The following is a 144179-nucleotide window of genomic DNA, read 5'->3' as shown; positions in this document are numbered from 1 at the left end:
GCAAAAACAAGAGACCCATGGAGAATTATCTCCCCAAAAGCGATTTTTGTGAGTTTTATTGATTCTGTTTTTTCTTCACAACCTCCTTAGTGGAACTAAGTATTCCCAACTAACACATCAATACACATTAGACCACCTACATCTGTATTCTGTATCTGTGCCCATATACTCTGAGGGCTCTACTCTTGATTTCATAAGTAGAAATGAACTGTCCATGCTCCTATATAAGGCCAGTGACCAATCAGTTCAATTTTCTTCTATCTGCTTAAGGCCTTGCTCTAAAAATTCCACCTCTGTGGTGCAACATAAATTATTTCTTGATCCTCTGGATCACTTCTATAAGTATTAAAAACTACTGTACTACTTATGTTAAAAAATAACTTTACATGCCACTATATGTCATCATTACATCAAAATTCCTCAAAAGAGTTATTTATACTTGTTTCCAACTTGTCTACTCCCATTCTTTCTTTTTGTGTTACATCTTCCTAATTTGGTAAATTCTTTATGATTATGAAATATCTTTTTCTCTAGTAATATTATGTGTCTTAAAATATGATAATCCCAGATACTATGAAGGCTGAGGCATGTTGGCAAGTGTAGCTCACTATGGTTACAGTTTTCATGGTATATATTCTTAAACTCTATGTCTTTGAACCTAAAGTATGGCTCTTGAAATAATACTTTTTAAAATAATACTTTTTAAAAATATCTAGCAAGAGCTGGGGTTGTAGCTCAGTGGTGGAGTGCTAGCCTCACATGTGGAAGGCACTAGGTTTGATCCTCAGCATCACATAAAAATAAAATAAAGGTATTATTTCTGTCTAAACTAAAAATAATTTAAATCTAGCAAGATAATCTTTATCTTTTAATAGTTATGTTTATTCCATTTTCATTTAGTGAATTATTGATATGGTATGGCTTAAATCTGCCACTTTAATATTGTTTTCTACATAGCTCATATCTTTGTGTTCTTCTGTTCCTTCTTGACTGTGTTTTCAGGCAGACTTCTGTGAAAAGGCAAATAGTGAAAGTTTTAGGTTTTGAAAGCCAGGTGAGCTCTGTAAAAGGAATTCAGTACTTTCACAATAATATGAAAGCATCCATAGACCACACATAAATAAATGTATGATCATGCTGTATTCCGATAAAATTGTATAAAAATAAATATTGGGGCTAGACACAGTGACAGATATCTGTAATCCCAGATACTCAGAAGGCTGAGGCAGGATGGCAAGTTTGAGGCAAGCCTGAGCAATTGAATTAGAAGCTATCTCAAAAGAAAGGTAAAATCATCTAGGGATGAAGATCAGAGATAAAGAAATTGCCTAGCACATGTGGGGCCCTGGGTTCAATAGCCAGTACAACAACAATTAAAAAAAGAATAATGAGTCAGTTGTGGTTGTCAGCCTATAGTTTGCCAACCATAATGTTAAATATTTTTCAATATATCATTTAATAATAAGTGAGTATGTGTTATATACAAATATTAACATTGTTCTGTTTCTTTGTAGTAATATTTTGCCAAAAAAAAATTTTGGACTGTTTTGTTTTAATAACTTGCCCATACTTAAAACTAACCCCCTACTGTAGCCACTGATATCTCTGTAATTTTTTTATTCTTATTTTCTATATTTAGACTAGTTATATATTATATGTTATATAATAATATATTATATAGCATAATATATAATATAGATAAATGTATATTATATTAATATTTAAACCAGCTTCCAAGAGTCATCTCTTTACCTCCATAGCTTAGAGGTCAGCCAGTGGTTTGGATTCAAGTTTTATTCAACATCTTAAGCCTGAAAAGCATCTACCCAAAGCCAATCTGTGTATGGGTTCAGTATTCAAATTTGAAGTATTACCAAGTATCTTTTGGCTTTCATTTCTGCTGGACTTTCTTGAGACATTCCTACATTTATAATTTTCCTTTAAACCTAAGAAGTATGGAAGACTTATATCCTCTCTTTTGGCATTATTTCTGTACCAGGGATTGAACCCAGGGGCACCTAACCACTGAACCACATCCCTAGAACTTTTCATATTTTATTTAGAGACAGGATCTTGCTAATTTGCTTAGGGCCTCGATAAATTGATGGGGCCGGATTTGAACTTGAAATCCTCCTGCCTCAGCCTCCTGAGCTTCTGGGATTACAGGCATGTGTCACTGAAACTGGAGGCACTCTCTCATTTCTGGTATCTTCCCATTAAATTTCTGGCTTTCCTCTTGCTCACCTCAACTGGAATAGAAATCTCTGCTGGCAAAACTGTGGATTCCTTTCATTTTTTCCTAACCTCGTATATCATTTTCAGCCAGAAAAGCCATAAGTCTCCCCAATTAGGCAACATCTTGTTGTTGTTGTTGTTTTAAGAAGGAGCAAATACTATAATTTTTGCTGACCAAGCAACTTAGCAAAGAGGTAAGGAAATGAGAGCTCACTGGGCAAATAGATTCTGATACTTATATTCTCATTATCATAAACTTCTGCAGTTTTTCAAGAATAAACATTTCTCAGTTTGTTGCTAGGCTTTGCTCAGTTTCCACTGCCATGAAATATTTGTTTTTGACAAGATTGTCCAGTTTTATAATTGTACTTTGCCACCAACCAGTTCACATTGCCTTAACCAGAAGCCTCATCAACATTCTCTTAAACAATTTTAATTAGGATTTTGACCTGAATGCTCCACCAAAAAGTTACCAATGGTCACCACATTGTTAAATTCAAGTTTTAGTCCTAGCTTTCTTGGCCCATAAGAAGCATTTGACATAATTAATAACTCTCTCCTTCTTGAAAAACTTTACCTGGTCTCCTGGGCAACCATTTCTCTTTTAAAAATCTTCTTACATCACTGGCTATTCCTTATGGGTCTTCTTGGCTGGTTCCTTCTAATCTTTATGACCCTTAAATATTGAAGAACCCGAAGGCTTAATCCTCAAATCTTTTATCTCATCGATCTATCCTTAGTGCCTGGGTGGTCTCATCTGTCTTAGGGCTTTAAATAGAGCCTAGACATTGAAGACCCTCGAATTCAGATACACTTTCTCAAACCAGGAAACATGAGAAAAATTAAGTTAGGAAACAGAATAATTTAAAAAATAAAAATGATTGCAATGAAATCAAGCATATACATTATTATATTGGGAATGTATTTACTTCTTGAATTTAAAAAATGAGCCTGGTAGATGAAAAAAAAACTTTTTAGAAAGAAGTCTAGCTAACACACCTTCTATAGGAAACATTTTTAAATCAAAATAATAATGAAAAGATTAGAAAATGAAGAAAGGGCAAGAGGATATCAGAAAAATGCCCAAATAAACCAAAGTAACACGATTAAAACAACAGAAAGCAGAATTTAAATTTCAAAGCATCTTGCAGAGTAAAGACAATGACTATGTAGTACAAAATGTGGAATTTACAAAAAAAAAAGTATTTCATATAGTTTTTACACTAGAAAATATGAACTAACTAAGCAAAAATTTAATATAGATTCAAGAAGAAATTAATGAAAATATAATTATGGTATAACTCAGAGGTGGACATACTTAATATGTTAAATATTCATTAATAATATATTTTAATATAATAATGCATTCTAGAATAAACACATGACAAAGGTAAGGTGACACTCTTTCAGGGAAGTATGTTCAGATGCAATGTTAAGTGGGCAGACCCATTCAGATTCTTTATAAATGTATAGGTTTTATTTTATTCTTTTAAAAATATTTTATTCTAACTTGTTATCTATGACAGCAGAATACATTATATTTCATATTACACATAGAGCACAATTTTCCTTATCACTGGTGTATACAAAGTATATTTACACCATTTGTGTCATCATACATGTACTTAGGGTAATTATGCTCATCTCATTCCACCATCATTCTTACCCCATGCCTCTTCCCTTCCCCTCCCACCTCTTTGCCCTATCTAGAGTTCATCTAATCCTCCCATACTTCCCCTCTCAACCCCACTATGAATCAGCCTCCTTATATCAGAGAAAACATTCAGCATTCAGTTTCCTGGGATTGACTAACTTCACTTAGCATTATATTCTCCATCTACATCCATTTACCTGCAAATGCCATGATTTTACTCTCTTTTATCGCTGAGTAATATTCTACTGTGTATATATACCATAGTTTCTTTATCCATTCATCTACTGAAGGGAATCTAGGTTGATTCCACAGTTTAGCTGTTGTGAATTGTGCTGCTATAAACATTGATGTGGCTGTGTCCCTGTAGTATGATGTTTTTAAGTCCTTTGGGTATATACCGAAGAGTGGGATAGCTGGGTGAAAAGGTGGTTCAATTCCCAGTTTTCCAAGGAATCTCCATACTGCTTTCCATATTGGCTGCACCAATTTGCAGTCCCACCAGCAATGTGTGAGTGTACATTTTCCCCTACATCCTTGCCAACACTTAGTGTTATTGCATTCTTTATAGTTGTCATTCTGACTGCAGTGAGATGAAATCTTAGTTTTGATTTGCATTTCTCTAATTGTTAGAGATGTTGAACTATTTTTCAGATATTTGTTGATTGATTGTATATCTGATTCTGAGAATTGTCTGTTCAGTTCTTGGCCCATTTATTGATTGCATTATTTGGGTTTTTTTTGTTTGTTTGTTTTTTTGTTTTTTGGTGTCTAGCTTTTTGAGTTCTTTATATACCATAGCATTAGTGCTCTATCTGATGTGCAAGTGGTAAAAATTTGCTTCCAAGATGTAGGATTTCTATTCACCTCATTGATTGTTTCTTTTGCTGAGAAGAAGGTTTTTAGATTTAATCTATCCCACTTATTAATTATTGATTTTAATTCTTGCACTATAAGAGTCTTATTAAGGAAGTAGGGGCCTAATCCAATATGATAGCGATTTGGGCCTACTTTTTGTTCTGTTAGACGCAAGGTTTCTGGTTTAATTCCTAGGTCCTTGATCCACTTTGTGTTGAGTTTTGTTCATGGTGAGAGGGGTTTAATTTCATTTTATTGCATATGGATTTCCAGTTTTCCCAGCACCATTTGTTGAAGAGTCTATCTTTTCTCCAATACGTGTTTTTGGCAACTTTGTCAAATATAACTGTAATTATATGGGTTAGTCTCTGTGTCCTCTATTCTGTACCATTGGTCTAGCAGTCTATTTTGGTGCCAACACCATGCTGTTTTTGTTACTATTGCTCTGTAGTATAGTTTAAGCTCTGGTATAGTGATGCCCCCTGCTTCACTCTTCTTGCTAAGAATTACTTAAGCTATTCTGGGCCTCTTGTTTTTCCAGATGAATTTCATGACTACTTTTTCTGTTTCTATGAGGAATGTCATTGGAATTTTGATTGCAACTGCATTGATCTGTATAATGCTTTTTGTAGTATGGTCATTTTGACAACATTAATTCTGCCTATATAAGCAAGGGAGATCTTTCCATCCTCTGAGGATTTCTTTAACAGCTTTCTCTAGCAATCTGTAGTTTTGATTGTAGAGGTCTTTCACCATTTTCATTAGGTTAATTCCCAAGTATTTTATTGTTTTGAGGCCATTGTAAATGGGGTAGTTTTTTTCCCTTTCTGATGATTTGTCACTGATATACAGAAATGCCTTTGATTTATGAATGGTGATTTTGTATCCTGTTACTTCGCTGAATTCATTTACTAGTTCTAGAAGTTTTCTGATAGAATTTTTTGGATCTTCTAGATTTGAATCATATCATCAGCAAATAGTGCTAATTTGAGTTCTTCTTTTCCTATCTGTACCCCTTTAGTTTCTTTCTTCTGTCTAATTGCTCTGGCCAGTGTTTCAAGAACTATGTTAAATAGAAATGGTGAAAAAGGCCATCCCTGACTTGTTCTAATTTTTAGAGGGAATGCTTTCAATTTTTCTCCATTTAGAATGATGTTGGCCTTGGGCTTAGCATAGACAGTTATACAATGTTGAGATATGTTCATGTTATCCCTAGTTTTTCCAGTGTTTTGAACATGAAAGGGTGCTGTATTTTATCAAGTGCTTTCTCTGCATTTATAGAGATGATCATATGATTCTTATCTTAAGTCTATTGATGTGATGAATTACATTTATTAATTTCTGTTTGTTAAACCATCCTTGCATCCCTGGGATGAACCCCATTTGATCATGGTGCAGTCACTATCTTTTTAATATCTTTTTATATTCAATTTGCCAAAATTTGATTGAGATATTTTGCATCTATGTTCATTGAGACATTGGTCTGAAGTTTTCTTTCTTTGATGTGTCTTTGCCTGGTTTTTGAATCAGGGTGACATTAGCCTTATAGAATAAGCTTGGAAGTCCTCTCTCTTTTTCTATTTCCTAAAATAATTTGAAAAGTATTGGTATTAGTTTTTCTTTAAAGCCCTTGTAGAACTCAGATGTGTATCCATCCAGTCCTGGGATTTTCTTGGTTGTTAGGCTTCTGATGGCATCTTCTATTTCATCACTTGAAATTGATGTGTTTAAATTGTGTATATCATCCTGATTCAATTTGGAAAAATCATATGACTCTAGAAACTAATTGTATAGGATTTTACTATAACAAAACTAGCCTTTCAGGTCTAGGGATGTGGCTCAACAGTAGAGCACTTGCCTAGCTTGTGCGAGACCCTGGGTTTGATCCTCAGCACCACATGAATATAAATAAATAAAACAAAGGAATTGTGTCCAACTACAACTAAAAATAATATGAAAACAATTTTAAAAAGCTAGCCTTTCAAGGATAAGTTTCTTGATGGTTCTTAGATCTCTTTCTGCAGGTTATCTGTACTTTAAATCAATATCCACTGTCCCCACCTTTCCATATACAGAATAAATCTACCCAACATTTAGTGGCATTGAAGCATAAGAAATATTTTTAGTTCCTTCCTGCATCATTCATTGTTTTAAAAAATTCATACTTAGCCCTGATCCTATATCAAGAATTATACTAGTTTCTCTTATTATAAAATAATGAAAACAACAGACATGTTTTCTGCCCTCCTGGATTTCAGGCTTTAGTGGAAAAGTTAGACAATAAGAATATATAATTATCATATGTAAGCAAATTGATTCATTATTTGATTATTAGATGTACTTGTTTTATATTTAACCACCTCTGATATCTGGATATGTCTTATGGTACAACATAATTTAATTGGCAGGATTTATAGTTTGATTTTTGTAACCTATAAAGTTATGGGGCATCTTAAAATAAGAGCATCTAAAATTCATTGAAACAAGTATTCACAAGCTGGAATATATATTGTGAAGAAAAAAACGGAAAAGAGAAGATGATGGATGCTAATACTTCTTAGTAATATGAGGATCAGAGTGTTTTTCTGCATATACTTCATTTGCTATCATTGATCGTCACTAACTTCTGACACTCATAAATATGATTCCTTACCCTCTGACCTTTTAATGCAATCCAAGAAAGAAATCACTAGGAGTATGTAAGTGTAATATTTGTTTGCAAATATTATCCTAAAATAATGGTATCTGCTACATTATGTCCTGAATTGTGGTAGTAGAGATGAAAGTTAAAATAAATGAGATTTGTGAGATATTCAGGACACAGTGTCAACAGGATAGATTGGATGTGAGAAATAAGGGGTTTAAATCTAGGTTGACAGATATAAAATCACAATGACATATGCAAAACTGTTATGTTGAAGATTCATTAGAATAAAAAAAGTAATTTTTCAAAGTAATTTCAAATAGTACACATGAAAACCTATGTATTCTCTAAGGACAAAAACTGAGACTTTAACTCAGTAAACTCATACATTACACAGAAAAATGTTATGTGCAAAATAGGTATACTTTAGAACCCATATCAATGAAGCAAAATTGTCTAATATATCTGAACAATCCATGATTTGGATCTGCTATTTAATCCACATGACTACTTAGTATTATTGATGGTAACTAGAAAATAATAATTATGCAAGGTGATTTTAATTAGGAAATCTCAAATCCACTGAGAATAATTATATTTCTTTAGCCTCAAACAACACCAGGATACTATTTTAAGTCTCTAAAGGCAACAATGATATAGGTTATGACTAAAAAAATAGAAAAGTTAATATTTATTAGTAATAATGAGACCAGAGAAACATTTTTGAAAGAACTATCAATGCCTGGGAATTGTATTATCACCATGATGATGTAACACATAATTTTGGAACCTATAATAAACAATTCTTTCTAGTTACACATGGATGCTTTTCAAGATTTCCTATCTCATTAATTATTTCCATAATAATGTCAGATGGTATCCTAATCTTATAGATACCAAAGGAATCTATGATACATAAAAAGAACTTGAGATAACATTGATACTGGTAACCAGAAATAAATGGGGCAGCATAGCACCATATTCGTGTCAACTAGAAGACTTGAATCCCCTAGTTGAGCTTCAGCTTCCTCATATTTGAAATTGGAAAACAAAATTTTGTCCCGTGTAAAATTTACTTTAATATGATTGAAAGAAATAACATACAATGATACAAATAGGATTATTATTATATTCTATTTTATGTAATGAGATCAAACAGTGTTCATTCATTAAGGTTTGACTTTTTTATTTTATTAGAATGCTTGTTTCTAATTAGACATTGTCTTAGTTTTATGTCCTAGTGCAACTATCATCTTTGCATTGCTAGTCCTAAAAACAAAAGCTCTTGAAGATATGATGGTAAAGTTTACAATGGAGTAGCTCTGAGTGATATGCTTTTGACTGCAAACAGACACAAAGGCAAAATCACAAATTGCATAGTAGGTTGCTACCCTGAGCTTTCTTCTCCCATTGGAGAATCTTCACTACAGAAATGATGCATTCTAAAATATGAGAACTTTTTCATATCCTTATCCATCTCTTCAGCAGACTGTTTCTTTAAATGCAAAGAAAAGGCAGGTTTACTGTGCTGCAGTATTCATAACTTAAGAACTGATTCACTCTACCATAGTGCAACTTGAGCAGAATGATAAACAAGAACATTATCATTTTGCAGGGCAAGACATGGCCCAATTTAAAAATAACTCTATATTATTAAGAAGCACTTGAATATCATATGTCATTGTCCAAAACATGCAACAAATTACTATGAACAAATTTTAAATGCTCATATTTTAACTGATAATTCGGTGACTATAAATTCCTTAGTTTAAGTGCATATGTATTCTTTGTGATGTGTTGAATTTATTCCTATGTACTGTAATCACTGAATGCAGTGAGCATATCAATTTTGAGTTTTACTCAAGCTGCAGGTAACACTAATTACTGAGCAGGCAGTTTGACATGCGCATTGAATGTATTTCTGTGCATAAAACATAATTATCCTTCGAAGTTGAACAATATGTCCTTATTAATGAATGCCAATATAGATACTTGATGTTATTTTAGATGGATTTAGATGTAGATATATTTTAGTCCATACTAAAGCAATTGTATTCACAGTTTCTTCTCTAATTTTCTAGCATAAACCCTGCCTATTTTATACAACAGGAAGTCAACATATTTCCTAGGGCAAATAATTAAAGGAACCTTGAAATATTTGGGCACTAAACCAAAAGACAAATATCACAGCAAACATGGAAAATATGCATAAGTCAAGTTTTAAACAAACAGATGTATGTGTTCTCCTTTTCGGGTAAGGATAAACATTTATAGTCTTTCTTTAAAATTCATTTGAATTGCTGTTTTCCCTCCCTGCTGACAAAACAGATTAGTCTAGATGATTTCTGTCCATAAAAGGTTTTGCACTTGTGACTCAGCAATTTAACTGCTACAAAATTACCCTTTTGGCCAGCATTCTCTTTGTCAGATTTACAGAGAAATTTGCATTTGTCGTTTTGGTTCTTTCTCAGTTTACAGTTCTCCTATCACTTATATTCTTCCTAATTTTTTTTCCATAAGAAGTAGGATACCACTGTGAAGAGGTTGTCTCTTCCTCTGCCTAACCATCAGAAACTTCTACCTACAGATAATGCAAAATGTTTTAAAACAATATTGATAGCTTTAAATCAGACAAAGTATGCAGGTTAGATCCAATTTAACCCAGCATCATCTTCGTTGGTTACATTTTTAGAGCCAGCATCCCTAGCTCATATCTACTTTGTACAATAGGTATGAATAAGGTATGTCAGGATATGCAGTGAAATTTAAACAAAAGATATGGCATGTGTTATATTTAAATGACTCACTTGAAGAATACTCTTTGGTTTGAAATCACAAATTTGTGCAAATCTGAAGCACAGTTATCTATCCTTCGAAGCTTGCCTCTTTCACTTACACACTGTCTCCTTAAAGCCATAAAATACATTGAAGAGTTAGTAGAACTAAGCTGAAGCATGAAAACAAAGTCTTAGAGGACCTTAGAGTACTGGAGGAAGACTCTTCTACCCCATATTCTACATTTACCTTTTTGGATATTTATTAAAACTGTAACTTAGGTAGAGCACCTCTGAGGAAGAGATATAACCATTAGTCATCTTGGTATCCCCCATGTGCATTGTAGTGTGTGCCACATGGGACATACTGAATAAATTATTGATACATGAATAAATCAATGAATGAATGGCCTAACAAGTAAATAATTGGTAATCAGCCTGGAGGATTCTATGTAGTCCAATAGAAATTGAATGGGGAGATATATATATATATATATATACATATATATTCATTCCCTCTGAAAACCCAGAAGAGGCAAAGGATTGATCCACCTAGAGAATATGATCTGTTAACTAACTCTCTCTCTCTCTCTCTCTCTCTCTCTCTCTCTCTATATATATATATATATATATATATATATATATACACACACACACACACATATATATACATACACACACATATATATATATATATATATATATATATATAAACATTTACTGAAAGAATAGCCTAGCCATAGGGATGGTTTGAGTGCCACGAGATCGTATTCTCTATGTGGATCAATCCTTTGCCTCTTCTGGGTTTCAGAGGGCAGGAGTACATCCTAATACAAATTTAATGAAAACTCACAATAGTACCCACCAAGCATAGTCTATGCAGGCACTGGGGCATTTAGATATGGTATTATTCTACAAATTTACTCATCAGATACAATCAACCCATTAAAAGAAGCACAAATACAAAGAAACCCTGTTAAATCAATAATTGCTTGCCTTAGTGAAACAGAATCAAATGAGACAAGGTAAGGTACTGGATTGAGTAATCTCAATACCATATTGTCCAAGGCCAAAATCAAACAACCTAACTAATTAAGATGTCTCTTCTCTCTGTTATGCCCACCCAATGGCTAATCAATTTTGCATGTATTTAGTGGCTCTAACTCATTAGCTAGCATTATATAAACATGCCATAGAGTAAACTAGCTCAGGCATATTTGAAGTGCTGATTCAGCATGTGTTTCTTTTAGGGCTACAGTTCTGCTTAGAACATTTTTTGTAAAGAGTATCTATCTGATAGCATTTGCATGTTAAAATCTAGTTTAAATCACACACATGGATAGTATGTATCTAATTTTTTTCTATTAGACTTTGGAAAATGTCATTAATTTGTTTTATGACACATACTAAATGTTAATTCTTTTCTTTTTTTCAAATGAATAATGGTCCATAATAAATTTACAACATTTCTGTTTTGACAGATTAATTACATTTGCCATATTCTGGTAGCACAATGACAGGGGTAAAAAGCTTCAAATTAAGCATTTCTAGAATAATTTTATTCTTTAAAAGATGTGTTTTAACAAAACATAATGATGACTAAAAATGCTGAGATGCTGAAAATATAGTGTGCTATACAAAAATATGAGATTCAGATTGAGAGATTATAGTAGATAACTTATAAGTAGAAAAGAAAAATACCAAATCCTGAGTGGAAATGTAGACACCTATTATTTAGAACACTTTCTCAAATGGCTGGATATTATATGCATTATTCTATGTGAAAAGAAAAATAAAGGAATCTTCAATTGTGAATAAGCATACAAAGTTTTCTTGATAATTTTCAAGGGAAATTATTCTTATTCTTGCTGCTGTAGACATGATTTTCAGGGATCTAAGAATGTATCTTACCAAATTCATTGCTGATAGAGAATGAATGAATTCGTGCTTCTTTTCAGTGCTCTTGTTACTGAATTTCTAATTGTCTGGATAATGAAATGTAAGTTCTGTTTTGAGGACAGATGATCTTTAAGGTTCCTTCCATCCCCAATATTAGACATATCCATGATTCTAATAACATCTAGCTTTTATTACTAAGACGGGAGAAATGTGAAGCACAGAGATGAATAAATCTCACTTTTCTTCCTAAAACTCAAGTTTGTCCATAGAGGTTAAAAAGAAATTCTACCACATAGGACTAGCTTAAGGAGACTAAATAATATCCATCATTATTTTTTTTTACTTTAATTTCAAGCAGCTTCTCCGGTGAGTAAGTGTTGCTTGGGATATTAAAAGTATGTGACTTCTAAGAAGAGTCAAGTTCACTGCCATGAAGAGATCTTTGAAGGTAAAAATCAGAGTGCTGAATAAAAGATGTTGATTATGCAATCAAAGGAAAAAAGACAGGATCTTGGCAGATCTTAGTAAAAACTCCAAGTGCTTAAAAATATTTGGGGGAGTGATGAAACTTCATGCTTAATATGTAAGAAACTCTTTAGAAAGGAAAACAATGCATCTTAATAGAAAAGACTGAACCCACCCACACAACTTTCACCTTCCCAGAATTTGGCTACACGTAGTTCAAATGGCAGGAAATTGGCATTTTAATGTTCTGTTTGAGGAGGAGAAAGATAAATTATGAAAGTATAATTAATTTTTCTGTGATCTGATAAAAGTTTCAAGAGTCACCAATGTTTATATTTTAGCACATCACGATGCACACTCAATTATTTGTGCCAAATTCTGTCCAGAAATAAGTATTCCCTATTCTGAAAGGGAAATCTGCTATGTGGCAATATCGATGCAATATTTTCCTAAGAATTACACTTACTGTAAACAATTATTGAACTACAATTCTGTGAATGTATCTTGGATCTTGAGAAATAAAAGAATGCCAATTATCTTTGCTGTACTTAATTATTTCAAGAAGTTAATTTATCATCTTCATTCCCCTCATAATATTTCGGGACTTGGGTGACTTAATTCATGATTCCACTTAGTAATACAAGCAGGCAGGACAAACAAATGTAAAATCCAACCTATTTCAGGAAACAACCTTTGGGGGTACTCTTACAGCAATGGAAGTTAAATTTGGAGGTGTAGCCAATTGAATAGAGGTATACTCAAGAAGTAGAGAAGTCAAATCCAAATGAGAAAACATTGGAGTACCAAATCAAAAAGCAGGATATCAATAGCTAGATAAGGGGTGTGATTTGAATATCTCCTCCAAAACTCATTTTGAAATTTAATGGCCATGGTTATGGTATTAAGAGGTAGGTCCTTTAAGAGATGATTAGGTCATAAGAGCAAAGACTTCATTCGTGGATTAATGTTATCCAAGGAAGAGGTGAGTTATCTTGAAAATGGGTTGTTATAGAAACAAGTTTGGTTTTCTCTGCTTTCTCTTGCTTCTACCTTGATGCTCTCTCTCACCCGTTCTCTCATCGTGTGATGCACTTTCTAAATGTTACAATGCAGCTCAAAGGCCCTTGCCAGAGTCCAGCATCATTCTCTTGGACTTTCAACTTTTCCCCACTGTGAGAAATATTTAAAAATCAACCACTCTGAGCCATATCCCCACCCCCCTTTTTAAAATTTTCTTTTTTATTCTGAGATAGGGTCACAGTAAATTGTTTAGGGACTCACTAAGTTGCTGAGGCTGGCTTTGAACTCGTGATCCTCCTGCCTCAGCTTCCCTAGCTACTGGTATTACAGGTGTGTGTCACCATGCCCACTTATGATATTCTCTTGAAGCAGTAGGAAATGGGCTAAGACAACAAGAGACTAAAACAGAGACTTTGTGGCAGAGAGTCCCTAGATTTCTAGCAGGAAGAGAAATAGTCAAGAAGTCCATCTAAAAATGGCTGGAATAGTAGACAAGGCAACAGACTATAATCCAGACATAGAGAATAAAGTTCCATGGGACTCATATAATACTGAGAGATAAGGAAAATTGAAACTCACATCCAGCAGAGATAACCCTATGCACCTCAAGCTGTTGGTCAGATTAGTATAGAAGGAAATGAGGGGGATACAGTAATAAGGAAGTACTCACTACCAAGAACTGCTGGTGTTTAAGTATTTTTAACTGGAAATTATAAAATATTTAATGCATATAAAACAATGTACTTAATACATATTGCCATAGTAAAAACATAATAATAAAATAAACACCTGAGACCACAGTTCCCAAACTAATTTCTATAATTTACTACCACCATTGGCTTTACCTATGTGCTTCTTCCCTATTTCATCTTCCTGCTTTCCTCCAGAAGTAATAACTTGATTTTCAATTTCATGTTTATTATTCACTTTTAAAAAATAATTTTGACACTTTTGTTTATACATAAACGATATATTATTTGGTTTTCTTGCTTTTCAGCTCCACAGATTTTTCCATTTTTCATTTGTGAGCTATAATTTGTTCCTTTTCAGGGCTATATGATATTCTATTTTTTCAAAATATCAAAGTGCACTCTTTCATTTATTTATCTATCTTCCTAAAATTATTGATAACAATGTTCCTATGAATATTTCATATACACTTCTCCTGGTTAACCCATACAAGAATTTCTCTAAAACCTACTCTCCTAAGTCAGAATTGCTGAGAGGTAGGATATGCAAATGTTCAACTTTACAAAATAATACCAAATTGTTTTTCAAGGTCAAATTTACTTTCCCCTGCACACATTCTGAGTGTTTCTATGGATTCCTATGCTTCCTGACATTTTATATTGATATTTCTAATTCTTTACAATGTGTAAAATGCTATTTCATGGTGCTTTTAATTTTGTTTCTCTGATTAGTAGTGAGATAAACATCTTTTAATATTTTTATTCTCCTTATTTGTTTCACATATTATAACATTCCTATAATGATTCTCACTCATTTTAGCTATCAGGTTATAGTTTTTACTTATGATTTTGTAGTAGATTTTTAAAACACTATACTCTAGATACCAATCATTTTGCATTATGTGTATTATGAATATGATTTTCAATTTCAGACTTGCAATTTCACTTTCAATAATGAACAGATGTTTTCATTTTAATGTAGTCTAATATATTAATCTTATTTTTATGGTTAGTATTTTTGCATTCTATTTTTTTAAATAAAAGCATCACTACAATGGGCTGATAAAAGTATCCTCCCATACTTTCTTCTAAAACTTTTTTTACATTATTTTAACACGTGATCCAATAGCAAGTACTTGATCTAGAACAAAATAGAGAAACTTTGTGATTCTACAGGTTCTTCTGAGCATTTACTGTATTTGAGGTACTGTGCAAGGGGCTGGGTCTCTCATTACCTCCTTTGTATTTACCTCTTTACAAACAATTCTTTTGTTTAACTCTCTGCTTTCCCACATAATAAGTCTGTACTGATAATCATGACTTCAAGAGTAATTAGAATTGACTTCTTAGATTCCATGCACCATTATTAGTTAAGTTATATATGATATTCTAGCTCTATTTAGCTACCACTACCCACATTACCCAAGTGTTAAGCACTGTCTTAGGTGTACAGATTTCACAGATAGCCTAGGCATTTTTATGCAAGGTAGAAGTTATATGTATGAAAAACATGCCTTTCATGATTTGTAAAGTATACTTCAGTAATATATTGTATAAGGAGAGAAAATTGGACTATGTGGTGATTCAGAATAACTATAACAATAATAAAATCACCTTAGATTGTTCTAGGAGTTTTGTACAAAATACTGGACTTGGTGCCTCACTTTGTCTCCAAATCAAATGAAGAAGTACTGCATCAATTAAACAAGGTACTCATATCACTAGAGCACCAGGTTAGACAATTAAATGTTTAGATGGAAGAAAAAATAGAAAGTATCACTTTCTATGTAATTCAGAGGGTATCATACTCTCCTTTATAGATATTTTCTCCAGCACTACAATAAATGTGCTGTGATAGTTATCCACTAGATGTAGGTGATGGCATAACTCAGAATGATCTTGTGTCCAAAGAGGTGACTTCAAGTTCTGGGAACTGGTGAATATTTCTTGTGGAATATTTATGATGTGGTCTTAAATTATATTTGCTATGGATGTGTTCTGAATTTAAACTCAGAAGATGAAATAATTGCCTTCTTCTCAGAGAAGCTAACATGTGTCTTTGCTGTTTCTTTTCGAGTGCCTGCTTGGCCTAGGAACAGAACACTTTGAAAGCTAAAACTATGACTTTGTGCTTGTTGATTAATATTAATCAAATCACTTAAATAAGCTCACTCATCTATTGATTCCAAAATAAACTCAAGTTTCTAACAATTATGAATTTATAAATGAACTATAGTTCAGACCATTACACCTATTTGACTTTCTTATTAAAAGGTAATATGAAAATAAACAAGGAGAGAAATGAATTACAGTAGATGGGGTAGAGAGAGAAGATGGGAGGGGAGGGGAGGGGGGATAGTAAGGCATAGGAAAGGTAGCAGAATACAACAATTACTAATAGGGCATTATGTAAAATTGTGGATGTGTAACCGACGTGATTCTGCAATCTGCATTTGGGGTAAAATTGGGAGTTCATAACCCACTTCAATCTAATGTATGAAATATGATATGTCAAGAGTTTTGTAATGTTGTGAACAACCAGTAAAAAATAATAATAATAAATAAATAAATAAATAAAAAGGTAATATGAAGGATTGCTTATGCTTTAGTGTGATAACTTTCAACACAAATGCCTATGATTCATTTATGATGCTGATATTTGCCATCCATATCAAGTTATGCACTATTCATTATGAACGGAGATGCAAGTAGCAACTTCTTCAGAGTGACTATAAGAGAAGATCATCTTTCTGTTGCATGCCATGGTTGATGTTGCATAGGATTTGTGGCTGTTGGAAACTCTCAGTTGTGATCCATTGACCATATTTCAAAATAACCTATCTCCTACTTTTTACTGTCATTGTTGTGCCACAATTTTTGAGACCCAGTAACTTTGTATTTATAACAATTCTTCTGAACTCCCATTTTATGGTTGGTGTGCTTGAGTTCACCCACAAACACAGGTAATAAGACACTTTATAAATTTCCACAAGTCTAAGACTACTGGCAACATAACACCCAGTTTATTTTTTTTAAAAAATCATATTTCTTAGCATTAAAATATTCCTGTAATGTCACTGCATCTATTATAATAATGATTATATAACTTCTCATTTAGGGAATTATGGGTAGTTTCTAAGTTCTTTCAATATATATTATCTCATATTATCTCTATAATAACTTTATGATATGTCCAACAGGTTTCATGTCCCCAAGTTAATAAATGAGAAACTAATACCTAAGGAAAGTTAAGTGTCATGCTCAGACACACATAAAAAAATTATAAATATCTGGGCCTGACCTATATTATTGCCCTTAATTCTTTAAAATAGGGATATTTGAATAGCTTATACTTTCCCAAAATTTCCTCTGAGCTCTAGTATAACCAAAAAATGTTCCATAGAAACACATGGGATCTATAACTTCTACTTCTACTTCAACCAGAAAAGCTATGGTTTTTTCCTAACTTTATCAATATTTGAGCCCTGTATATTACTTTTAATGAAAAGAATGTGTAAGGATACACACACACACACACACACACACACACACACACACAAATAAAAAGTTTAACAAACACCAGAATAGATTATCTCCACCTCTGAGGGTCTTTCTTTTGTTATTAGTCAGGGGTTAATATACAAAAGTCTTTCTATTCCCCACTTATAAATTTAGTATTACTATTAGCATATTATTGTCACTTTTATCAGGTAGTAATATGTAAAAGTCATCCTATTTTCACTAAAAATTTCAAGTGTAAAATTCTAAACACACACATATACAACACACATCTGTTGGTTTTGGTTTAGCATACCTATGGGTTTGAAGAACATGATCACATAATCTTGAAAGTAACCGAAACTAGATTGTCCCATTCAATTTTAGAGGATTTGTGATTTACAAACACCACTAAGGCAGTTATTCAACACTAAGTGATATAGAATTATGCAGAGGCTGATAAAGACATCAGCTGCAATTAAACTGTAAGAAGAAAAGACATAGTGATTTAGGGGGAAAAGGTGCCGACCAACCAGATTTTCATATGTGTTTGAAAAAATCATATTTGCACCAGGGATGATGAATTTAATCTATTTTCAAGGTAGCAAAAGTGAGGTCTTGTATATCATATAAAGTAATAGTTCAAAAATATTATCACTATATAAGGAAAAATAATTGGGAAATAAAAATTTTAACTGTTTTTACAATTTCTACAAAAATACTGGATAGGAATGAATATAATAAAAGATATGCAAGACTTATAAGCTAAAAACTACAAAACATTATGAATATATTAAAAGGGACACAAATAAATAGAAATTGGAAGAGTCAAGTTGTTAAGATGACAATTCTCTCTATATATCCATAAATTCAAAACCAGTCATAATCCCAGCAGGATATTTTGTAGAAATTGACAAGCTGATTCTAACATTTATATGGAAATGTAAGGGGCCTAGAATAACCAAGGAATTTCAAAAAAGGAATGAAACTGGACATTTTATTCAGTATGAATTCAATATGTACTACAAATCTATAATAATCAAGAAATAATGGCACAGGCATACAGATTGGAGAACCCAGTAATAGACCAAAGTAACAGAATGGAGAACCCAGAAATAGACCCAGACTTCCATGATTATTTTATTTTTGACAAAGGTGATGAAACAATTGTTGAAAGTCCTTTAAAAACTTTCACTAAAGGGTTAGGGTTATGGCTGAGTGTTAGAGCAATTGCCTAGTATGTTTGAGGCACTGGGTTCAATCCTCAGCACCATATAAAAATAAATAAATAAATAAAATAAAGGTCTATCAACAACTAAAAGAAAAAAAATGTAAAAAAAAAAAAAACTATGCTAGAGTAACCCACCTTGGAGGAAAGGAACACAATCTTGATTTTTTTTCTTTTTTCCTTTTTTTTCTTTTCTTTCTTTCTTTCTTTTTTTTTTTTTTTTGTACCAGGGATTGAACTCAGGGGCACTCAGCCACTGAGCCTCATCCCCAGCCCTATTTTTGTATTTTATTTAGAGACAGGGTTGCACTGCGTTGCTTAGTGCCTCGCCATTGCTAAGGCTGGCTTTGAACTCATGATCCTCCTGTCTCAGCCTCCAGAGCTGCTGGGATTAGAGGCATGTGCCACCACATCTGGCACAATCTTGATTTTAACTTTATATTATACAAAAATTTAATTTGAAATGGATCATGGACTTCAACAGAAAAGCAAAAAAAAAAAAAAAAACAAAGCACAATGTAAAAACAAAACCCTTTGTGACTTAGGGAAAGCACACAAGTAAAAACATAAAAAAATACTATGGCAGAAAATTTAAAATTTCTTATCAAAATATACATTTAAGAAAATGAATACATGTTTCCAGTATATAATGATCAAATAAGGATATATAGTATATCCATCACCTCAAACATTTACCATTTCATCATAGTAAATAGGAAAGTCAAAGACTCAGAGAACACAACTGCAAAACATAAAAGACTGGTGTTCAGGGTGTATATGTAATTAATAAAAACTACAAGTCAATAATAAAAAGACCAAAAACCAAATTAAATAAAATTGGCTAGTAATTTGAATAGCCATGCATAGGTGGCCAATAGGTACATAAGTGGCTAATAGGTAATGCTCAATACCATTAGCTATCAACTGAATGCAAATTGAGACCACAATGAGATAGCATTATACATTTACTTACTATAATTGAACAGACCGACAGCACTAAACATTGATAAGTATGTAGAGTCATTAGAAGTCTCATGCATGTTGGTAAGAATGTAAAAATATTAAAATTAACTTTAGAGACATTACTGGGATCTCTTTTTATGATGGTTGATTTTAGATGTCAACTTGAATGAATTAAGGAATACCTAGAAATCCAATAAAGCACCATTTGGTTGATGTCTATGAGAGTGTTTTCAAAGCAAGTTAGCATGTGAGTACGTGTGAACTAGGTAGGGAAGATCTACTTTCAATGTGGGTAGGCACAATACAATTAACCAGGGTCACACAAAGAACAATTATTAAAGATAAATCAGTCTCCCCATTCCCTATCCAGAGTGGGGATACACTTATTTTTGCCTTGGACATAAAAAGTCCAGGCTCTCTGGCCTTTGATTCCATAAATTACTCTAATAGCTACCTCCCTGTGTTCTCAGGCTTTCTGCCTCAAAATGACAGTTATATCTACCATTGGATTCACTGATATCTTAGAATGATATTTTTCAGTCTTGAAATTAACCACATTGTAAGTATTCCAAAGGTTTCCAGCTAAAAACAGGTTGTTCTGGAAATTCTCAGTGTCCATAATCTCACATGCCAAATATCTTCTATATCTCTATCTATCTATCTACACACATACATATGCATACACACACACACACACACACAAGCACACTATTATAAATGGACACTATTGGTATATATACATATAGTGTGTGTATATATATATATAGTATACATGTATGTGTGTATAATATATACATATAATGTATATGTATATAATATATATAATAGCATATATGTATATAGTATACATACATTTTATATACATAATATATACATATATTTATGTATACATATAGTATATGTATACATAAATATATATGTATATGTATTATATATGTATATACACATATATACTATATGAGTATAGTATATACATGTATACTATATGTTTACACTATATATATATACACCATGTGTATATACACCAATAAGGTACGCTCACAATATTGTGTGTTTGTGTATATAATGAGATACCATTATACATTTACTTACTAACTATAGTTAAAAAGACACATATACATTATTAGTTCTTTCTCGATAGAGAACTATGATTGATATACTTATTAAACTTATAGGAATTTCTTGTAGGACTAAATATGAATCATCCACACCTAGGCATACCCAAGATAAATGAAAACACATGTTCACAAATTAACTAGTATAAGAATGGCTGTATTAGATGTGACTTCATAACAGCCACAAATTTAGTGGCATAAAACAAAATATATTTATTATCTCATGGTTTTATGGGTTAAGAACCCAAACTTATGTTAGATGATTCCTCTGCTTAGAGTCTTGAAATGAAGGTGTCAGTTGGGATACATTTTTGCTTTGAAGATTAACTGGGGAAAAATCCATTTCAGAGCTCATTTGGGTTGTTGGAAGAAGTAACTTCTTTGTGGTTGTGCTCCTGAGGGCCCCAGTTTCTGGCACAACTGAAGATTGTCCTTATCTTTTCACCATATGACTTTCTCAACATGGTTACTTACTTCATCCAAGCTGACTAATATGAGAGACTCTCTATAATCAGTCTGCTAGCTATATAAGAACTTCTAACAAAATCATAGGAGTAACATACATATTCTGTATTCTCTTGGTTAGAATTAAGTTACAAATATTCCCTGCACTCAAGGTGAGGGGAATACCAGGCAGTAAAAATCATGGGGAAAGCAGCCTAGAATCTATTGACCATAATGTTTATAGTATATTTATTCATAATATATAGATATTGGTAAGAACTAGGGTTTTCATAAGTAGGAAAATTAATGAACAAACTGTAAAGTTCATTTACAAAGGAACAGTACTCAGAAATAATAAGGAAGTGCAGATACATGCAATGGTATTGGATAAATCTTCAAAACATGTTTATTATTGAAATGAGCCTTAAAAAGATTGTATATTATATTATTCCACTTTTGTGAAATTCTACAACAGGAAAAATTAATTTATGGTGAGAAAAACCAGAACAAGGCCTGGGGATGTAGTTCAATGGTACTGATTGCCTAGTGTTCTCAAGGCCCTGGATTCAAATCTCAATACTGCATTAAAAGGAAAATCTGGGCATTTTGATACATGCCTATAATCCCAGCTACTTGAGAGGCTCAGGTAGAATGATTATAAGTTTGAGGCCAGCCTCAGACCTTATGTAAAAATAATAGATGAATAATTAAAAAATGAAAAACAGGACAATGGTTATTCCCTAGGTGATGGAGATGGTCTTGGTTGGAAAAGGACATGAGCAAACTCTGTGATGAAGCAATGTTTTGGATCAGTTCCACAAAGCAAGTTTCTGACTGGTAACTCAGCCTAAATCCCTAGTGTTGTTAAGGTTCAGGCTGTATCCAGGACATTACTGAAATGTATACTACTTTCTATGAATTTTTTTCTGAGTTTATCATTTAGTTACTTTTCAAAAATGTTTCTGAGATAGAAAATTTTTGATATGTTTTATTAAAAAACGATTTTAGATAATAAATATAAAAGAGGCAATAGAATTAGAAAAACCACCAGTTCATAATTCCCAGTATAATAATAGATTCAGGTGATGATTATCAACAGATACTAAACTCATCGGGTCAAAAAAGATATTAGGAAACATGGAAACCACATACTCTCAAATTATCACCCCACAGATGACATATTGATTATAAAAAAAGGAAAGATATTTATAGTGGAGAAATCTGGCATAAAGATAAACAAGAGATATATGTAGCCTCACTTAGAAGGAAATTAACTGGAATATTGTCTGTGGATTTTTTTTGCTAAATATATTTGACTTGAATAATGAGGAGAAAATCTGAAATATGTGATCTAGACTTTTTAAAAAGATAATTTTGATAAAAGGCAAAGAGAGATATTTTAGATCAAACAAAGCTGAAGAGATATAACTATCAAACACAATAAGTGAGTTTTGAATAGATCTTGGGTTTAAAAAAAATCTCTAAAGAACTTTGGGAGAATAGTTGGGGAAATTTGAACATACACTATTTGATGATATTTCTTTAACAGTGATAAAATTATTGAATATGATACTGGTATTGTGATAATTTAAGATATTTTTCTTGTTTTCAGGATATACCTACTGAAGTATTTAAAGGTAAAGTTTCATGCTATCTGAAACTTCATTTCAGATGGTTCTACAAAATAATAGATAATTGTGATCTATGAATGACAGAGAAAAGAGGCAAATTTGTCAAGATGATAATAATTGGTGAATCTAAGTTAAGTGCATGTTTGCTCCTCTTTCAGCTTTTCTTTAGGCGTTAAGTTGGTCAAAGTGAAAAAACAAATGGTGAAATTATAATTCCACTTCTAGCCACGATGGAGTACTTAGTGCTAAACTAGCCCTCTCAATATAAATAACAAAAACCTGAACAATATATATGGAAAAATGATTTTCAGATAGTGGACAATAGGTAGTATAGGATACAATTACTGACAGAAGAGAAGCACAGGAGTTGAGCCCAATTATCACCCTGGCTTTCTGCCAATGGTCTCTTTTCCTATTTCATCACATGCAGGTGGAGCACAGAGGATAGCACTCTTGTTGAACTGAAGAGATAGAATTCAGAGTTCGGTACTGTGTAGCTGGAATTTATGAAGCAAATGAATAGACAATAGTGAAATATATAGAGAAGAAGCTCCAGAAATCTGCAGAAAGGTCCCAATAGATCTTTAGCTGAATACTAAGCTGCATATGTGCAAGGCAAAAAAAAAAAAAAAACGAAACTATTGGGGTTCCATGAATTGAATGGAAAGTCAAGTTTGCAAAGTACTAGCAGTCATTCAAATTCTGACCAATCAGATAGAAGAGAGATTGCTGAACATCATGGTCATTTAAGAGACTTGAGAAAGAACACACCTAAGTCACATGGCTATTTCAGCTCTTGGACAACTACTACTCTACACAAGCCCTGATGAAGTTAAAAACAAGCCTGAAAAAAATCAAGTTGATGCACATGTAAATGGATTACCTACCAGAACAAAATTTAGTATGTCTTAAAAGAATATAATAGGCTGGTCATGGTGGTGCATGCATGTAATCCCAGCATCCCAGGAGGCTGAGGCCAAAGGACTGCAAGTGTGAGGCTAGCCTCCAGAATTTAAGGAGACCCTGCCTCAAAATAAGAAATAAAAAGGACTGGGAATATAGCTCAGTGATAAAGTGCCCCTAGATACAATCCCCAGTATCAAAATAATTTTAAAAAATGGAAAAAACTAGATATTCAAAAGTATAGCATTCAGAATATACAACATATACTTTTAAAATACTAGATGTGAAGAAGTATGGTAATGTGACTCAAAATCAGAACATAATCAATAAAAATGACTTACAAATGAGACAGATGTGGGTATTACCAGAAAATCAGTTCAAAAGAGCTATTATAAATTAGTTCAAGATTTATAGAAAAATAGACATTATGAGTAAACAGATGGAGAAATTTCAGCAGACAAAAGGAAATTATAAAAAGAACCAAATGGAAATTCAGAAATGAAAATCACTTCAAAACAAAAATAAGAAATCAATACATGTGCTTCATAGATTCAGCACTAAGAAAGATCAATAAACTAGAAAATAGGACAACAAAACTATGTAAAGGAAAGCTTAGAAAGAAATAAATCTTTAAAAACTGAACACTGTCTTAGTAAACTGAATGAGTCAAATACACAGGAATGATTTCCCAAAATGAGAGGACAGAGGCTGGGACATAAAAAGAATGCTTGAAGATATAACAAGAATTTTTTTTTCAAATTTTCCACAGACCCAAGAGTCTAAATAAATATGAATGAGAATGAGCACAAAGAAAACCAGACTTAGAGACATTGCAATAAAATTACTTGAAATCATATATACAGAGAAAAAAGGCACATCACCTACAGGAGAAAAAAAATGAGAATGAAGGTTCCTTATCAGAAATAATATAAGCCAGAAGACAAGGGACTGACATAATTTGATTGATTGATTGATTGATTATAGCACTAGGGATTGAACAAAGAGGAACTCGTTCACTGAACTACATCCCCAGCCCTTTTTAATTTTGATTTTGGCACAGAGTCTGGAAAAGTTGCTGAGGCTGACTTTGAACTTTCAATACTCCCACCTCCACCTCAGTAGGTGAGTGGAATACTCACTGAGATTACACACATGCACCACTACATTCAGCTTGGACTGATATCTTTAAATATAAAAATAAATATTGATCTAGAAGTAGATATGCAGTGAAAATATACTTCAAAAATGAATTCACATTTTCAAATAAAGTTGGCTTGAAGTATAAGAATCCATAAGAAATGAAAGATACCAGCCAGAACTTAAAGCTACTGAAAGTAATAAATAGCCTGAAAACAGAGATAGGATTATGATAAAGAATGGAAACCCTAATCCTATCAAAGTTAAAATGGGTATGAAAAATAACAGAAAGGAATAGTCCTCAGGACACAAATATCACTAGCAGAAAAAAGAAAGACTTTATATAGATAAAATAATATTAAGAATACATAAAATTTGTACTACATAATGTGTGATTAGTTTCATATTCCTTAATAACAAAGCTTCAAACTCACAGAATTATAGGAAGAAACAGGCAAATCTATAAATCTATTGTTGGAAATCTTAACATTCCTTTCTCAGTAACTGCTAGAACAACTAGACAAATAGTTAGGTAGAATATATATGATTTGAATAACACTACCAATCAAGATTAACAAAAAGAGATCCCACAGAGCTAGGTAGTCCTTTTCACTGCTGTTAGAAGACAATAAGAAGACATTATTCACAAAGAAACAGTTTGTCACCAGACACTGGATCAGCCAGCACTTTGACCTTGGACTTCTCAGTTTTCAGAACTGTGAGAAATGAATATTTGCTGTTCAAAAGCTTCCCAGTTTAAGTTAACTTGTTATGGCAGCTAGGAAGGACTAATACAATATCCAACAGTTCACCAAACACATTATTTTCAAGTGCATGAGTAACATTCACTGCCCTAGATCATACTTTGGTCTTTAAGGCAATGTTCAATAAACATAAAATTATTGAAGTTATACTGTATGCTTTCCTTGACCATAGTGGAATTCAAAAAAAATAGAAATAAGTAACAAAGATAAATGAAAAATCCCCCAAATATTTAGAAATTAAGCAGGATTTTGAAATAATTCATTAGATAAAAGAAACATTAAGAAAAATTAGAAACTTTCAAATGCATGACAATGAAAACACATGATATCAAAACCTGTCAAGTACCACTAAAATGGGGTCAAGAAATAAACTGATAACTTTAAATATTTTAAATTTAGAAAACAATAAGTTTCTAAAATCAATTATCTAAGCTTACTTCTAGATAATCTAAACCAGAAGAAATTAAAACTCAAACAAGTAGAAGAAAAAATCTGTCAAGACAAAGCTGAAAGGAATAAAACAGAAAGGGGACAGATAATAGAGTAAATCAAAGCCAAAGTTGTTTTTACAAAATGCTCCATAAAAACTGATAAAATCTAGGTAGACTGAAAAGGAGAAAATATGGGAAAACCACTATGAATTGTTAATAACAAGCAAGGAAGAGGAACAATTTTACAAATCATACAGAGATTACAAGGGTATGAGAGTGTACTATGAGCAAATTGACTACAATAAATTTGATGAAATGGGCAAATTGTTTGAATGACACAAATCTCCAAATTTGACACAAGAATTTTTAATTATACTAGCTCTATATCTAATAAATGAGTTCAATTGACAACTTAAAATATTTTAACTTGATTTTAGTGCTAAATTCTATTAAACATTTAAGCAATAAATTATAATTGTTGAATTTTTTTAAGAAAACACAGGATACTTCCCAACTTGTTTTATGAGACCAACATTATCCTGCTACCAAGTAGGCAAAGACACTAGAAGAAAACCACAAACTAATTTTCCTTAAAAATATAGATACAAAGTATCCATAACAAAATATCTTTAAATTAAATACAGCAAGATAGGTAAAGGATGACCAAGTAGGGTTATTGTAATAACTCAAGATTGAACTAACAGGAGAAAACTCATCAACACAATTCAAAACTTCAATAGAATATAAAAGAAAAAATTCATAAGATTGTCTCAAAAGATGCAGAAGTGTTTCATAAAATTCAAGATGCATTCATACTAAAACTTAGAAAACTTGGAATAGAAATAAAAGTTTCTCAGAGAATTACAAATCAAAACTACTCTGATATCATCTCACTCCAGTCAGAATGGCAGCTATTATGAAAACAAATAACAATAAGTGTTGATGAAGATGTGGGGGGAAAGGTACACTCATACACTGCTTGTGGGACTGCAAATTGGTGCAGCCCATATGGAACAGTATGGAGCTTCCTTGGAAATATGGGAATGGAACCATCATTTGACCCAGCTATTACTTTCCTTAGACTATACCCAAATAACTTAAAAATAGCACACTACAGGGAAAGAGCAACATCAATGTTTATAGCAGCACAATTCACAATAGCTAAACTGTGGAGCCAACCTACATGCCCTTTAGTGGATGAATGGATAAAAAAAAGTGGCATATATACACAACGGAATTTTATTCAGCAATAAAAAAAGAATAAAATCATGATATTTGCAGGTAAATGGATGGTGTTAGTGAAGATAATGCTAAGTGAAGTTAGCCAATCCCCAAAAAAAGAAATGCCAAATGTTTTGTCTGATATAAGGAGGCTGACTAATAGTGGGGTATGGAGGGGGAGCATGGGAGGAATAGATGAATTCTAGATAGGACAGAAGAGTGGGAGGGAAAGGGAGGGGGCAGGGGGTTAGCAAGGATGGTGGAATGTGATAGACATCATTATCCAAAGTACATGTGCGAAAACACGAACTGGTGTCAACATACTTTATATACAACCAGAGACATAAAAAGTTGTTGTACATATGTGTAATAAGAATTGTAATGCAAAAAGTTCATGTATAAAGACATGAATTGGCATGACACATATTTTATATTCAAAGATATGAAAAATTGTACTCTATAAGTATAATAAGAATTGTAATGCATTCTGCAGTTGTGTATTTTAAAAATTAAAATCAATTAAATAAAAAAAGAAATAAAAGTTTCTCAGTATTGCAAAAGGCATATACAAAAATATATAGCTAATATCAGACAATGTCAAAGATTGAACACTTCTTTAAAATTTGGAACAAGGCCTGGAAGTCTGCTTTCAACATTACTCATCAACATTTTACTGGAGGCCCTAGTCTGTGAAATAAGTCAAAGAAAAAATAAAACCATAAATACTGAAAAGGGAAAAAAAACTATATTGTTTTTATTTGTAGATGACATCATTTGGACTGTAGAATATTCCAAGAAATCTACAGAAAGATGTCTCGCAGTAACTAATAGATGAATTTAGCAAGGTCACATAATACCAGACAACATCCCGAAAGCAATTATATTTATATACTAGCAACAATTAAAAATTAAATTAAAAGTAATAACATTTATAATAGGATCAATACAATAAAATAGTTCAAAATGAACTCATTTAAATATGTACAAGACCTCTACACTAAAAACTACAAAACATTGCTGAGAGACACTAGAGGGGACGTAAATAACTGGAAGATATACGATGTTTATGGATCAGTGTTAAGATGTCAGTTATCCCAAAATTGATCTGTAATTTCAATGTAATCTCAATTAAAATCTCAGCAGGCTAGTAAAAACCAAAATAGCAAAATTGGTTCTACAATATAAGTGGAAAAGCAAATGGCCCAAAACAACCACCACAATCTTGGAAAAAAGGTAAAGCAAAATTGAAGGATTTACACTGTCTGATAGAAAGGCTTAATATAAATCTACAGCTATCGAGATAGTGTGGTAGTAGGTTAAATATAGACAAATAGATCAATAGAAGAGAATAGTGACCAGATTAGATCCATACTTGAACTGTCTATTGGTATTTTACAAATTTATGAAAACAATTCTATGAATAAAGGAAAGTCTTTTCAACAAATGGTGCTGGAATAACTGGACATCCACGTGAAAGAAATGGCACATGGATCCCACTTCATACTGTGCACAAATACTAATTCTAGATAGATCATTGAGATAAACCTTAAAGATAAATTACAGAACATCTAGATACAAACATAGAAAAATGTTTTCACAATGGTGTAGCAGACAAAGGTTTCTTTGGCAGTATCCAGAAAATGCTAATTAAAGAAAAAAGTGGGTAAATTGACTGTCAAGGAAATTAGTCTTTCATCAAAAGATGCCAATAAAATATGAAGAGCCAAACCGTAGTGTGAGATGTCAGAGTTGTAAAACATAACTTTCACAAAGAATTAAAATATAGCATACATAAAGGACTCTTTCAACTTTTTAATACAAAGATAAACAACTCAATGCAGTATGTGAGCAACATTCTTGGAAAGAACTTGACAAAGGAAAATAGCCAAATAGTCAATAAGCATATGAAAATGAGTTCAAAATCATTAGTTGTCAACCAATACAAATTAAAACCATGATGGGATACAACTATGTATATAATGGCTATAATTTAAGACAGCAAAAAATGTTGACCACCATGTGGATCAATTGACACTGTTGAATACTTCTGTGGCATATGTAAAATGTTAAATCACTAGGAAAATAGTTTAGCAGTATATAAACTGCTATCTTATAAAAATTGAACTTATTACATTTTCTACTATGGTCTCAATGAGTTCCCCAAAATTCATACATTAAAACTCAATTGCCAATATGACAGTATTAAGAGGTGGGGCCTTTGAGAGGAGACTAAATTATGAGGATAAAATCTTTGTAAATGGCATTTGTAACCTATAAAAAGGGTTAGAGGGAGATTAAGAAGATGGTGGAATAAAGAAGTTATAAAGAACATCCCCAGCTGCTGCATGGAATGAAACCAAGAAAACTGACAGGCAGCTTCACAGCAAGGTGGGTGAACAACAACAAAAAAAAAGCAGGGGGCTTTACTGGAATTTAAAACTAGACATTCAAAGCACATTGGTGACTTGGGAGTTTGGATATAATAAAATAAGGAAGAAATCCCCAGTGGGATTGCAGCCAGGCTAGAAACTCCAGCCAGAGAGGTCCCTCCATGAGCATAGTGGAAAGATAAGGAAATTAAAGGAATCTACACTTTTGGGAGGCCCGGGGCATGTCTAGGTACAGAGCATCTAAAGACCAAGGACATGGTCTGACAAACCTGAAATATCTGTTGCACAATATCCACCTGTGGGAATAGAAGTGAGCATCTCTCTACACAGTGTGCAGAGGGAGGACAAAGGAAGGAACTATTCTGTAGTTGCCAAGCAAGTTCACAAAAAAAGTAAGGCAATTCCTGCAAAACCCAAGATTAGCCTGAAATACAGACTCAGTAAACACACATCGACTGACATAGAGTGTACTTAAGTAAATAGAAGAAAATCAAACGTGGAAAGAGGTTTACAGTGGGAACAACTGGTTGTAGAAAACTACCTCTACCCCTACCCCTCCAATTCAACTGCTTAGAGGACTGTCTAGGAGAGATGCACCTGGCTGGAAACTCAGAAGGGCAGGGTGCAAGAGATGACTTAGAGACTGAACCCAAGACCAGGAAACATGGGGTCTGCAGGTGATGTAGGGAACTAAGAATTGAATCTCCAACCACACAAGTGGAACCTAGGGGAGACCCATAGAGTAAAGCCTTCCAGCATAGACCAGCAAGTACTAGGTCCTGGAGGTGTGCTGATTTAAAATCTCCAGACCAATTAGTATTCAGTGAAAAGCCTGGAGCCCACCTAAACCTAAATCCTGACTCCAGGAGCTCCAGCTACAGGATTACTTCTCTCATTACAACAATCCAGAGGGTGGAGGATCACATTCTAGAAGACCCACCTAAAAGTGATGAGAAGAGAAGATGAGAATATTTTGAACTCCAAAGGAAGGAATTCTTTAACTTTTCATCAAATTTTTTTTTTATTCTTTTTCACTGTTTAATTGTGACCTTAATGGTACATGAGCATTTATACAGTCTCCTATTTTTTTCTCATCTCTAGTATATTTGAAGCCAGTTATTTTACATGATTTAGCTTTGGGTGAACTAGGATATTTGATTAGTATATTTTAGTTTTGTTTTGTACTCTTTTATTTTTCTTTTTAATTTGTTTTTAATTTTTGCTTTAAATATATTTTTCTCCTACCTATTTGTTTCCCTTGATTCTCTTTTCTTCTAACAGCCAATCTCTATTATCTGCCCATTGACTCTTCCTTTGATCTTTTTCTTCTGTCTTCTCTCCTCCTCTCTCATAATCATCACATCCTATATCACTTCTGTTCTCTCCCTGTCCACCATTTGAAAATGTAAAGTCTTTTGCAAACTTGCTGTTTTTATAATAGGTAATAACTGATCATATCATTTTTGTTTATCGTGATAATTAACTTTGTAAAGACATCATAATAGAAACTATTTGGTTTAATGCTGCAAATTGTGTGCATGGGTTGTAATTATTTTCTCCCCCTAAGCAGTGAGGTACTGGAAACCTTTAGGGACACTGTAAGTCCACAGGGTAGAAATTCTAATACTGCAAATCCATACTGTTAGATGGGTAGACACATAAAAAACAAGAAAAATCAAGGAAACAAATTATCCCAAGCAAACCAAGGTACTCCAAACACAGAATCCATCAACACCCAGTGGAAGAAATGTCAGGGAAGAAGTTTAGAATGTACATAGTTAAACTGATCTGCAAAGCATAGGATGATGAAATAAAGCAAATTAAGGTAGCAAAAGATCCCTTCAATAAATAAATAGAGTTTCTGAAAAAAACAAAACAGAAATCCTTGAAATGAAGAAAATAATAAACAAAATTAAAAATATAATAGAAAGCAATTACCAACAGAATAGACCACTAAAGGAAGACAGAACCTCATTCAATGAAGACAAAATATGTAACCTTGAAAATAGAGTGGACCACAGAGAGACGATGCTAAGAAACCATGAACAGAACTTCCAAGAATTATGGGATAATATGAAGACACCAAATTTAAGATTTATCAGGATAGATGAAAGTGTGGAGATACAAACCAAAGAATGCATAATCTTTTTAATGAAATAATATGAAAAAAATCTCCAAATCTAAAGAATTAAACAGGAAATCAAATACAAGAGGCTTACAGGACCTGAAAATGTGAAAAATTACAATAGACCCACATCAAGGCACATTATAATGAAAAGTTCTAGCATACAAAATAAGGATATCATTTTAAAGGCTGTGAGAGAAAAATATCAGATTACATAGGAGTAAACCAATTAGGATCTCAGCTGATTTCTCAACCCAGACCCTCAAAGCTAAGAGGTCCTAGAATAACATATACTGAGCTCTGAAAGAAAATGGATACCATCCAAGAATCTTATATCCTGAAAAATTAAGCTTCAGATCTGAAGATGAGACCTTTTATGATAAACAAAAGTTAAAAAAATTTGCAACCAGAAAGCCTTCACTTTGGAGTACTCTCAACAAAATATTCCTTGAAGATGAAATGAAAAAAGAAAAAGTGAAAACCAGCAAATGAAGGAACTATACTAAAGAAACAGTCAATCAAAGGAGAAACTAATTTAGAAATAAACCAAAATGACCAGGAACACAAATTATATCTCAATATTAACCTTGAACACTAATGGCCTAAACTCATCAATCAAAAGAAATAGATACACTCGTACATTGCTGGTGGGATTGAAAACCGGTGAATCCAATTTGGAGAGCAGTTTGGAGGTTCCTTGGAAAGCTAGGAATGGAACCTCCATTTGACCCAGCTATTCCCCTTCTCGGACTATACCCAAAAGACCTAAAAAGAGCATACTACGGGGACACAGCTACATCAATGTTCATAGCAGCACAATTCACAATAGCTAGACTGTGGAACCAACCCAGATGCCCTTCAACAGATGAATGGATTAAGAAATTGTGGCATTTATACACAATGGAATATTACTCAGCAGTAAAAAATAACAAAATCATGGCATTTGCAGGGAAATGGATGGCACTAGAGCAAATTATGCTAAGCGAAGTTATCCAATCCCTAAAAAACAAATGCCGAATGTCTTCACTGATATAAGGGAGGTGACTCAAAACAGAGTAGGAAGGAAGGGCATGAGAAGAAGATTACCAAGAAATAAGGAAAAGAGGAGGGAGGGAAAGGAAGGGAGAAGGGGAAATGCACAGAATACTGAAGGAGACCCTCATGGGTTCACAAAATACACATACGACGGTGTGAGGGGGAAGGGAAGGGGAAAAAAGAGAGAGAGAGTTAAGTGTCACAGTAGTATGGGTAGACAATAGGTATGGGATGGTAGGGGAGGGGAGGGGGGATAGGGAGGGCAGCAGAATACAACTGACACTAGGATTGCTGTTTGTATACACATGGATGTCTAACCAATGTGATCCTGCAATCTGTACACGTGGAAAAATGAGAATTCATACCCTATTTGAATCAAATGTATGATATGTCAAGATCATTGTATTGTCTTGAACTAATAAAAACAGATCAAAAGAAATAGACTAGCAGATTGGATTAAAGAAAAAAGTCCCAACAATATGCTATTTCCAACAGACTCACTTTATAGGCAAAGACATCCACAAAACTGAAGGTGAAAGAATGGGAAAAAATATCACTCATATGGATCACATAAACAAGCCTGGGTTTCTACTCTTATATCAAATAAAGTGGACTTCAAGCCAAAGTTAATCAGTAGGGACAAAGAAGGACATTTCATACTGCTTAAGGGAATTATACATCAGCAAGACATAACAATCATAAATATTTATGCCCCCAAATAATGGAGCATTATAAATCAAACAAAACCTTCTCAACATCAAGAATCAAATAGACCACAACACAATAATACTGAATGACTTTAACCCAGCTCTCTCACTACTGGATATATCTTCCAAACAAAAATATTAAATAAAAATACTAAACAAAGAAACTCTAGAACTAAATAATATAATCAAGAATTTAGACTTAACAAATTTAGACTTATCAATCAAAGGAGAATATTTCATCCATCAATGACTGAATACACTTTCTTCTTAGCAGCCCACAGATCACATAGGTTGGCATACAACTGTAATATTACTTTAATATATTTTTAGTATCTGTATGGTTATTTTGATAGCTCCCTTTCCATTGATATTAATTTTTGTGTTCTTGTTTTTAGCTTGATAAGACTTATTTGATTTTTATCAGATTTTAGATATATTATTTATTCTCTATTTCATATATTTCTGCTTCTACTCTTATTTTTTCCTTCCTAATACTTAATTTGACAATAATTTGATTGTTATTCTAGCCTCTTTCTGATACAAGTGTTTTAAGATATAAATGTTAATCTGAGTACTGTTTCATCCCAGAGATCCTAATATTTTAAGCTTTTATTATCACGTGGTTCAAAGCACTTTTTATTTACTTTTATGCTTTCTTCCTTGACCTCAGAGATATTTACAAGTGCACCATTTAATTTTGAATTAGTTGATGTGGGGCTGGGGTTCTATATATCTTAATGTAATTTATTTCTAATGTAATAAATCATACAGGAAACACAGACTGCATGATTTCAATTTTTTTAAAAAGTAATGTAAATTATGCTTTTTATATTGATTGTTTTGGTTACATACATGACAAAATTGATCCAATTGCATGATTAAAATATGTGCATTTTATTGCACTTCAATCTTACCTTAATAAAGTTATGGGGGAAAAAACAGAGAGAACTGGCATTCACTCATTTTTGCTTCTGTCCCTTCCGCCATATAAGGACACAGAATTTATCTCCTTCAGAGGATGCAACTGCAAGATGTCACCTTGAAAGCAAACACTAAACTTTCAGGTATCTTGATCTTGAACATCCCAACCTGCAGACTTGTGAGAAACAAATTTTTATTGTCTACAAACTACCCAGTCTGTGGTATTTTGCTGTAACAGCAAAAGTGAGCTAAGACACTCTCCTTACAACTTAGTAGTTTCACTCTAAGGAATTTATGCAAGAAAAATAAAAACATGTTCACAAAATACATAATTTAAGAAAATTCATGACAGCTTTAATCAAAGTAGGCAAAACTCCTAAACAAATGATTTATTTAATTGATTATTTAAACAACCTAAGTGTCCATCAATATGAGAATAAAATAATTATTATGTGTATATACAATGAAACTCTACTCAACAAAAACAGAAATGAATTACTGATATATGATATATATGATTGGGATGAGGTACAAAATGCTTTATGGAGTATGATGTACATATATGGGTTTTAGAAAACTTTTGTTGAACCTGATCAGTACATTTGAAATCTATGTCTTTTACTTTGTAAATTGGAGTTCAATAGAAAAAGATCAGGAATATAAAAATAAGAAAAAGGTAAGTGATAATAGTGAAGAATATTCTGAAAATGATTTCAATTAAATACATAGTATTCGAAGTTCCTCTACATTTTCCTAAAGTTAGTTTATATATATTTATACACTGTAAAAGGTACTTTCCTCTTTGGGATTAGAATTGAGATAAGGTTCAAAAGTTTTCTTTTTTTTCTTTTTCTTCTTCAACCTTTTTTTAAAATATTTTTTTAGTTGTCAATGGACCTTTATTTTATTTATTGATACATGGTGTTGTGAATCAAACCCAGTGCCTCCTACATGGTAGGCAAGCACTATGCCACTGAGCCACAACCCCAGCCCTTAACCTATTTTTTATTTTCTCATTGAATATTTCTTTGGGTAAGAGTTCCTGTAGAATTGCTAGTCACCATGTGACTTAATGCTTGCTTTACTTATACAAAAGGTACCTTTGACTCAACTCCAGGAAAGGTATTGGTGCCCTGACCTTGCTTACTGGGTGCCGTCCTTATGTCCTCTATTCTCTCAGTTTTGTCTTTGCAGACTAAAAGGTGCAAAAGGATGCACTCACCCTAACTTGTTCAGCCATTCTAGTTCCTTCTTTAGTTGTGTCCTGGGTTTATTTGACTACAGTCTTTCAAGCATAAATCAGGGTACATGCACAAATAGAATACAAATATCCACTGAGCCTTTAAAACAATCCTGGTAAAAGGCCTTTACTTTGAGCTCTACATTCATTCTATTTTTAAATAATTTTCTTCTTATTCTTCCTTTATTTTTATTGGTTCTATTTAGTTATACATGACAGTAGAATCTATTTTGACAAAATTATTCAAGCATGGAATATATATTGTTCTAATTCAGTCCCCAGTACCTCTCCTTCTTCTTCCCTCTTCCCACCCTTACTCCCTTCTCTCTAATGAAATTTCTGCCATTTACCCATAGTTTATTCTTTTAACTAATTTCTTATACATGTGAACAGTGGTGTGAACTGTAGTATATTCCTATATGTATACAGGAAAGTTATGTCAGATTCATTCCACTGTCTTTCCTTTTCCTATCCCCCCTCTGTTCCTTTTTTCCCCTTTTTCTACTCCACTGAGCTTCTATTCTTCATCCTCACTGAGGGTTAGTTTCCATATATCAGAGAAAACATTAAAAGGTTCAAAACTTTAAATCCAATTTTGTGCTAAAATCTTCAATTCAAGTAATGTATCTGAGGTAGCAATATTTGCAGATAAGCATCAAAGAACTGATAAAATATCCAGAAGTAAAGATAATTATTTTAATAATCAGAGTTGCTCTGTTTCCAATGAGGGCCTTAACATTTTTCAATTTTGCATAAATTGTTTAAATTAGCTCAATTTAAGTAGACAATTTTTCTAATTTTAGTAATTCCACCCAGGAAATATAGATATAGATATAGATGATTATTTTAATTTACATGCAAAATATAACATTTATTAGTTAGTGACACCTGAAAAGATACCAATACAAAATGTCAGAATCCTATTCCTCCACTAAGAATAAATGAAAAATGGGCTGGGGTTGTGCCTCAGAGATAGAGTGCTTGCCTAGCATGCATGAGACACTGGGTTTGGTCCTTAGCACCACATAAAAATAAAATAAAAAGATATTGTGTCCACCTATAACTAAAAATAAATATTTAAAAAAATGAAAACTGAATTTAAAACTCACAAAATATTTCCAAGAGTATATTGAAAATTTCAATACAATTTCAACCATGACCATGTTCTAGAAAGTTTCTAGAAGCCATTGCACCAAATTTCTCCAAACCAAATAATTTTCTAATTCTGATGAGTTGTATCAAAGCATTCTTTCTAGCAGCTTTATGTCCCAAATTTCTGTTGGATTTTATGCAAAATAGCAATTATATGTGTATGATATGCATTCATCATCAAAGTTATTCCAGGAAATAGAAAAAGAGGGAGTCCTTCCAAATTCATTCTATGAGGCCAACATCACATTGATTCCGAAACCAGACAAAGACACATCAAAGAAAGAAAATTACAGACCAATATCTCTGATGAACCTAGATGCAAAAATCCTCAATAAAATTCTGGTGAATCGGATACAAAGACACATCAAAAAAATTGTGCACCATGATCAAGTAGGATTCATCCCTGGGATGCAGGGATGGTTCAATATACGGAAATCAATAAATGTTATTCAACATATCAATAGACTTAAAGATAAGAACCATATGATCATTTCAATAGACACAGAAAAAGCATTCGACAAAGTACAGCATCCCTTTATGTTCAAAACATTAGAAAAACTAGGGAAAACAGGAACTTACCTTGATATTGTAAAAGCTATTTACGCTAAGCCCCAGGCTAGCATCATTCTGAACGGAGAAAAATTGAAGGCATTCCCCTTAAAATCAGGAACAAGACAGGGATGCCCTCTATCACCACTTCTATTCAATATAGTTCTCGAAACACTGGCCAGAGCAATTAGACAAACAAAAGAAATTAAAGGCATAAAAATTGGAAAGGAAGAACTTAAATTATCACTATTTGCAGATGACATGATTCTATACCTAGAAGACCCAAAAGGGTCTACAAAAAAACTACTAGAACTAATAAATGAATTCAGCAAAGTGGCAGGATATAAAATCAACACGCACAAATCAAAGGCATTTCTGTATATCAGCAACAAAACCTCTGAAATGGAAATAAGGAAAACCACTCCATTCACAATATCCTCAAAAAAAATAAAATACTTGGGAATCAACCTAACAAAAGAGGTGAAATATTTATACAATGAAAACTACAGAACCCTAAAAAGAGAAGTAGAAGAAGATCTTAGAAGATGGAAAGATATACCCTGTTCATGGATAGGCAGAACTAACATCATCAAAATGGCGATATTACCAAAAGTCCTCTATAGGTTTAATGCAATGCCAATCAAAATTCCAATGGCATTGCTTGTAGAAATAGATAAAGCAATCATGAAATTCATATGGAAAAATAAAAGACCCAGAATAGCAAAAGCAATTCTAAGCAGGAAGTGTGAATCAGGTGGTATAGCAATACCAGATTTCAAACTATACTACAGAGCAATAGTAACAAAAACAGCATGGTACTGGTACCAAAACAGGCGGGTGGACCAATGGTACAGAATAGAGGATACAGAGACTAATCCACAAAGTTACAACTATCTTATATTCGATAAAGGGGCTAAAAGCATGCAATGGAGGAAGGATAGCATTTTCAACAAATGGTGTTGGGAAAACTGGAAATCCATATGCAAGAAAATGAAACTGAATCCCCTCCTCTCACCATGCACAAAAATTAGCTCAAAATGGATCAAGGACCTTGATATCAAATCAGAGACTCTGCGTATGATAGAAGAAAAAGTTGGCTACGATCTACATATTGTGGGATCAGGCTCCAAATTCCTTAACAGGACACCCATAGCACAAGAGTTAATAGCAAGAATCAACAAATGGGACTTACTTAAACTAAAATGTTTTTTCACAGCAAGAGAAACAATAAGAGAAGTAAATCGGGAGCCTACATCATGGGAACAAATTTTTACTCCTCACACTTCAGATAGAGCCTTAATATCCAGAGTTTACAAAGAACTCAAAAAATTAGACAATAAGACAACAAATAACCCAATCAACAAATGGGCCAAGGACCTGAACAGACACTTCTCAGAGGAGGACATACAATCAATCAACAAATACATGAAAAAATGCTCATCATCTCTAGCAGTCAGAGAAATGCAAATCAAAACTATCCTAAGATACCATCTCACTCCAGTAAGATTGGCAGCCACTATGAAGTCAAACAACAAGAAGTGCTGGAGAGGATGTGGGGAAAAGGGTACTCTTGTACATTGCTGGTGGGACTGCAAATTGGTTCGGCCAATTTGGAAAGCAGTATGGAGATTCCTGGGAAAGCTAGGAATGGAACCACCATTTGACCCAGTTATTGCCCTTCTTGGTCTATTCCCTGAAGACCTTAAAAGAGCGTACTACAGGGATACTGCCACATCGATGTTCACAGCAGCACAATTCACAATAGCTAGACTGTGGAACCAACCCAGATGCCCTTCAATGGATGAATGGATTAAAAAAAATGTGGCATTTATACACTATGGAGTATTACGCAGCACTAAAAAATGATGGAATTTGCAGGGAAATGGATGGCACTAGAGCAGATTATGGTTAGTGAAGCTAGCCAATCCCTAAAAAACAAATACGAAATGTCTTCTTTGATATAATGAGAGCAACTAAGAATAGAGCAGGGAGGAAGAGCAGGAAGAAAAGATTGACATTAAACAGAGGCACGAGATGGGAGGGAAAGAGAGAGAAAAGGGGAATTGCATGGAAATGGAAAGAGACCCTCATTGTTATAAAAAACTACATAAAAGAGGTTGTGAGGGGAATTGGAAGAAAAAATAAGGAGAGAAATGAATTACAGTAGATGGGATAGAAAGAGAAGATGGGGGGAGGGGGATAGTAGAGGATAGGAAAGGTAGCAGAATACATCAGTCACTAGTATGGCATTATGTAAAAATGTGAATGTGTAACCTATGTGATTCTGCAATCTGTATTTGGGGTAAAAATGGGAGTTCATAACTCACTTGAAACTAATGTTCGAAATATGATATGTCAAGAGCTTTGTAAGATTTTGAACAACCAATAAAAAAAAAAAAAGATGAGGGAGAGGGCAAGGGCAGCAGAGAGAGAAGGACCAGGCAGCCGAGGCCACAAAGCACCATGGACAGAGAGTGGCAGAGGAGACATCCAATGAGGCCCAGCTGAGAGGCCACACCCTAGGGAGCAGCTTTCCACAAGGCCACTCGTCCAGTCTCAGGAGGGCACAGGGTTTCCCTTGGTCGGCAAGAAGAGGTGGGTTGGAGAAGGCTGGAGCTGAGCGGGAGCACGGCCTTCCGGAAGACGTATCCTGAGAACCCAGGACACAGCGCGTCTCCAGCTGCCCAGTCTTGAGGGTGGGAGTGAGTGATGCCTTGGCTGTACCCTGAACTGTATTGAATCAATATTTATTCCAGCATTATTAGCTATAAGAACGATAATAGAAAAAAGTGTCATGTAAATATAAAGTCTTATTATAGCTAGCAAAAAAAAAAACAATTGTAATCATTACCTTTTACACACAATATTGCAGGATATGTAACAACTAAAAGTTTGATAATTTGTAATTCTCAGTAAAACCATGGAACTTTCATCCAACACTTTCAAAAGAATAAAGAGTCTTAGTGAGAAACACTTTTTATAGAACCTGCTTCAAAATTTTGAAAAAGAAGTCATAGAAAAGCCTCAAGTGGTAAAGTCTCTGTTTTCTTTACAGGGCCTACCAGATTTGTGATTTCCTTGTTTTCTTCAAGAGCTTATTTGAACTGCATTGTTTTGACTTTTCACTTTCAATTAACATCCTCTACAAAGTATGAACTTACAGAGCCTAGTTTGGCTGTTCATACTTAACAAGAAAGTTTCTGTATGTCTATTTGGAAATAATTTAAATGAAAATGCTGTGGGTATCAGGTTACAGCTGAAAGAAATGTGCCAAAACTATGCTTAAGTGTGCTATTAAGGTAGAGCACCTGAATCTAATTTGGCTAACACAATCCATCTATCTCTGTGTTTTGATTCTGGGGCACATAAAAATAGGGTACTCTAAAATGCATAACCCTACCTAAAATACCATTAGAAAGATAATTCCATACGTGAAAAGATGGATTTGTTCCAGCATGGTGATTCTTCCTGGCTTACCCTACATTATATGCTATATATCAAGACAATAAGACATTACATTTTCTGCAAGCAGATTATTATTGGTAAAGATGAGCTTTCCTTGGTTCTGGGAACTGTGAGACAGAGACTGTTTCATCACAAAGCTGTACTTTATAAATAAGAAAAATATTTGATAGGGTAATTCACAAGTTAGAGGATCACAAAATCCATCAAGTCCACTGGTTTTATTTTACAAATGTGAAATAAATGTCTGGCCGTTGTCATTTACACTTACCAGGATTAAATGTGCATAATCACATGGCTTTGAATTCTGACATGAAATTCTGAATCTTTTAGCCATTGTTCAAGTCAAACTGAAAGATAGGTTATAGTGTTGAAACATTTCATGATAAGTAAAGATCTTAGTAATTCAAGTTAGACTTCATGTGATCAATATCTCCAAACAGTTTCAATGAAGAATAGGTATTAATTCTCTATTTAAACATTTTTCTATACCTAACATTTTTTTCATATTTTGTATGCCAGTATGAAAATGGTGCAAAGTGGCATTTAATTTCCTTAAAAATCTCCACACATATGCAATCTGAGATTCTAGAGAATTCTTAATTATATCTTGACCCCATTTAAGAAAACACTGTTCTCCCTGGAGCTGTAGAGGGATTGTGGCATTATCAGAATCCAGAATCCAAAATCCAAAACTAAGAAAAAGTTAGAGAATAGTCTTTCAGCAAAGTTGTATATAATCATTGTATGTGGATTATTTTTTCCTCTGAGATGAATATATTGATATGTACTACCTTCTATGATAGGAAAGCTTCAGAACTACAAGATTAATATAATAAGAAAAATAACCCATTTCTAGGCAAAAATACAATTAGTAGATGCCAGTTTGCAAACTGTGAAAAGATAACATGTACACAATTTTTTTCATATTCTGCAACTTTACAACCTTGTACTCAGCACTTCCCAATACCCCAGAGATACCTCACAACATTGTACTATCAAGATATAAGAATAAAAATAATGTTTTGGTTCAAAGACATAATACTTCACATAAAGCATTCCTTTAAAATGACAAACTAAAGGAATAATTTCATCAGCTAATATGGTAATCAGTATGCCACACAATTCTCAATTTTCTTTTTCTTTCTTTTTCCTGTGGCATTTAATAAAATGATATTTAAATATTTTAAAAACAATAATGAAACTTTCAACATATAAAATCATGTTTGAAGGCTAGGGTTGCAGGTCTGTGGTAGAGTGCTTTCCTCACACATACGAGGCACTGGGTTCAATCCTCAGCACCACATTAACATAAACAAATAAATGAAGGTATTGTGTTGATTTACAACTAAAAATAAAAATAAAAATTTTGTCTGAGTCCTGCCTTTTTTCAATAACTCAGTTTAAAACTATAGAAAACTAAATAACAAAGAATGGTTAAGAATTGGCACTGGAAGAATTAGAAGTAAATGCTGAAGAAAACTTGATTTGTGTCAAGGTACTGATCCATATTGTCTCACAGAGAGGCCATAGGCTGAAAAGCACTTGGAAAAGAAATCATCCTAATCTTGCAGTCCTCACCCCTGCATGGTCAAAGTTGCTTTAGAAACAACAAGGGGAGATTGTGCAATATGAATCCCTGTCAGAGAGCCTGTGGCAATAATATTCTGGATCAAGCCAGAACATTCAATATTCCTCCTATCAAAATAGCACAGGGGCTGTATGGTGCCAAATAAAACTGAAAATCTAGAGTTGTGATATTGAAAGCACTAAAGTTTACTAAACAATTCACCTTGCTCTTTGTATTTCCCAGAGTAAAGTTGGGTGGGTCTTAGACTAGCAAGAACCCATATCCAGGAAACATGAAGGAGAAAAAAATGAAAGGAAAGGGCAGAATCAAAAATTAAGCCAGAGAGATTTTACCAGAAGCTTGGTGTGAGGACAAGTAGAAAAATGTGATATGTTTCTTGTCTTTCCATCAGCAACAGCAGTAATCCCAATAGCCCCCCAAGTTTGTGGTAAAGCTTCAAAGTAGGATACTAAATCCTTTCATGAGTTTTTGTAAAGTTCTTTCAGTGACAACAAAACAAAGGCCATTTTTTTACACAGTTTGGATAAGGAAATTCAGCAACCCTATATGTATTAAGGATTTTTAAATTTTGCACAGTGCTACAGCTTTTCGGTGGGTTTGGAGAATTTATTCAATGAACACATACTATAAAAAGAGGCTGTTAAAGTTTTCCTTGTGTTCCTACCTTGATATATCAGTGCCAGATTAGAATTCATGAAATGATTCTGGTTTCTTTCCTATCAGATGACCAAATGATATGGTAAATATTTGTTAAGGTCATCTCTTCTGCAAACTATATTAGGATTACTTTCTGCTAGATTGGATTATGTTGGTGCTCCTAATCATTTTATGAATCAGTAAAGAATCCTGATATGCTAGGCTAAGAGCAAGAAGTACACTTGATTTTCATGTTACACAGACTGACCACTTACCTCATCTCTGTTTTTTTTTAATTGCCTTTATTTTATTTATTTATTTATATGTGGTGCTGAGGATTGAACCCAGAGCTTCACACATGCTAGGCAAGTGCTACACCACTAAGCCACAACCCCATCCCCCTCATCTCCTTTTGTTGAAATCTATAAAGCTGTGGGGGAAATGATGAAATTGTAAAAAGAAACTGTGCCTGAGATTTGTCCTTTAATTTTTACACAGTCAAATTTTTGTTCAAAAGTGATGCTCAGAATTTGTGCTCAAGGGATGTCAAATTGTCAGAATTATCTTTCTGCAAGTTTCCTTCACACAGGAGCCTGCTTTGTCTAAAAACCTCTCTTTAGTGTCAACATAACACTTTGGATGTATGCAGTAGGTCTTGTTGCTTTCCCCACTTTTGACCTTGCATGTGTGGGCTGGGGATGTGGCTCAAGTGGTAGCGCGCTCGCCTGGCATGCGTGTGGCCCGGTTCGATCCTCAGCACCACATACAAACAAAGATGTTGTGTCCACCGAGAACTAAAAAATAAATATTAAAAAAAAAATTTTCTCTCTGTCTCTCTCACTCTCTCTAAAAAAAAAAAAAGAATACCATGTGTGCTGAGTATAATTTTTACACTATGGTGTATAATATTTTTGAAAGATTATTCTTTATATGTTCCTTTGCACTTTACCTAATTTGAATGGAATTATTAACTTGTGTTTCTTTCTTTGTATTTTCTCACACTTTTTCTTAATATATGAATTATTTATTTTGAGAAGATGGTATATTCTGTTAAATTAGCTGAGAACAATCAGGGGATTTGCTCCTGCAAAGTCTCAAAATAAGAGATTAATTTATTCATTCAAGATTTATTGGATACTTGTGCTATACACTCTAGTAGACACTAGACAAAAAATAAATAAAAATAAGGTCCAAGATATGCCTGATGAAATTCTTATGCTGGTATAACTACAATAGTGACAGGTTCTTATGTAAGTGGCTATGAGGATCTGATTCTATTTGCGGACAAATCTTATGGGAAAGGTAATATCTCCCAAAAAAGGTAAAACAAGAAGGAACAATAGAATCACATGGAAGAACATAATCATTTCGGATAATATGTGGTCCCCCTTAGTGCATGATAAAGTAAACTAAGCAGAGTATTAAAATGCCTGTGCCCAGACAACACTCACCCAATATCCTGATTTATTAAGCTATGATGAGTAGAGGTAATATTCTAATGTGCAGCCAGTATAGAAAAGGAAAACCAATGCTTTGCACAATGGGGAACCACTGAGGGTTTTAAGCAGGACAGTAAATGAAAATTTGAAAACTTGATGGAATCTGACAAATTTTGTATTTTATTGTGGGGGTGGATTTTTTAAAAAGACTAAAATTACTTTGTTTAGATTGAAGAAGTGGAAGGTTGAAGGCTGACATACCATTAGAACAATAATATCAATATATCTTTCTTCAACTGTTGCTAATCCAAAATAAGGTTTTCACTTGTACCAAGTAAAATGGTACAAAAATAAGGACAAGATAATAGATTGACCACAAAGCTGGATCTATTCTACATATAGGATCATTTTCTATTTTGATATTAGATTATTCTGTTTTTGTGTTGTTTGTTTTATGAAATAATGGCAAATATTGATTTTGCTCATTATTATTTGATGGCTGTAGTTGGCAAAATAGCAATTTTATTTTTTGAAATCATAAGGGGTTTCAGTTTCCCCACTTTGTTTTCTTTTGTTTGTTTCTACTTTTGTGGTTGAGATATTAAATACATACTGGTATAAAATGTATAAATGCAAAAGTGTTAAATGCCTGGCTCAAGTAATTTTTACATTTGTATATATTTATAAATCCACCCCCACAATAGAATACAAAATTTGTCAGATTCCATAAAGTTTTCTGTCACACATTAAATTCAATTTCCACCCCCTCTACCATTGGAAAACACTATTGTTTTATAGAACCATAGATTTGTTTGTCTAGTCTTACATTTCATATAAATATAATTGTATGTGGTTTTGTGTCTGGCTTCTTTCAGTCAAAATGTAGTTTACCTGATTCATCCATATTTTAGCAGATATTTTTGTTGTTGTTCTGTAGTATTTTCATGTGTGATTTATCATAACTTTTTATCTATTCTCCTACTGATTGACATTTGCATCATTTCTAGTTTGGGTTACTATGAATAAAGCTTCTATGGCCATTATGTTATAAGTCTAATGTAGAGAGTTGCTCTCATTTCTTTTGTTTATGTATGTGGAAGTAGAATTTCTGGGTTAGAGGTTAAGCATATGTCTAGCTTATCCTAATAAAAATTTATGTATAGATTCAGCTTATACTAAGAGGATGTCAAACAGTATCAACTAAATTTATTCAGAGTTACTGCATAAAGTCACACTTCCACATCTAGTACATGAAAGCCCCTGATGCCTTACATGCTTGTCAACACTTGGTATAATGTAACTGTTTTGAATTTTAGTCATTTTGGTAGGTGTACAGTGATCTCATTGGTTTTTTTTAAGTGTATTGGGTCATTTAAATAATATTGCTATTTTTAAATGCCTGTTTTATATAATTTGACTGGTCAGTGGATTACTACAACTTCAGGGTATAATATGTAACCATGATTGCATATTATTAAATCAAGCTATAATTCACATGCTATAATATTCAACATTTTAGAGTTTACCATTCATTGATTTTTTTTTGAGGAGGTTACTGGGGAATGAACTCAGAGTCACTCAACCACTGAACCACATCCCCAGCCCTATTTTGTATTTTATTTAGAAACAGGGTTTCACTGAGTTACTTAGTGCCTTGCTTTTGCTGAGGATGGCTTTCAACTTGTAATCCTCCTGCCTCAGCCTCCTGAGCTGCTGGGAATACCCATTCATTGATTTTTAAAATATTTACAAAATTGTATAACTGTCAACACTATATAATTCCAGAATATTTTCATTACTGAAAAATGAAACTTCATGCTCTCTAGTAGTCATTCCTGATTCTAACCTAACACATACCCTGGTAACCATTTGTCTACTACTTTGATATCTCTGGATTTTTTGACTATTCTGGACATTTCATTTTAATGGAATCCTACAATATGTAGCCTTTTGTGTCTGTCTTCTTAAAATTAGCATAGTTTTTTGAGTTTCATCCATTTTTTGTTGTATCTATCAGTACTTCTTTCATTTTTATGGATGAATAATATCCCATTATAACTTGGAGCACTGGGGCACACTTGTAATCCCAACAACTCCAGGGGTTGAGGCAGGAGGATTACAAGTTCAAGGCCAGCCTCAGCAATTTAGCAAGACCCTGTGTCAAACTAGAAAACAAAAAGGATTGAGAATATAGCTCAGGGGTTAAGTACCGCTGGGTTCAATTCCCCATGCATATATATATATATATATATATATATATATATACACATATATATATATATAAAATCTTTTCACTATATATTCAAATATATATTGAGCATATATTAATATTTATATATGTATGTGTATCTAATTGTATGAGCTAGAAGAAAGAATTTGAAAGATTTTACCATAAATAAATAATAAATGTTTGAGGAGATAAATATGTTTAACCTGATTTAAACTGTATACAATATATACATGTAGCGAAATATAACAGTGCCTCATTAATATGTATAAATTTTATATTTTTAAGTAACATTTAAAAAACAAAGTGATAGAGCTCTAATCTCTAGGGTATACAAAGAACTCAAAAAGCTAAACAACAAAAAAACAAATAACCCAATCAACAAATAGGCCAAGGACCTGAACAGACACTTCTCAGAAGAGGATATACAATCAATCAACATATACATGAAAAAATGCTCACCATCTCTAGCAATCAAAGAAGTGCAAATTAAAACTATTCTAAGATACCATCTCCCTCCAGTAAGAATGGCAGTCAATATGAAGTCAAACAACAAGAAGTGCTGGCGAGGATACGGGAAAAAGGTACACTCATGCATTGCTGGTAGGACTGAAAATTGGTGCAGCCAATTTGGAAAGCAGTATGGAGATTCCTTGGAAAACTGGGAATGGAACCATCATTTGACCCAGCTATTCCTCTTCTCAGACTATACCCAAAAGACCTAAAAATTGCATACTACAGGAACATAGCCACATCAATGTTTATAGCAGCACAATTCACAATAGCTAAACTGTGAAACCAACCTAGATGCCCTTCAATGGATGAATGGATAAAAAAATGTGGCATATATACACAATGGAATATTACTCAGCACTAAAAAATAACAATATCATGGCATTTGCAGGGAAATGGATGGCATGAGAGCAGATGATGCTAAGTGAAGTTAGCCAATCCCTAAAAAACAAATGCCAAATGTCTTCTCTGATGTAAGGGGGGGGTGACTCAAAATGGGATAGGGAGGAAGAGCATGAGAAGACTACCATTAAATAGGGAAGAGAGGTGGGAGGGAAAGGCAGGAAGAAGGGGAATTGGACGGAAGATGGAAGGAGACCCTCATCATTATACGGTATACATGTATGACAATGTGAGGAAAAAGATAAAAAATGAAGTGTGTCACATTAGATTGGGTAGAGGGAAGTGATGGGATGGTAGGGGAGGGGAAGGGGGGAAAGGAAGGACAGCAGAATAAAATAGACATTATTATTGCAGTGTGTATATAGGTGACTGTATGACTAATGTGATTCTGCAACCTGTACACTCAGAAAAATGAGAAATTATACCCCAATTGATTCAAATGTATGAATTGCAAAGATCATTGTAATGTCATGTGTAGCTAATTAAAACAAATAAAAAATAAAAATTAAAAATAAAAATTAAAAAATTAAAAATTAAAAAAATTTTAAAAAGTTTTTAAAAATATTCCATTGTATGAATATACTACTTTTTTTTATCTATCCAGCAACTGACAGACATTTGGGTGCTTTCCACTTTTTGAGCATCATTAATAATGCCATAGTGAATATTTGTGTGAGTTTTGTGTGACATATTTTCTATTCTCCTGAGAATACCCCTAGTAGTGGTCTTGCTGGATCATATGATACATCTATGTTTAACTCTTTAAAGAATTGTTTTCATAAAAGGCTACACACCAGCAGCATATGAGGATTGAAATTTCTCCACATATTTGTCCATATTTTATACTGTCGGTCTTTTTTACTATAGCCATTTGAATGTATATGATGGAGGTATTTCGTTGTGGTTTTGCTTCTTATTTCCTTAATGACTAGTATCAGTCTCATCATTCATGATTATTAAATATTTGTGTATCTCCTTGAAGATATGTTGATCCAAATCCTTTGCTCATTTTAAAATTGGACTATTTATTTAAAGATATTCTTAATGAGACTGGGGTTGTAGCTTAGTCGTAGAACATTGTATAGCATGTGTGATATAGTGGGTTCAATTCTCAAAACCATATATTAAATTAATAAAATAATTATTGACAACTAAAAATATTTTAAAATATTTACAAAGATATTCTTAATGACCTCTAAGAAGTTTTATTTTATTTTAGATACAAATCCTGAAAAATTAATATATATAATTTAATGATGTCAGTTTTATTTTTGTTACATAGTTTTACCTTATTGTTATATCTTTCTTCCTATAATAAAAAAAAAAACCACTCCATAGTCATAAAGAATACTTCTGTGTTTTCTTCTAGGACATAGTTTGGCCAGATAGTAAATATGTATGATTTTGGAAACCATGCAGTCTGTCATAATAACTCAAATATGCCAGTGTAGTGTGACAGCAATAATAAACAATACATAAATGAATGGTCTGGCTGTGTTCCATTAAAATTTTATTCACAAGAAGGGGCAGAAGGCTAGGTTTGGCCTATAGGCCATAGTTAGTCAACTTCTGTTCTAAAAGTTGTATTGTTTTATCTTTCACATTTAGCTCTTTAACATAGGTATCAAGATTCATTTTCTTCCATATGGAAATGAAATTACTCTGATACCATTTATTAAAAGATGATTCTTTTCCCAAATTAATCTTAAATATAAATCAAGTGACTCTTTATATCTGGGCCTATTTCTGGACTCCTTTTTCTGCATCATTGGACTATTTGTCAATACTTTCATAAATACCACACTGCCTTAATCATTACAGGTTTGGAGTTAGTTTTCAAAACTAGTTAGTGTAAGTCCATCAATGTTGTTCTTCCTCCTTTAAGATTTCATTGCCTATTCAATACTTTTTGCATTTCAATACATATTTTATAATCAGCTTATCAATTTACACATACACACTCACTCTGTAGGGATTTGATTGGTATTGCATTTACTCTATGGATCAATTTCAGAAGAATTGACATTGTAACACTACTGTTCCTTTCAAACAATCCATAAATATATTGTTTTCACATTTGTTTAAATCTTTATCAATATGTCTCAGAAATGTTTCATTGTTTCAGGTATAAGAGTTTGTCATCTTTCGTTAGATTTATTCATAAGTAAATGATGCTTTTTCTTACTATCATAATGGTATTTTCAATTTTTTTACAAAATTTTACTAGTTTATAGAATCGGAAATATTTTTTGCATCTTGACTTTTTCAAAGCAATTGATGAATTCACCAGTTTTTTTTTTAAATTGTGCTTCTCCCTGAAATCTTAAAGTCTTAAAACAGCTGAAGAAACTACTGAAATGATATAAGTATAGGTAATAAAAGTAAAAACTAAAAATGATGGATGTGAGATATAAGAAATAACTAAAAGAATCCATTCAGATGTATATTTTTATGAAAATGCAAATGGAAGAGTAGAGTCTATCATAATTTTGTCTTGTGTAAGGATTCCAGTTTCTCCACATACTTGCCCACATTTCATACTGTTGGTCTTTTCTACTATAGCCATTTGAATGTATATGATGTAGGTATTTCATTGTGGTTATTCTTCTTATTTCCTTAATGACTAGTGTCAGTCTCATTATTTGTGATTATTAAATACTTGTGTATCTTATTGAAGGTATGTTAATCCAAATCCTTTGCTCATTTTAAAATTTAACCATTTATTTAAAGATATTCTTAATGGTGTTGGAGTTGTAGCTCAGAAGTAGAGCACTTGCCTAGCATGTCTGATACATGATACATGACTAAAGTTGTCATTTACAACATAGGAAAATAAAGGGAAAAGAAAATGCTTTGGAAAAAATAATGAAAGGAGTATCTAATAAATTTCTTTGAGTTGGCTATAAAATGCCCAACAGAAAGTCTTCATTAATGAATTGAAAATAGAAATCAGAACTTCCACTATTGCAAGTTGTTAGAATACAGGTGATAGTTGAAGCCAAGCAGAAATAGACAAAACCATAAGAACAATGTGTAGAATGAAAAGAGAGCTAAAGATTTTAGTATTGGAAAATGCCAACATTAGACAAGTAGTGAAGAGACAAATGCCAACAAAGGAGAGCAAAAAAGATATGCTTGAGAGGATAACCAAGAAAGGGTAATTACAGAAGTCAGTGAAGGGTTTTTAAGTGGTAGAGCATGTTCAGCACTGTCAAGTGCTGTAAAATAGTCAAAAGATAAAGGAATTGAAATTGAAATGATCAATATGGGAGTCATTAATTGCTTTATCCAGAGATACATCAGCAACATGGGGGGAATGGTTGACAGATTGAAATGAGTTAAATTGGAGGTGAGGAAATCAAAGAATCAAAGACAACTGTACACAAGTTGGACAAGTTTATTCTTTGTAAAATCTCGTATGAGAAGAGAAGGCTCTAGACAAAGACTGATACACATTCAAAGGAAGATAACTTTAAAGAGGAATGTTTGGTTACATGTCTAGTGGAAAGACACAGGGTATGAATATACTGAGGTAAGAGAGACTGATTAATTGAGCATGGACCTGTAGTACATGGAAATGGAGTGGATCTGTTATATAAACACTATCTCAATTAAGATAAATTTCCCTGTAATTGAGATAAATAGAAGCATAAATACTTGAATATTAGGTGAAATAAGTTGGATATAAATTGATATCTGCTGTCTTTATTTTGTACCTCACCTAGTCTCCCACATTCTAATATTTATTTAACATCTTTGGATTATTTCTGAATTGTCCTCTAATGGTTGAAATATATTTTGTTACCTAATTCAAACTTTACTTTGTTTCACAAACAATTCACAGTAACATATACAACTTGCAAGCCTTTAGAAAAGATTTATTTTATGCTGACTTAATTTATTTGTGTATAAATCAAGCCACACATTTAAATATATCAAATAATCTTTGTGGAGGGAAGAAGGTACTTATGCTGTCCCTTGCTACATAGCCTACTATCCACCTCCACCTCTGCACTTTGTCCAAATGCAAGATTACAAATAGAATCAAGTTATTAGTAAAGCAGTGTGTACCTGAAGATTTTTATTGCAAGCTATGGAATAATGGATATGCAGAATTTCCAGGAAAGCAGTATCAGTACTGGAGTTTAATTCAACTGAATATCAACAAAGAAATAGATTTTAATGGATTTTGACAAGTACATTAAAAGTATCAAGAGCATGTTGATGTAAAATCTGATAAATGGAGGTTTATGATTACCATTAATCAAAGAAAACTTTGAAGAAAATAAATTGAAATTTTTAGGTTTGGATGATTGTTAACAGAAGAAATGTTCTGGATAATTTTTAAGATATTTTCTCAATATGCATTTAATATTAAGGCTGCATTATGAAGTTCAGATTCATCCCCTGAGCTGGTCTCTGTGGACAAGCAAGTGAATATTTTTAAGTGTCTCCCTTTGCATTCACTATAACATGTAAAATACATAAGGCGATGTGTGGGAAGTTAATAAAAAGATGAGACTGGGTTGCTAAATTAATTCATTAGTCTAATATTCATGGAATATATTTTCCTTTCAATGCACACACATAATTCATATTAGCATTAGTGGGAGAAAGTTAGACTTGCACGGAAAGAATGTAGAAATCAACAAGAAAAAGTTTTAGAGAACTCTTTGTGAGGGATTTGCTATTTTACTGATTATTGCAAAGGTGATGTCTGGGATAGCAAACAGAACAATCATCCAAGTGTTTCTTCATAGCTGCATGTTGCACATTGTAGGAAAACTGTATAAAATATTTATTGCATTTTATCTTTGAAAAGAAATGGCAACTAATATTTGTGAGAGGCCAGTTGTATGCCAAGCACTGTGCTAAATACCTGACAAGTATAGTTATTGTCCCCACAAAAATGTATGAAATCATTCAAAAATTCAGTGGCTTAAAATAACATAATTACTCTCATAGGTTTGTGGGTTAGTTAGGCACTTGTTGATGGAAGTTGAGCACAGTGGGGCAATTTTTATGATCTCAATCTGGTCTTGCTCACAGATCTGAAGGTTGGCTAAGAGTTGTCTGATCTAGGTTGGGTCCAGGCAAGGTGCCTTTAACCCTTCTACATGGACCATCAGGGGAGCCAAAATATATTCTTTTTACATTGATGGTAAAGGACTAAGAGAGTAATCTGAATAGTGCAGGAGCTTTGTGTATTTCAGTCTCAACATGACATTAACCAAAGCAAGCCACATGGCTAAATTCAAAATCGAGGGTTGGGGAAATATACTTTTCATCTTTAATGAGAGAAACTGCAAACTCACCAGGCACAGGACTTAAATACAAGAAGGAGTAAAGAATTAGTCCATTAAAGGAATCTAAAATACATTCTATCTTTAATCAATATTTCCCCCAAAATAATATTATTGTGAAATAAGTAGGAAACTGAATCATAACAAGGTTATTTGACTTTTCCAAGTCATAGAGAAAATGTGTTGTAGGCCAATATCAAAGTTCATTTTTAAAAATAATTTTATTAATTTTAATTTTGTATTACTATACTTTAAAAATGGCAAACAAAATGAGATCCACCAATTCATACAGAAATTATATTGGCAGGTCAGAAAAACAACCCCATAAATGAACAATACCCAATATCATGATTTTAACTATTTTATTGATGCCCAAAACTTTCAAATCTATTTCTGGCCTAACCACTCTCTAAACACTATTCCCTGATTCAATTTAACACAATTTTCTTGTATCAGTTTTCTATTGACAAATAGAAAAACTCCTCAGTGGTCTCATCATATAATCCTCTTTTTATATTTTAAGATCCCACTTTTCATGACTTCACCTTCTTTTTGCTAAGCTTAAGTAACTGCAATCCTTTTAATCTTTCCTTGTAGAGCCTGTTTCCCATTATTTCAAAATTTCTTATTATACTTTTCTTTACCTTCCCATATCTTGATATTCTTTTGCAGTATGACAATTCTGTGTTCATAATACTCCAAAAAATATTTCGACTAATGTTCAATACAATGAAAATGTATTCTATCCTTAGGAGTTAATCCCTTACTAGGTTCCATTATTCAGCTTCATGGAAAGAATAGAACTTTCCTGTTCTTTTTGATTCTAACTAGGTCTGTTTGAAAAGATTAAAAGGTAATATTAGTATTATGACCTCAGTCATAGCAGTAGGCTTCATGCATAGCAATGTGACATTACTAATTCATATTGTACACTCTATGAAGTCAGCTTTTTGTCACTGTGATCAAAATACCTGAGAAGAACAACTTGGAGGATGAAAAATTAATGTTGGCTCATGGTTTCAGAGGTTTAGTCCAGGATTGGCCAACTCCATTGCTCCTCACTCTAAGGTGAGACAGAACCATCATGGCAGAAAGGCATGGCAGAGGACTATCACTCATCTCACATCAGCAAGGAAGTGGAGATAGAAAGGGGAATAGGATACAGAGATGATAAACCCTTCCAAGGTGCTCCCCAGTGACCCACCTCCTCTGGCCACACCCAGTTAGTCCATTCAAACTAGAATGGATTTGAATAGTTCAATCGTTTCACCTCTGAACATTCCCTCATTAACACAGGAGATTTGGGAGGGGCACTTCATATCCACATCATAACAGAAGAGATATAAACAAATAGAGTCTGGGATTGTGCACATCTAGGCTTATTCTATATCCTAGGAAACAGATACAGGAGTTTCTATGAGAATATGCCAAATATTGTTGTAAAAAATCAAAATCCTTAAGCGTAATGGACAAAAGAACCAAAAGAATCTAGAATCTTATTTATAAATAAGAGATAATCAGTCACAGGTAATTCTGAAATAATTAAATATGTAAACTGTTAATGCTTTATAAAATAGCTGTGGACAAAGTGATTCTCTAAAAGAATCACTTTTAACCTACTGTCCTAAGGAACACTCTGGTCATTCCCAGTTTCTGCTCATCTGTCTTTTCTCATGAACGCTTCTAAGACCTTCAGAAGCTACTCATACAGTAATTGCAACTATGCTAGAAATAGTGATACAATATAGCAATATTGTCTATAGATTGACATTAAGAAACTATAAGGTTCTAGAACACTACAAACCTTCAGACTTCCTTGGGCTATAGGGAAGTTTCAAAAGCACTCATAAGAAGCAGGTTGCAGACATTAAGCAGATATTGACTTGTGTTGAAGGCAGTCACACAATGTATTGAACTGTGAGGTAAATATTGATCCAAGATTAGACCAATATTTACCTCAAGGAACAATGAGTCTTGGGGCTGACCAAAAACACAAGTTGATATATACATTGTTATATACATTGCATCATCAAAATTAATTGTGACAAGAATTTTGATATACTTTTATTTTTACATCCAAGCAATATTTACACAGCTCCAGAAAGTAGGTAGCACTTTCTATTTTATTGCTAGAATCCATTTACTTCATATCTATTAATACAAAGAAAGAACCAAAGATTATGCTACTAAATTTGTATTAATCAACTTTATACTGCCCTCATACTTTCATGTTACTATACTGAATGGTAGGGATTATAGAAGAATTAACTTTGTAGAGAAAAGATACAGGTTAATATTTTGTTCATACTATTTACTAAATAGCTTTGAGAAAGTTTTTAAGCATTCTGAGGCTCAACTATAAAATGAAAAATGATATCAATGCCTCACCCATCAGATTATGTTGAGAACCAATGAGAGACATTTTAATCCAGCTAACACTATATTTCTCACTACCTATTTACATCCAGTGGTCTTGAAGTTATTGCCTAAACTCACGTTTTCAAAATCCCTATCTTCCTACTCACCTCTCAATGTATAGCAAACTTTCTCTCATACCTACCACTAAATTAAACCTGCTCTTCATTTACTGTCTCATTGATAAGCTGGATGGATTCTTAGCAATTAATCTCATTTGATTTCTTGATAGCAGTTCTCGATCTCATTCCATTCCATAATTTAATTATTTATATCCCTTGTCCTCTAAGTTTCTATGTTCTCCTGAATTTCCAATTGTTTCTCTATGGTTATTCTTTCCCATTGTTCTTTGTGAACTCATTTTCTACCATCTGGCTCTTAAATGTTGCTGCTCTTCATTATGCTGTTCTGAGCCTCTTCTTTTTTTCCTTGTGCAAGCTCTTCTTGTGAGACCTCACTCAGTTCTGAGGTTGCCCATCACCACTATTAAGCATTTGACTCAAAAGCTTATAACTCATTCATTTATCCAAAAACTAAGCAGTGTATATTGTCAACCCAAATGATGTCTGATTGTCAGGCATGTGTATCTGATTGTTCACACGGAGTTCATCTTTGAAGCAAATATGATCTTTCTCATCTCTTTGAGCATATGTCACCTTGTCACATAGGCCTTCCCTGAAAACTTTCTGCAAATAAACATTTCTACTTTTGCACTTTACATTTCCTCATATCCTACTTTACATTTCCCATAGAATGTATCACATGTATTGATTATTATTGTATATTTACTTTCTATCTCTCCCATTCAGTGGTTATTTCTAGGAAATCAAGCATCATGCTTATTCCATTTAATGATATGACCCAAATGCCTCCAAAAGTGCACTAAATATGGTAATAACTCAAAAACTATTTACAGAATGAACATAGAAAGTGCCTAGAGCACAGTAAGTTCTCAATAAATTGTAGCATTATTATTATGACATTCTTTCTTTTTTTGTTGTTGTTAGCTGTATCTCATGAATTTTTTTTGTAATAAACCATTAATAGGAAGTGGTACAGTGTAAAGTAAACCAAGAAAACTTAATCATAAAATCAAGATGACACTATAGGGAAGAGGAAGATCAAGGATAAGTTCAAAAACAGTAATGTTATTATCGCATTATTATTATCACATATAAGTAAAGTATTTTAAAAAACAGAAACTAAATACTAAACTAGGAAATCACAACTATGAGATGCATAATTAATTAATTATAAATAAATCTAGATGAGTAAAGCTATAGTATTCACCAGGGCTCCAGTATGTGCCATATATGCACTTCTCCTGATCACATCAAGTAAGTACAGGGCAATGGGGATATCAAGCTTCAAATGCTGCTAGCAGCTAGAGAGTTCTAGTAGTATCAAAACTATTCTTTGTTTTCTCTCTCTATGGCATCTGTGGAGCAATTTCATCAAATGGAGGCAAATCTAATGATACTATCAGGAGCAACAGAATGAGGAAGACCTTGGTGTAGACTCATTTTCAGACTTCCTAGATGTAAGTAGTTGCTGCCTATTTCCAAGCTCCTTAGTAGCCTTTGATCTAAAAACTTTCACAATGCCCACCCTTGAAGCTGTGCCAGACCCCGACACTGGCTCAGCAAATTAACTAGCATAAAGTGAATTTTTATTGAATTATTTTATAAAGGGTGGGGCACAAAATATATCAATTTCAAACAAATAGTTGTGCTGGGAAACTGAGCAATATGTCACTACAAAGGTGTTTATATTAAATAAGAAAAAACACATAGGTAAAACCTTTTAGCATTCTGATAAACATTAATAGGATTCTATAAGTGAAATGTTCTCTAAGGAAAACAGCTAAGAGTTACAGTAAATAGCTCAGTCAAGTAAGCTGTGTGTAGCAATTGTTTCCCCAAAGCCTTAAGATTATTGGGGACATTAATAAGGGGAAAGGAAATGCTATTACTAGAAGCAATAGATCCCTTTTCATTTGGGATACAAAACAAAACTTTCAGTAGTAGACTGCATACCAAAGCTGGGAAGGGGTCACAGTAAAAGTGGTCCTCATAGTATTTAGCTGCTTTGTGTATACTAGAAGCAGCAACAAAATTAGAGTCATTTGTATTCTTTGAAACTATTTAAGCCTACAGGAAGAAACACACAAGATAAAATGGAGTTGTATTTTCAGTGAAATTTAAAAATTAGAAGCAGTAGTACTGGAACAGGAAGTCAAGAGAATAAATCTAAGAGTGAGGCTTCAAATAGACATGAAAGCAAGTCAACTCTAGGTGATGTACCATTCTAGACAAGTATATTTCCAGTACCAAAAAAGCAAGGCCTTTATATAAGCCAAAGCCTCTCAAATTTCATCACACAAATATTTATTTAAAGCAGCTAATTTCTTTACTTAAATAAGTACATTTATTCTAAAAGAGAGCTATATTGTAACTGGCAGACCAATATCATTTGTTATTAGCAGAAGGTGTCCATGTAATAAATCAGTATGGATTAAGCAATATTACTAGGTTCCAGCAAGATACTTTTGTAAGCTTAGCTTGAAAATTACTTTTGTCTTCCTTTTAGAGGGACATTAGCAATTGTGAGAGTGTTATTAATGATAAACTGGCACCAAACTAAGAATTTCTCATTAATGTAATCTGAAAGACTGAATGGGCATTGAAAAGAGATTAACTTTCTCATTATGAATCATGTATTGTATGTCTGTGTCCCACCAGTAGGCACACACTTAGGAAAACATAAAGTTCAACAAATATCAATTTAGAAGCCATAGTCTAAGAGAAACTAAATTTAAGAAGAAAGAGCAAAACAAGAGTAAAAATGTAGAATGAATGGTCAGGGAAATGAATATTCCAGCAATTATAAATAGGAGAATGTATCTTTCAACCCATTTATTCCAAGTGTTTTAGTTAGCTTTTTCATTGCTGTGACAAAAAAAAACTGAAAATAATAATTTTAGAGGAGAAAAAGTTTATTTAGGGACACATGGCTTCAGAGGTCTCAGTTCATAGATTGCTGACTCAATTCCTTGTGGCCTGAAGTAAGGCAGAACATCATGGTGGAAGTGTGTGGCAAAGGAAAACAGCTGGGAATATGGCACCAGAAAACAGAGAAAGAGAGTCTCCCCTCACCATAGACTATATTTATACCCCAAAGGAAGGACCTTCAATGACCTACCTCTTCCAGCCATATCCTACCTGCCTATAGTTACCACTCAATTAATCCCTATTAGGGAATTAACACACTGATTATGTTAGGGGTCTCATAACCCAATTATTTCACCTCTGAACTTTCTTGCATTGTCTCACACATGAGCTTTTGGAGGACATCTCATGAATAAACCATAACACTAAGGGTTATAAAAATTATATTAACTTAACCATCACTAATAGTCCCCTCCATAGTTCTATCAGTGACTCTGAAATTGCACTTTGTCTCTGAAAACTGTGCCTTTTCTTTTGGGGATCTAAGCAGAATAACTAGACCCTATTTCAGCCTCTAAAAGCTTCAGCTCATTAGGGCACCTATCATTTCACTCACATATCTAAGGTGTGAAAGGAAAAGTGACATGAACAAGTTCCACATTAATGAAGCAAGGAATGCACTCCTACCGTTGGTAATACTACAAGTCAAACGACCATAGGTAGGAGTATATAATCCTCTTATAAATAGAAATACCATCTACCATAAGAGCCATGTTAGCAAAGATCAGGGGCAGATATAACTGTCTTTACTATTTATTGAGTCCTAATTGCATGCTAATTTCTCTTTAAGTACATTGAATGCATTTTTCTCATTAATTCCTATCAATGATCCTGTGCAGAAGTAATTCTTAACCAAGGGCAGAGTTGTATCCTTCCCTAGAGATTAGAGTTTAGGAGTATATGGGATAGTTATTCAGGATGCAACCGTTTAAGAGACCAATAATTTCATGAGGGTTACCAGTTAAAGAGGCATCCCTATAGTGTTAAGACATGGAATATAAAGCAGAAATTCTGGAAGGGTTCATTATGAAGTATGCATGAGGCAATATACTGAGGCTCATATTTTGATACAGGAAATCAGGAAAATGAGAGAGTTTTATGATCATAATAATTGGGTACTTTATGAGTATTGTTATTCATGAGACAATGCAAAAGGATTTAGAGAAATTATTGAGTTATGAGAGCATTGTAACATAATCAGTGCATTAATCCCTGATGGGATTAACTGAATGGGGACTGCAGACAGGTACGGTGAGGCTGGAGGAACTGGATTCCTGGGGGCAGGCATTTGGGGGTTATATCTTGTCCTTATTGAGAGGAGCCCCCCCTTCTTCCTGGTACCGTCCCCAGAGTGTGGTCCTCTGCCACATTCTTCCACCATGATGTTATATCTCACCTCAAGCCCTGAGGAATGGAGCTGGATGTTTATGGACTGAGACCTCTGACACCATGAACCCCCAAATAAATTTTTCTCCATATCCACTTGTCCTGGTCTGGTCTTTAATCTTAGCACAAAAAAAGCTGACTAAAACAGGTATAGAAAGGATTTGGAAATTGTTTTCTCTTTAATTGCAAGTGAATCAAACCTGGGATACATGATTAAAAATCTGTCATCCAGTTTATCTTCAAATCATTGTCTTTTAAGGATATTATTTTCATTTTATTTTATCCTGGTTAAATTTTTATTCCATTTGTCTATCCTCCATAAGTTTCTTATCAGAACTATAGTGGCTTTTCATTTATAAATTCTCATATATTCTAATTATTTATATATATATTCCTTTTATTCTTATTGCTTTATCAATTTTATGTCATTATACTTTTATGTTATATTTATTTATAGTTACTTTAATATTTTATTAAGAAATTGTTCCCGGGCTGGGGATGTGGCTCAAGCGGTAGCGTGCTTGCCTGGCATGCGTGCGGCCCGGGTTCGATCCTCAGCACCACATACCAACAAAGATGTTGTGTCTGCCGAGAACTAAAAAAATAAATATTAAAAATTCTCTCTATCTCTCTCTCTCCTCTCTCACTCTCTCTTTAAAAAAAAAGAAATTGTTCCCTTGCAAGCATGTTTTTAGCTTTATTTTCCGTATATTTTCTTATTCTCATATTTCATTCTACTTTCCTTTTCAGTTTTAATTCCTTTTACTTTTAAATTTTAATTGTTCTACTTTAGAAACAGGTTGTTGCCAGCTACAGTAACACACACCTGTAATCCCAGCAGCTTGGGAGGCTGAGGCAGGAGGGTAACAAGTTCAAAGAAAACCTCAGCAAATTAGTGAGGCCCTGTCTCTAAATAAAATATTTTAAAAAGGGCTCGGTATGTGTCTCAGTGGCTGAGTGTCAATGGGTTTAATCTCTGATACCAAACAAACAAAAATCTAAATTGTATTTTTATATTTGATAATTTGTATTACAGTTCTGAATCAATAATTGGGGTGCAGAAAATGTGGGTTTATAGATAATGAGTTTGAAACCATATCTAATGAGTGAGAACAGATGGCTGAAATGATGTTCAGAGATAGTTATAGCCCCAGTGTAAATAAGGGACTTGGAAAAAATATGGTTTAATGGAGTGATGACACATGATCATTTCTGGATAAGATAATGCAGCCTGAAATTATTGCTGGCTCAAAGGTACACAGACTTTTTCAATTATATTTACTAGTCCTCCTGATATATACCCTCAGCCTGAGTCTGATTCTATCATTGTTTAGGGTAAGCTAAGACCATAGTTGGTAATTTCTTCCTGTGAGTAGACACAACTGACTTAGGCTGGCAAGGGTAGACAAATAGGGAGTCCTTAATCATTTAGACACTTCAGGTGTGGTTTCTATACTTGTTTTTAACAGTCCCACAAAATTAAAACACAAACAAAAGATAGGACACCAACATTTCATTGCCAAGTTTGCATTTAATTAATCAGTGTGTTTTAACAAATATGCCTCTACTATCAATATTATTCTTGGAACAAAATATAATTTGTTCCAAGGAGGGAACTGAATAAGAATAAGAGACCATTGACCTAAACAAATTGAGCTTTATTAAAACTCACTATATGTTCCTCAATTTTCTCATTTGCCATGTACCAATAAAAACAGAACCAAAGAGTCACTAGTCTATAGATCAGTATCTTGGAAGCATTGCTATAGAATCTATATTTTTATTATAGAAACTGTAAAAAAATATGTTTTGGCCACTTCAACTTAGTCTTTTCTAGATTTTCCTTCACAGTGTTACTTTATATATTGCTCTTTCACCTTTTATTTAAAAATCTTATGAAATATTCTACATTTAAACTAAAAATTTTCATTTTTTATTATACCACACAATGAACTATATGATTGAATTTAGCCATTTAGAAATGTTGTCTCTTTAGAGGAGTTGATATGGGTTTTATCGGGATGCTCCTTTTCATAATTTTGCAACTACTGTGTTTTGGCTTCCAGATAGCTCAAAGCCACCATTGCAGCTCAATTACAGTATTTATTCTTATAATTAGCATTTACATTTCCCCTTTTCCTTGATTTATATTTTCTGCTTCTAGTTTACTCTCCTATTATACTTGTCATGTTATGAACTCTCTCAATGCCTTTCTAGACAGAAATGGGTTATAAATTAGTGTAAATTAAATAGTGTTCTCATTATATTCTGTTAATCTCCATGTCCTGTTGCTTTTATTGACTGTAAGTCCTTTATTGTGGAATCTTGAATCACCTTTGTATTTTGGATAGTGTTTAAACACATAACAGATAGACTCAAAGCTCATTTGTTAAATGGTTCACAGACTGAATGGCTCAGACTTTATACTCTTACTTGGAAAGATATAATCATTTTTATCATGTTGAATATTTGGCAAATCATATAAAGTAGAAAATCTATTAACAATTAATATAGGAAGTCACTAAGTGTTAATATGTCTATTTTAAAATAAGTCCTTATTCCCAATTGCTGGAAAACAATTAGTGATTTTTTAAGACAATATAAGCATCTCTGCCACATGCAAAACTAGGAAAGTATGTTATACTTGTACTTATAAATGTCTCTTCCCACACTGAAATGTTGAAAAGATATTTGTAATGTTGCCAAGTTTCATTTTGCTTGAATTATCTGACACTCTGTCAGCTTAACTAGAATATTTGGCTTTATCACATATTTCATTCAAGAATGTCATACCATTTTCATTCTTACTAGTTCCTTCATCCTTAACCTACTTTTATTCTGCATCCACATTCTAACAGTGTCCTGTATTGGAAGCAAAATCCCTCCTCACTGAGAATAAGTTAGAAGAGTGCCCCCCATAGCACAACTTTAAATTTCAGATATGGAATAATCAGTTTTACAAGTATGTCTACTAATTACTAATGGGTCTTGAACAGATACTGCTCTTAATGAAATAATGCTTCAGACTACTAAAGTGCGGTTTATCCACAAGCACTTTCTCAACACTCACCCAAGAGCCATTGTCTGTGTAGCATTCTGCATCAGGAACAATAGTTAAGTGCAAGCAAAGGTAAGACTGTGGAAGCTGGTAAACTCAACTCTTTAAATAGCTTTTGTATTTGAGAGAGAAAAAAGTTTTCATATGAAATACACTTTAGTAAGACAGAAAAAGAATTGTTGGCATCACAAAAGACAGAACTTGGAACCAACGTATTTGGCGTCTGGAGGAGATTCGGCCAGGTGTGCATGCTTTTCAGGTCATGGCAAGGAGAGCAAAAAGCCATTGTAATGAACTTCCTTCATCAAAGAAAGGAAGACAGTTCAAGGATGACATGACATGTTTTAGGAAGGAAGTAATTCTGTATTCAAAAGAAACAGCTCAGGTACCTGTGCTACCCAGAACCCAGAGACCTAGATGAAGATTGACAACTGGGTCACTAAGATAAGGGGTGTCTCCTTCAGGTCAGAAATGATGATATTCTTTATAACTACTACATCCACACTTTGTCTCATCTGACATGAAAATCAAGACTATTTTCAGTCATTATTATTATTTTCAGTTGTATATCTTGTCATAAAAAATAATACAGTGAATTTCAAGAAAATTTCTAAGTGAATTAAGTACTCCCAGATGAGATTATCTTTTAGTGTCAGAGGCCAGGGAAGAACGGAGGGGCAATAGGAAAAGATCAAAATAACACATTGCTGCTTGAGAGATTCAACATCATTTACTGGCAAAAGTATTAAGACTTTCCAGCAGTCAGACCTTGCATTTGGCCTTTCAAAATGCACTGAAATGGAAGCCAGAATGTTGGGGTGCAGGTTTTATTACCATCTGACTCTGAAGTTGTTCAGAAGTAACCTTTGCCTGTAGTGCCCAGTAATAGAGATAACACAGAAAATGTTCTGGAGTTAAATGGGGGAGTTATTTCACTACTAGATTACATCTTTACATTTTTTAAATTAACTACATGTCTGTTAAGCAAATACAGTGTCAAGTTTTGGAAATGATATCCTTGTATAAGAGTATTCACTTCTAACTACATTGTGATTTGCAGGTGCTAAGGAGAAACCCTTGCCATGGTCTCAAGGCAGTGTGTGTCAATCCAATTTAATGATCATAAAGATCTTTCTCTGACTCTAAGGACCAGGAGTTCATTTGAGCAGACATCCTGTAGGGAGGGTTTTTTGGTTGTTTTTTTTTTTTTTTTTTTTTTTTTTTTTTTTTAGTTGAGAAGCAGAATATCTATGCCCAGGAGTCTTTTCATTATACCTATTTAACACTTCTTACTCTAAAGTCAAAACTCTGCTACCTTTCATGATACCACAGAGAAATGATTTTTATAAGCACATGCTTCTGCTGTGAGATTATACTCTACGAAGACAGTGGAAATACTTACTTTAAAACAGCACAGTACTGGGCACACAATGGACATTTAAAAAAACATTAAGATGGTGATGATGATGGTGCTTTGGGTTTAAAAGTATATAAATTCTTCTTCTTTGAGGACTTAGAATTGGTCATAGAGCTATATATTTTGCCAGATTCTTACCTAAATCTGATCAAAACTTGCCTAGAAACTTGTGACAAATGCCCTTTGAGCTTTTGCTGGCTCCGAAATGTCCAACGTGTATCATTATTAGGGAACAGACTTATGTGTGTGGTGGGAACACAAGGCAAAGACACTAATTCTGACCCCCACATACTTTATTTTCCAAGAAGAAATTTACCTGAAGCTCTGCCTGGCCTAAGTGGATAGGTTATACTATATTCTTCAGCAAACTACCTGTTATCTGCAGGATAAATGCAAGCCCAAAACCAAGTTTCCTTGAAGCAGAAGACTTATAACAAGATCCTGAAACACAGGGAGATAAGGATAATTCCCCCAACTATGGTTAAGAATCCAATTAGAACCAGTCAGCATGAGCTAAGGTGATCTAGAGTTGTCATGGCAGTGGGGACTTGAAAATATGATGTCATCTTGCTGTCAGTCAAAAGTCCAGAGGTGGACCTGGGTAAGACTTTCTGGAAACTTCTCTGGATTCCCAATAAAGCTGTAGTGCAGGAGAGGCCCATTTTCCCTCTCCTCTCTAAGAGGACTCATTTTCTCCCTTGAGAATGCCCTCTTTTCCTTTCCCTATTCTTTCAACAAACTCATTCCAATTAGTCTGTACAACATGTCTGAAATATTTCTGACTTCATTTCAAGAATCAGGGTTTGAAGGTGTGTCTTCTTGCTCCCTCTGTTTCCCAGAAGGACCCAGTTCTATAACATGATAACCATATTTTACTTTCAAATAACACTGGTGGGTATATATTTCTTCACTAAAGTTACCTTAAATGGGAAAACAAGGTTTATGAAATTAATAAAGCAACCTGTACACATTTTTCTTCTTTTCTATATCTAGCACATTTTCTAGTTTTGTCTCACAACAGTTATTAATAGGAATTATGTAATTTCATATTCCAAAAAGCTCAAGTGTATTACACAGCATCCTTAAACTTCCAGCACCAGTATTTAAGAGACACTTAGGAAATGGACTTTCCATTTTAAAGATGAAATAGCTAAATCTGAAAATAACTGGTGGTGACTTACTTTATGGGATATTTGAAGAAATTGCCAAAACTGAAATGTAAAAAGATCTTTATAGATCTTGCTAAGCATCAGGAATTTTTTTTGAAAAGTTTAATGTTCTTCTGAATTAATGCATGCAGTTTCATTCAGCACTTTAGAAATTATGACATTTTGTGTCACCATGGGACATTTATAAATATATAAGGGCATTTTTCTTGTCATAATGATTGGGGACCACATTGACATTCAGTGAATTAGGACCAGGAACTTTAGACATTCCTAAATATTCAAAATAACACTGCTTTGAACTTGATATTTCTCTTCACCCACACTACAAAATCTGCAATCCTTCCCTTCTCAGGGAAGGGCAAATTTCACCACCTGGAAGCTTTTCCCTGCTAAAAATTTGGAAATCATTATTTATCTCTCTCCTTCTCTCATACTAAATATCCAATTCATTAGGCAATCTTTGTGGAGGGGATTGAACTCAGGGCCTCATGCATTCTAGGCAAGCACTTTACCACTGAGCTACATACCCAACCCCTCATCAAGACATTTTGTAGGCTCTTTAAGTCTCATCTAAAACCCAGTTGCTTCTTGCTATCTCCAATGCTAAAACTGTGATCTAACCACAGTCATTTCTTGCCTGAATCACTACAATATCCTCTAAACTGGGCTATCTAATTTAACCTTTGTCCTACCCACCGCTGCTTAGTCCCAAGTATCCCAAACACAACATCTATTTAAACCTAAGATATCATGATACTTCTCTCCTTAAAACCCCACAAGAGCTTCCCACTCAGAGTAAAACCCAAAGTACTTAGAGGAACCTACAAGGCCCTATCTGATATGCCTTCCTTCCATTACCCCTCCGACCTTCTGTTCTGCTACTTTCAACTTCATATATTTCAATCTATCTACACTGGCCTCCTTGCTGCACCTTGAAATTGTTAGTCAGATACCTATCACTAGAACTTTGAACTGACCTCTTTGTCTAGAATTCTTTTCACCAGACATCTGCATGGTTAACTTCCTCAGCTCCTTCAAGATTGTGCACAGATATCACCTTCTCGATGAGGCCTAATCACAACCATTCTAATTATAAATTTCAACCACCTACCACTCCCTGACAACCTCAGTATTGTTACCCTACCCTATTTTCCCCAAGGCATTTATTACCTTATAACAGCTTGTTTAATTTCTTTACCATGATTATTGTCTGTTTCCTGCCTACTGCACCCCTAAGTAGTCTGTAAGTTTCATGAAGACAGAAATATCTTTGCCTGTTTTGTTCAATGTTGCATTCAATGTACCTAGGACAGTGCTTGACATATAGTAAGTGCTCAATTAATATTCGTTAAATGACTTCCAAATATCCCAACACACATTTGTGTAGTTGAAAAATACTTTTACACATTGTGTTTTGATGAAATATTACTTTATTTTGTTTGATATTTAATAAGTATGTTTTTACCATTTGGGGAAAAACATGTCAAAAATAGCAATGCAACTCATGATATTTGGATATTTGGGTGTTGGTTACATGTGAAATTAACCTTGGTACCTGGCAATTTATAATGATTTTTAGCTATAAATTATAAGTATTTGACTACTTTATTATGTCTTTGGGAGAGGTTTTGCCTGAGCATGTATGTATTGAAATACATATTATTTTATTAAAATTAATTTCCTTTCATTTACCTTTTATATTACTGTTAAGACATTATATTATTGCTTTTTTCTTTAATAGCATATATCAGTAGGTTTTAATATCCACAAATTTTATTTCAGAATTTTAAAGGAGGTTTTAGAATACTTATTACAATGGCAAGGAAGTCATTAATACTTCCTATGCACTTCATGTTTAGTTTGTGACTTTCCATAGATAGACACTGTATAAAAATATGGAGCAGAGAGCACAGATTAAATGCACTAATATTTCATAAGAGTCTAACTTGTGTAAAGTACTCACCAGCTCCACAAACTTTCTTGCCAAGGCTAGGAAACATAATTTGGTTGCTAAAGTAATAAGTAACCCTAACTTCTCTGCCATTATTAGCTATAGCCACAAATTGGACAGGTTTTGCAGAAAAACTTTGATCCTCTCTGCTTCTAAGTATAAACCTTCCAAATCATTTCTGTCTAAACTCAACAAAATATAAACCCAGGAGTGTCTACTTGCTGGTTCCCGGTACAAACCATGTTCCTAGTTCTATTGTCTGGAATCCATTCCCTGTCTAGGTTTGGATATGTAGGTATTGGGTACGTATGAATCTGTCAAAGCCTTCTTCCAGGATGTACCTTGGAGACATGTTTCCTGACTTTAACCTTTTGTCTATACTAGCGTTATCTGCCCCTTCCAGAATAAAGCTCTTGAACTATAGAGCATCTGTCCCTACCTGCCACATTATTTCTGTTCCTAGATAGTTGTACCACACTGATATATAAGAATGACTAGCCACTAAATTTTGACAGTTTGAAAGCAAACTAAAACTGCTTTATTTTTGCTCTTAAGATTCTTCTGCCCTTGTAACCTTGAACTTTATTTGAAGTGCACATTTACATGATACTTTAATGCACACAGTTACTACCCCTGTTTTTCTGATCCATACCAGATAAGTCTAAGACTTAAGTCAATCCTTTTCTTTGTGTGTATTGCAGATGACACTAGTAATAGTGGTATTGTACGTTTGTGCAATTCTGTCTGAAATGTCTAATGCATGGACCTTTAATAGCATAGAACAACAGTATTTTAGAGTTTCTGTCACATATCTGAAATTCAAAACACTTAATAATGAAAGTTTGTTTGTTTCACATAGTTTGACATGAAGAAACTTTGGGTAAATAGTAGGCTATAAGTTATTTTATGATGTAAGTTCCTTTAAAGAAATCATTGCAGTTATAGTATATCATCACCTACTTGGGCACTTAGCCAAGACAATATACTGAACACTGGTTTTCATGCATACTGTCCCACAAATAGCATAAGGCATTTTAATGACTCTAGTATTTGTGACTTACCTCTTAGTTTCTGTAATCTAAAATTTAACAAAGTTGTCCCTCCTTGCTAGCTCCCGTTCACTCTTTTCCTTCCATTTTTGGCCCTCCTCTCCAAACAAGCTCTAGCCATGTTCTCAGCTGTCCTTAACTTTCCTCCCTCATCTCCAACAGCAGAGCAATGGTCACAGTCCTCAGCAAAGTAGAAAGGAAGGTGGGAAGAAATAGAAATGACAAGGGATGATAGAGTACTACCAAGAATGAACAAATGAATGAACTTGGGGTGTCTCTGATCCTCTTTAGACTTTCCATTGCCACTTTTATTCCTAGTTATAGCTGTCATCTAAGATGCCAATTTTCATTAAAGAAGAAGCAACTGCTATTCCTTCACCTTGGAGCTCTTCAAAAGTAAAAACCATATCTTTATCTCTATTTGAACTACAAGTGGCATAGAATTTTGTGGAGTGAGGGGTGGTGGAACTTGCCAATGGTCCTTCTAGAATTCTATAGAGTGCCAGAAAATGCACAAAACAGCCAGAATGAAAGGGTTGCAGCTGATCTACAAGTCAAGAACTCTTTTAACATCTAAGGATACAAATATCAAGGGACAATATCAACAGAAAGGCTTGCCATTATGCTAAAGTTTGATGGAGAAGCTAAAAACAATTTTGTGAACTTCGAGCACAGAAACTTACCAGTTTAATTCTTCTTCACTATGATGTCTGATATTGTTTATAGAAAGATACCAGTGAACCAGTGGCCAAAACTAATTCTTCAGTTGGTAGCCAATGTCACAAACCCCAACAACCCAAAGCACATGAAAAGACTCGATGATGGGAATAATCTGATATATGTACCAGTATATTTACAGGAAGCAACTGTAGGATAAAGCCAATGAGATTCTGACTGTCATACTCCTAGAGAAGAGGGAAGAAGATTCTGATAGTAATGTGAAGTCAGTGGCTACAAAGGCACTCCTGAACTATTGTAGTTCACCAAAGCAAACTTTGACAAAGAATCTGAAAGGCAATTTATTTTGCAATAGTCTATGGAGCAACCTATTATCAAGATAACAAGGTATGAGTGGCTACATTACAGAATCTGGTGAAGAAAATGTCCCTAAATTATCAGTACATGGAGACACATATGAGTCTTACTCTTTTTGTGGTCACAATTGAAGTAATGAACAGTGACTTTGATGAAGTGGCCCTATAAGGAGTAAAATTCTGGTCCAATGTCTGTGATGAAAAAATAGATTTGACCATTAAAGCTTAATAGGCAGCAGAACAAAGAAAGCCCCTACAGCACACAGCAAGTTCCATGCCAAGGGAGCACTGCAGTTGGGTTCCAGTTCTCACACAGACACTAGCAAAGAATGATGAAAATGGTGATGCTCTTGGCTACCTGATGTGAAGATGACATTATCCCATGTATTCTTCTTTCTGTCAAAGAACATGCCTACAGCCATGATTAGTCATACCAGGATACCACTGTGATGGCTTTTGCCTGTATCTTTGGAGAACAGAAAGCTCCAACTCCTAGTTATATAGGCAATGCTTATCTTAATAGCATTAACTAAGTTTTCTGTGGAAGTTATTTGGGTATACAAGTATAAAGGGTAAAGACAGATTTTTTTCTTTCTATTTAATTCTAATTTATTATATATGACAGCAGAATACATTATAATTCATATTACACATATACAGCACAATTTTTCATATCTCTGCTTTTATATAAAGTATACTCACACCATTCATGTCTTCATATATATACTTAGGGTATTGAAATCCATCTCATTCCACCATCTTTTAAGATGGATGTCTTATCAACCTGTTCCATGAAGTTGTCATCAATGATGTCTACTTAGCTGCCCTGATATTGTCTGATAGAAGTCCTGAGTGCTGAACCCAGAATGGCTTCAAATGCATGCTGAACTTTTTCTAGTCTAGCTAAAGCTTCTTATGAACTTCATGAGTGATGATCAGGAAGAAATAGCTACTTACTGCTTATCCACATATGTTAGAAACTCATGGAGACCAAAGACAGGACTGCTGTCCAACGGAAATGAGAAGTGCTACATATGAAGCTTTGATGGAAATTCTGAAAAAAAAAATAATACTAAGTATTCAGTTCAAAATTGGAAGCTTTGGTGTAATTGTAAAAAAGTTTATCAAAATAAGTCACAAATAAAAGCACTTTTTATAAGTCCAATTCAATGACCTTTCAGTCTTTACTCTGCACAACTCTTCAAAATGTTCTCTGAAAAATACAGCATCAAGATGAGATCATCTCTCTGTTAAGGATTTTCCAAAGCACAGTTGCATCTGATGGAATGCAAGAGGATGCCCTGATGACAGTTAGTACATTGGAGGAAATGTAGGTTAGTGAATTCCTAAAGTACACAGAACTTCTAGACTCTTCCTGGGCACAGACATTTTATTGAAAAATTGAACTGAATGTCAGGTTTTATTGGGTTTAGTGGAAGACTATAAACCACTATAGGTTTAGTGGAAGACTGATGTCCCATCTTGAAATTCACTACCTTTCCTTTAGTTGATAGAGAACATGGAGAATGTGAATATCCAAAGGTTTGTAAAGCCAACAATTCTGTGTTTGGTGAAATTACCCTTGTTATTGGTGGTGAATTTAGTACCTAAAGGAAGTATTGAATATGTTTCAGCTAGCCTCCCATTTCCAGATGAACAAGTCAGATTTCAACATTATGTAATGAAGATAAGATAATGAGATAAACAAAGGCTACTGGGAAGTCTATAGGTAATTGTCCAAGGATCAAAGGGAGACTAAGACCATGTGTACCCACATATAGTTCTGATATAACCAAGAAAAAAATTTAGACTTTCTTTAACCACATTGCTAGATTGAAGGATCATATGGAAATCATAAGCAGTGGTGTAACATGGAGCATGGATGGGTGGGTTTGTTGTCTCACGAATTTCAAGAGTGAAATTCACAGACCCAAGATTAAGAGCAAAGTAACAGGATTTATTAGAATAAAAAAAAGGAAGGAAGGAAGGAAGGAAGGAAGGAAGGAAGGAAGGAAGGAAGGAAGGAAGGAAGGAAGGAAGGAACTTCCAAAACAGAAGGAGTCCCAGAAGAGGGTTGCCCATAGTGTCTGTTGTTTAGGAGTTTTTAAAGGCATATCAGATGGCCCAGCACAGGTGATTGGTGAAATGAGCGATGCTAGCATGTAACAACCAAGCTCTTTAAGCTCTGAGTATAATAAGCCAATCAGAAGTACATAATTTCAATCCTTTATTTACCTAATTAAGAGGATGGGTCCAAACTAATTAAGAGGATGTTTGGCAGGTCTGTTGGGGAGAGAAATTCATTCAAGTAAAAGTAGATTTGGTGGTCAGCCATTGCTACCGGTCGGGGTAGGTGTAAAAGTATGGGGGGTAGGAAAGACAGTGGAATGACATGAACATCATTACCCTAAGTACATGTATGAAGACATGAATGTTGTGACTCTACTTTGTGTACAACCAGAGATACGGAAAATTGTGCTCTATATGTGTAAAATGAATTATATTATAACAAATTAAAAAATAAATAAAATAAAATTTAAAAACCTTAAAAAGGAAAATTATACACAGGTGCTTGAGCCACAGTGAAATCTTACCACAGAAGAACAGCTGTTAGTAGCAAGACTGTTGGTTAGCTAAGTAAATACTGATGACTTCAAAGAACAACATTATCTTAGCCATCTTGAAAGAGAAAAAATGATTTACTTAATTGAGGAAAAAGAGAAGGAGGTCAAAAAGAAGGACAAGGAGGAGGAAGAGGAGAAAAGTAAAGGAGGAGAGGAAGGGTAATAAGAAAGAAAATACATAAAAGTTATATCTTCCCAAGGGGTGCTACAATTTGTTTTTTCCTATATTTCAGCTGATGCTGAGTGGAACAGCTTAATTTTCCAGAGAAGACAGGTTAGGTTTGGCAGTTGTGTTTTCTCATAAAAATCAGCCTGACCTATGATGCTGCTGATGATGAGAGAGCTTGGGTTTGTGTACCTTTATCACACACATGCATGCAGACCGAAAGGAGAATGAATACTTTAAAATCTGAGTGTAGGTAAATGTAGCTGTATCTACATTCTCAACTACAAATCACTGAAGTTTTTCTTTTTTCTTACCAAAAGCATGGGATGGAGCTAAATGTTGCATTTCATAAAACTAATTGAAGTTCTGTCTACAGATGGAGAACAGGAGATATAAAAGAAAAGATGCTTCTTAGGGTTTTGGTTGTGTGTTTTTCATTATTATCACTATTTTAGGGGGGAAAACTAACAAATGGTCAGAATAAAAGTCTAGGCTTTCCAAAAAAAATCTAAAGAAACCAAAATTTAAATGATCCAAATTGGCAGCAGCACAAAGAAAAAACTCTCTCTGGACTTGTATATGACAGTCTGAATATCCACATTAACCCCCCCCCCAAGAAAAAGTGATGCCAAGCAGTTTACCAAAGAATATATAATAAAGATAAATATAGCCAATATTTTTCCCCTTTCTTTTCTTTCTTTCTTTCTTCTTTTTTTTTTTTTTTTTTTTTTTGATGGTACTGGGGATTGAACTCAGGGCTGCTTTACCATTAAGCTGCATACCAGACCTTTTTTTTTTTTTTTTTTAATTTTGAGTCATGGTCTCACTAAGAGGCTTAGGACTTCGATACTCAGTCTGGCCTCCAATTTGTAATCTTTCTGCTTCAGTATCCCAAGTCATTGGGATTATAGATATATAATTACCTGGCAATACCGCAAATTTTAAGTGACTATTTTGCTGTAAAATGATGATGAACTTAATGAGCAAAAAAAAAAATCTAATAAAATAACCATATGTAAACTGATATTCTATTTTTTTATTTGCTTCCTTTCAATTTAGTATTGCTTTCTTACTACTTTTAAAAGTGAACTAATCATAAAAACAAACCAAAATATGTATATAAAGCATGTTTACATACAATCATAATTCTATTGATGAAAACAACACTTAAAAAGGTTTTTTTCTCTAGTATGTGTGTATATATATATATATATATAATATATATATATATATATATATATATAAAACATTCCACAAGAAATACAAATTTAGGTAAATATACAAATGTATTCTTCTCCAAAAGAAGGGGGGGAGCAATCTTGTCTATGCCGAAAATGAACTTCATCTAATAGTCTTTTATAATTACATTTGGCTACTGGCATAGTGTAATAAATATTCCCAAACTATATTTTAAAGGCCTATGCACCCATTTCAAGCCAAATGCTTCCAAACCAGCATATTTTTTTTCAAAGAAAAAAGGTTAGAAGTTTAGCTTGAATCAAGTCAAATACTGATAAAAGAAAATCTCTTTTGATGAGCAGGCCTCAAAAGCTTGTTGAAGGCTGCTGGTTCAACTAAGCATTGATTAAGCATGTGGATGCTTATCTGATGCTTATCCAAACTTATCTGAAATTGAACATCTTTGTTCTGAAAACTAAGCAAAAAATCTGACACTGATTTGGGTGCTTTGGTTCAGAACAGGTCACAAGTATCAAAACAACATCCTAACCAGGTTGTGAAAATATGGCTAGAACTAAAAGCAGGAGTATTAGAAATTAAAACTCAACATTTTTGAAATTTTATGCTGCAGTGAGTCTCAATAAGGTATTGGCTTATATAAATGTCAGTGAAGGAAGAAGGATGTGGTATGAAGTTGAAAACAAAATAGAAAATTGTCCCAAGTTTTTTTAAATCATGAGTTCATTTATTTTCAAATTTTAGATAACTGTTTTTAAATTGGAGATTGAACCCAGGGGCACTTAACCACTGAGCATGTGTCCAGCCCTATTTTGTATTATATTTAGAGACAAGGTCTCACTGAGTTGCTTAGCACCTCACTTTTGCTGAGGCTGGCTTTGAACTCACTATCCTCCTGTCTTAGCCTCCCAAGCCACTGGGATTACAGGCATGTGCCAAGGCTCCTGGCTAAAATTTTAGAGAACTGAAAGAGTATGGGATTCTCATGTTCATCAAAAGAAAATGAAAGAAAGACTTCCACTTCTGGGAAGATGAAGTAGATGTATTTTTCCCTATACCTCCTGCTAAATACAACTAATAAAACTTGGACATTGTATGCAAAACAGGTGGGAAATAAGCTGGATTGGTTAGGAACTTTAGGACCCATGGAAAGGAACCCCAGTCAGGTAGAAGGCCATTAGACAGAAGGTAAAGTGATGTATCAATCCTGGATTACAAGGGTAGCATGAGGAAGATCTTTTTAGTGATGGAATAGTTCTGTATCTTAATTATGTTGGTGGTTAAACAAACTACACATGTAAATAACTGACAGAAAACTACACATATTATTGTGCCAAAATCAGTTTTTGAATTTTAAAATTGTACAACACTTGCTTAGGATGTAGCCACTGGATGGAAACTGTATAAGGGAATATTAGACTTTTTTATACTATCTTTGCTACTTCTTGTGAATCAGTAAACACATTTCAAGATTTAAAAGTTAAAATAAAACTAATAGATTTAAATGTGAAAAACACCAATACAGGGTGAGCAACTGTAGACAACCACTTAAGAGGTAAGAGAACACCAACACTTATTGTTGTTTTTCTTCATAATAGTTGCCCTTCTGACTAGTGTGAGATGATATCTTAGAGTAGTTTTGATTTGCATTTCTCTAACTGCTAGTGATGATGAACATTTTTTCATATATTTGTTGTATATCCTCTTCTGAGAAGTGTCTCTTTGGTTCCTTGGCCCATTTATTCATTGGGTTATTTGTTTGTTTGTTTGTTGTTTTTTGTTTTGGTGTTTAGCCTTTTGAGTTGTTTATATACCCTAGAGATTAGTGCTCTATCTCATGTGTGAGGGGTACAAATTTGCTCCCAAGATGTAGGCTCTCTATTCACCTCACTGATTGTTTCTTTCGCTGAAAAGAAACTTTTTAGTTTGAATCCATCCCATTTATTGATTCTTGATTTTAGTTCTTGCTCTATAGGAGTCCTATTAAGGAAGTTGGGTCCTAATCCCACATGATGAAGATTAAGGCCTATTTTCTTCTATTAGATGGAAATTCTCTGGTTTAATTCCTAGGTTCTTGATCTACTTTGAGTTGAGTTTTGTGCATGGTGAGAGAAAGGGGTTTAAATTCATTTTGTTGCATATGGATTTCCAGTTTTTCCAGCACCATTTGTTGAAGAGGCTATCTTTTCTCCAATGCATGTTTTTTGCACCTTTGTCTAATATAACATCATTGTAATTTTTTGGGTTAGTCTCTGTGTTCTCTATTCTGTACCATTGATCTACAGTCTGTTTTGGTGCCAATACCATGCCATTTTTGTTATTGCTCTGTAGTATACTTTAAGGTCTGGTATAGTGGTGCTACCTGCTTCACTCTTCCTGCTAAGGATCACTTTAGCTATTCCGGGTCTCTTATTTTTCCAGATGAACTTCATGATTGTTTTTTCTATTTCTATGAGGAATGCTATTGGGATTTTGATCAGAATTGCATTAAATTTGTATAGTGCTTTTGGTAGTATAGTCATTTGATAATATTAATTCTGCCTATCCAAGAGCAAGGTAGATCTTTCCATCTTCTTAGGTCTTCTTTGGTTTCTTTATTTAGGATTCTGTAGTTTTCATTGAATAGATCTTTCATCTCTTTCATTAGGTTGATTCTCAAGGGTTTTATTTTTTTGAGGCTATTGTAAATGTGGTAGGTTTCCTATTGTTGGCAAGGATGTGGGGAAAAAGGTACACTCATACATTGGAAATTGGTGCAGCCAATATGGAAAGCAGTATGGAGATTCCTTGGAAAACTGGGAATGGAACCACTATTTGACCAAGCTATCCCTCTCCTCTGTCTATATTCAAAGGACTTAAAAACAGCATACTACAGGGTCAGAGCCACATCATTGTTTACAGCAGCACAATTTGCAGTAGCTAAACTGTGGAACCACCTAGATGCCCTTAGTAGATGAATGGATTTTTTAAAAAGTGGCATATATACACAATGGAATATTACTCAGAAATAAAAGAGAATAAAATCATGACATTTGCAGATAAATGGATGAAGTTGGAGAAGATAGTGTTAAATTATCCAATCCCTCCCAAAAAAACAAATGCTGAATGTTTTCTCTGATATAAGGGGGATGACTCATAGTGGGGTAGGGAGGGGGAGCATAGGAGGAATAGATGAATTCTAGATAGGGCAGAGGGGTGGGAGGGACAGGGAGGGGGCAGGGGATTAGCAAGGATGGTGGAATGTGATGGGAATCATTATTCAAAGTACATGTATGAAGACATGAATTGGTGTGAACATACTTTATATACAACCAGAGATATGAAAAATTATGCTGTATATGTGTAATAAAAATTTTAATGCATTCTGCTGTCATTTATTTTTTTAAAAATCAATGAAAAAAATTTTAAAAAGGTAAGAAAACTATATCTCCATATCTGTCTGTATCTCTCTATTTCTCCTTTTTTTAAGATGGGAACTGGAACTCCTGGGCTTAAGCAATCCACCTGCTTCAGTCTTCTGAGTAGCCAGGACTACAGTCTTCTCACTACTATGCACTTTTCCAGAGAACTTTTTTATCTAAATTTTCAGATTTATGCCCCATTTTATTCAAACAAAACTTCAAAATTATACTTTCATTTGAATACGTGGGTTTCTTCTTTTTTAAAAGTGTGGTGGTAGTATCATTTTGGCATCGTAAAAATGTAGAATAAAAACACAATGTCTTTTCATTTCTGATCTCACCTGATTGATATCTATCTAGGAAATATCTCAAAATCTGTGGCCTAAATTTATACCATTTTTCATTTGATCTTAATGTTTTGGGGGGAGGGGCAAGTATCCGCACTGAAAATGTAAACTTCATCATCCACAATGACCCAGGAATACATAAAATATCTCTTCTGTTATTTTTCTTGTGTGTAATCAATATAACCTCTACTAGAATACTACTAGATTGGTTTTATTCTAAGAACACATGTTCAGGAAAGTGTATTGTATCATCTAAAAACAGTATCAGAGACCTTAAAGCACAAGAGCTTAAAGATTTTTTAAAAATTTTCTATCATATCAAAGATGTTCCAAATTAGACAATTTAGAAATGGTAACAATAACTCCAAGCTCACGAACGATGAACTTTTATGGTTCATCTTATGGTCCATCTTCCTTCCACACTCATCATTCAATATGGTTACTTGGGCCCTGGTCATCGTGTCCATGTTATCAACAGGAAGCAAGAAACAGTAAGAGAAAAGAGTACATACACCAAATACTATCTCTTTCTTAAGGAAAGTTCCTGGAAATCCCATCCTATCTCTCACTTATATCCTTTAGGCCATCCAGAGTAAAATGGGTTCTATTATTTTTTTGAGAGAGAGAGAGAGAGAGAAAGAGAGAATTTTTAATATTTATTTTTTAGTTTTCGGCGGACATAACATCTTCGTTTGTATGTGGTGTATATCAAACCCGGGCTGCACGCATGCCAGGCGAAGGAGCTACAGCTTGAGCCACATCCCCAGCCCAAATGGATGGGTTCTATTATTAACTAAGAAATAGAGAATGAGTATTAGTTAGGTGGCTAGTACTCTCTGATAAATATAAAAAGAAGTATAGCCAGAATCAAGGATCATAAGTAGGCCCAAAGAAGAGCTTGTCAGGTCACACATTTCCTAAACCCAGTAAAATGCTACCTTTGGCAATAAAGAGAACAGGCCATCTTAGAATTAAGAGTTCAAAAGACAAAATAAATGGTGATGCCCTGGTAAACATGGTTATAGGACTGGATCAACAAAATGCTGCAAGGATTGCAGATTGTCAGGTACCAAACTTAAAGGGAAAGTGAAGACTGAATTACAACTATTAATACTGTCTAAACAGGGCTAGGGATGTGGCTCAAATACAGAGTTTTATATTATACTGATGGTAATTAGTAAATCAGTTAATTCTACTATAAAAGTCAAAAGACAAAAGTATAACAAAAAATAACAAAACCATGCAAATGCTTACACAATATAAATGGATGCAAATTTTGACATCATTTGCAATATATTGGTGGGAGAGTAATTAATTTATGGAGTCTTTAAGATTGAGGGCTGGGGATGTGGCTCAGGCCGTAGCGTGCTCGCCTGGTATGCGCGTGGCCTGGGTTTGGTCCTCAGCACCACATACAAACAAACATGTTGTGTCCGCCGAAAAAACTAAAAAATAAATATTAAAATTCTCTCTCTCTCTCTCTCTCTCTCTCTCTCTCTCTCTCAAAATACTCTTTAAACATATTTGTAATTTAGATCTGGACCAACTAAAGTGGTTAACCTAGCAAATTAAATAGTTTAATTTGTAGGTCACTATTTCTATAATATATAGCAGGATAGTATCACTACCAGAAAGTATATTGAGGAGATTTTCTCTAAACTTGTGAGAAAGCCTGTTCATTTTTAAATAAGCATTTCTGTAAAAATAAGCTAAAATGCCATTATCATTGTCTTTTGCAGATGAAGAATCTGAGGCTCAATGAAATTATGACACTTGTGAAAATTTACCTAGAAATAGCAGTCTAGATTCTTTGTCACCAGAATTCTGAACTACTATCTATTGGACAAATTGTGTTACCTTAGAAAATATTTGAGTTGCATTCATGTTTGTGTGTGTGATATATATATATGTGTGTGTGTGTGTGTGTGTGTGTGTGTGTGTGTGTTTATAACTTGATTTTGTTTATTTTTTTTATGCAGTACTGATGATCGAACCCAGTGACTTACCCATGCCAGGCAAGCACTCTACCACTGAGCTACAGCCCCAGCCCCTTGAGTTGCATTTTTAATCTAGATGTAAAATAAAAATCTACTGCTCCTTTGCAGGAGCAAATTATTTTATTTTCCAGCCAGTTCAGAGAGCTAATATTATCAAGGCTATTGGAAAATACGTTTTCTGGAAAATACCGTGTGGTTACCTGGGAGAACAGAGACTGCCAGTGCATTGGAGGTTTCATAGGCAGCTGAGGCCACCTCCAAGGGATCCATCTTACTCTCCAGAGAGGAAGAGCCCAGCTGCATCTCTCCTCCAGCATTTTGTCCAGCTGCTCCAAAGTGCTTTGCTTGCAGGGTAGCCATGGCCAGTTCTTTCTGCTGAAGATAAAGGATTCTGATTATGGCAAGTATTCATGCTGCAAACTATACCTCTTTGCAGTCGCTTGTTTGTTTTATTTAAAACCATTTTGACAGTGCTCTGCTTTCTCTGCTTCTATAAATAATCAGCCTTAATGATAAAGTATAACCTGTACATTCAAATGTGCATTTACTTCTATACATCTTTGCACCCTGAATAGGCATAGCTACAAAGACATCAGTTTTGAATATGAGCATATGGTTCTGAGAACTTCATATTTAAAATCTGCAATTCAAGTTAGGAATTGAACATAATGTTTTCATTAACACTGATCATACATAAAACTGCTTCTTAAAAAAAATAAAACCTGGACTTGAGCTGTGAGGTTGGAGCTTTGAAGCTACTTAGGATTGAATTTTTATGTTGAAAAAAAATTATGTCTGACAGCAAGATAAAGCATGCATAAAATATTGTCAAAATTTCACAATGCTTCTGTGTAGTCACTAAAAGAATCTTGTAGGTAAATATTTCTCCATTTCCAACAAGCAACTTTCAGTTCCGTGCAAGTTCTCTATCATTGATTTTTGTACTCCTTATTTTTCTGCATAGTGTGTATATGTCCTCTGTGCTGGTCATTAGCTTCTCCAATTCCCCCTCAGAGCCCATTTTGGTGAATATGTCAGAAAAAGACTGCAGAGAGACACAGGAGTCACACATAATTACACATTACTCTAGAGTGACTTGGAACCCTATGGAACACCTGGTTGTGCACACAAAGAACTGAAATACAGTCATTTGAAAGATCTTTTATTTAAATGTCTTTCTAACAAAAGATGCTAGATACTCTGAGTCTTACTTTCTCCAAACGGAAGCATTCAATTTATCCACTAATGGTGAGCCTAGGGAGTTGCAGTCCAACTTCCTCCCACTGTGCCCAAACTGTTCTTAACAGACCATCTCTTTGAGTAAAGAGAGGAGTTCAGGCGTCATGCAGAATAAATTCTTGCCTTAATTTAAAAGCCTTATAAGAAATGGAAGATCCATGGTGAGACTCTGGAGAACTCCCTGTGGAGACTTCCTCTTCTTACTGCATGACAGAAGTAAGTAGCTCGTGGAGAAAGGGAATGATAAGGCCAAAGGGCATGTACACTAGACTGAATTCCTGGAAATCTGTATTATCTTTCACTCCTGGAGAGTGGGATCTTTCTATGGCTACCACAGATAACACTCTCCACTGCCTCCCAGTTGCCCCTGGCACTTCACATTATGTAATCCATCTTCCAATTTGCCTCCTCCCTCAGGTTTCACTGCCTAATTGTTCTGTTGAGTTTCTTGTCTGACCCATAGTAATGATCCATAACAGAAATCTCAATAAAACAAAGTCATAATGAAAACGAGTAAGTCACTTGACAAAACTGGAAAATCTTTAATTACATAGGAATAGGCATGGGAAACTTCCAAATGCACCCCTGAAAAAACTCTGCAAATCATAATGCCATTGATACCTTTGTCTTTATTTATCTATTTATTCTGGGTTCATCTTTATAGGTAGAAAAAAAGGAAAGAAAGAAAAAGAAAGAAAGAAAGAGAGAGAGAGAGGGAGGGAGGGAGGGAGGGAGGGAAGGAGGAAGGAAGGGAAAGGAAAGGAAAAAAACAAAAGTGAGAGTTTCCATGGGTAAAGCAATGTTTTAACTTGGAATCACATTTGACACAGTCATCAAAATTAAAGAGAAAGATTTTGGAGGTATTGAAAATTGGTAGTCTGAGAGATGATTTTTGTGTGGACATTTTTTGTTTGTTTTTGAAGCAGGTAGCTATGGGTTTTGTTTAGTTTCATTATATTTTAATGTGATTGATTTTTGGTAGAGAATACATTCTCCAGTTTTCCTCAAGTAGCGACTCTCCCTATTGTCTTCCACCTGGCAGCATCACACACTTACCTGCCTGGAACCAGACAGCCTAGGCATTTATTGCTTTTGGCCTAGAGAATGTTAATGCTCAGAGACACATTAAAGATTATCTCATCTCATTTCCAAAATTGTTTTCTATAACCCACTCTTCCAACTCTATGCACTGTTGCTTGTCATAAAAAGAACCATATTTTGAACTGCTCTTCTCTCACGGCAGTCAGTACATTTCTGATGTTCCAGGTCATAGCAAGTTCACCAATTTGACAGCTCATGCGTTTTAAGAATGCTTGCTTTCCTGTCTGTGGCAGAATAACCTCTGTGTACTGTGATAACCTCCACAAGAACAAATTTCTATACCAAGTCCAATGGTAGTGTAGTGACTCCATATACGTGCTACAGACAGAAATTGAAGTTTCTGAATATGATCTGTGGTTAAAGGCTTCAAAGCTGAGTTGGAACACCTTAGCATAGACATGTAATTACATCACTCACAGGCAGAACTCATTCTTATGCCTGGTTTTACAATGAATTGACCAGTGTCCTTTGAGCTTGCTGTTATTGTTGCTTTTGTGTAAAGGTTCAAAATCCAGCAGGGTCACAAACAGAAGCATCTCAACAGTGAGTAGAATCCACTGGAAAGCAGGGAAATTGCATTTCTCTTGCAGGTGCACACTTGGATGGCTTTTCGCCTATACATCTGCCAAGAATTTCTTATTGCTACTAAGGAGAAAAAAGGGAGGCCATTTGGCATAAGAAATGCTTTTCCTTCTGATTTTGTCTTAAAACCCCTTCAACTGAGAAGAAGGTGAGAGAAGCCATATGCTGCTTATATCATACACTAGCTTGCTGTGCCACACTTACAGAAGTGTTGTAGTGTGAGAAAAGTCTCTTGAGCACATGGGAAATACAGTTGCAAAGAGTTGGAAACTCCTAGCTCAGCAAATGCATTGGAAATCTGATAACTATTAGAAACATATTTTGGAGTCCTGACTTTCCTTAAATTACAGTAAAACAAATAGCAGAATCCCAACTTGGTGTCACATGAAGTTCTTCTTTACATTAAATGGGTAATCAAGTAGGGTCCATGTCAGGAAGGATCATCAACCTGACTCTCTTGGTGGATGGATCTCTTGGTGGATGCAGTGAATGAGACACCACGACTGCATGGAAGAGAGGCTTATCTACTGATGTTGGGACCACCTCCATGTGGATTCCCCCCAGTCTCTCTTCTCTGTGTGTCCATGCTTTGCATGTGTGTATTGTTAAATCCCAAACCTCAGAGATTGGTAGCTGGCTGGACATACTCTCTAATTCCTGAAGTGTTGCATCAAACTTCAGAGACAAATAGCCCCCATGTCATTACTGGTTTCTCTCTTTTTTTTTTTTCAAAAAGATTTGGAAACCACTACTTGAGGATGGAAAGGGAGCAATAGGACAAGAATTATTATTCTTGCTTCCAACATAAGTGCTGATGTACATGATGTTGCCAACAGAATTATTTTTTTTTAATTTTTAGCATCGATGGACTTTTATTTTATTCATATATTTGTATGTGGTGCTGAGAATCGAACCCAGTGCCTCACACATGCTAGGCATGTGCTCTACCACTGAGCCACCACTCCAGCCCCCCAACAGAATTATTAAAATCATTTGCCATTTAGTAGAATAAGCATGCTTAGCTGCTTACATGTTAAAAAAAATATATAACTCAATAGTAAACATCTCTTCCATTTAGATTTCAAAACAAAATTTTCTGGGTTTTAAAGCTTTTTCCTTTTACACCTTGCACACAGGAAGTAGATACAGCTGTGTGAAAACTACAGCCAAGAATGACAAAATTTAAAGCTGATAGTTTTACAGAAAACTAAAACGAGTTTCAGTCTATTAAGTATGTGCATGTGCATAAACAAACATACATACCTACTACTTCTAATAAAAATAGTGCCCTGGGAAATTTTTTTTGCCTTTAAATATGTTGTTGTGAAGCCATATTACCAATACCCCCCCCAAAAAAGCTATTTGGTATCAGATTAAAGTATCCATACTTCCAGCCAATGATTCTCAGATCAATTTAATCTGATTATAGTCACAGTAACCTCAACAACTTTCTGCCCTTCTTTTGACATTCAATATTTCTTTATTTTAATCCAGCAGTTATATATTGTGTGCCTATATGGTATAAGGAAGTGAATTGCAAAATGTGAGCAAGAGAAAATAAAAAATAGATAAGCTACTCCTCTTAAGGAATTTATGACCTGAAAAGGAAATAAAGTAACTACAAATGACCACTTACATTTTATCTGCTATTCTTTTTTTAATTTTTTTAAGTTGTATATGGACACAATACCATTTGTTTATTTATCATCTATTTATTTTTATGTGGTGCTGACCCAGTGCCTCACACATGCTAGGCAGGTGCTCTATCTACCTCTTAGCTATAGCCCCAGCCCCTTTTCTGCTATTCTTACTAACATGAATAGTTCCTTGAGAATAGGGCCACTCCTTAATCCCCAACTTTAAAAAAAACAATATCATGTGAAGTTATGTCAATGACCATGAGTACCTGGATCCTATTTGTGACCTTCCATTTCTCAAATCATAGGCATCTGGTTTGCCCAGTACTTGGGATATGGAAAATGATAAAAGAACTTTCCTATGTTGTTTCCCTGATTCTACCCTCAATTATTACCTTATTATGAGTCTACTAACATTTATAATCTAAAATGATTAATGAAGAGTATCACTCTGATAGACTTTCTCCATGAAAGCAAAGATCATGTCTGTCTTGTTCATCATGATTTTTCTGGCACCCACTCATCTCAAATCCTCTAACATAATAGGTACTGAATAAATATTTGTTGAATATTGAAGGAATAAATGAATAATATAAAGTTAAAATACAAGCTTTGATAAAAGTATCTCTCTTTGAGCACCAAGTTTCAGATACTCCAAGCAAAATTTCCTTTATATCCAATTAGTAAGAAGATGCAATTACAATAAGTATGCTCTGTATAGTAGTTGTTGCCATGATTTGTTTCAATAAAATAAATGACCGGATGAACTATACAAACCATTTGCAACCCCATGATTCCATGATCCTATGGGATATGAAAAGTTGCAGCTTGCCATCAATTAGCTTTTTAAAGGTGGAAAATGTGAATGAAGTAGAAGGATCACATAATATTCCAAAAGTAGTATTAATTAACAAGAGCCTAGCTGTCAAGCAGATGTGACAAGTTGTAGAACTGCTGCATCAATTTACACAAAGTAGAGGGTCTCTCCAGAATTAACCACAAAGTATAACAGTTCAACTTGAAATCTAGAAGGAAAGAATGAGGAGGGAAATGATGTTTTATTGAGTTGTGGTCCTGACTGGAGCTCACAAATTGCTGGTGTTATAAATTTAATGTCCTCTCCTTAAAGGAGAAGAAGAAAAAGTTTAAGGAATAGCTCCCCATGGCACATGTAATTAGGAACGATGAAAGTTCATAGAAAGCATGAAGGAAAAAATAGATGTGTCAATCAATAGAATGTTATTTTCTCTGTGCCCCACCCCTTGCATGGGGATTAAATCCAGGACCTTAGGCACAGTAGGCAAGCACTGTACCACTGAGCCACATCCCCAACCCTTATTTTCTTGACTATGTAAGTAACAGGGCTCATCTTTGGAAAATCTAAGGGAATTTTTAAAAATTTGTTTAGTTGTTGATGGATCTTTATTTTTTTTTAATTTATTTTTAATGTGGTGCTGAGAATCAAACCCAGTGCCTCACACATGTGAGGCAAGCACTCTACCCCTGTGCCACAACCCCAGCCCTTGAGGGAAAATATTTTAAAAGATGTTTTCTAATCTGATTAAGAAAGCTTTAAACTTTTATACATGGTGGTGCACTCCTGTAATCCCAGCAACTCAGGAGACTGAGGCAGGAGGATCACAACTTCAAGGCCAGCCTGGCCAACTTAGCTAGATTCTGTCTCAATATAAAAAATAAAATAAAATAAAAAATGAAAACAGGACTGGAGATGTAATTCAGCAGTTCAATCCCCAGTACTCAAAGAAAAAGCAAGCAAGCAAGCTTTGAAATGAAACTATAAAATAAAGAAAAAATGCTTTTAAATAATTGTGTCTCTGATTCTTATATATGAAAGTACTTAAGAAAAAGCAGGAAAAGCTTTTGAAAAAGGATCTCAGTACATTTTGTGAAGAGATAATAGGAGAAATATTTGGGAGGCATAGTTTTAGCCTCAGATGTATTATACCAATGGCCAAATTATAATTAGTGAAAGCAGTTTGAAATTCTCACAATGCAGAGATTAGAGTGGAGGGTCACTGAGGCTTAAAGATAGTACTCAGTGAAAAAATTGCAACTAATAGTAATAATCTGTTCAAAAGTAAATTTAACAGGAGAGAGAACATTAGATGTTACAAAGATATAAAGTGGGAAAATCCATGAATCTAGAGACAGAAGCATGGTGTAGAATCCCATATGACTTGTTTGGCTTCTTGAAAGGTATTGATGATACTTTCAATGATTTTCACAAAATTGGTGCATTGGCAAAATAACCTTGATGGAGACTTAAATTTAAAAGAATATATCCAAAGTCTCAGAGTTATGAAATCAGAGTATATGATACATTTTTTACTTGTCCAGCTATTTCACTTCACAGGTGCTTAAGAAGCAATGAAGGAAAGTATTTCTATAGAATTAGGTTTGTCAAGAATATGCACAGCATGCACAGATAGTATTTTGATTTCAGCAAAATATGTAGCAAAATGCCCCATGATTATATTATGGATAAGATTCTAAAATATGAATATGCATCATGTTATCCATAGTTTCTGAGAATAGGGGGAAATACAGTAAACAAAAGTGTGTTATATTGATTCAAGACAATATTTATTTCTTGGAGCAGAACCCATGAGTCATAGAAATTCAGAAACACTTAAAAGCATAAACAGATAAATAACATTTATCCCCAGAAACTAAAACATAACTGGCATAGTGACTACTTCAGCCTAATATGTCTCCCCGAAAAAACAGAGCTCAATATATTAACTCAAAAAGAAGGAATATAAAGTTTGGGCAATTAAAACCCAGAAACAAATAGCAAGCTAGAAAGATGTCATATATACATAGAATTTTATGGATGGATCCTCTCTTAATAACCTCTTATTAGTCAAAGAGCTTTAAAGACAAGCAACTGGACTAACTCCTCAGGGGAAGGAGGGATGTTTTTATCCTTTATGTGGTCACTTGTGAAATTATGAACTTACTATTGACTGAATACAAAGATAATTCTGGCAACTGCCTGCACTAACTACCAGTGGGATACTAACTGCAGAGCAAAAAAGGAGGATAGTTTTAAGAGAATTTATCAACATAATTATAGGAGAATACTTTCATTAAAAAATAAATTGGTATAATTAGAATAGAATCATAATTCTTTCAGAAGTGCTTCTATGTACACTCTATCTTTGTTACTTTTAACGATTTGACATTCAGTTAAAATTAAGTGCTTCTTCCAGAGTGAGGAAAAATTCTGATTTACTGTTCTATTCAATTCTTAGTGTAATGGGAAATGATGCAGAATTAGTTACTTTTAGCAAGAGACTATCTCTCTTAACCTTCTTGAATTTTAGCCACTCTCTGCAACTAAAGTGAGAAGAAAGAGTTGACTTGTCAAAGTATAAGCACGAATGTATTTCCTGTAGGACAAAGATACACTAAAAATTAAAATGGGAAGAATCAAGAGTTGAAGAATTATAAAAACCTAATGGAATTTGTCAGTTATAATAAAAGTACATTTGAAGCTCCTTTTGTTTAACACCCAGATACATCTCAATCCCCAAATATTATTTTGTGAAGACATTAAATGGAAGTACAAAGAGATAATTTTCATTATTGTGCTTTGAAACCCTTCAAAATAAATTAAGACCCGATATGCACATTATCATAATTGGCTTATACATGTCCATATTACAAGGACATGAAAAGAAGCTATAAGGAGCCATGATACCCACAATATATAAAAACTGGAGGTTAGAATTTCTAAAGTATGTTCACACCAATTCATGTCTTCATACATGTACTTTGGATAATGATGTCCATCACATTCCTCCATCATTGCTAACCTCTTGCAAAAATAAAAGAGTACAAAACTTCAATATTTTCAATGAGTCCGTGCTGTCTGACAAAAAACTTTCTCTTCCCAGAACAATTCCGTATTGTTCAATTTCCCTCTCCTTTTTCCAAATTCCTTAACTACATTTCCTTTATTATATCTTCCATACATAAGTAAATTTCTTCCATGAGTTAAATTCCCTTTACCTTGATATTTAAGCCTTCAAAACATGAAAAAAATATGAATCATTAAGAATAATTAATATGGTTGCACCAGTCCAAAAAAATTCAGGAATATCAAAATTAATGAGACTTTGCTCTCATTTGGTTCCCTGCTCCCCCGGACATGGCATTCAATTTTGTGGCACATTGAACACCACTACAGCCATTGCTGGACCCAAGTAGTATATCTGAAAACATTAGTGAGCTACAAAAGAACTACAACTATGGCCAAAATTGCACAATACAAGAGGAAACACATGGATCTTTTCCATGGGACCTTACAGGTCCTAATCAAACAGGAAATTCAAAGGAAAAGTGGTTATGCCATCCAAGCTGATGAAGAGCAGCTGTGGGTTCAGCAAAGTACAATTCAGTGTGAACTAAATGTACTTACTCAGTTCTAAGGCCGACTAAATGAACTGATGTCCTAAATCAGGATACAAAATAATTTTGGAGCAGTCAAATCTGAAGAAAGATATTATGTAGATACAGATCTATTGAGAGAAATTAAGCAGCATTTGAAACAAAAGCAGGAAGGCCTTAGTCACATGATTAACATCATAAAAGATGATCTAGAAGATATTAAGTTGGTAGAATGTAGATTGAATGAAGCCATCCACGTCAGAGGTGACGTCTTTAGTTGACAGTTCACAAACTTGTGTTGGTGGTTTATGAAATATATCCTCTTAACTTAGCTCATCAGGCCTTCCTTAAAAGAATGAAACTGACTGACCACGTGGAGAAAAAATAAAATGATCCTCTCCTAGCTTGGACTTTTTAAGTTACTGACAAATCTGAAATAAAATAGCCAACTTATAACTCTTTAAGATAACCTTCAAAAGATTTACATCTAAAAGCTGTATTTACTTTAAAAAGAGACGTACATATAATAATCAAAAGTATATGTATTATTGTACATTTTCACAACAGTATTTTCTTAACTATAATCAGTGTTTAATGATTATTCTTCATTTGGCTTTCCATAGCAAGTAAATATATGCCTGCTTTGCACATAATTACTGGGCTGTTGGAGATTTATACTTCAGAGTATAAATGTACATCAGTTTTTATATCTGTGAATTCATTTGTGGGAGGAGTAGAGAAAAACTCAAAAGGATTTAATGGTTAATTTGGTTTTCTTTGTGTTCTACAAAGATTTGAAAGTATATTTTATATTATTTTACTTTTTAGAATTTACAGACACACCTAAGCAATTAGGACATAACAAAACTACCATTTTTTGCAAACTTTTTTTATTTTAAAAAACGTTTTTATTTCTAAAAAAATGAAAACTTTCAAATAAATTCTTAATTTATAATTTAAAAAAATAATAAAGGATACAAAGTAGGAGACAACACTTTTTAATATTTAAAATGCTTGACAAGTAATACATTATGTGTATTCACCTCTTCCTATTTTGCAGATGGAAAAGTTGACATGCTGCTAGAAAAAGATGCTTACCCAAGGTCATACAACAGAGTTGTACTTTTTAAATTGTGTCATGGTTGGCTTTGGTAACTTGTAATACTTCAGATTTGAGAAGATGCCTCAGGAAAGCTTTGATAACAGTAATACCACATAAGTACAGGATAAGTGTACTAAATAATGGGAAAACTTAAACTATTATCATCTTATTTTTTGACACACCAAGAAATTATTCTTGGATATATAGTGTGACTCCAATTAATCTTAATGGGTAAATAAATAAATGAAGATGAAGTAAAATCCTTCTCTTGAGTTTATTCTAGTTAAGAAATCATTTAATAAAATGTGTGGGTGCAAATAGTGGAAGTCTGGGAAGAAAGGATACAGAGGGAGTTAATCTGATAAAATTAACGAAGTCCATGACTTATGAACTGAATTCTAATTTATAGATTTGTTAACCTTTTTAGTTGGAGGAAATTGAATAGTCACCTAGATTGGTGGTTCTTGTTCCATACCTATTAAATTAGACTTGATTGAAATGGTGCAGCTGGTCAATTGATCAAAGTTTGGGAAGCCCTGATGTCATCCATTCAGCATGCCACTGCAGGAATTCCTCTAAGATATCTCTGGTATCCTGCCATCTACTATAAACACCTTCTGAAAGAAGGAATTTATGACTTCAAAAGGCAAAATACTTAACTTTCCAAAAGCTCTGATAGTTAATGAAATTCAATTTGACAAGCACACATTGACAGTCTACTATGTTCCAGATTATTTATATACATTGTTTTTAATTCTCACAATAGCTCCATTTAAAAAGATGTTGATTATACCATTTGCAGAAGGGGAAAATGAAGCTCTGATAGGCTGAATGACTTGTCTAAGTTCACATAATTAAGTGACAAAGCTGATATTGAAACCCTATTCTGCCTCTTGCATACATTTTCTCAGTTAATTCTTAAAAATCCCCTAGAGAGTATATATGATCATGCTCAATTTACAAATGAGGACACCAAAAATTGGAGCATGATGTGAAGCCAGGCAATCTAGTTCTAGCACCTTCCTTTTTCACCACTATTGCTTCCTCTCCAGCTGGCTTTGCATTATATAACTAGCTCTTCAGGTTATCGTATCTCACCTTCCATATGAATGTAAGTTCTATTAGGGAAAAAACTATATCTGTTTTCTTTAACCCTGGATCCCCAATACTTAAAATAATATCTGGCATGATAGTAAGTTGTTGAGGGCCATTACCAAGTAGGAATGACGCATCGAAATTTCCTTGCCAAGAGTACCCCATGCTGCTTAGAGGACATTCGATGGGACATTGCATGCATGCTTTAATAAGGTGACCTTGCTCAAGGACCAAGGCGGATCCGGGTTTAGAGCTGATCAGGTTTGAGGAGTTTAAGGCGTTGCCAGTTTAAGATAATGGGTTTTAGGGAAGTTGGAGGTTGAAGATTATTGCTGGGATTAGGGTGTTCCTGCTGCTTGTTCCCGTTGAGTTCTCATGAGATTAAAATGGGATTTGGAGATAGCCTCGTGGAGTAGGTGAATTGTGCGGGCAGACGGCAGAACGGGTTTGCCCCTGGACCTGTGTGGAGGCGGTGTGAGAGCGGGAATAAAGAATTGCTGTTTGAACCTACAAAGGTGTGTGGTGGCTTGTGATTCTGGTGCCAAGCCGACACCTTGGCAGTAAGTAATTGTTCAATGAATTAATTATTTTAACAAATGTTTCTTTTTTTTGAGCATCTACTATGTTCCAGGATATGCTAAGTACTGAATTTATAGAGGAATTCAAATATTTCTGTTATAAAATAATTCTTAAGAACAGGCAGTTCTTCTCTTCTGGAATTAATAGGCCTAGTTGTTTCCATCATTTCTCATGTGATTTGATATAAACTAGGTCTTCCCCTCTGGACATTAGCAGTTCATTAATAAAAGCAAGGGGCACACAAAACTTAACAGGGTGTTTTTGTAATGGTCTTATCCCCTTTTCCAGTACTCTGTGCTTCTTTTAATGCAAACCAATATTGTCATTTGCATTTTTAGTATCATATTATTGGCTTTGTTGTGTTAGCAATAAAATAAAAAACCTCTAGTGTTTTATTTATTTATTTATTTATTTATTATGTTTGTTTGTTTATTTATTTATTCTGGGTCTTTGATTCATCTTGCCTGTTCTCAATCTCAGAATTGAGTCATCAGAAAACTCTACAAGCAAGACTATGATCTCTTCATCCAAATAATTGCTCAATATACAGAAAGGAACAGAAACAAAATACAGAGTTCTATGACAAGGCACTAAACACTTTTCTTCAGGTTAACAATTATCTATAAATCAAGATTTGGGGTTCAGTTATTCAACATTATGAATATGAATTCAAGTTTACACATAATCCACATCTATATTTCAGTATTTAATCTGCCAAATAATCACAGATCCTTTTTTGCTCTGTTTTGCTGAAATCAAAATACTTTGGCAATCCTAATTCCAGAGAAATCCTTCCTTATATTGTTTCTACAATCACCTGTGAGGTAAAATAACTAGGCAAATCAAGAACTTATCATATTCTCTGCTTTCACAGCATTGAGATTTGCGGGTTATTTTTCAAAATATAAGTCTGCATTAAACAATTTTGCTAATGTGGCAGTTGTATCATAAATACTGAAAATGTTGATACTCTCCATGTGGCCAAAAAGTTGATATAGGATTCTCACAGTTATGTTATTTTGATATTTCTCTTCACCATATTTCTGCCTTTAGACTCATGGATCTCCCACATACTCTGTTGTCTTTGTAACAACCAATGCTCTTTCTCCTGTTTAAGCTATTTTAAACAAATTAGTACCATCAATTGCAATTATTCCACCAAACACCATCCCATGCAGCCTCAGTGACATCTATTTAAATATATCTAACTTATTTGTGTTAAAATTTCAAGCTGGTTCCCAAAGAATTTGATATTATATTTAAAAGGGAGATTTTCTAATATTGTTCACAGGTTAAAAAGTTTCAGTCAGGAAGAGTAAATTTCTGAGATGTATTGCATAGCAAGGTAATTATAGTTAATAATAATGTATTGCACACTTGAAAATTGCCAAGAGAGGGAATTTCAAATATCTCACCACAAAAAAATAGTATGTATGCACGGTGATAGATATGTCATTTAACTTGATTTAATCATTCCATGCTGCATACAGGTGTCAAAACGTCACATTGTATCCCATAATTGGGTTCAATTGCTATTTCCCAATTAAAACTCTTTAAAATTTTTAAAAGGGTAAAAATTAGTACAGAGAAACTCTGGAATCATGTTATCTCATTGGTTCCTAATACATTTAAACTTTAGGACTTCCTCTACCTTCATGCATTTCTGAGACTATCTCAAGTTCCACCTAAAATGTGTACTATTCCAAAGAAACAAATGGTCCATCTTATATATTCTAAGCATCTGCCATATAGGAGAAGAGAGATCATTGATCTTGCTCAAAAATTACTGCCCCTGTCAGTTGTCCCCATGGTGCTCATGAAATAAAGTAGGGTTCAATGAATAAATTTTAAAACTTGATTATACTGTACTCTTCTATTAGTTAATATGGATATTAAGCAAAGTAAATAAATATTAGGCTGATTTAAATTGAAAGGAAAATGCAAAAATTTTGTGTGCTTTTATCTGGAAAATTGATGTCTGAGGATAAAAATTAGCATAAACCTCATTAATGTGTAGTATTATTGTTCAAACCAGCAGATATTACACTGCAGTTAATTGTATTAACAATTAAGACAAAGGAAATCCTTTTTAGCTTGAATAGCAGCTTTAAACTAATCATTTCAAACGTGGGAAATGAAATGAATAATTTTGTTTAAAAAGCATTTGTCCTTTGAACTTCAGTCTATTCAACTTCTGAAATGCTTATTAAAACAGAGTTCTGTTCAGCACATTTTAAACTTTAAATAATTATACCACCCAGTGTGCATTTCTGTAAAACATCAGTAGCTGACAATACTATTTCATAAAACATTTATATTAGATTATACAGTTGTTCTTACAGTTCAGAAGGCGGGGGTGGAGAAAAACTTTCTTAATAAGGTGACAAACTGAAGGGAGTTACAGGGAATTTATTCAAGAAGGCTAAACCTGAAATGATCCAAAGCATCAGACTGTAATGTCTTCACCTTGCTAAAGGAAATCAATACATTCTTTGATTGTTATTCTTTTTGCCAGTTGGTCAGACCCATATCTGATAATGACAAGATGAGATCTTTCCCTGAGTAATGTCAGCTCAAAAAGCTACCTGAACAACCATTACCAAATTAAGCATTTATGGGGTTATAAACACCTTCCCATAATGAGACAATACTTCCATGTCAGATGATATCATTAGAAATATATAGAAATATTGAGTTCTATTGCTAAAGTGTTCATTTATATGTTCTAATTCTTGTTTCACAGTGAAAAACAAACGGACATGCACACACATATATGTGTAAGTCATCTTTTAGTTATTGTAACGAATACCTGAGATGATCAATTTACAAAGAGGAAAGGCTTACTTTGGATCATAGTTTCTGAGTCCATAATTGGATGAACCCATTGCTTTGGGCCTGCAATGGTACATTATAGCAGAATATGGTAAGAAAAGCTATTCATCTGATGACCGAGAACTGAAAGAGAAAGAAAAAGAAAGTGACTGGGGTCCTACAGTCTTTTTCAAAGGCATGCCCCCAATGACATGAAGTCCTCTAACCAGGCCCAATCTCTTAAAAGTTTTTACCACTTCCCAATAGTGCAAAGTTGAGGACCAGGCCTTTAACAATGGATCTTGAGGACAATTATCCAAACCATAATGTTTACACACACACACACACACACACACACACACACACACACACACAAATACCACCTTATAAGCAAAGTAAGAATAAAATAAATACAGTAAAATAAAGAAATGTGTGTCATAGAGGCATCTTTTGCACATTCAGTCACCAGCTGGTTTTAAAGTTTGCACTAATTTTGGAGGTATTTCAGCAATGGAATCAAAAAAAATTCAATGTTATTATCTGTTAAGAAAAAGATAAAACATAACATGATGAACTATGACTCTTACTTCAATTCATAGCATAGCCCTATACTCAAATGTTCAAGTTAGAAATAAAATTACTTAATAAATTTCATTAAATATATAGCATTTAGTTCCAATTATATAGAAACGAATAAGACAGAACCAATGCCTGGTTTCACATACCTGAAAGAGAAGCAGAGATGATAGACAAAAGAAACTTAGTAGGGAAGACAGACTATGAAATGACTAAATAAGTTATCACCACAAAGTGTCAAGTGTGTTCTTATAAATTATTAGGGGGAATAGGCCTTGGAATGTTCTTTGAGGAAATGGCCTTGACTGAGAGAGCTGAGACTTGAGTAGGAGATCCCGGTGAGAAAAGAGCCAGGTAGAAAGAAACCAGAGCCCTTCCCCCCACATGAAATAGTCCAAGTATTCAACATTTTTTAGCTGAATCATGAAGTAATTTTCTAACAGTGCTGCCTCCAATCCTTCCCCCAGCTCAGCTTCTCCATGGTGTCTCAAGTAGCATTTCTTAGAGATCAAAATCTTTCAAAGAGACAGTACTGACCAGTCTAGAGAATTACTTATGGGCCTCTTAACAAGACACTTGAACTTCACAATTCCTTGTGGATTTCTCTTCCCAGCTTCATTGTCAGTCACTTCTCAGATAGGATGGCCTCTCCAAGATATCCATGCCCTAATCCCTGGATTCTGTGGCTATAGTACATAACAAACAAGACTTCATAGGTTTAATAAAAGTTACAGAACTTATTAACAAAAGAGGTGAAAGACCTTTACAATGAAAGCTACAGAACACTAAAGAAAGAAATTGAAGAAGACCTTAGAAGATGGAAAGATTTACCTTGCTCCTGGATAGGCAGAATTAATATTGTCAAAATGGCCATACTACCCAAAGTGCTATAAAATTTCAATGAGATTCCAATTAAAATACCAATGTCATTTCTTATAGATATATAAAAATAATCATGAAATTCATCTGGAAAAATAAGAGACCCAGAATAGCCAAAGCCTTAACAAGAAAAGTGAAGCAGGAGGTATCACTATACAAGATCTTAAGCTATACTTCAAAGCAATAGTAACAAAAACGGCATGGTATTGGCACAAAAATAGACATCTAGACCAGTGGTACAGAATAGAAGTCACAGAGGCAAATCCACATAAATACACTTACTCATATTAGATAAAGGCACCAAAAACACACATTGGGGGAAAAAAATCCTCTTTAACAAATGGTGCTGGGGGAACTGGAAATCCATATGCAGTAAAATGAAATTTAACTCCTATCTCTCACCATGCACAAATATCAACACAAAGTGGATCAAGGACCAAGGATTAGACCAAAGGCCCTACACATAATAGAAGAAAAAGTAGGCCCAAATTTCCATCATGTCAGATTAGGCCCCAACTTCCTTAACAAGACTCCTAAAATACAGAAATAAAAGCAAAAATTAATAAATAGGATGGATTCAAACTAAAAAGTTTTTTCCCAGATAAAGAAATAATCAGGTGAAGAGAGAGCCTACATTTTGGAAGCAAATTTTTTGCCACACACATATCAGATACAGCACTAATATCCAGGATATATAAAGAACTCAAAAAAACTTAACACCAAAAAAACCCCAATCAGTAAATTGGCTAAGGAGCTGAACAGACACTTCTCAGAAGATGATATACTTTTGATCTACAAATATATATAAAAAAAATTCAAGAACTCTAGCAATTACAGATTTAATCTCACTCCAGTCAGAATGGCAGTTATCAAGAATATAAAATACAATAAGTGTTGGCAAGGATTTGGGGGAAAAGACACACTCATACACTGCTGGTGGGACTGAAAATTGGTGCAACCAATCTGGACAGCAGAATGGAAATTCCTTATAAAACTTGAAATGGAACAACCATTTTACCCACCTTCTTGGTCTATACACAAAGGTCTTAAAAACAGCATATTACAATTACACAGCCACATCAGTGTTCAAAGCAGCACAATTCACAATAGCCAAATTGTGGAACAAACCTAGGTGCCCTTCAGTAGATGAAAGGATAAAGAAACTGTGATATATATAACCACAATGGAATATTACTCAGGAATAAAAGAGAATAAAATATGGCATTTGCAAGTAAATGGATGAAGTTATAGAATATCATGCTAAGCAAAATAAGCCAACCCCAAAAAACCAAAGGCCAAATGTTTTCTCTGATAAGTGGATGCTTATCCACAATATTTGGGGGGCATGGGATGAGTGGAGGAAATTTTGATGGGGCAAAGAGAAGGGGGGCAGGGGCATGGGGGAAGGAAAGATGGTAGGATGAGACCAACATCATTACCCTACGTACATGTATGACTGCACAAATGGTGTGACCCTGCTTTGGGTACATCCAGAGAAGTCAAAAAGTATGCTCCATCTGTGTACAATGAATCAAAGAACATTTTGCTATCATGTATAACTGATAAGAAAAAATAAACAAATTTTATAAAAGAATAAAAAAGTTATAGATTTTTTAAAAAGAGAATATCATGGATTATCCAGGCAGACCTAACCTAATCCCATTAACCATTAGAAGCAGAACATTTTCCCCAGCTGGAATTAAGGAGATCCAGCAAAAGGAAAAATCAGAATAATTGGAAGCATGAGAAACATTCATTGTACCAACACTTGTTTGAAGATGGAGAGAGCAATGTAGTGAGGAAAGCAGATGAGCATAAGGAACAGAGAGGATCCCATCTGACTGACAGAAAAAAAAAAAACAGTCACTTTAGCCCTTTTGCCATCAAGAACTGAATTCAACCAACAATCACAACAAGCTTGGAATCAGATGTTCCCTCACAGCTCAGGTCAACCAGTACTTTGATCTGAGAGACTGAGCAGAGTATTGAGGTACATATTCCAGCTCCCTAGTCCCTGTGAATCTCAGCCATCACAAGATACATGCACAGAGATGAAAGATTGCACTAAATATTGAGTGATCTTTGGTTGAATTAGTAATTCCAATTGACTCAATTGAATACCTGAATAATTAGTATTAAAAGAATCAAGTGAAAGAAGGGGGAAGTGATAATCCTTAAAGGTACTTAATTAGACTATAATTTTTTTTGAGACTGCTCTCCATTTTTGGCAAGAGTAAGGTTCAAAACATGGAAGCCAGTACTCACTTTGATAGTACATATGCTAAAATTTCAATGATAGAGAAAATTTAGCATGGTCCCTGTATGAGGATAACATGCAGATTCATGAATCGTTCCATATTTTTTAAAAAAACTAAAATATTATAAATGGAAATTGAAGTAGAATGTTAAATGTAGACAGCACTTGTGCCATTTCTGTATCTACTGCCATCACTTCTATTGAACTTGTGCTGAAACAGTTATGCAACGAAAAGCATAGGTGTGATATGCAGAATTCTAAGGTATAACTTCAAGCTTCTTGTCTTCTAGCAATCAAGTCCTAGCCTATAAATTTCAAAGTTATTTGACTTTAACATCTGAGTGGCCCTGACCTGATTAATTAAGACCTCTTAAGTTGGGGACCTTTTCAGTTTGGGAGGCTGAGACAGAAAGATCACAAGTTCTAAGTCAGCCTCAGCAACTTAGCAAAACCCTGATTCAAAATAAAAAGGACCAAGGATGTAGCCTGGTGGTATAGCAGCCCTGAATTCAATCTTTGGTAGAAGGAAGGAAGGAAGGAAGGAAGGAAGGAAGGAAGGAAGGAAGGAAGGAAGGAAGGAAGGAAGGGAGGGAGGGAGGGAGGGAGGGAGGGAGGGAAAGAGAGAGAGAGGGAGGGAGACCTTTCTCTGACTGATGGCAGAAGAGGGAAATAAAGGGTTAAAACAGAGATTCAATACACATAAAGGAATTAACACACAATTTCTGGCACTGAAGACAGAACAGGCCACGAGACAAGTAATGTGGGTCAATGAAAGCTGTGAACCAGTACCAACTGACATTCATCTAGGAAATGGGTACTTTTGTTCTACAATGTTATGAAACTGAATTCTTCAAAAAATGTAAATGAACAGAAAAGCAGATTCTCCCCTGGAGCCTTCAGATAATATTCTAGGTTTTCTGACACTTTGGTTTTACCCTAGTGGCAACCTAAGCAAAGAATCTAGTTAAACCCACCTGGACTATTGAACTACAGAAACCATGAGGTAATAAATAACTGCCATGGTAGTTTGTTATTGCAGCAATTGAAAACCAATATAAAACATATTGAAATATCTACAAATCTAGCACAGCTCCTCTGATAGCCATCTCCAGTGGTTTATCCTTAAAGAAATTGTGAAAAATATTAGTGTGGATTCTGAATACTATGTCCAGACTTGCTCCTTTAGTGGGTATTTCTTATGGTAGGTGACATGTCCCTGTTACTTAACATCTAAAAATCTTAAATGCCTGATGTGTAAAATGCAGATAATAAAACAAAGCTAGTACCCATTCAAGGGATTAAATGAGGCAACCCTTAAATATTTGAAGTAGAGCCTGGCACATAGTAAATAGTCATAAAACATTTCTTCATCACGTTATCTGCTCTCAAATGGCTTTTTCTTGACTCATTTCCTAATAATCAATTCTTAATCTTTGCACACGCATTTCCTCAAAATGTGGTGTTTATCCTTTGGGGCCAACTAAATACATTCTCTCTATATAATCTGAGGATTCTGATTTTTTTCACCAGGAAGTTTATCTTTATTTTTGTGATATCCATGTATGGTTTCTTATACTGGTTTAGGGAAAGTCAAAAAACTACTTTGACTTGAAGAATATTTTCCTCTTTGGAGAAGTCTCCATTTGTGTGGCATCACATTATTCCCAGTATAATAATCTTATAACGTCTCTAGGCAACCATGGCAGGAAACATTAGTGATTAATCATTTTGGTGCCACATTATGCAGGTTTTGCAAACTTTTCATCATTTTACTATAGTTGGGCCTTAGTTATTGAATCATCAATTTTTTAAATGAATAGTCAACCATGCTCAGAAAATAAATTAACTGATATTATGCCAACAAATATTATAATTCAAGGGATTAAATCTGTTTCCTGATCCAAAATTTAGGCATATCAGGAATAACTAACATTTTAAATATGTACTACTGATTTTCACTCTAATTGATATGGATTTATTATAAAAGTTCCTCCAAAATTGTGGGGTTTTCTTTTTAGGAATAATGTAAACTCTATAATCCAATATATAGTTCAAAAAGAAGTCATTAAACTTCTCCAAATATATTTCCTCCTTTGTAATAGACACTAGCCCTACCTTTTTTAATAAGTTATTGTTTAGTAATTATAAAGAAGGTGAATTATAACGTTAGCACCAAATTTTTATCTTTTTAACATAAAATTTACAGGCAGTAAAATACCCAGGTTATAAATGTAAACTTTTATGATTTGACAAATATACATAACTGTGATCACCACCATAATCAAACTCCAGAATATTTTTATCATCCTATAAATTCCATCAGTTCTCTTTATGGTCAATTCTCTTTTAAAATGTTCTTTCCTCTTCCTGTCCAAGATAATGACTACTTTGATTTCTGTAGTCATTGGTTAGTATTGCCTCTTCCAAAAATTCATTATAAATTTGCGCAGTATACAAGCTTTTGTATCTGGCAGTTTTCTACAGCATTGCTTTTTTAAATTTTTATACCTTTATTTTGTTTATATATGTTTATGTGGTGCTGATAATCGAATCCAGTGCCTCACATGTGCGAGGCAAGCACTCTACTACTAAGCCACAACCCCAGCCCCAATACCATTGTTTTTGAGATCATCCATGTCATATGCCTCCATAGTTTGCTTCTTTTTAAAGCTGGATAGTATTCAATTTTATAAAAACTATTACAATTTCTTAAATTTTCACTTAAGTGGATATTTTAGTTATTTCCAGTTTTAGATTACTATGAATAAACTTGCTATAAAATTTATAACAGAAAACATTATGGATATTAAGTTTCATTTCTTACAAGTAAATATGTAGAAATGGAATAAATGTGTAGAAGTTAAATATTCCACTTTATTGACTTTATAAGGAACATTTGAAAGTTATGCTCTGTGGTTGTAACATTTTACACTCCCACCTGCAAGATATGAGCCTTACAGTTGTTTCCCTCTCTCATCAACATTGAGGTTGCCTGCCTGTCAGTCTTTCTCCTTTAAAAATGTTAGCCATTCTACACTGTGGGAAAGTGGGTATTAAATATATTTAGCCAGGTACTTCTAATTTGTGTTTCCCTGTTGACTAAAGATATTAAGTATCTGCTTACTGGCCTTTGGGATATTTTATTTTGTATAGAATGTAGTAAACTCTTTTGACATTTTATTGTGCTATTTTCTTTTACTTCTGATTTGCAGGCATTCATTATATATTCTGCATATTAATTTTTCAGGTACTTGTACTGTGAATAACATCTCAAATCTGCTATTTTAATTTTATAATAGTTTTTATGGAATTCAACTCTTAAATTGTTTCTTTTTTGATCAGTACTTTTTTGTCCTAAGAAATCTTTGACTATCTCAAAATTTCACACATATTCTCTAGTGTTTTCATTTAGAAGCTTTGTAGTTTTAATTTTTATGTTTACATCTATTATATATCTATAACTCTGATTTATTTTTGTATGTACTATGAAGTAGGGATGAAGGTTGGTTGGTTTTTGTAAAATATATAACATTATATATATATATATATATATAACACAAGTTGTTGAAAGGGCTTTCTTTCCTCATTGAATTGCCTTGAAAAATAGTTTCAAAAAGTTCACCACATACATATAAGTTTATTCAGGTCTCTCTATTCATATTCATTGATCTGTTCATTATCTTTATGACAATGATAACCTCTTTTTATATATAACTTTATTTTATTTATGTGGTGCTGAGGATCAAACCCAGGGCCTTGCATGTGAGAGGAGAGCGCTCTACCACTGAGCCACAACCCTAGCCCCCACCCCCACCCCCACCCCCCACCCCGATAAACTCTTTTGATTCTTGTAGTTTTATAACTAGCCTTAGAGTCAGTAAGCATTCATAATTTACTTTAAGAGTATTTGGCCTTTATAATTTCTTTTGATTCCCACAATAAATTCAGAAGTCTGCTTGTTAATTTCTGTTAAAATGTAATTTATACTAAAATTGCATTGAGTCTGTAGATCAAGTTGGGAACAGTTAATATATTAACAATATTGAATGTTTCAATCCCTGGATTTGGTATATATGTTGAACCATTTAGGGTCTGTCATTAATTTTGGAAAATTATCAGTTATTTTTAATTAATATGTTACTTCTATTTCTTTCTCCCTTTCTTATCCTTTGGTTATCACTATTATAACTTTTGTCATTATCTGACATTCCTTGGATATTCTGGGTTTCTTTTCTTTCTTTTCCTTACCTCCTTCCTCCCCCTCTTCTTTCTTTCTTTTCAAATTCTTTCTCCTGACTTTTTATTTGGGGAAGTTTCTGTTGATGTGTCTTCGAGCCCCTTTATTCTTTCTTTGGTTTTGTACAGTCTATTGATGAGCTCATTAAAGGAATTCCTCACTCTTGTCACAGTGTTCTTGATCTCTTGCAATTCCTTTTCTATTCTTTCTTAGAGTTTCCATTTCTATGGTTACATTGTATTTCTGTTCTTACATGTTGCTCACATTTTCCATTAAACTTCTTGGCATATTATCATAATTATTTTAAACTCTTGGACCAATAATTTCAAAATCACTTAGTGGGAAAGTTACATTTATTACATATTCAATTTCTTTTACAAATAATATATTATTCAAATTTCCTATATTTTATCACACCCATCTTGGCAATTGGTGTCATTTGAGAATTAGTCTATATCATGTTACTTGTTGGTTTTGTTGGCATAAAGTTGCTCAGAATATTCTCTATGTATTTTTTTTGAGGAAGGGAGAGGTACCAGCGATTGAACTCAGGGCACTCAACCACTAAGCCACATCTTTAGCCTTATTTTATATTTTTATTTAGAGACAGGGTCTCACTGAGTTGCTTGGAGCCTCGATTTTGCTGAGACTGGTTATGAACTTGACATCCTCCTGTCTCAGCCTCCCAAGTCACTGGGATTACAGGTGTGTGCCGCCATGCTCAGTTTTTCCCTTTATTTTTGATCCATAATTTGACTGTGATTTGCCAACATGCAGTTTTCTTTTAGATAATCCTATTATGAGTTTCCTTCTTAGAATTGTGAATTGATGTTTTCTTTGCTGGTTTTTTTAAAACTAAAGTTAGTAATGTTTAAGCTGTTATTTTAGCATTTTGTGCCACATTCTTTCTTTCCTGGACTATAGAACTCTAGTTCTATAGTTTTATTTTAAATATTTTAAATATTTCATAAGATCTTAAATGTTACTGATATTCTTTTTATTTTTGTGTAATTCTTTCTTCTCTTATTTTTCTTGATATGAACAATTTGACTAACATATCTTTGAGTTCATTAATCTTTACTTCCTATCATTCAACATCTGTTATTAAGCTCATATAGTGAATTTTGAATTTCTGTTATTTCATTTTTAATTCCCAATATGTCCATTTAATTTTTTTGATAGATTCTGTTTCTTCCCTGAGATTCCCCAACTCTTACTTCATTTTGATAATCTCTTCCTCAAAGATTTTGACCATACTTTGTATGTGTGTGTGTTATCGGGAATATAACCAAGTGGCACTCTATTACTGAGCTACATCTCTTGTTCTTTTCTAATTTTTTTTAAATTTTGAAGCAGGGTCTTGGTAAGTTACCCAGGCTGGCCTCAAACTTGCCATCCTCCTGCCTCTGCCCCCTAAGTACCTGGGATTACATGCACCACCATGTGGAATTTGACCATATTTTCAATGTTGATTTAAAGTCTTTTTCCACTATTTCCACAATTTGGGTGATATAAAATTCATTTCCCACTGATTATTTTTTCTCTTAATTATAGATCATTTTTTGTTTCTCTGCAGGTATCATAATTTATACACACACACACACACACACACACACACACACACACTAAAAAGTGGACAATTCATAGTCAAGACCCTGGATTTTGTTATATTCTTTTGAAGAGTGTTGTGACTTTCTAGTTAACCAAACTGAATTTATGAACACTTGGTTTTATGTTCTCATAGTGTGACTTTTTAAAATTTTTCCTGTTTCCATAAACTTATGCTCTTAATATTGGACATAACATCTACCTCTAAGTCATGCCTTACAGATTTTTCTGAGATAAGCCAAATATGTTTATCAAGCCTCTATAAAACTATAAACTATCTTTCTCACATGGGTATTTAGTGAAGTATTTGTATAGAATTTTCAATTTTCTATTTCTTTGTTCTTCCTGGAATTTTTTTTTGAGACTCTCATATTAATACACAGTTCATGGAGCTTGCAAATATCTGAGAGTAATTGTATGCAAAATTTGGTGATTCTCCTTCTATAGCTTTCTCTTTCTCTGAACATCTTCCATTAACTTCCAGCTGAATTTCCATCTTTGAATTCCATTATTTTACTCTTAAATTTAAACTTTCTTGTTGATCCACTATTCATATTCTTGGAAGCATTCTCAGGATAAAACTCCATAAAACTTGGATGTTATAATTGCTTTCTGAATGAGAGTTCATGTAATACCAGTTATTCAACCATTACCAGAACAAGAAAGTCAACTAATGATTTTTTAAGGGATTTTGTCTTTGCTAATCTTTGTTCATCCCATTTGGACTCTTGGATTCATCTTCTTTGCAATAATTCTAGTCATTGTTATAACTTCAAATTAAACTTTCCGTGCCAAATACTGCAACCAAAGTCATGTTTTTAAAATTGTTTCTCCTAACCTTTTCTAAATTTTATCTTCCTATGCATGTTGATAATACTAGGTCACACCTACTCATGTAGGCTGACTTAGAATTCTGGGACCTGACTGACAATATATATGCTGAGTCAGAATTACAAATAAAATGTGATTTTAATATGTAATTTGAGCAACAACATACAATGTATTAGAACATTCTACCAATTAATCAGAGGCACAAAGAAGTGGTGTAGCTTATGTACATGAAATTTTATTGTTTAACCAAGAAGAAAAAAACGCTGTCTACTTCTTATAAGGAAGTATGATTTCTTACTTATCTGACTAAACTTATTTTAATATTATTCTCTTGGCCTTCAAAGCTGGCACAATTGCCCCTGGCTTTATTTGACTGTTGTCAAGGAATTTACACCCATGTTAGACTCCTGCCACTCTTTATAACTGTCACTGCTATGATATTTTCAAATGAAAAGACATTTGAAGGGCATCTATACTCTGATACAAACATTCTTCTAAAATAGAATATGTATTAATTTTGATAGTACCCAATATCATAACTATCTCCAAATTTAGTGACACACTTAGAGTAAAATTGATTGCAACAAGACCAAGGAGAATTAGGTACTGAGGCTCTCCTTAACAGTTCATACAGAAATGTTAAGACAGAATACCAAAAGGCAAATCCTATAAAACTAAAGTCAAATGGAAATTTTTTCTTCTATAATGCTGTCAATTCAGGAATGTTTAATATTTCTCTTCAGAAGACATTTTAAAAAATAAATGTCTTTAAAATAAAAAAATAAGTAAGAATACCCCATGACTTTGACTCTTTTATATACTCATTTATATATCTTTCTTCCCATTCATCTTTTTCATCTTTGTATTCTCATATTCTCTAAGCACAGTGCCTTGTATGTAATAATTCCTTAATATGTTGCAATTAAAATTTAGGCCATTTAATATAAATCAATTATAAACTTAAATTTTACACTATTTTAGATTATTTTTATTTGTTCTAATTAGTTACATATGATAGTAGAATGCATTTATGCACTTTGAGATATCATACATAAATAGAGTATAATTTCTCATTTTTCTGATTGTACATGCTGTAGAATCACATTGGTCATGCAGTCATATATGTACATAAGGTAATAATGTCTGTTTCATTCTATTATCCTTCCTATGCCCATACCCCTTTCCTCCCTTCAGTTCCTTCCATCTAATCTAAAGTAAATCTACTCTTCCCTAGCCCCCATCCCCTTATTGTGAATTCACATATCAGAGAAAACATTCGGCCTTTGGTTTTTAGGGATTTGCTTGTTTGTGTAGAAATAAGTATATCAGATTTAATATATTATTGGCTCAGTTTCTAGATTGATTTAATTGATTAAAAGATCCTCTTTCATCATAAATAACTTATTGCAGAATGACAATTAATTGATGAACATAAATAATTTATATTACACATGTAAAGTTTGTAGTATAGACATATGTGTTCTCTTATACATGTGTTTGTGTACTTGTATAAATTACAAGCCTGACAGATTTTGTTTGTATATATTCAAAATAGCTGTGACTCAAAAGTCAAATTATTTCAAGTTATTCACACTTTTCAAACAACAGTCATTGGCTTCTGGCTATAGTTGATGTTAATAGAGTATGCTTAAATACATTATTCCTTTTTATTTTCTAAAATAGTCAATAAACACTATCCTATCTTTTTTTCTTTTCTTTCAGTTGATCTGTCTGCTGCTAGTATTTACTTGCAGTTTACAGACAAACTTCATCATATAAGATTTACTTTTTTTATGGTCTGAGGCATATCTTATATATTTATTGACCACAGTCCCCATTCATGTGAATCAAATCATTATGTTAATATGTACATACAAATACAGATATAATCTTATTCTTATATATAAATCAAGAAAATAACTATAATTTATTCAATATTATTTAAAGTACATAAAAATTCTTGAGCTAAAATATTTCCCTATCTGTATTAACTGTAATTCAAGGCTCCCTGTTAAAATTGCCATGCTTCCTCAAAGGAGCAAACATAGAACTCTTTCAAAATTTCAATTCCATAGCACAGACTAGCCATAAAACAGAATAAACTAAAGAGTGGGATATACAGGATAGGAAAGTTTAGGTGGAGGAGACCAAAGGTGAAAAATATTCAGAGACTTATGATGGTTGGCAGAATTGGTTTCCATGGTATTTAGAAGCATCAGGATCTAAATGCCAAATGGAACACTGCATACCTGGGAACAAGTAGGCTAAAAAAGTATTATAGATAATTACCATCTATTTTCCAACTTCATTGGAGCCAATGTTTCCTGCTCTAATACACACCAAATGTCCCATCTGTCTGGGGATAAGCATTCAATGCAGGTAGCCTAGATGTATTCTAGCCTGTTTTTATTGCTATTTAATTCTGGGTGTGACTTATTAGGTGTAGTTAATTAGAAAAAAACCAAAATATTTAAGTGTCTCAATGCTCCAATTAAGAGATATAAGCTAGCATAATAGATAAGAAAACAAGACTCAACTATGTTGTTTGCAAGGGACTCGCCTTAGAGGCAAGTACAGCCAGAGGATGAAAGGGAAAGGATTAAGTTTATATACCATGCAAATGGAGCCCCTAAACAAATAAGAGTAGCTACTTTCATATTGAAAAGCCAACTTCAAGTCAGAATTAATCAGATGAGACAAAGAAGTCTTACTTCATTATGGAAAAGGAAACAATCCAACAAGAAGCTATAATGGTAGTATATTTATGCTCCAAATGTCAATGCACCTAATTACATAAAACAGACACTCAACTTTAAGACTCACTTAGATGATACTACAATAATACTAGTTGATTTCAACACAACTCTCTTACCAGTAAATAGGTAATCCAGTCATAATCTTACCAAAGGCTCTTCAGGCCCCCAAAATATTATAAATCAAATGCACTTAACAGACATCTATTAAATATTTCATCCAACAACAGAGAAATTGACTTTCTTCTCAGATGCTAATAGAACCTTCTACAAAACAGAACACCTATGTGGGTTGGGGATGTGGTTCAGTGGTGGAGCGCTTGCCTAGCATGTGTTAGGCACTGGGTTTAATCCTCAGCACCACATAAAAATAAAATAAAGATATTGTGTTCACCTAAAACTAAAGAATAAATATTTTAAAAATAGACCACATATGTGCTAAAAGGGCACAAATCAACATTTAGTAAATAAAAAATATTTAATTCTTTGCATTTTATCTGATCATAATAGAATAAAATTAAAAACCAAAGCAATAAAAAAACCCTCCAGAGTCTACATAAATACATGGAGAAGTTCTGAACAATACAGTCTTGAATGACAAATGGGTGATAGAAGAAATCAGGGGATAAATTAAAAATTCTTACAATCAAATGAAAAATGTGCTATAATATACCAGAACTTCTAGGACACTATGAAAGCAGATTTAAGAGGAAAGTTTATAGCTATGAGTCCCTACATGAGAAAGCCAGGAAAATCCCAAGAAAACAACCTAATGATGCATCTCAATGTCTTAGAAAAACAGCAACAGGTTAATTTTAAAGCCAGTAGCTAGAAAGAAATAATAAAAATCAGAACTGAAATCAAGGAAATAGGTACTAAAAGAAAATAATACAAAGGATTAATGATGTTAAGTTGTTGGTTTCTTGAAAAGATAAGATAGATAAACCCTTAGAAAAACTAGCCAAAATAAAGGAGGGAAGATCTAAGTTAAGAAAATTAGAGATGAAGAAAAAGAATCACTAGATATCACAGAAACCCACAGGATTATTAGGTACTATTTTGAATTTTTATTTCAATAATTATAAACCTTAGGAGAAATGAATACATTTCTAGACACATAAGATCTGCCAAAATCAAATGTAGAAATCATTAAAAGACCAATAATAAGCAATGTAATATAAATAATAATAAAAAGCCTATCAACAAAAGAAAGTTCAGGACCAAATATATTCTCTGTGTTCTATCAGACCTTTATAATGTCAATGTTCCTCAAATTATTTCATGAAATAGAAAAAGGTGGAACACCTCCAAATCCATTCCATAAAGCCAATATCATCCTAAAACCAAAAGCAGATAATAACATATCAAGAAAAAACAGACTAATATTCTTAATTAACTTAGATGTGAAAATTCTTAATAAAATATTAGCAGATCATGTACAAGAATATATTAAGATTGTACATCATGACCAAGTTTGTTTAATTCCAGGAATGTAAGGATAGTTTAACATATGCAAATCAGTAAATGCAATTAATTATATAAACAGGATTAAGAACAAAAATCACAAAGTATCTCAATTGATGCAGAGAAAATCTTTGACAAAATTCAGCACCCATTCATGATAAAAACACTGAAGTGAAGACGGATAGAAGGAACTTACCTCAACATCATAAAGGCTATCTATGATGCACCCAAAGTCAATATCATATGAATGGAGAAAAACTGAAAGCATTTACTTTAAAATATGGAACAAGATAATGATTTATACTCTCATAATTCTTATTCTATATAGCACTAGGAATTCTAGCCAGAGCAATTGGAAAAGACAAGGAAACAAAAATAAGAAAGGAAGAAGTTAAATCATCAACATGAGCAGATTATATGATCCTATATTTAAAATATCTAAAAATACCCACCATTTCTAGAGCTAAACTACTTCTAAAGTTAATAAAGTAATTCATCAAAGTAGCAGGTTACCAACTTTTGAGCTAATTATACCACTCCTTGGTATATATCCAAAGGAATTGAAATCAGCATGCTGCAGTGACACAGCCACATCAATATTTACAGCAGCTCAACTCAGAATATCTAAGTTATGGAACCAACATAGATACCCTTCAACTGAGGAATGGGTAAAGAGAATGTGAGATATATATAGATATATATATATAGATATATAATATTATTATTATTATATATAATTTATTATTACATATTATTATTCATCCATATTAAATAATGCCTTTATGAACTTTGTTGGTAAACAGATGAACCTGAAAAAAATAATGCTAATTGAATTAAGCTAATCCCAATAAAACAAAAGATTAAATGGTCTCTCTGATAGGTGAGAGGAAGAATAAAAATTCATTGGATTAGACAAAGAGGAATGAATGGAAGGGAAGTAGATAGGAATAAGAAAGACAATGGAATGGATTGGACATGTCTTTCTTATGCTTCTATATGAATACAACACAGTGTATTCATGAATTGCCACATCATATACAACCACAAAAATGGGATCTTAATTAGAATAAGACATACTCCATATATGTCAAAATATACTTTTGTGTCATGTATATCTAAAAATAATAAATTTTTAAAACTAGTAGGATATAAAATCAACATATAAAAACAGCTTTCCTATGCGCCAATTGAGAACCTGTTGAGAAAAAAAATCAGGAAAATAATTCCATTCACAATCACCTCAAACACAAGTAGCAACAACAAAAAACTACAAACTTAATAAAGGAGATGAAAGACCTCTCTTATGAATACTATATAATGCTGAAGAAATTGAAGAAGAAATTAGAAGATGGAAAGACCTCTCATGTTTATGAATAGGCAGAATTAATACTGTTAAAATGGCCTTATTAGTAAAAGCAGTAGACAGATTCAATGCAATCCCCATGAAAATATCAATGGAGTTCTACCAAAAAAAACCTAGAAAACACAGTCCTATAATTCATTTGGAAGAATATAAGACCCAGATTAGCCAAAGCAATTCTAAAGCAATAAAGCAGTGCTGGAAGCATCATAAAACTTGACTTCAAATTATATTATAGACATATAGCAACACAATCTGCATGGTACTAGCACAAAAATGGATACATAGAAGACTGGAGCAGAACAGAAGACACCAAGACAAACCCACACAGATATGGTCATCTGATCCTTAACACAGGTACCCAAAACACACATTAGAGAAAAGAGAGGCTTATAACCAAATGGTGCTGGGAACAATGGATACCCATATAAAGAAAAATGAGACTAGATCTCTCTCTCTCATAGTGCATAAAAGTCATCTCAAAATGAATCAAAGATCTAGTAATTAGAGCAGAAACTTTGCAACTACTGGAAGAAAACATACAGTCAACATTCCAACATACAGACTCAGGTAAGGACTTTCTCAATAAGACTCTAAAGCTCACGAAATAATATTGTTTGTTAATAAATGGGATAGTATTAAATTTAAAAACTTTTATACAGCAGAGGAAACAATTTAAAATATGAAGACAGAGCCTAAAGAATGGGAGAAAATCTTGCCAGCTACTCTTCTGACAGAATAAACACTCAGAATACATAAAGAACTAAACAACCTGCCTCTTAAAAAATACTCAAATAATAAATTGGCAAATGAACTAAACAGACACTTTTAAAAGTAAGAAATACAAATTACCAACAAATTCATTAAAAAATATACAATATCTTTAGGAATTAGGGAAATGCAAATCAAAACTATATTGAGATTTTCATCTCCAGTTAGAATGGCAGTATTTGAGAATACAAACAATAATATATGCTAGGGAGGATGTGGAGGGGAGGAACACTTTTACCCTGCTGGTGGAATTGTAAATTAGTATAACCACTATGGAAATCATTCTGAAAGTTCCTCAAAACACTAGGTATAGAACCACCATATGGTCCAGCTATACCACTCCTCAATATTTATCTTTGTTTTAGTCAAATTTTTTCATCACTGTGACTGAAACACCTGACAAGAATGATATAGATAAGAAATGTCTATTTGGAGCTCAGTTTCAGTGGTCTCAGTCCATAGATGGCGAACTCCATTGCTCTGAGTCCAAGATGAAGAAAAACATCATGATGGAAGGACGTAGCAGAGGAAAACAGTTCAAAACATGGAAATCAGGAAGCAGAGAGAAAGAGACAAAACACAACCCTAAAGTAATGTCCCCAGTGACCTAACTCCTCCAACCACGCCTAACCTGCCTACAGTTACAACCTAGTAACAACTTTCATGAACTAATCATTTACCTCTGAACATTCTGGCATTGTCTCGTGTATGAGATCTTGGGGATCACCTCATATCTTAATCACAATTATCCTAAAATATTAAAGTCAAGATACTATAGCAAAGGGCTGGGGTTGGAGCTTAGTGATAGAACATTCACCTAATACATGTGAGGCACTGGGTTCGATCCTCAGCACCACATAAATATAAATAAATAAAATAGAGGTATAGTGTCCATCTACTGCTAAAAAATACATTTTAAAAAGATATTATTGTGGACTGGGGTTGTGGCTCAGTGGTAGAGTGCTTGCCTAGCATGTGTGAGGCACTGGAGTTGATTCTCATCACCACATATAAATAAATAAAATAAAGTCCATTGACAACTAAAAAATATTTTTTTTAAAAAAAGATAATTACAGGGCTGGGGTTTTAGCTCAGTGGTGGAGCACTTGCCTAGCACATGGTAAGGCACTAGTTTGGATCCTGAACACCACATATAAATAAAATAAAGGTATTGTGTCCATCTACAACTAAAAATATTTTTAAAGATATTATTACAATACACACATACCCATATTTATAGGAGCACAGGTCATGGTAACCAAATTATGAAATAAGCCTAAGTGTCCATCAGTGAATGAATGGATAAAGAAAATTTTACATATACACAATGGAGTTTTTTGCAGTCATAAAGAATTAAAATATGTCCTTTGCAGGAAAGTGGATGGAATTCAAGAGCATTATGTTAAGAGAATTAAGACAAACTCAGAAGTCAAGGGTTATATGCTTTCTCTCATATGTCAAATATAGAGAGGAAAAAGGAAAATAAAGTTGGGAAGGCAGGGATCTCGTGAAAAGGGAAAGAGATAGAGAGGAAAGAGAACAGACGGAGGGAGAGGAGAAAAGAAGGGGAACATACAGGGGAATGATATTAACCAAATTATATTTTTATATAATGTGCATGTATCAATATATAAAAATGAATCCCATTTTTATTTATAGATAGATAGGTAGATAGATAAATGCACCAATTAAAATGGAAAAAATTTAAAAACAAAAAGAATCAGCTTGAGTGCTTGCCTTGCATACACAAGGCCCTGGGTTCAATCCCCGCAACCCCCCCCCACACACACACACAAATAAATAGAATCAATTCAATGCATTTTAGCATCTTAGTGTTGCTATTTAATTCTAAGTGACTTGTAGGTGCTATTGATTGAACATACCTTTAAATAAGATATTGCATCTTCAGAGGGTAATGTATAAATCAAGGTTAAACCACTGGTCTATAATCCTTAAAAAGTATTATTTTATGCATAAATTGCCCAGATAGTGGGGGGAAAAACCAATTCACTGAATAACACTTTTGGGTTAAAAAATCATCCACAACAGAGGATGGAATATTTACAAATGCATCATAATGCAGTATTCAAAACTGAAGTCCCTTTCTGTCCAGATTTGCTTCCAATAAATTTCTATGTATAAAATTCCCTGCATAAGTATCTGGCCCTCTATTAGCAAATGCTTAGTTTCTACATAGGGATTAAATGGGACCCAAAGGCATCTCCAAATTGTGTCCCTGTAAATGTCTAACAGTTAAAAGACGAAAATGTAATTTGATCATCTGGGCAAGTTACTATTATGCCCTCTTTTTAGGCCTCCCTGGTCTGCTTTTTACATTGCTCAGACTCTGTGTGGTGATTGAACATGGTCCAAGCTGTGCTGCTGTTCAAAATCAGATTCACATTGAGCTTGTGAGACTGGAATGAGAAAGTGCTGGAAAACACAACTTTCTTATTCATATAACTATGCACCAAACACTGGGAGGTCTAAGATGTGAGACAGCCAAACAGTCTGTCAATTGTAGCTTTTTCTTCAACTCTGAAGTAAATCTTGAAATAAATTTTTACTTCATGATATTTGTTATATCAAAACTAGATGTTTTCCAGATGCAGAATAGCAAGAAACCACCTCTTCTCCTGTGGCTAGTACCGGAAATAGCCAATTAGAAATAATGCTTTGTGATGACTGGCTCATGCTAAACTAAATTAATTCAAGAAATACTTAGAGGTTTGTTTGTCTTTTCCAAGCCTATAAATGAGCCTACTGAAAAGCCAAGTTCAAGCATTTCTCTGTCCCAAATAGCTTTGAACTCTTGCCCTAACTTTTTTGTTTATCCATCTTCATAACTTTTTTCCTTTCTTTCTTTCTTTTAACCTTTTAGTTGGTATGTATTAACTATATAGGATAGAGGGTTTCATTGTAATACATTCATAATGCATATAACATGATCTGATCAATTCACTCCTCGATACCTCCCCTTTACCCTCCTCCCCAATAACGCCTTTATCTTCCCCCCACCCCCCAATACCTTTCTACTACATTATGGTCTTCCTTCTATATTCATGACATAAGTTTTTCCCCTTTTGTCACCTCTAGCCTCCACCTAAAAGAAAAAAACAATTTGACAAATTGTCATTTTGATACTGACATTTTTCATAAACATGATGCTCTCCAGATCTAATTTATTCTTATTTATGGTTAAATAGAACTCCATTGTGAAATTATACTGAATTTTCTTCATCTATTCATTTGGTAGTGGACATCTAGGCTGATTCCAAAACTTGACTACTGTGAATTGTGCAATAATAAACATAGTATGCATGCATCTCTAAAATACACTATCTTGAATTCCTTTTGATAAATACCACCAAGTGATAGAGTTGGATCATATGATAGTTTTAGTTTTTTAAGGAAATTCCATACTGATTTCCATAGTGGTTGTTCTGATTTGCATTCTTACCAACAGTACATATAGTTTCATTTCCCCTGCACTCTGCATTTATTATTATTTGCAATCTTGATAATTGTCATTCGGACTGAAGTAGGATAGAATCTTAGTGTAGTTTTGATTTTCATTTGCATGGTGGATAAAGATGTTGAACATTTTTTCATATAATTATTGGCCATTTGTACTTCTTTTGAAAAAGTGCCTAGTTCATTCACCAATTTATACAATAGTGATTTATTTTTGTTTATGTTTGGTATTGAGTATTTTTGAGTTCTTTGTATGTTCTAGATATTAATCTTCTGTTGGGGAGTATTCAGCAAAGATTTTCCCCATGGAGGCTATTTTTTGATGCTTTTAGTTATTTCCTTTGTACCAAAACTTTTTAATTTGATGCCATCCTATTTATTGATTCAGCTATAGGAGTTCTGTTATGGAAGTTGTTGCCTGTGCCTATATGTTTTAGTGTTTCCCTTATGTTTTCTTCTAGCAGTTGCAAAATCTCTGGTGTTAACCTAGGTTTTTAATCCATTTTGAGTTGACTTTTGTGAAGAGTGAGAGATGGGGATATAGTTTCATTTTCCCATATATGGATATCCAGTTTTCCCAGAACCATTTGTTTCAGAGGCTCCTTTCTCCAGCATATATTTTTGGCCCTTTTGTCAAAAATATGATGACTATATCTATGTTGGTTTGTTTCTGTGTCTTCCATTCTGTTCCATTGGTCTATGTATCTGTCTTTGTGCAAGTACCATGCTGTTTTTCTCATAATTGTTCTGTAGTATAATTTGAAGGTGTGTATTATGATACCTCTAGGATTGCTCTTTTTGATTAGAAATGCTTTGGCTAGTCTTGATCTTTTTTCTTTTACCTGAATTTTAGAATTTTTAAAATCCAGTTCTGTGAAGAATGTCATTATTATTTTTATGGAGATGGCATTGAATCTGTAGATCACTTTTGCTAATATGTCCATTTTGGATGATATTAATTCCATATCTGTAGCTGGGCATGGTGAGACATGCCTGTAATCCCAGTGGCTCAGGAGACTGAGACAGTAAAGTCACAAGTTCAAAGCCAGCCTCAGCAATGGTGAGGCACCAAGCAACTCAGTGAGACCCTGTCTCTAAATAAAATACAAAATTGGGCTTGGGATGTGGCTCAGTGGTTGAGTGCCCCCGAGTTCAATTGCTGGTACCTACTCACCCCCCAAAAAAAATCCATGTATCTGTGAACATGGGAGGCTTTTCACATTTTAGTACATTCTTTTTCAGTATTCTATAATTTTCCTTGTAGAGGTCTTTCATGTCCTTGGTTAGATTTATTCCTAGATTTTTTTCTGGACATTTTTAGGCTCTTTTGAATGGAGTTGTTTCCCTGATTTATTCCTCAGCAGATTCATTATTGGTATACAGAAAAGTTATTGATTTTTGTATGCTGATTTTGTATCCTGCTACTTTGCTGGATTTCTCAGATTATTATTAAGAAAACACATGCCAGGTAAATTCAAATCTGACAGAACTGGATCCTTGTGTAACAAAAAACACTTCACTGTCACACGTTCCTACCCACCCTGCCAGTTTTCTGCCACTCTCATTCTCATTCTCATTTTCTCAGATTGAGAAGTCTTCTGATAGAGCTTAGGGGTCTTATAAGTAAAGGATTATATCTGCACACAATGATAATTTGACTTTCTCTTTTCCAATTTGTATCCCTTTAATTTCTTTCTCTAGCTTAATAGCTCTGGATGAAATCTAAAGTACTATGTTGAATAGGAGTGGTGAAAGTGGAATTCTTATCTGGTTTCTGATTTTAGAGGAAATTCATTCAGTTTTTTTACCCACTCACTATGATGTTGACTTTGGATTTGTCATATACAGCCTTCATTGTGTTGAGGTAAGTTCCTTCTATCCCTAATATTATTAAGGTTGTTATCTGAAGGTGTGTTGAATTTTTTCAAAGGCTTTTTAATCATATATTGAGATGATCATTCAATTTTTGCCCTTGGTTATATTTATGTGGTGTATTGCATTTATTGATTTGGGAAGGTTTAATCATTCTCTTTTTTTAAATTTTTGTTGTTGTTGTTGCATATGGACACAATGCCTTTATTTTGTTTATTTATTTTTATGAGGCACTGAGCTTTGAACCCAGTGCCTCACACATGCTAGGCTAGCACTCTACCACTGAGCCAGAACCCCAACCCAGGTTTAATCATTCTTGCATCCCTGGGATGAAAGCAACTTGATCATATGTATGATCTTTTTAATATATCAATGTATATTATTTGCAAGTATTTGTTAAGGATGTTTTGATCTATGTTCAGCAGGAATATTTATTTGTAATTTTCTTGATGTGTCCTTATCTGGTTTTGGTATCAAACTAATACTGACTTCATAGAATGAGTTTGGAAGTATTCACTCCCTTTCTATTTTATGGAATAATTTGAAGGGCATTGGCATTAGTTCTTTAAAGACTTGGTAAAATTCCTCTGTGAATCCATCTGGTCCTGAGCTCTTCTTTATTGGAAGGCTTTTTATTGTTGCTTCAATCTCATTGCTTTGTATAGGTCTGTTTAGGTTTTCTATATCCTTACAGTTACATTTTGGTAAGTCATTTGTTTCTAAAAAGTTATCTATTTCTTCCATATTTTCAATATATTGTACATTTTCAAAATAGTTATTAATTACTCTTTTGAAATCAGTGGTGCCTGCTGTGACATCCCTTTTTTCATCTCTAATTTTATTGATCTGTCTTCTCTCTCCTTAGTTGGCTAAGGGTTTGTTCATCTTGTTCTTATTTCCAAAGAATTGACTCTTTGTTTGATCCTTTCTGTTTTTTCAATTCTCTCATTCATTTAAGCTCTAATGTTTATTATTTCTTTCCTTCTACTAGTTTTGGAATTGTTTGTTCTTGTATTTCCAAGACATTGAAATGCATCATGAGGTTATTTATTTGAGTTCCTTCTTCAATTTATGTAGGCACTCATTGCTATAATCTTTCCTCTTAGAGCTGCCTTCATGGTACCCCACAGGCTCTTATATATTATATTTGTATTTTATTTTAATTTTCAGACTTTTATAATTTCTCTCTTCTTCTTTGATGACCCACTCATCATTCAGAAGTATATTATTCAATTCCCAAGTGTTTATAAAAATTCTATAATTTTTCTTGCTGTTGATTTCTTATTTTATTCCATTATGATCTGATAAAATGCAAGGAATTATTATTTCAATTATTTTGTACTTGCTGAAACTTGCTTTGTGGCCTACTGTATGATCTAATATGGAGAAAGTTCCATGAACTCAATGTTTATCTTAATTCCAAGGTTGGGAATATTCAGTATTATTTCACTAAATACATTATCTATGTCATTAGCCTGTATCTGTACTCCTTCCTGAAGACCTGTGAGTCTTGAATTAGGTTTCTTAATGTGTTCCAGAATATATAAACTTGGACCTTCAAATAGTAATACATTTGAAAAATAAGGAATTATAATAAGAATATACAAGAAGAGAATACCAGTGACATAAAAAAAACCTAACATTGAAAAGATTGAAATTCTTCTTCCCAAGGTATTTGAAACTGAGATTTTTACTGTGTCTTCTACCTTCGGATTATGACAGGTTTTTTGAAGTATAGTAAATGCTCAAGACTTGACTGTATGACCTCTAAATATCTCTAGGTATAAAGTTGCTACCACACCAGTCATCTCCATATGGAGGTGTGAGGAGCTTTATATTTAATTCTTCACATGTCTAGCTCAGGAGACTTCAAAAGCTGCTCAGAATTCGGGTTCTTCTGCCTATTCATACTGACCTCAACTGCTCACCTCTGAGGTTTACATGCATCTCTGGGTGCCTAAAAGCTCTCAGGAGGGTCTGAGGGAATGGCTCCAAGTGTCTGTGGCCCTGTAGTCATACCTTTTCTTGAAGCTGTAGATGTTCTGTGGGAAAATCCTATCCTGGGAGCTAACAGTACATATCTTGCCCTTCCCTTCTACTGAAAGGCTGAGGTGGCTCTGAAAGTTCTGTGATGCATCCCAGTGCTTAAAATCCCTTTATTTATACAGTGTAAACTGAGCTGGACTGCAGCAGGTATGTATTTCCACATAGTTATAGACTGCCACTTTCAAAAGACCTGCCGTCAGCCAGCCATAATCCATAGATCCCAAAAACTTGGTGCCACAGCCTCACTCCCGAGCCCTGAAGCCAGGTAGATTCTTGGTTCAGACACTCTCCAACCAAGTAAAAAGAAATGAGGAAGTGGCCATTCAGTCTTGAAGAGACAAAAAATAAGAGACAAAAAAGAAAAAAAAGAAAGAAAGAAAGAAAAAAGAGTGCAGAGATTTCTGATCCCCTCACAGACAACCTAGACAATGAAGTCCCTTTTAAAATAATTCCCCCTCCCACCACTCACTGAATCCACAGGGAAGTACATGTAAGTTATTCTTCTACACCATCTAACTACACAGTATCTAAGACTCCTTTTTGCTCAGAATTCATACCTGCCCCAGTACTGGAGTCTGCATTTCTTGAAATCTCTATGATTTCCTTCTTTCAGCTCTCTGAAGGGGAGCTTCCCCTCCCCCACCAACTAGCCTTGTGTCTGGTGCTGATTTCTTTTTCTTCTTTTTCTAATTCTCTTACTATTCTAAAACAAAGCAAAACACTACTATTTGTGTGTTGCACCTGGTTGCTGACTCCCTGAATGGAACTCCAGTGCTTGCCTCTTGCTCCCCTATTTCACCATGCTGCTGTACAATTGTTGATTTGATCAGTCTTAAGAAGTAGCATGCTAGATGCCACTAGTCTGCCATTTTCTAATGTCCCTCACAAATAGATGTTGTTCTTTTTGTTGTTTTTCATTTTACAGAGGAGGAAACTAAGGCTGTGTAAAGTTAGTGATTGAGTGAAGTATTAAACCTGTGTCTGCCAGACCCAAGGCCTTTGAACTGCTCTTTAAGAACTTTTACATATATCAGTATGGAATTATAGCTCCCATAACATACAATTCATCCATGTAAATTGTATTATTCTGTGATTTTTAGTATATTCACAAACTTGGGAAAATTATCAACCCTGTCTAACTTTAGAGCATTTTTATTAACCTAAAAGGAATCCATTAGCAATTATTTTGCAGTTTCCACCAAACATGCAAGCATTAAGCAGCCACTAGTTTACTTTCTGTCTCTAAAACCTCCTTATGATTTTCATAATGCTAGCTCTAAGAATGACCTTTCTGGGATAATAGTAACTATTATTTACTAAAAGCATTGTGCAAGGTGCTTTTTATGTTATTTCAGTTTCCACAATCATCTTATGAAATAGGTTATCAGTCACTCCAATTTTCAGATAAAGAAACTAAGACTGAGATGGACTATAATACATTCCCATGGTCATAGAGTTGGTAGAGCTGGTATTTTAATCTACATATATGTCTGCTCAAAACTCTCACATCTTTTTCTAGTATGTTAAATTTAGGTATGGTATAGGAGCTTAAATCTTAGATTGAACTATATAAAATTGCCAATATTAAGTCATTTTTCACCTTCAGAAATTGCCATTTCATAAGACTTAACTAGATAGTACTAAAACCTTATGTAAGAATAGACCTTAAAAGAAGAATTTGTATCCTGTTCCACAAAAAGCTTTCACTTTGCTTTGGAAGTTGAGCTCTATACATGATCATACAGCTCATATATACTGCTTGTACTTTTCTTTTTGTTTCTGCTAAAGACACCTTAAATAGCCTCAGATCCATAAGGACAGCCATTTGGTTTCAGGTTAATCTCCTAAAAGAATTTTAGATTTTTTTATTAATGCTGAATTGATTATAAAAGAAATTGTAGCCAGATGCTGAGGTGCATGTTCACAATATCAGTGACTTGAGAGACTGGGGTAGGAGGATCATAAGTTCAAGTCCAGCCTCAGCAACTTAGCAAGTCCCTAAGCAACTTAGTGAGATCCTGTCTCAAAATTAAAAATAAATAAATAAATAAATTAATTAATTAATTTTAAAAAAGGGCTGGAGATGTAGTTCAGTGGTAAAGGATCCTTAGGTTTAATCCCCATGACCAAAAAAAGAAAAATGGAAATTTTAAAATGTTGGGTCTTTTACAAACATAAGGAACACTGGATCACTGCTGCTGAATTTAAGCAGGAACACAGAGTCCATTTCAAAGCTTCACATTCCTTACCAACATCTCTCATAGTGAGGATCTAGCTCAGGAGTAAGGCAAGTTTCAGGAGAAGAGGTAAGGCTGTCTCTTTTTCAACTTATTTGATGTAGCTACATTAAAGCAACTACATCAAAACATCATGTAGAATTCAAGATGTTAACTATTCTGTAGGCATAGGATAGAAATCAGGACCCTCACCGCATTATCATAGAACTGTGAACTTCTATTTTAATTTAGGAAGGAAACACAGATTACTAACTAAGCAATACACCAGGGAAAGAACACCTAGTGGAAATAAATATCTTACTTGGAATGGCGTGTTCCAGGTCTAGAAGAGTCACTGACATTATTTTCACTGACTTTAAACATATATGCACACACAAATGTTAGACTGGTAGGAATTGTTGTGATGGTGGTGGTAGGTTTTTGGTTTTGTGTAAGTTTTCTCCCTCCCCCCACCACTCTGGTCTCTTCTCAGTTGAACAGGATTATCATAGATCTTAGTTCCTTTAGAAGACTGCTTATGGTGCTTTACTTATACTTAACTGTTTATCCTTTTAAAGAATACCTGATAGATCATCCTTATGTGAATGAACCAGAACATTAAAGATGGATAACTGCCTAACAAATTTCATTCTTGTCTAGTTTCTATCAAATGATTCTATGTAGTATTAGAAAATAATATAAGCATGAAACCCAGAAAACTATTTTATTTCCCTACATTAATTTTGGTAGCAATTACTCTAGCTGCAGTTATTATATTAGGTATTATGTTATCTTGTCAGTAATACCAGATAACAGGAAATAAAAAGGAAAAGTTTAAATTCAAGAAAGTTCTAAATTACCTCATAGGTCTTTTTTCTTTCATCTTCCTCTAATTCCTATCAGTGTAAGAAAGGTAAATAGCAGGTTGTGTTTTGATGGATTAGCATTGGCAGATGCACAGCTGGGCATAACTAAGACAGTTGTTGGAAGCCAAAGTTCTTGTGGATTACCCACATCTGTTGCCCAAGTTGCCTGTGTCTATTAACATTGATGATAATCCTCCTTCTTAACAAGCTTATCACGTAAGATATCTCTGGTGACTTTCTCAAGAGAGGGGTTGCTTTTCTGTGGATTTAGAGATCTACCTGTCTAAACTATGACTGCATCCAAGCTACACAGACTCTGTCTTTGTGTATATTTTGGATAAGATTTGATTCTCCCTTTTATTCAGATATGAAGCTAAAGGAAGGAGCCACTGGCAATCTATTGTTATCATTATTCTGAATTCCTGTGCATCATTGTGCCCAATATCTGATGAAAGTCCTCACTGACATTCTTTTAAAGTCCTTAACAAACACTATTAATTCCCCTTTTAATTCTGGCAATTAAAACTGTACTCATCCTGGGGTCTTTTCAGAAAATAATGACATTTCTATCCTTTAGGCTCCTAGAAGTATGAGAATTTGCACTCACTGAAGTAATCTCCTACTTTATTCCATATTCTCCGCCTCTAATTCAGACTCTTATAGATAAATATTAAACTCTTCCTGCAAAAGCTATAAATCTTCTGGTAACTCTTATGGCAACATTATATAGAGGGATTCTTTCCTTCTGGGGATTGAACCAGCAGATCATAATTTATCCAATACTATTATCATCTTAAAAATTTTTGTCATGCAGAGTCCCATTAGGTTAAAAAATGTCTTATTATATTATACAGAAGTCTTGACTTCTTGCTGAGCTGGCTTTTCATCTAGTTATAAACTATATCTAGGTAGTGACATTTCAGGATCAACATTGTATGCATGGAATGAAACTGCTCCTCTAGTACAAAAACCATTATTTTCTTGAGAATCACAAATATGTTAATTTTTAATAAGAAATTTGGCCAGGACTGTATACACTGCAAAAGCTAGAAAATCTCCATGGTCAAATAGCATAAGGGATATTTTTTCCAAAACAGTTCCAAATATGGCATTTCCAACCCTTTTCAAATCTCCATTTTGTTGCTATAACTAATATTTACAGTTAAAAATAAGATCAAAGTTAATGCAATGTGTGAATAAGGTTAGTTACCACTTTGGAATTGAGATTGTACTCAGCTTTTTTTTTCACCTGAACTTAATTTTCTTTCCCTTTGTTAAAGCACTTCAAAAGAAACTTTTGAGACTACTCAGATCATCCCACAATAAGACTAAATGTTTATTTAGGTACCAAAATCATTCAAGTGTTATAGTGTAGAAAGTAAATTTTATACCTACAGTAAAGTTTATAGCTACTAGAAAGGAAGTGCTGTGCTAACTCATCACTCCCAAGAGAATGCTTTCTTCAGAAATGATTGGTTCTTTTTTTTTTCTTGTACTGGGGATTGAACCCAGTGGTACTTTATCACTGAACCACATCCCCAGCTCTTTTTATTGAGACAGAGTCTCACTAAGTTGCTTAGGGCCTCACTAATTTGTTGAGGCTGGCCTCAAATTTGTGATCCTCCTGCCACAGCCTCCTAAATCACTGGGATTATAGGGGTGCACCACCATGCCCAGCTCCGTTTCATTTTTATTTTTTTTTTTTATTTTGAGTTTCTTTTTTTTTTTTTTATTGGTTGTTCAAAACATTACAGAGCTCAAGACATATCATCTTTCATACATTCGACTCAATTGGGTTTTGAACTCCCCAAATACATAATACAGACTCACTTCTGTTACATACTCACATTTTTACATAATGGCATATTAGTGACTGTTGTATTCTGCTACCTTTCCTATCCCCTACTATCCCCCCTCCCCTCCCCTCCCCTCCCAACATCCCTCTCTACCTCCTCTGCTGTTGTTCAATTCTCTCCCCTTTTTTCCCCCCACCCCCTTGCCCCTCATAACCTCTTATTATTTTGTGTATCACTGAAGGTCTCCTACCATTTCCATATGTTTTCCCTTCTCTCTTCCTTTCTCTCCCCCCATTCATCTTAGTTTACTGTTAGTCTTTTCCTCATGCTCTTCCTTCCTGTTCTATTCTTAGTGGCTCTCTTTATATCAAAGAAGACATTTGACATTTGTTTTTTAGGGCTTGGCTAGCTTCACTTAGCATAATCTGCTCTAATGCCATCCATTTCCCTGCAAATTCTATGATTTTGTCGTTTCTAAGTGCTGCATAATACTCCATTGTGTATAGCTGCCACAATTTTTTTATCCACTCATCTATTGAAGGGCATCTAGGTTGGTTCCACAGTCTAGCTATTGTGAATTGTGCTGCTATAATCATTGATGTGGCCGTATCCGTATAGTGTGCTCTTTTAAGGTCCTCAGGGAATAGTCCAAGAAGGGCAATAGCTGGGTCAAATGGTGGATCCATTCCCAGCTTTCCCAGGAATCTCCATACTGCTTTCCAAATTGGCCTCACCATTTTGCAGTCCCACCAGCAGTGAACAAGTGTGCCCTTTTCCCCACATCCTCGCCAACACTTATTGTTGTTTGACTTCATAATGGCTGCCAATCTTACAGGAGTGAAATGGTATCTTAGGGTGGTTTTGATTTGCATTTCTCTGATTGCTAGAGATGTTGAGCATTTTCTCATGTGCTTGTGGATTGATTGTATGTCCTCCTCTGAGAAGTGTCTGTTCAGGTCCTTGGCCCATTTGTTGATTGGATTATTTGTTATCTTATTGTTTAATTTTTTGAGTTCTTTGTACATTCTGGATATTAGGGCTCTGTCTGAGGTGTGAGGGGTAAAAATTTGTTCCCAGGATGTAGGCTCTCTATTTACCTCTTTTACTGTTTCTCTTGCTGAGAAAAAACTTTTTAGTTTAAGTAGGTCCCATTTGTTTATTCTTGTCATTAACTCTTGGGCTACGGGCGTTCTATTAAGGAATTTGGAGCCCGACCCCACAATATGTAGATCGTAGCCAACTTTTCCTTCTATCAGACGCAGTGTCTCTGTTTTTATATCTAGCTCCTTGATCCATTTTGAGTTAACTTTTGTGGCTGGCGAGAGAAAGGGATTCAATTTCATTTTGTTGCATATGGATTTCCAATTTTCCCAGCACCATTTGTTGAAGATGCTATCCTTCCTCCATTGCATGTTTTTAGCCCCTTTATCAAATATAAGATAGTTGTAACTTTGTGGATTAGTCTCTGTGTCCTCTATTCTGTACCATTGGTCCACCTGCCTGTTTTGGTACCAGTACCATGCTGTTTTTGTTACTATTGCTTTGTAGTACAGTTTGAGCTCTGGTATCGCTATACCTCCAGATTCACACTTCCTGCTTAGAATTGCTTTTGCTATTCTGGGTCTTTTGTTTTTCCATATGAATTTCATGATTGCTTTATCTATTTCTACAAGAAATGTCTTTGGGATTCTGATTGGCATCGCATTAAACCTGTAGAGAACTTTAAGGAATGGAAACCACACAAATGCCAAATGAGACTGAGTTCTGGGTCGGAACTTAAGGAAGAATAAGCTATATGTATGAAGGACTTTGCCAATCAAGGAAGCGTTGGTAGTTACTGAAGAGTCATTCTTTGTTATTCACCTTGAGTTTTATATTATCTTGCATAAATTGGAAAAGGAGCTTGCTTGGAAATACTTGCATGATCCCAAGAAAAGTTGGGGAAGAAAACAGCTCAGATTGGTCAATTTTAGTGACCTTAGGTGGAAAGATCCAGCCAGTAAAAATGAAAAGAAATATCTAAGTGTTTTTAATGCATCTTTGTTTTGCTATGCTTGCTATAGCACATATTTGTTATCATTATAATTTTAAAAGTCAAGTGCATTTTAATAAACTCCCTCTTACTAAGAAAAAAATGGGTTACATCCTTATGCCAGACACTGTCATAGGTGGTAGACTTTTCATTAAACTACATTTGGATTAATAAGCACAGGATATTGTAGTAGTGTTCACAACCACAGAATTTTAGATGTGGTTTTGAAACTGTTTCTGTACCTCATACCATCATTGAGAAACCACGAACCACAAAAGTGATTGTCCATACCTCTTAAACAGGTGAAAATGTGCTATGGATATTGTACAATTATATGAATGTATCACTAATATTGTATGCAGAGTTTTCCCTCTATTTTCTTTTACCCAAGAAAGAAATTTTCACACAGCAAGAAATTTAGATTAAAACAAACAAACAACAAAAAAAAAAATCCTGTGCAGACCTAAAGATTCTTCCCTTCCAAACAAAATCAGGAACAGGAATTTCTCCTCTAACAAATTCAATTCTTTTATCCCAATATATGAAATTCGAACTCACAAGAGACTTTAATAATCACCTGGATGTAAGACCCTCCTTTTTACAAAAAAAAAGGCAACTGAACAACTGAAACTCCTAGTTAGTGACTACCCAATGTAAGTAGAATCTCTGTATACTGTTTTTATTTTCCATTGTGTCCTCTAAATCCTGCTCTTGAAAGTTTTGCAGCCACTGGGGGTACAGAAATATGAAATGAAACTCCCTCAAGGGTCCTTGCAATAATGTTGTAAAATGAAATAGACAAATGGGACTTTTGGAATTCTTTTTTTCCATGGATCTTGTTCTCATCGTGTAGTAGCTAAATGTTACCTTAAAGGGAACATTTATGGGTATAAACAAATGCAAATGCCACTGAAACTTACACATGTTTCCTCAAGTTGTGCAATTATAATAATCATTGAAATACATAAAACTTTCTATATCTGAAGAGAAACTCAAAATTGCAATAATACAGTGGCATAATGGCAATGGATTCTGCTGGGATCGCTTTAAAATTGATAAAACAATGGAATAGACATCAGCCATATTTTCTATTTTTACTAGTGAACTCACATCCAATTTTCAAGATTGTATGATTTTTTGAGAAATATTAGAGCATGTCAAACAATATAAACAGAGAATATTAAAAAAGAATAGTATAAATTTGAAGAATAGATCGAACATTAAAGTCTGATATTGCTTGCTTATGACAAAAGTTTAATAAAAATAAAGTAGCACTATTAATTCATTCTAATGATAAAGTTTACCAGAGAAAAACAAAATAAATAATATGGATATGAATCCTTTCCATGACATTTTTTTGGCTCATGATAAATAACACGCCAAGTGTTAACTTCATCTTAGAATCAACGTGAAAGTTCAATTTATTCCAGATCATTTGGCCTGCTGAATAATACATGGTCAACCATACTAAGTATTATACATTACTTTAAAAGACAATGTGGTCTTTTATGTTATAATTTGCTTTATTTTATTTCCTTTGTATGTGGTTACCAATTCACCTCCCTGTGACATGTATTAACTACCCAATAATTTCTCAAAATGATTCATATCATGCTTTTATCTGGAAATATATAACCAAAAATTTATGTCATTTATTAAATCCTAATTATGAGCTAATTATTAGACTCTTTACATAATACATCATTTACTTCTCTCAACAAACCTGAGACACAGGTATTGTTTTCCTTATATAATACATGAAGAAACTGAGAGAAGGTAATTCATGCATTTGTTGAGAGGCTGCACCAAAATTTGATCCTTAATCTCTGAAAGGTTAGATCCAAAATCTATGCTCTTTCCAGAACATTATAGTTTGGTATCTTGGATTTATAGTGTGATTATTCTTCAAGAGACTGAATATTCTTTCCAATCAGGTTTATACCGTAAGAAATCCTTCAATAATGCCCCATGCCTACTGAAGGGCCATGCATGATAGGCATGTATCTAGCAACTTCCACATCTCTCAAGAGTGTCACAAAACCCTTTGCCATCCTCTCATTTAGCCAGTGGCTTTTTTTTCTGCATTCCCAAATGCTTTTGGATAATCCAATTATTCTGCTCTTGCTTCTATAAGAACTTGATTCAACTTCTAGGGAAACTATTGCCTATCAAAAAGCTCTACTGGTATAAGATTTATTTTCATTTATTTTATAATCTTTTGTTTATCACAATAATTCTTTATCAAATTCCATGGCCCTGGCTTTGATTATCTTCATCACTGTATTGTTTGTATTCTCTCTGGGTAGAAACTCATGCCCATGAGAGCAAATTCTTTTCATTGTCTCCTCCTCTACATTTTCTCAAAACTAGTTTTATTTCCCCTCTTCCTTCTCATAACAATGTAATTTTTGAAGTCCTTCGTATAGTCTATCCTGTATTTCATTTGGAGTTTATGCTTATTAGTAATCGAGAATATAAAAAATTATTCTTTAAGCTTACTTTCTCCTTCTTCATGGTGAATAAAGTGCATTTAACCCAAATGTAGATGATGATTGCCTTTGTCAAGAAAGGCAGATGCAGCAAACTTCCTGAAGATCAATAAACAAGTCTCTTGAGGTTCCAACTTTATTTGAATATTGTTAGGTTCACAAGTGGAACCATAGTTCTTTGTAATTTATCTGCATGACTGACTCAATGAACTACCAATTGTGATGGGCTCTGCTTTTGGGTGGTTTCCAGAGTTTACTTTGTTCATTTCTCTGCCTATAGAACATAAAAGACCACTGGTTGCCAGTTTCTGGCATGATGGAAAGAAATGTCCACTGATAATCAGGAGTATCTTGAAGGAGCTAGTAGATTTTAATCTACCCAGAGAAGATTTACCTATTCCACTCAGACAATGACTGGGTTTTTTTTTATTTTTTATAACTTTATTTTATTTATTTTTATGTAGTGTTCAGGATCAAACCCAGGGCCTTGCAAATGTGAGGGGAGTTGCTCTACTGCTGAGTCATAACCCCAGCCCCTACAATGACTGTTTTTAAGGAAATTAAATACAATAGAAAATGATGAGAGATGAGCTCTTAGATCATGTTTATTAAAAGTACTAGTAGAGCCAGGCATGGTGGGACACACCTGTAATCCCAGCAGCTTGGAAGGCTGAGGCAGGAGGATCAAGAGTTCAAAGCCATCCTCAGCAACTTAGCAAGGCTGTAAGCAACCTAGTGAAACCCTGTCTCTAAATAAAATATATAAGAGGGCTGGGGATGTGGCTCAGTGGGAAACCACCCCTGGGTTCAAGCTCTGATGCCAAAACAAAAAGTACTAGTAGGATAATGAAGCCTTGTAAGTACTAGCAGAATTGTTTGTATAAGAAAAAAAAATTAAAAAAATTTAAAAATGATAAGTACTAAATTTTCCTCTTTTCTAGGTACAAGCAACAACAGCATTTGATGAAAGTTAAATGACATAAACATAAAAGTGTTTCTTCATACTAATATTTGGAAAAATACAGCTTTATGATTGGGAAATGGTTTGTGCAATCCTGTTTCAAATTGTCTTAACATTAGGAAATTTTTATTTATCTGCAAAAGCAAAATGTTAAGGGTTAAAGCTGGAATAGTAGGGATATCCTGAGAAATTACAAAGCAATGAGTGTAACTACATGTTGTCCCACTGTGATATAAGATGTTTTGGGAGAATAGGGACAGCACCTTGTCAAAGAAGGGTATTAATTAAATCAGAGTGTTGTAGTATGAACCCCAGCTGTCCAGCTCTTAGTTAAGAGCAACCACTGAGCAGCAATTGGGTCACTTTAGTGCTTTTGATTTGTTTTTAAAATAGCACAGCTGGATCCATGGATTGCTACCCTTTTAAGAAACACAAGAAGATTATGAACAGTGATGAGTTTGAATCACCTACCAAGAGATGCTGAATAGTTTCCTGGAAACTCTAACGCAAGCCCATTCTGTGTAATTTCACTTTCTCTCATCTGTTATTTGAAGCCTTGCTTTAGGTGTGAAACAGAAATTTTCATAGTTATCTTCAAAACATTATTCACTCTGGCCTTGAGTCCTCTTTAGAGAATGGTGATTATTTGAGATTGATAAGATGTTTTGACACTGTGGATCACAAGAGCCCTATTGACCTGAATGATAGCTCTGTGCCTGCTATAAAGCCCAAAGGACTCTGGGAAGTGAGATGAGTAGCTCTAACCCCTCTAGGTTCTCAGCTATAAAACCTATTATACATTATCTGATCCCATAACATATTCATCACCAGAATGTCTATACCCTCTATCTGCAAGCAATTCATGTCTTAAAGATGAGTTTTAAACAAAGAATCTTGCCTCAACTATGACCAAAACTATACTAAAAATAAAGAACTGTCAAAAAGTCATTAAGGATAAGCCTAAGTAAATTTTAAAAAAATGTGAAAATGTAGGACTGAATTGAAGCACTTTAATAGCGAAAGAGTGAATATTTAGAATATAACTATGGTATATTTTATGGCCCCATGACAGGACTAATAGTCCCTGAGCTTTAAAGATACCTGTCAGCTACAAATACCTCCTTGATTATATCTACCTATCTATGGGTCTGACTCCTTTGATAAGAAGTGAAGGACTTCACAATAGAATCCTTGGTTACTTTTCATTGAGTCTGAATAACCAAGAATTGTATCTTGATTAGATAGATAAAAATTGCAGGTGATATAGAATGAAGCAGCATTCTTCTGGAAACCAAGACTGTTAATACCAGATCACACAGGTTCTTAAGTTCTATGTAACATAATTATGTTATATTCATTTGATTCAATACTTTGGCAGAATTAGAGTCTCAGGAGCTTTAAAGGAAGCTCACACTAGGGGTGAGAAGAAACAGTTCAAAAGGCTTGAAAAAGCAAGCTAGAGTGGAAAATCTGGAGTAAAAAAAAAAGTGAGCGTGTGCTTGAAAAAAAAACATAGTTTTTCCAGATCTAATTATTGCCACATGATTGGGTGTACTCAAAGAAGAGTCCACAAAAGCAAAGTGTTCATCTTAGAAGTAGACCCTTATTAAGGAGAGTGATCCAATTTCTGTGTATTAGTTTATCCCACTGTCATCATTCATCTAGTGGGATACTTTTACTGTGGTAATGTTATGTGTATGTCCAAACTGATCAAACTGTATATATAAAATATATATACTAATTTGTATATAAATTCTACCTTGATAAAGCTGAAAAAAAAACCTAATTTACTAGCCCAGCCCCAACAAAGCGAATCTAGGATTGCTGGGTTAACTAAAGATGATCATAATAGAGGCTGTCAATGTTGAAAGCTAATGAATGCAATCAAATTTCATATTTAAAGAAATAAATATTCTAAGTGAAAAAGAGTAGGCAAATAATTTGAACTGAATACATTAAGTTGGAATGACACTGAACTGATTTTTTATGTCATGTTCATTAATAACTTTGGTAACAAGCATTAAACTACTTCTATTATTATGAAGTAGCCACCATTTTTTAAGAACCCACCATGAGTCAGGCACTGTAATAAGCATTTTGTGTGCATTATCTTGTTTAAACCTCATTCATCCCTATAAAGTAGATACTATTTTTATCCATAATTTAAGAGATGAAGAAACTAGGACACTAAGAACTTCAGCGATTGCCCAATGTCACACAATTTATAAGTGGAAGAGCCAGGATGGAAATGCAGGCAAAAATCCAAGCCTTAGAAATATCAGTAACCAGAGTGACTATGCAACTCATGAGTGACCTCTCTAGCTCATTAGTTCACACATGCTTTCAACAAACCTCTACCTCTGAAGATACTATGTCTCTTTTGTTCTAAAGTTTTAAGATCCTGATACAACCACTTTATATCTTACATTCTTACTCTTAATCATGATCTGCATTCAAGTAGGATAAAAATCCCTCTGGTACGAATCAGGAAGTGATAGTAAAAATAAATATATGTTCAATATCAACTTAGATCAAGACCTACTAGTCTGTATGGATGCCATACAAAAAAAGGTTCAAGGAGTTCACAATCCTGGTAAAGTGTACTATTTATATTGTATACACAAAGAGAAAAATCAATACAGTGTTTGAGAATAATGATAGTAAGCACAAACTGTATGAAATGCTTTTGTCTTCTATAATATTCCATCCTTGTACAAATACTACAAGATAAGTGCTTTTGTTGTTATAGATGAGGAAGCTGACACTCAGCACCAATGAGTATTAAGGTCAAAGTTGCCCAACTACTTAGCAAGAGAACCAGACTTAAAACCCAGACTATTCAACTTCAGACATTGAGCTAATAGCTAATACCTGGGTCTGTTTTAAGGCAAATATTAAATAAGTGGCATAGTAACTATTTGAGAGTAAAAGGAAGAAATCTCTTTCAACAGGCTAAAAATAATAAAATATACATTAGCTGTAAGTTTTATTATTATGTAAAGTTTAGTTATAGTTTGGAGTAAGTATTCTTGCTATATTAAAATGGAAATATACAAAATAAAAACATTAGAATATGAATATTTCCATTACAAAGGTTTATTTGCTTCACAAAGTATCATCACAGTTTTCCTTTAAATAACAGACTTTCCCATTGTGCTCAGAATATGATTGAATCCCTCCCCACAAAGTAAAGGAAAAAGGGAAATTAATGTACACAACATTTCAATAATATGACTATTTTATTCAGCAAGATACAACCTCACCACATTTCATATGCAAACTCTGGAGCTTCTAACAAATACCAAACAGACAAGAAAAAAAAAAAGACAATTCAGCAATCATCATGTCAGACTCCTGCATTTTGTAGATGAGAAAATGGATGTTCAAGAGAAGTGATTTGGCCTGAATTGTAAAGTAGTTGATGGCCTCCTTGTTAGTCGTTTTCAAGACCCATGACTTTAGGTCCCCAGCTTAGGTTTCTTTCAACTATACCACCTCATAGTTTCTCTTTAATAAGGAGCAAAAAATCAATCAATAAATGTTAGGTAAAATATTCCTGTATTGTTATAATGTGTGAGCACATTTTTCCATGAGAATTTGAGATGAAAAATCCCATTGAACTTGGATACTCCTGTCACAATTTAAGTTTAACTCATTTCTTTCATCCACTTCCTCTCACCTTGTTAGTGTCCCCAGAATGAATTCTGTTCATATATCTAAAAGCTAAGAAAGTACCTGCTTGGCTCTGTGACAACATTCCTTTATCAGTGAAGCTTCACATGCTTCCAATGTGACATTAAAAGTACATTGTTGCTTTGCATAAGTGGTTCAGAAAAGCTTTCTCTATCAATTCACCAGGGTTGATAGATTTACTATATAAATTATTGGAGTAATACTTATCAAAGGTTAAAGGTGAAACTCTGTTTTCACTCCTGATTTGTTTGAAGAATAATATAAGCTGTAAATAAGTGAAGTCTGAAAGTAAGTGATAAAGTCCCAAGAAGAATTTTCATGTGGATGATCATAGATGAAGTATAAGCATTTACTCTCTGGAATTGCTGTGGATCTAATAGCCTGTAGCCTATGTGACTAGAATTTCTACCAAGTCAATACTGGTCTTCATTCTTAGGGATGTTTGACTCATACCGTTTATATTTTGGTCTGGTTCATTAAACATATAATTTATTGGTTATTAAAATGCCCTGCAGTATTTTTCCATTACAGAGAAATATAAAAAGTGATTTATGCTGCTTGTGTGTAAATTGATACATGTCATAAAGACAAGAGTTGTAATTTGTTTCCAAATAGTACTTCTTTACTATCAGAACCAGTTACAGCTTTCAAAGCCTAATCACAGAGAAAATTTGATTAAATCTGTCAGTTGTATTGGTTTGGATGTGAAAAGCTCCCTTCATAAAATCTATTGCTCTAGATGGTGTGTACTACTCTTTTAGTCTTTAGTCACAGTATGTACCTGTGCAGGTTGACATATAAAAATGGACAAATCAGGGAAAAGAAAGCTTCTTTGACCACATAAGGTTATCTATTTCATGCTTTATTTCCCCAACAGTCTTTTCTAGCAGCAAGGCAGACAAGACTAAAGACAAATGATGAATCAAAGGAAGGACAAAATGAAATGAAAATGAAGGACAAACACGGTAAGATATTTGCAAGGAATATCTCTTTGATGTTATATCTATTGATCATAAACAAAAACCCAAGCCCAGAGGTTATGCTAATGGATCATCAAACCTCATCTTGACTTATAGTGGCTGCCTGAACTATTCCTCCCCAAACACCAATGTTTGCTTTTTCTAAACAGAATATTTCTCACCATAAAATAGAGCATTCTCATTGCAGGAAAAGGTCAAGTATGGATGAAAATCCTTTGCAGTACTAATGACTTTTTCAATCATATTTCTCCTTTGAATACATATAGCTTCTTTCCTTCCAGACTGTCCCTCATTTGCTTTTTGTTTCTCCCCTGCCAGAAATGCTAGAGCTACTCATACCATGATTCCAAGACAAATAAGGGGCTTGTCATTTCAAACCATAATTTCCATAAATAAGCATTTGTTGGATTTTAAGTATTTTATTATTAAATTTGCCATGTATTTGGTGTTCTTCTACTCCAAATAATATTTTGTAAGAGAATTTTAGTACCACTTAGACTCCATTATCATAAATGAATGCCAGCAATGTTCTTAAGAGCTGCAAATTCTGCTGCTTCACCTTCTACAGCCATAAACTCATTCACCCTGCCCATGCTAATGGGGCTGGATTAATGAAGCTTTCAAAAGTGCAACATTTGGTGAAAATTAGAGAAGTACCTGAAGGACTGGTTATTTGCAAATTTACTAGCAAACAAGGTTGTGATTTTGGCTTCTTAGTAGCATGTGTGTAATATCCTGCTGTATTACCTCTAAGAGGCACTGCATTCAACTCTTTGTCATCCACACTAATGAAGGGGAACAATAAAATAGATAATTCAAATCAGCAGGTGACTTCCTAATTTCCTCATTAACCTGGGGAGTGGAAAGAAAGGGATATAGGAGCTGCCACAAGAGAGGAATGAAACTTATGTGTTTTTTTTCTCTTCTTAAGGGTAGCCACAAGAAAAAGGAAATGCAAATGCACATGATTTGTCTGAAAACTGCTTACCTTGCCTGTTACCTGCTTCTCCCAAGAACCAGTATGCCTGCTAATCTCTTAGATATCCGACATGCTTACAGAGCTATTTCTCCTTCTTGCTCTGCATGTTTCCTTGCTCTAATACCTATCCCAAATCAAAGTATGCCTGTTTTGTGTTGCATTTCATTTCATCACTGCCTTGTGCTTTCCAAAGTGATATAGCATATATGCTGTAATTCCTTCTCCCACATGCCCATAGCAGATCACATTAATCAGATATGTCACTTTTTCTTAGGAAGCCCAACATCAGCTACAAAGCCATTCTCCATAGTCCAGGCAGTCATTAATGTTTCAATGAAACAAAAAAGTATTCAATGAAAATTACATGATTTGAATACAAAAAATACTTCCATAGTTTCACAAAGGACATCTCAAGTATTATCATGAAAGTTCTTACACATTCCCAAGAAAGCCAGAAAGAAAATACAAGAATCTCACTATCACTGCAGTTATATAGCATTGGAAGGACGACAAAAAAGAACTAAAACATTCTAAAGGCCTCAAGTAATTCAGATGGAAAGTAATAAAGCTGACTGATTTTTAGAATTTTCTAAGTTAAGTATGTTAAAATACTTAAGTAACCACTAATTTTGTTATTAAAAAGATCAGTCAGTTCAAACTATTATAAGAAAGTAGAAACAAAGGAAATAGACAAGATACGACAAGTAGAAATCCATAAGATAACATAAATAAAACCAAATATCTCAGTAACCATTATAAACATAAATGGACTAAACTCTCCAACTAAAATACAAAGATTGTTCAAATGAACACTTTAAAATTTCAGTTACATGACAAGACTAGGAGCTGCCGCCAGCGCAGTCTCTTCAACAGATCCCGACAGGGAGCGAGAGTCGAGACCCGGCCCGTGAGCCACCGCCGCCACCATGGGGAGCCGCGTGTCCCAGGGAAGACTTCCGAGTGGGTCTATACTGACCAGCCCCACGCTGACCTGTACCAGTAGATCCTGGCAAAGTATCCAGAGATAAAATCCTTGATGAAACCTGATTCCAACTTGATAATGGATTATAATTATGATGGTTCTCACCCAGTTGGTTGCATGCATTTTACTTAGTAAAAGACTTGGACTGGAAATGGGTCATATTTTGGGTCTACATCTTGGCAGCTACATTAACCACTCAATGACTCTGGCTATTCATGAGATTTCCCACAATTTTGCCTTTGGCCACCACAAGGCACTGTGGAATCGCTGGTTTGGAATATTTGCCAATCTTCCTATTGGAGTTCCATATTCGATTTCCTTTAAGAGGTATCACATGGATCATCTTGGATATCTTAAAGCTGAGGGCATCGATGTGGATATTCTTACTGATTTTGAGGGCTGGTTCTTCTGTACCACTTTCAGAAAGTTTCTATGGGTTATTCTTCAGCCTCTCATGTATGCTTTTCAATCTCTGCTCATCAACCCCAAACCAATTTCTCATCTGGAAATTATGAATACTGTGGCCCAGATCATTTTTGATATTATAGTTTACTATGTTTTGGGAATTAAATCTTTAGTCTACATTGTTGGCAGCATCCCTGCTTGGTCTTGGTTTGCACCCAATTTCTGGACATTTCATGGCTGAACATTACATGTTTTTAAAGGGGCATGAAACTTACTCATATTATGGGCCTCTGAATTTACTCACCTTCAATGTGGGTTACCACAATGAACATCATGACTTCCCCAATGTTCCTGGAAAAAAAAACTCCCACTGGTGAGGAAAATAGCAGCTGAATACTATGACAACCTCCCCGAGTACAATTCCTGGGTGAGAGTACTGTATGATTTTATGATGGATGATACAATAAGTCCCTACTCAAGAATGAAGAGGCATCCAAAAGGGAAGGAGGTACTGGAGTAAATATCACCACAGCCCAAGGAATTCCTCTCTGAAGCTTTAAAATAGCTGACAAAGTGGAATTTTTGCTGAAAACTGAAGATCAGCAATGCTTAGAAGCTATCATGACACAATTTCAAACTAGGATCTTCCTGCTGTTAAGAAACTAATCTAGGGCTGGGGATGTATCTCAGTGACGGAGCACTTGCCTGCAGCATGCCTGAGGCCCTGGGTTCAGTCCCTACCATCAGGAGACAAAAGCAGCAGCAGCAGCAGCAGCAGCTACTCAGGCTTCAACAGACAACCTTACCCCTTCATGCTCAGCTTTACTCACTCACTGTATTATAGTACCTGGAGGGTCTTCACCCATTTGTCATTTTGTAAACATATCATAAAGAGTATTTCTAGTATGTTATTTTCACTATAAAGTTTTACTTTATTAAAACAGCTAATGAACAGAGCAAATAATCACAAAAAATTCAGTTACATACTTATTCTCATATAGGCAAATGGTTAAAGTTAAAAGATAAAAACATTATATTGTGCAATAGTAATTCAAGGAAAGTGGCTATAGATAGATTCATACAAGACAAAATAGACTTTAATTTAAAAAACTGAACTAGATATAAAGAGGGTTATTACATAATAATAAAGGCTGAATGAGTCCAAAAGATAAAACAAAATTTAATTTTCTATTAATCTTGAAGAATAACTCCCAAAACATAGAATGATGATGAATTATAGAAGAGTTGGATAATACATCATCATCTTGAGAGATTTTGACAAAATTTTTTTAGTAATTGACATTATAAATAGATGATATAAGAGATTTGAACCATACAATTAGCAAGCTTGATCTTATGGAATTAAATAAGATATATTATATTTAGCAAATGTAGAATAAACTTTCTTTACAAGAATAAAAAACACATTTAAGAAAAGTGAACACAAGCTAAGCTACAAGAATGGCTTCAACAAATTTGAAAGGATTGCTATTTTATAAGCCACATTCTTTGATTTAATTGAGTCCAAAATCACATTTTTTATATATAAAAAACACATCTACTGAAAACTAACAACATTTCAAACAAAATTTCAAAAACCTTATATGTCAAAGAAGACTTTATAACAGAAATGAGTAAATACTTAAAACTGAATGATTATGAAAATTTATGCCTTCAAATACATTGGATTCACCTACAGTTGTGTTTGGAAGAAATTTTACAGTTTGAAATTGGTAAATTACAAAAAAAAAAGAAAAGATTGAAATCAGTGATTAAACCATTCTTACCATGAACATAATGAGACAGTTAACTAAATTTTAAAAAAAGAATTAAAAAATGAATATAGGGACTGCAGTTGTATCTCAGAGGTAGAGGACTAGCCTAGCATGTGTGAGGTACTAGGTTCAATCCTCAGCACCACATAAAAATAAATAAACAAAATAAAGGTATAAAAGTACAATAACATTATTTTAAAAATAAATAGTAGTATTTTATAAAGTAGAAAACATACAATAAAGGGGACCAACAAATATGTAAGTTGGTTCTTTGAAAAGACATTTTTAAATGACAAACTTCTGATAGAATTAAGGTAAAAAGGGAGAAAGGGAATAATACTGGAAACAAAAAGGGGAACATAACTATAGATGTTGATATTAAACAGATGATAAGGGGATATCATATACAAAGATTTGGTGATAGATTTGAAAACCTAAATGAGGCAATTTGTAGAAAAATATAATTCATCAAAACTGACTCAAGAAGAAATAGAAAAATTGTGGAACCCTCAAGTCATTAAATAAATTTGATTGATAGGAAAACAAAAACTTCCAATGAAGAAAATGATGCTCAGGCTCCAGAGAAACTCAAGAAAGGGAATATTTAATAAGAAAAACATTTCTCAAGGTTAACATCCCACTTTTTTTTCTGTAATTCTCTTTTTTTTATTGGTTGTTCACAACATTACAAAGCTCTTGACATATCATATTTCATACATTAGATTGAAGTGGGTTATGAACCATCCCACTTATATTAAAATCAGACAAACAATAACTCATTGTATGACATTTTTGGTGAGTGTGTATTTTGTTTCTACCACATTTCAAAAACAAAAAGAAAAAAATATTGACTCTCATGGATTAATTGTGACATCAGTTATCTAATTTAAGTTCTATGATAACTTTACTTGAAAATAGAAAAAAATAAAATTATAAACTTGAGAACAAGCTCCAGTTTAGGTATCCTATGACAGTGAACCAAAATTATTGCCTTCTGATTTTAATGGAAAACAGTGATCAGTCCATGGTCCCATTTCCCTCAAAGGCTAATTCAAACCTGTAATGCTATTTTGAACAAGCTCATTTCCCCTCTCTTATCTCCTGCCTTCAATTCCTTTTTCAGAGATAATATAGATTTCATTGAGTCTGTTATTGTTATTCCCTCCTCATTTCTTACAATTTATCTACATCTACAACTAGTCTCAGCCTCTCTTTCTTTCACTACAGAGAAAGCAACTAAAATAATTGCCTCACCTGTCCCGTTTCCTATCTCCTTCATCATTTTATCCCATCAATTATTCTCATTTTGTTCTGTATCTTCAACTTTCTCTGTTTGTTGTTCTTCCCTTGGCTAATTTCAAAAGCATTAGCATCCATCCACTCTTAGATAATTCAAAACTTGAGGGAAGTTCTTGCCTCCTCTCTCTCCCTTACTCCCCTCACCTCAAAATCTATGCAGTAACCAAGTCTTCTTGCCAATTATATTTCCTGAAATACAATTTCTCACATTTTCAAAAATGATGTCATTATTTTGACATGTTATTTTATGATCATAGGTATCATCAGGCTTTGATTTAATATGAAGTTATTAAAATTACAGGATAATATCCTTTTCGTTCTTCTGCCATTATCAGAAGTGGAGGCCTTTACCTCTGAAGAGATACAGAGATCATGGCCTAGAAGAAGAGCAGGAGTCCTTCTGTGTTCATATGCCTGCAATCAATATTCTTACTATAATTATGACTTTAGGGAAACCAAACCCTCTAAATCTTACTTTCGTCAGCTGTAAAATGGAAGATGATAATGTTTGTCCATAAGTATTATTGGAGTGATTGAGATTATGTATATAGAACAGTTAATGTTATATCTTGCACATTTGAGCATTCAGTAAATGTAAATTCTCTTTCTCCTTATAGCTTATTTGCCTTTATTCCCTCTGTTACACAGCTCTGTGACTTTAAGACAAATCTGATCATGACATTTCCCTAAAAAAAAACTTTTGGCAGTTTCAACTTGTCCACAAATCCAAACTCTATTAACTTGGGACATAAAATTCTTTTTTTTTTTTAAGAGAGACTGAGAGAGAGGAGAGAGAGAGGAGAGAGAGAGAGAGAGAGAGAGAGAGAGAGAGAGAGAGAGAGAATTTTTAATATTTATTTTTTAGTTCTTGGCGGACACAACATCTTTGTTGGTATGTGGTGCTGAGGATCGAACGGGGGCCGCACGCATGCCACACGAGCGCGCTACCACTTGAGCCACATCCCCAGCCCGACATAAAATTCTTTATCAGTTGACTCTCCTCCCTCATTTTCACTCCTACCTCAAATCCATGAGCTCCTTGCATACAAAAAAAAAGGAAATTGTCTTTAAATTTATATTTAAATTCCTAAACCTTAACAACAGAATTATTCTCTAAATAAGTACTGTTAAAATATGGAATAAATGTTTATTCAAATACATGTTTAAATTTTGAATTGAATTCACTTCACAATTAAAAACAGTTAATATTTGAATATCTCTTGAGTGGATTTTGATAAAAGGAATAAGCTGCTACTAAGTTAAGAAAAAAATACATTTCTATTTTGACATGTTTGTTATTTTGTGATCATAGACATCATCAGGTTTTGATTTACTCTGAAGTTCTTTAAACTGACAGGATAATATCATGTCTTAGAAAAATCATACATAAGTTAATCATGAAGGATGGATCAAAGGGAAATCAATGACATGTAATGCAAGAATCAAACAAAAAAGAAACATGGAAAACATCTCAAATAGCTTAATTTTATGTGATAATCATGGTAGTATCACTTTGTATTTAATAAGGAATTTTCTTCCTAAGATCTTGAAATGCTTTGAATATATTACCTTGATTTTACTCACAAAGTCCCTGGGAGATAAAGAGAAATTGTAACTTATGTAAATAAAATTTGCTTTGGGTCCTTACATTTTTTTTTGTTTCTGTATGTCAAATATTTCTCTTTTTAGTATACTCAGACTACTAAGCACTATTCGTGAAAACCATACAATCAGGCTTGTGGTTAACACTACGTATTCATGGTAACCATTAATCAGTTTCTCATCACTGTGACCAAATAACTGACTTAAAGTATTTAAAGGAGGAAAAAATCATTTTGGCTCACAATTTTGGAGGTTTCTGTCCATGGTCTACCAGCTCCATAGCTTTGCCCTGAAGGATGATAGAACAACATGGTAGAAGGGTGTGGCAGAAGAAAGCTGCTTAGCTTATGACAGAGACAGAGAGAGAAAGACAGAGAAAGAGGCCAAGAACAAGAAATACCACCCAGGACACACCCAAAATGACCCATTTCCTTCAGCCAGTTTGCACCTCCTACAGTTTCCAATGCCTCCCAGTTATCTGTTCAGCTATCAGTGGAGTAATCCCCTGATAATGTCTAGGTTCAGTTTTTGCATAAATATACTATAAGTGGTGCTGTGTACATAATACTGTCTCTTTTTATTAAGTGTTAAATGAATGATCTTTTCTTTGATTATTTACTTTAGATTCATTATTTTATTAAAGTTTATAAAATGATAATATTCTCATTATATCAATAATCTGACCTGTTCTTTAAATATATATATATATATATATATATATATACACTTACATGTATATGTTTGTATACATATATATGGGTACCTGTATGCATATGTACATGTGTACATGCATGTATATGTGCACCTGTGTGCACATATATGTACTACATGTGTATGTATGTGTGTACACATACATATATGTGTTCACATATTTATATGTATGTGTATTTATGTATATGTATACACATATATGTATATAAAATATATATATATATGTATATAGGAGGTGGGATCAGACTGTAGGAAGTAAGTCACTCTGGATGTGCCCTGAAAAGGTATTATTTCTCCTTTTTTTAAAGAGAGAGAGAGAGAGAGAGAGAGAATTTTTTAATATTTATTTTTTAGTTTTTTGGTGGACACAACATCTTTGTTTGTATGTGGTGCCGAGGATCGAACCCGGGCCGCACGCATGCCAGGCAAGCGCACTACCGCTTGAGCCACATCCCCAGCCAGGATATTATTTCTTGTCCTTGCCATTCCTCTCTTTTTCTTTCTCTCTTTCCCTCTGTCTCTCATTCTCTGTTTCTGTCATGAGCTGAGCAGCTTTCCTCTGTCACACACTTCCAACATGATGTTCTGCCTCCCTTCAGCAAGTTCTGCCTCCCTTCAGCCATTCCTCTCCTCAGAAAATACCAAAGGATTTAAAATCAGCTTACTATAATGACACAGCCACATCAGTGTTTAATGCAGCTCAACTCACAATAGCTAAACTATGGAACCAACCTCAGTACCCTTCAACAGGTGAATAAATAAAGAAAATGTAGTATAGATACACAATGTAATATTACTCAGCCATAAAGAAGAATGACTTTATGGCATTTGCTGGTAAATGGATGGAACTAGAGACTATCATGCTAAATGAAATAAGCCAGTCCCCAAAAGTCAAAAGTAGAATGTTTTATCTAATATGCAAAGCCAATAAAAATAAGAGGGGGGAAGATTTTTAAAAAAGGAATAGAAGAATAAAAACAGTCTTTCACTTTGACACTTTCTGGGTTATATGCACATTAATCAAACCAAGACCACTATTTTTTTTTCTTGAAGAGTTGGCATGAGGAGCATGCTAGAAAGGAAACTACTGAATGTAATATTTCAATTTCTATGTGAAAAATAAATGTTTACATATACAACAGCAGTTATTGAGAACCAAAATTCTTAAATGGCCCTATAGGTTTGATTAAGGCCTGGTTAATTTTTTATTGATATTTAATAAAATCTTTCTCATGCATTTGATCTCTGACACTAGTAAGATTCTCTTGGCAGTCATCAGAACATAATTCCTTTTATACATTGGTAAATGGTATAATATTTATTGTTTGACAGAAACAGAAAAAGTAGTTGATAGAAATTATATCATATGAAATTTATAAATGCAACTTTATTATAGTTCATATATTTAAATTTCTTTTGAGAATGTTAAGCAAGTAAAAAAAGACTATGTCAAATCTCTTGCAACACTTAAGTTTTCAGTCTACTTTGATGATGACTTCTAATTCTTGTATCCAAATTAATGCCAACTGGTTATGAATACCTGTATTGGTATGAGTAAATGATTACTCACTCATGGTTCTATCAAAATTTTCTGTGGGAACCTTATTTTTCTTATTTTTGTAGTCAGATTATTAATGGAACCCATTCCATGTAGCAAAATAAGTCCCATAGATACTGTTACTTAGAAAGTTGACTTTACAAAAATTCAAAACTTGAAATAATATCTTGTATTTGTATAGTATTAGCACTTCCCCCAAATCAGTTTTTCATCTATTACCTTATTTAGCCTGCACATTTCCTGTAGACGTATTAAATCTAGAAAAAAAAAGTTTATAGTATAAGACCAAAAGCAGGAGTGTAAATAATTTGTATTATATAATCCAACTTAATTATCTGTTCTAATTTGCAAGATACTATCAACCATCTCTCATTCATTCTTAGCATCAACTCCTCCAGGAAGTCTTCCCTAAAGGTTAATGATGCTTTCATCTATGTTTATTTGAACTTTATGCATACTTCTGATATTATATATACAAGCTTTTTCCTAAATCACTGTTACACTTGTTAAACTGTGATTCTCATGGGGATAGGTACTAAGTGTTGTACATTTCAGCATATTAAATGCCTAACATAGTATCTGGCGCACAATACATTCTCAATTCGTAACTCTTGAATTATTGACATGAAATAACACAACTTTTTGTCTACAATAATGAAAGATGGTAAGGCAAGTTAGCTGTGATGGTGGTAGTGATGGTAGTGGTGATTGTCTTAAAAAAGAGATCAAAATAAACATTCTTAGTCAAAATATAATAGTAAGAAAATTGAAAATTAAAAAGTTGAGTCCCAAGTATGTGTGGAAAAGATAGTAAACTGAATGTAAAAATCTAATTTTAATCTGCAAAAAAACAAAACAAAACAAAAAAAAACACCCACTTAAAATGGAGGGGAAACATTATTAAAGATATCACTCTAAAAAGACTGGAAAGTATAGTAGAATAGAGAAAGCAATGTAATTTTTTAAAGGAGAAACCATATAGATTAGTGTTAGCTGACTTAATTAATTGACTTGGAAAGAGACCTCAACCAATTTTGGATAAAGTAGAAGAAATAACCCTTTTTAAAATCCAGTGTCCTGCTCTAAGTCTCAGAAATTAAAACAACCAGGTACCATTGGAATTGAGAGAGTTCTGGGAAAGAAAGATAAGTTTAGGAGGCTAGGGAAAAACTCAGTTTCATGTACAGTGATCCTCTGCCTTATCTCAGATCTAGGTAACTGTCTTTTATCAACCTTCATAAAAATTGGGAGGTTACTCTCCTGTCATGGGGAAAAATACAGGGTCACTGGACTGGATGATGCTAAGTAGAGTACATCTGGACATGAAACAAGGGGATTAAGTAACCATATGCATAATAAATTGAATGCTTCTTTCACTAAGTGTGTAGAACACTGGGAACCCAGTCTTCTATTCTCTAAGAAAGAGATGGGAGTTCTCTCTGGAGAAACTGATGAGTCAACGAAGAACCTGAATATACAGGCAACAGAGACTTAACAAAAAACAGTCCACTCACATAAAAAAAAATAAATAAAACAAGCTACATTCACAAGTCGAGTGAACTTTTACGCATGACCAGACCATGCAAAAAAATATCATTCAATGTTTCTTCTGAAAGCATGATAAAGAAGACTTTATTTAGGACCATAAGCATAAATATAGGAACTAC

The 144179-nt window shown here is 33.9% G+C and overlaps 1 non-coding gene and 3 pseudogenes across 1 annotated transcript; all 4 read left to right on the top strand.

The window, feature by feature from the left end:
- The first annotated feature begins 69190 nt into the window (after positions 1-69190).
- LOC144364674 (importin subunit beta-1 pseudogene) lies at positions 69191-70282 on the top strand (annotated as a pseudogene).
- A 485-nt stretch (positions 70283-70767) lies between these two features.
- On the top strand, positions 70768-135183 carry LOC101968749 (importin subunit beta-1-like; annotated as a pseudogene).
- Positions 97753-97858, top strand: LOC120890962 (U6 spliceosomal RNA). The gene has a single exon (XR_005735428.1). It is a non-coding gene; the product is annotated as a U6 spliceosomal RNA (small nuclear RNA).
- LOC101968451 (sphingolipid delta(4)-desaturase DES1 pseudogene) lies at positions 135166-136088 on the top strand (annotated as a pseudogene).
- The last annotated feature ends 8091 nt before the right edge of the window (positions 136089-144179 follow it).

The sequence above is a fragment of the Ictidomys tridecemlineatus genome, chromosome X (genome assembly GCF_052094955.1).
Source record: "Ictidomys tridecemlineatus isolate mIctTri1 chromosome X, mIctTri1.hap1, whole genome shotgun sequence".
NCBI classification, from domain to species: domain Eukaryota; kingdom Metazoa; phylum Chordata; class Mammalia; order Rodentia; family Sciuridae; genus Ictidomys; species Ictidomys tridecemlineatus.
The sequence above is the reverse complement of the archived record's forward strand: the minus strand, read 5'-3'. Positions and strand labels throughout refer to the sequence as shown.